The 144179-nt window shown below is 41.7% G+C and overlaps 1 protein-coding gene across 4 annotated transcripts; it reads right to left on the reverse strand.

Moving 5' to 3' along the window:
• Positions 1-34103: 34103 nt before the first annotated feature.
• ADAMTS20 (ADAM metallopeptidase with thrombospondin type 1 motif 20) lies at positions 34104-112471 on the reverse strand. 4 transcript variants are annotated; one of them, XM_083399237.1, is made up of 39 exons: positions 110257-112471; positions 108514-108860; positions 92367-92532; positions 88055-88314; positions 86486-86569; positions 85781-85905; positions 85229-85269; positions 84873-84978; positions 83792-83938; positions 83216-83357; positions 80948-81052; positions 78239-78384; positions 76241-76422; positions 76004-76140; positions 75016-75133; positions 74192-74287; positions 73708-73874; positions 73473-73602; positions 71538-71664; positions 71011-71221; positions 70556-70720; positions 69795-69959; positions 69215-69337; positions 68995-69102; positions 68034-68198; positions 67505-67795; positions 66255-66416; positions 65304-65480; positions 47038-47205; positions 43149-43322; positions 42176-42346; positions 41142-41342; positions 40903-41032; positions 40694-40788; positions 40515-40609; positions 39706-39839; positions 37734-37825; positions 35416-35520; positions 34104-34741 (listed from the first exon to the last, which is right to left on the reverse strand). In XM_083399237.1, exons 1-39 carry the CDS (start codon positions 110345-110347, stop codon positions 34652-34654), a joined length of 5739 nt encoding a protein of 1912 aa, XP_083255363.1. In that variant the 5' UTR covers positions 110348-112471; the 3' UTR covers positions 34104-34651. The 4 variants fall into 4 exon arrangements, with proteins under 4 accessions (XP_083255363.1, XP_083255365.1, XP_083255364.1 ...); XM_083399239.1 differs by lacking the exon at positions 110257-112471 and adding an exon at positions 103426-103530 and having other exon boundaries at positions 108514-108623; XM_083399238.1 differs by lacking the exon at positions 37734-37825.
• Between the last annotated feature and the right edge of the window lie 31708 nt (positions 112472-144179).

Below are 144179 nucleotides of genomic sequence, written 5' to 3' on the forward strand. Positions count from 1 at the left end.
TCCCGTTGCTCAGTCCCTGCTCCTGCCAACCTAGCAGTCTGAAAGCACGTCAAAGTGCAAGTAGATAAATAGGTACCACTCCGGCGGGAAGGTAAACGGCGTTTCCGTGCACTGCTCTGGTTCACCAGAAGCGGCTTAGTCATGCTGGCCACATGACCCGGAAGCTGTACGCTGGCTCCCTCGGCCAATAAAGCGAGATGAGCGCCGCAACCCCAGAGTCGGTCACGACTGGACCTAATGGTCAGGGGTCCCTTTACCTTTTGTCTGTCCTTTATCTTCCAACACTCAGTTTCATTGAATGTACCCAGGTTCTAGTATTATGTGGGGGAGGAGAAAGCTTTTTGGTGTCTGCTTTCTATATACATAATTTTGTGCACTTCTACTATGATGCTTTTTCTCTGAACTAAAAATAATCAAATGCTGTAGCCTCCATTCCCCTTGATGACTTTGGTTGCCTTTCCCTGAACCTTTTCCTGCTGCAGTACAATATTCTTTTTGGAGCGAGAGACAGCCAGAATGGTGCACAGTATTTCTAGAGAGGATGAAAGATTTGTAAGTCTCTTGAAGGAATTGCATTTGAAACTGTATATTGTAATGTGTATAACATGAAATGGGTTGTGCTTAAATTGAGCTAGTGAAACGGAATGCTGGAAAAGGGACATGTCTTTTTCCCTGACCTTGCAGTTGGCTACAATAATCTTTCAGCCCAATAATACTGATTCAGTTCAGCACAGCCTGAAAATTATTGCCGCACTCTTCAGGAGTAACACAATAATACAGTCTGAATAACCCTGGTTCTGAAGTATCAATGCTTACTTTATTTCACAAAATTTATGTACCACTTAATAAAACAAAAGCAACAAAAAATCTCTAAGTGGTTTACATAAAATAATGTAAAATATTTCAAAATAGTTGACAACAAAAACAGTAAAAAGACTAAAATTATAAAAATATAGATAAAATCGGCAGTTTTAAAAGCAAAACATTGTGTTTTAATTGTAATAATGATGATGATGATGATGTCTGGTGAACTTGCTCAAACAAGAAAGCTTTTAGCTGGCACCTGAAATAATTCAACACTAAAAGACTGGTTTCTTGCAAGTGCAAAACAAACATCATATAGAAGTTGTAAAAATGCCAGTTTTTGTAGTTCAAAGTGGTTGAGTGAGTGGGTAGACAAATAAGGGAGTAAGAGACATAAGTTTCAGATTGGTCTAACAGTCAATTACACTTCCCAGGGAACTCTGGGAACTGTAGTTCTGAGAGAAGAATAGTGTCGTAACACCTTTCAGCACCCTTAACAAACTGCAGCTTCCTGAATTCTTTGAGGGAAGCATTGGCTGTTTAAAGTGGTATCATAATGCCTTAAATGTATGGTGTGGATGTGGCTTAAACAACAATGGCTCTAAGAACAAATAGCCCTACATTCTAGGTGAAAAAACCTAGTTGCACACCCTGGATAGAATTGTACAATATTGTTACAGGCCACTCCAATCTCCAAGTGGTGCGAGATTCCAGGAATTCCAGGATCCATGTTTCCTTTTGGAAAATGAGGCACAGCGGAGACTGTGGTGTCTTTATGATATATGGTTTGTTTACACATATATACTACCTGAGCATATGTGTTCCTAGCTTTACACTCCAGGAGGGTCTTTCTTAATCCATAAACACAGCCTTGTATTCCAGCCAGCCATTGCTCTGCCTCCTGCTTTCCATGTCTAATGGAACACAACTCCTATCAGCTTCTAAACCATGTTGCTTTATCTGTGGAGTGAAAGGGGCCCTATCTCTTTGCCATTTCACACAGAGTTCCCTTTGAAGTTTTGTTGTCCTAATGGTTCCTTACCCCCAGGCTAACACCTCACGCAAGAAGCTAGTCCTGGCTGAATTAGCTTTTGACACATGTTGATTACAGGATTTAGAAGTGTTCAATACACAGCTTACAAACACACAGGTTTGGCCTAATACACACGAGTCTAGCTATGTTTTGACACTCCTAGCCTTAATTAACTTCTATCACCCACTGGATCCAGGAATTTAAGGGTGTTCTGCAGCTGCAAGTCATAACAATATCGTATTACATCGATACATGCTGAAAGTAAAGACCGGCAGGCTATGATTTAATATTGGACCCAATGGTCTTGCTATTTGTCTATGTAAGCTCTAATGTCCTTCCTGAAGACAGAGCAACGGTAATTCATTTATTAATGGCAGAAAGAATGGTCATAGGGAATAAGTGTAAAAAAAAAAAAATGAATTCACTTTTTATCTGTGATGGGTGGTTAAGAGCCTGAAATATGTTACAAATATGCTTAGAACCGAGACACTAGTGCAATTGACTTCAGCAGGATAAAGATGATTTAAATGCATTGACTTAAATTTAAGCATTTTGGTTAGGCTACATGGTTATGCTGATTAACCTGGGAACCCATTCAAATGATGCTTTACACAAAGGCAGCAATTTCCAGATCTAAATCCTGCACATATCTATGCAGAAGGAAGTGTACTTGAGTTGCAATCCATACCCTCTTACCTGAGAGTAAATCCCACTGAGGTCAGTGGGACTTACCTCTGAGTAGATGTGTATAGTAGGATTGCATTTTATAGTTTCTCTCTTTTCAATAGATCTTCTTTTCCTGGCATCAAAGGAAGGGATTTAAAAACGCCAAATTGCACTATCCAGACTTTGAAGAGTAGCTTTCTGGTCAAATATGCTTGTAAGATTTATGTCACCGAATACATAAAGACAGAGCTTGAGGCAAGAAGCTGATGAGCTTTAGGAAAGGGCTTGTTGCAAGAAAGTGTTAACACATTTATTGTCACTCTAGGGGAAGGTGTATTTTACAGTCTTATTAGAGCAGCTGCTAAACTATAAAGACACCGAGCTTTGCATCTGGTTTTGAACATCAGACGTGGACACATGATTGACATTCAGCGCTGAGCTGATCAGATCTATTTATTAACTCTTGTTACATTAGACCTTAAAGCAAGAAACCTGACCAGTGTGGCCTACATGCAGCAGTGGAAGTTTCTGCCTGTATTAATTTTGTTGTCAAAGATACAGCTGTTATAGGAAATATTTTGAATTTTTAGTACCATCTGGCATGTCGAAAGCGGCGGCAGCGGTACGTCAAATGTTGGCAGATTTCCATTTTTTAAGTGGGTAATATTGGTGCTTTGAAAAGGGGGCTGTCAGAACACGGGCTGAGAGGAGTCATTAATCTGGGCTGTTTTCATCTTTCAGTCGTGCTACAAATCCTACCATGCCTCAATTACAGCAAACATGTTTATGACTGTATAGGAGTCAACAGACAATGGTTCATTTCTAAAGCTATTTGCATTATCAGACACTGCTCCCCTGCAACTGCCCAAAGTTCAACAGTAAGGAAGAATGGTTGACTCACAAAGAATTGGGCAAACATCAGGAAAATGCTCACCTTGTGGCCAGGTAATGAAAGTACATCATTAGGTGGGTGAATATACTTTCTAAATGGCTATCATAGCATTTCATCTGCCTCAATAATCTTCTTTGCCTGTTCCCATCTCTTGCTATTCACATCATTTTTCTTTTCCTTTTTATTTTACAGATGGCTTATTTGAATGTTAAATATATTTAGTTGGAGAATTTTTTAAAAAGAAAACTATTGGGTTGTATCCAACGTTAACCCTATCCAGATTAGAGCAGTCTCAAGTGGTTCAGCCCATTCTGAAGTGTGAATAATTGTGAAGGTCTGAATAGATTACTTTGAAGAAATCTTGAAAAAGGCAAAAAGAACACCTGCAATTTGTATATAGGGTTTTGAGATCCCCCACATCCTCTCCCCACTGAAATTTATAGCCGCTTTCCATGGTTTCCCTACCCAGCCACCCATGTTACCGAGAGTCTTGTTGCATTCAATAAGCAGAGCCTGTCGTGAGCCATTGTGTGCCTTCAAGAAAGCTAAATTGTGAAAACAACTGCAACCTCAATCCATAAACTAGTGGTAAAGAATACAGCACCGTTTCCAGCTTTCCATGGAGAATGAAAATAATGGCTCCTAGACACAATGCAGGGGAGGGCTGCACTGAGGAAGAATAGTGGGAGCTGCCACCCCCCTCCTGATCCTGAATCTTGCCAGGAGCAGGAGGACAGTATAGATTTGGAACAGTGGTTTGCAGAGGGGCATAGTTCAGAAGGCAGAAGCTGGGAAATACTGGATGGGGAACAGCTAGCAGAAGAAACACTAGAAGAGAGAGACTTAACAGATCCACAGTCTCTGGAGAGTATCCACCCCACCATCCCCAAAGTCCCAGAGAGCTCAGAAAGCTCTGAACTGGATGGGCCTCTGGTCTAATCCTGCAGGACTCATGTTTAGAACTGCTATAGAAGGGAGTGAACCTTCAAGGATAAGTGAGAAGGAGCGCTTAGAGTGTGAGCCCCAGAATTCCTTCATAAATCTCTCTTACCCTTTCAAGGATTCTATCCAGATTATTTTCAGGTCAAACTTCAAATTGCCCTCTATTGACTGTCGTTTGCTCAGCTCTGCCTGCTTTTATTAGGATTAAGGGATTTCTTGTTGGCAAAAACAACAGCCTTTGCTTTGGAATTCTAAATACTGCCAGATACATTTGTTACTACTCTGTGACTTTCTTGAAGGGGGAAGAAAAATCACACTATAGAGAGATATGTTAAACTACAGATTCACAGTGAATCGCAGAAATATAGCCAGGAGTAGAAAGGTGGAGGGAGAGCAATCTGCATGTGCAGAGCATTTATATTTGGTTCAGAGAGTTTCTATCTTCATTTTTGTAGCAAGAGCATCCTAGGCAGGGCCAAGGTTTCCATAAGCAGCAGCTGAATCAAGCTCTAAACTAATCAGGTCCCTTATAATGTTAAATAAGAAGAGGCTTGATGAGGCGCAGCTGCACCCAATCCTCATAAAACCTTCCGAAAAAGAAAAGAAAAAAAGAAATTAAGGGAAAGAAGGAACATCATAATCATGGGATGGTCTCCTGCTGTCACAAAACCCCACAGCCCTGTGCGTGACACTTCTTTTCAATGGGAGAGGGATAATTACCTCATCAATGTCTCCCACTCTTCGTTATTGTGCTTGATTTCTGCTATTCTAAGGGCTGGTTCACATTTTGTTTGTTATCTTCCCTGCAATGGCTCCACACCAATTCCAGCTTCTGGATCCCATTGAGTGGTTTCAGGTATTTTTCCAACCCTAAATTCGGCTTTCCACATTTCCGCAGCACATTTTTGCAGATCCTCGTGAAAATTCATCAACATCTTAGCTCGAATTTCTCACGGTAAAACACATTTCCGTACCCCGTTTTGCCCAGTGCACATATCTCCCCTGCTATAATGGATGTCAGGGAGATCTGGCTGCAACACCTGTCACTCCATTGATCACTAGGATTGATTCAGCTGATCTGGCTAGCCTCTCAGGTGTCCCTCACCGCTCCACGTCCATCCTTCCCTACTATAATACATTTTTTAATGTTATGTTCACTAATACATTGATTTTTCATGCATGCTTTTTCTAACATATGCGCTTTTATAAGCACTGTTCAGTTGGAGAACTGCATCACAAAATTCAGATAAGAGCGAATTTTGAAAGATGACTACATTTCTGTTCTTGTATTGCTTTGGAAAGGACAAATTGGATAGACTCTGCTTGGAATTGAATTGTCTCTCTCCCCATCCCCAGTGGTAGTCAAGCAGCACCTCAGGAACAGACAGGTAAAAGAAGGATCTCTTCTTTGGTGTGGCTCATCTTACCTCTACGACAAAAATGTAGCCCATTTCTCACCTTGTGAAGTGGCAAACTTAGGTCTCCCATTATATGCGCACTCAACTGAAAATACTGGATAGCTACTGTGCAGACAGTACTGAGCTAGATTGATAAATAGTCTGAGTGGCATAAGACAGCTTCCAATGGTCCCCTTAGCCACACACCAAAACAATAAACTGGGTAAAATGAGACTGTGTTCGTTTCTACTCATTCAAAGTATCTTGGCAGTGACAAACGAGATTCCATCAAAGCATTGCTGGCTTGCACAGAGTTGTAATGCCCACCCAGTGAATTGTTCAACACTGGGTTGTAACACATTGGAACAATAGAAATGGAGGCAGAACCGTCATTCCTTCTAATAGCAAACACAAGTGTTTGAGCACCAACGGCAAACCAAAGGGTGACATCAACAAAGTATGCAAGACTACATTTTTCTATCTAAAGAGGGCAACCGCTAAACTGGAAAAGAAAATTGGAAGAAGCTGGATTGCCATCTGGAATCCTATAATACCCTAGAAATGGGCATGGGTCACTGGTACCTTGAAGAAGAGCTCTCCTGGTAGGGGATGAAGATATACTGCACTATTTTGTTGTAGGTCCTGGTTGTGACTGCGCCAATGGAAAATCCTCCAGCGTATCACAATAGGTGTATGCATTTTTTTCATTCCCTCACCCCCATGTCACACTCTACTCATCACCCTCGGGGCCAGACCCACACCTCCCAAAACTACTTAAAACATTTATGGCTCTCCCCAACTCAACCACCAGCCCTGGGGAACACACAGGTGTCTGAATTTCCCATTTCTTAAGTGCATCCAGCTGGACCTTTTGACAAGGGGGGGGGCCGAACTGGTGGAGCTGAACAAATCATCTGAGAAATTCCACAGAACTAACCGAATGCCTCCAATATAGCATCTTCTGCCATAGCATATTTACTGTTGCTTCTTTCAACACCTTTATCATCAATCTCTATGCATAGGAATGCAGAGCAAGTTAGAATTAAACCTCGAAAAACCACAACAATAGGATGGGTTAGAAGACCAACAAAGCAAGTTTGTGTTCCTCCCTCTCTCTCTCTTTTACAACAGGGTCTATAAATTCTTCTTGGGAAAACTAACACAGATTTGCACCTGGTCTCGACTGCAGCACTTTTCTCTCTTGAAATCTTTAGAAACTGCATTCTTTGAGCCCATTGGACAGCAATCTTGTGCACACTAAATTGGGGAGAAAAGCCCACGGAACTCAGATTTATTTGTGGGTAAACTTGCACATGAGGGTCATGAACTGATTTGAGGGTGAGGCATACCCACCAACAAAGAATACAGACTCTTCTTCTGTGACCAGGTCCTGCTCCCAACTTAATAATAATAATAATAATAATAATAATAATAATAATAATAATAATGGAGGGAAGCCTAGTAGTGTGATTATTTATGATGCACATGTTTGTAGCACTGGGATACAGTTTCAATGGTGATTTCCACACAGCTGTGAAACTACCTTAAAATGGAGCGATTCAAGGTTGCTGGAGAAAAAAGCAAGAACAGCCAGAAGTCTTTTACGATTCTGCTTAATGAAAGTGGAATTTTTGCACCATGTTCCAAACATCTTGGCAGATCCCTTTGGCAAATATGGCATGCTGAATACGCAAAATGGCCTTTTTCTGTTAGAAAAAATTAACCCATTCTAAATGCATAGCAGATGAAAGCAGTGAGGTGGGTTGTTGTTTTTACAACTGACAATAGCTATGGGGCATAGGAGGCATCATGACAATTTTGAAAATAGTAACATGCCAGGCCTGTTGTTGCTGCTTGATAGCTATCAATTAATCTCTGAGATACCACACCTCGGACAGAGAGCAGCCTCTGCCAATTAACAGTCCACATTCCTTCTATTCTATGAGCTTTCACCTGAGAGCTTCCCCTTTTCACCAGCCTCCTACCCTGGGAGATCCTCTCTAGCCTGCTCCTCACGCAAGGTCCTTCTTCTTCCATCCATCACCTTCCTGTGCGCATCTTCATTAATCCAACATAGGGAACTTCAAAAAGCACTCATGCCACTCATACAATAGATTATCATAGGCTTCCTCAACCTCGGCCTTCCAGATGTTTTGAGACTACCATTCCCATCATCCCTGACCGCTGGTCCTGCTAGCTAGGGATCATGGGAGTTGTAGGCCAAAAACATCTAGAGGGCCAAGGTTGAGGAAGCCTGGGTTATCAGCTCATCCTGTCAGCTCTATATTCTGGTTTTAATTCTGCCCACTCTAAAATATTCTAGATTAAATTTGGCTTCATGGGTCTCTCCCACCCCCAACCTGCAACTTTTATCTGCAGGTGGTTGAAGAAGAACTATGTAAGGAAATACATGAGTGCCCCCACGAGTCCGAAACATGATAAAACAAATTAGTAATTTTACCAAAGATGGAAAATAATCCAAACTGGTTTTCTTATATCCCTTTAAAAATAATCATCCCAACTTGCTTCCAGGCTGAAATCAATCAAGTTTGCCCAATTAAGTAGTATGTGATTACAGATGAAAAACATAGATGCACATAGTATGGTAAGAATCCCATCATTTCTTCATATCTCTGTAAAAGAACAAGAAAAAAAAAGCTCATTCTTTGATCAAAAAGACATGCCTAATCAGTAATTCATTTATTTTTTTTAGATTAAATAAAAGCCCCACACCCTTCAGCATAATGATAAACGAGATCCAATATTTCCCTGAAAGGGGATTATGAAAATGATTCTGCTGTGTTATTAAGAGCTCTGATTTCTTAGATAACCACTCATAAATATTAATAGACGTTTCACCCCTCTGGAATATTGAGAGACCATCAGCTGCTATTACAAAGCTATTGAGATGAAGACCCCTAGATGCAAATAGTTGCTGGATGTTTCACAAAGGAAGGACACTAGCAGTTAACTGTTGGATGCAAGTGGATCACCATAATAACTGTGGCAGTACTGTCATCTTCAGGATGCTTGCAAAATAGGCAGGAATGTTTTGCAGCTTATTGTAGACCTTATAGGTAGGGGGAGGAGTCTCATTTGAATTTTTCATGCTTTCTTTACAATTTACTTTTGCACGATTCTAGGTGAACTATCAGGACAACAACAACAGCACTGCCAAGGTGACCTAAGTAAAAACATACATAAAACCACAGTGGATAGTTTCCATAAAATACGATGAACAGCAGCTAAAAAGATCTCAAAGTTCTGCTCAGAAGCGAACAAAACGATTTAAGCCACTAGGAAGACTTAAAGCCAGTGGTGAAATTGGCATTGCCTAACCAGAAAACAGCCCCAGTGAGCAACTAGATAACTATTTGGCTATGAATAAAAGTAAAAAATAAAAATCAGAGGTGGGGGAATGGAACATCTTTTGTGCTACCTGGAGCTCCTGAAGGAAAGGTGGGATATACCGTATTTTTCGCCCTATAGGACGCACTTTTCCCCCTCCAAAAATGAAGGGGAAATGTGTGTGCATCCTATGGGGCGAATGCAGGCTTTCGCTGAAGCCTGGAGAGCGAGGGGGTCGGTGCGCACCAACCCCTCTCGCTCTCCAGGCTTCAGGAAGCTATCCGCAAGCCGTGGGAGAGCTGTGAGACATCGCGCAGCTCTCCCACGGCTAGCGTAGAGCTTGCCTGCACCCAGAAGCTTGGGGCGCGCTGAGCTCAGCATGCCCCAGGCTTCGGGCTTCGTGCAGCTCTCCGCTAGCCGTGGGAGAGCTGCGCGAAGTCGTGCAGGTCTCCCATGGCTAGCGGAGAGTAGCCTGTTCTGGGGGCTGGGGTCGGGGGAAGCTCGGGCTTCCCCCGCCCCAGCCCCACACCTGCGGGGGAAATAAAAATTTCCCTCCAAAAAAACTAGGTGCGTCCTATGGGCCGGTGCGTCCTATGGGGCGAAAAATACGGTAAATGTAATTATAAATAAGTGTGAGGGCACCCTAAATTAGAGGGTTGGGTCTTTCTTGAGATGTCCACATTAATGGTGTGAGAATCACAGCCTCTTAAAGACTTGTCTCTTTCCAAAATGGACTCATCTTCAAAACTTTAGTTTAGAGCAGTTATGGGGAACTGTGGCTCTTCCGATGTTGTTGGACTCCATCAGCCTCAGTCAACGAGGTCCCTCGTCAGGGATTATGGGAGTTGGAGTCTAGAGGGCCACTGGATTTCTCAACCCTGTTTTAGAGAACCCAACTTTGGTTTCTTTTTATAATAGATTTCCCTTTTCTTTGCCCTTCTTTCCTCTATTAAAAATGGGTTTTAACCGGATATTTGATTTGAACGTTATCTGATAAGAGGCACTATATAATTGATAAAAGCAACAGCAACTATTAATATAATTCCATGGGTTTATCCTGAATCTGCTGGAAGCTTTGCTTAGTTTTCTCGGCAAAGGAATTGAGTAATTCTCTTTAATCCCTTAAAATGATATTAAACAGAAAATGAGCTCACTGGGCTTTCATGTGGGAGAAACATATCATTCCACGTGGGCTTTATTTCAATTTGGCACCTACTTAAATCTGCTTTTTTGACATTTCGGCTGGAAAATGAACATATCCCAGAGGTTCTCACAATAGACTCATTTAGTAATCTTACATCTTCAGTATATTTCCAAACACACGTGCGCACAAAAGTCAGTGGAATGAAAAAATAAGTAAAACTGAACACAGACACTGATGTTTTATGTATATGAGGGCTCTTTGCTGAGTCCAGCAATGTTGTTCTTACCTCTACAGAACAGATTGTCTGCCTCTGGTTCAATTCCCATCCATAGCAAGCAGGCCTGCTTCAGCAAAGTCACGCATCCTCTTATGCGGTTCCTCCTAACAAATAGCTCTCAAAGTAGAAAGTAGAAGCTCCTCCCTGATCTCCCCCCCCCCCATTTCTTTATCCATTCTTGAGCCAGAATTACAAATTTAACTTTTGGTGAATTACAAAAGTGCATTATATGTGCTTCTCTTTCAAGAATTCTCCTTCTCCTCCAAGGTATTAAGAAGCCTACTACTGTGATGATGATGATGATGATGATGATGATGATAATAATAATAATTATTTATTATTTGTACCCCGCCCATCTGCCTGGGTTTCCCCAGCCACTCTGGGCGGCTTCCAACAAAGATGAAAAATACACTAAAATGTCACATATTAAAAACTTCCCTAAAGAGGGCTGCCTTCAGATGTCTTCTAAATATCAGGTAGTTGTTTATCGCTTTGACATCTGATGGGAGGGCGTTCCACAGGGCGGGCGCCACTACCGAGAAGGCCCTCTGCCTGGTTCCCTGTAACTTGGCCTCTCGCAGTGAGGGAACCGCCAGAAGGCCCTCGGAGCTGGACCTCAGTGTCCGGGCAGAAGGATGGAGGTGGAGATGCTCCTTCAGATATACTGGACCGGGGCCGTTTAGGGCTTTAAAGGTCAGCACCAACACTTTGAATTGTGCTCGGAAACGTACTGGGAGCCAATGTAGGTCTTTCAAGACCGGTGTTATATGGTCTCGGTGGCCGCTCCCAGTCACCAGTCTAGCTGCCGCATTCTGGATTAGATGTAGTTTCCGGGTCACCTTCAAAGGTAGCCCCACGTAGAGTGCATTGCAGTAGTCCAAGCGGGAGATAACCCGCTGAGGTGACATGCTCAGTGATAGCAAAGGAGGGTCTCTTCCTCCTTTGATTGCTTGGCCTGTTCCTCCAGCCATCTTTTTTTCCCTTCCAGCTGATACAGCGGTGTAGAATGGGGGACCCCACCAGGGTGGTTGCCCCAGGTGCAAATTGTTAGGGGCGCAAAATTTCAACACCTGGCGCTGCCTCAATACAGTTGCATGTTTCTGTCACTGGGCTCTATTAAAAACAGCTTCTCTATGTGTTATGTACTGAGTTGAATAGGATCCAAATGCAGCAGTCTGATTGGTCCTAGAACAATAGGATCCAAAATGCAGCAGTATGATTGGTCCTAGAACAAATGCAGCAGTATGATTGGTCTGCAAGAGCCACCCAATCCAGCTCCAGATGGAAGTGAATCCACAACCTGATTGGCCTACAGGAGAATTCCGGAATTAGCCAATCACGTGCAGCCCATTGTGTAAATAATGTATATAAAGCAGATACTTTGGGGAAACTTTCATTCCTCCTCACCACTATGAGCTGAATAAAGAGCATGAAATCCACTCTCGACTCAGAGTATATTTCACCATGAGAACCAGGAAGTGACCTCTCTCCAGACAATGGAACAATTCTTCTTTTCTCGTCTCTGTGGCTGCGATCTCCTGGGTGATGCGGATGCCACTATGCATGCATACTTCATTTGTTTCCCACCCTCCCACCCACCCTTCTCATGGCCCTGGGTGCTGGCAACTCACGCTACACCACTGCTGCATGGGCCATGACCAGTCTTCCCCTTCAAAGGCAAAATAGAGTCACAATAATCCTCTGGGGGCTGAAACTAGAAACTCTGTCTTTCTCTGAGCCCAGCTGGTGGTAGCCCTTAACGGTTGCTTCCCCCTTCCTTTGGTTTGCTTCAGTAGTTTGCTGGCAGTCCAAGAAGTTCCTTCTTCCCTCAGTTAGTCTTCTGCTAGACACTTTATCAACTGCTTCCTATGTAGCCCATCTCTGGATTGTTCCTAAACTATGACAAGAGAGCTCAAAATGGTGCTCAAGAAAATAAGGATGGGCTTGCACACCCGATCCTGTTATTTGCTCCTCTCCTTGACTAATGAATCTCCTAGCTTGCTGCCTTGCCCTCTTCTGACAATAGAATATGGTGATAGGAGGTGTCTGTTAAAAGAGGAAGCACATCTCACTGAAATTATAAGGCTGAGAGCTTGAGTGGAGCAGCTGGGGTTAGTAAGCGCAATTTTAACTTCAGAATCCTTTAATTCCCCATAGACATAAGGTATACTACTGATAGTACATCAGGGTGGATTGTTTTCAGCTTAAATTGTTAAGAAAAAAAATACTAATTCAAAGCCGTATGTTTCAAATTTTGAAATTTAAATATTTCCTGAACAAGCATGCTTAGTGCCCGGTTGCTATACCAACTGAAACATATTGGTTTGCAACTGAATAAAGCCTTTATGCAACTCGGGAGCAAACTTTTGGGCACACAGCCCCTAAGCAGGGAGCTGGCATGGCAGAAAGAGGTGTAATAAATGGGGATTGTTCCTTGTTTTAGGGCTACAGAAATTTTGTGGTCAAATCTTGGGGTATTTTAAATAAGGACAAAGCAGAATGGTCAACCATATTGATTGTTAAGAATATGAAATGGTAAAGTTTCTGTACAGTTGGGATAAACTCTTGGGATAAACTTTGAAAGCCACAATGTCTGCTAACTAGCTCCTCAATGATATAATTATGTCTCTTGATGAGAAAGGCATCAAATAGATCTTGCTAAGTGGAACAAATTGAAGTACTTTTGCTTTGCATGGAGTTCTGCAATTAAGATGTCAGTTTGGGCTATAGTTAGAGATAATATAGATAAACCTGTGGAATCCAATTATTAAAAATTAGATGAAGAAATTAAGAACTTTGGTCAAGGGTACAAGCTGTTTGGATTTCAAATGTAACTTAAAAAAAAAAAAAAATTGCCCAAGCTTTCATTCTTACTGCACAAAAATTCACTGTCGACTTTTTTCAAATTCTAAAAATAGCCAAATAGCCAAATTTGATGTGATGTTAAATATGTCATTAGAAACATCTAGCTTTTTTAAATAATAAAAAAGCAGCAGGAATAAAGCAGGAGGGGCCAATTAAGATCACAGCACACGGGGAAGTATATTTCATCCTTTTTCTTCTCAGGCATGGTCTCACTGAACAGCACTGAGGTAAATGGAAGGTTCTTTTTTTAAAAAAGCTCATAACTTTGTGTGTTGGTTGGCATCCATTTGTCTCAGAAGACAATGTGCCTTCAGTGGGGAGTCAAACCATTGGAAATTGATACAGGAGAGACATGTGTTGTTGCAACTGGGGCAGATGAAGGTGTCTAGGCTGCTCACTAGGGTAAGACTGTTTGAGCATATTACACCTATCCTAGCTCAACTGCACTGGCTGCCAATTAGTTTCTGGGCCCAATTCAAAGTGTTGGTTTTGACTTATAAAGCCTTAAACCGCTCAGGACCGCAATACCTCAAGGACTGCCTCTCCTCAGATGAACTGCCTTGAACTCTGCAGTTGTCATATGAGGACCTTTCTGGTGGTGGCTCCCTGCTTGTGGAATGCTCTCCCCAGGAAGGCTCACCTGGCACCATCATTATATATCTTTAGGTGCCAGGCAAAACTTTCTTCTATATCTATACCTTTGGCCTTTAACTATCTGTGGCCTTTTAGAAGTGAGTGGGATGTTTTCAATGAATTCCACCCCACCCCCTGGTTTAAATGTATCTGTGTGGTGGTTTTGTTTATTTGTTTGTTTGTTTGTTTGATGTTTGTTTGTTGCTTTGGGTTGCCTTGGGCAAGATAAAGCAACCAATAGATTTAATTAATCATCATCATTATCATCAATGTTAGTCATTGTTATTACTTTCAATAGGTTCACTCTGAGTCAACATTAGCTGACTACAGAATCCTGCCTCAATAACTTGGCAGATCAAGCCTCTTTTCCTGAGTGCTAAAATTGTAAAAACAATTGTAAAAAAACAATAATTAATACCATCTCTGGTAAAGCTTCAACTCATTAAAAGTCTTGTTACACGGATGGCTTGACAGGAAGCGATATGTTCCTCTTCCTCGGCTGACTGTAAGCAGTGACACTTGTTCTAAGAAGGTATAAAATGATTTGTGCCACTTTGTCGGGCAAAGTTTGGTTTTGTCCATGGTGTTGGGCTATTTTCATTCACACTTCAGTTCTTTGGAGTGATAGAGCTGCTCGGCTGCTCAGCTATTCACTTGCTGTTTGGTGGACAATGTCTCCGGCTCTTCCCAAATCATCGCCTTGGCAAAGAAGCCCTTATTAACAGCCAGGATGGTGGGCTTCTTGATAAATGCAGTGATTTAGAACAAAGCCATCATTCTTCTGAGCAGTTTAATGTACCATAATGAACTAAAATAAAGCAGAATGGAAGGGGAGGGAGATACAAGCACTCTGCTGGAAAGCAAAGTCATTAAAAATAATGAGCAGCCTTTCACTTCCTTCTTTTTATTAACTTTCTGCAAAAGACAGCCCAACACTTTATTTTTAACGCAGTCGCCATGTTTCTAATATCCGTCAGACTGACGGCTAAAAAAAGTTTCCACAGTACAGTTCATGATATTCACAAACAACAACAACAACTCACAAGAATTGCTCTGCTTTTTTCTCTCCCCCCCCCCCCAATTTTATTTCTGGGCTGTTATGCCTTCCTCATTATTTTAAATGAATCTTTTATTTTATTGTTCTCATAAACAGGGAGAACAAACAACCAGTATGAAATTGCAAAGCTTGGAGTTTTAAGTTCTCCGCGATTCTGGGGTAGACTTCTAGAAATAGACTATTGCCGAGATATAAAAGGAAACAGTGAAATAAAGCCCATTGCCAAACTCCAGCTAGTATTTCAAAAGTTGGCATCCTCAAGAATGTAAGAAAAGCCCTGCTAGATCAGGCGAGAAGCCCATCTGGTCCATTTTCCTGTTCTTACCATGGCCAACCAGATTCAACAGCACTCTCCTCACTTGTGACTCCTGACGGCTGGTGCCTTTTCCGAATAGCTTCTCCTCCAGAAGATTTGCAAATTTTGCTAGAAGTGTTGGATGAATCCCTACAGCAATATAGCTTCACCACACAGCCTTGTATAATAAATATTGTAATGGGGAAACAAAGTTTGGGCTGCAAATACAGTGGTACCTCAGGTTAAGTACTTAATTTGTTCTGGAGGTCCGTACTTAACCTGAAACCATTCTTAACCTGAAGCACCACTTTAGCTAATGGGGCCTCCTGCTGCTGCCGTGCCGCTGGAGCCCGATTTCTGTTCTCATCCTGAAGCAAAGTTCTTAACCTGAAGCACTATTTCTGGGTTAGCGGATTCTTTAACCTGAAGCGTATGTGACCTGAAGTGTATGTAACCTGAGGTACCACTGTAGTGCAATAGTGAAACAAGGCCTAGAAGGATTTAGTTCCAGAGCCGATTTCGGGAGACAATTCTCTGCATGAGGCAGAACAGCAAGTGAGCTTCCCTGCCCAATGCAAACTGGACGAGGTGTAGAACCATTTTGACACCTGAGGTAGGAAACCCCACAAAATAGCTCTTCCCCTCCATGGCAGTGGGGGGGGGGGGAATACAACAGCAGCAGACTGAATAATTAACAAGTCACTGCCTTTCGTGACACTTAAAATCAGCTGCCTGAGATAGCTGGCTCATTTTGCCTAATGCAGAGGTGGAGACCCTCAGGTCTAAAAGCCAAATGTGTCCCCCTCAGACTCCTTCAGCCACTCCTTGGGACTCTTCCCAGGCTACATCCCCTTCCCAGTGTGGTGTAGTGGTTAATAGTGGTGGACTCGTAATCTGGTGAACCGGGTTCACGTATCCACTCCTCCACATGCAGCTGCTGGGTGACCTTGGGCTAGTCACACTTCTCTGAAGTCTCTCAGCCCCACTCACCTCACAGAGTGTTTGTTGTGGGGGAGGAAGGGAAAGGAGAATGTTAGCTGCTTTGAGACTCCTTCGGGTAGTGATAAAGCAGGATATCAAATCCAAACTCTTCCTCTTCTTCTTCCCAACCACACCCCTTTTCTGCAGGCTGCACCTCTCAGCGATCTCCCTCCTTGAATGTTCTTGCTTGGCTGACATGTATCCTTGGACCCAGATAATAACTCTCGCTTGCCTGGTTTGAGGACAGAGAGGTGTATGTGTAGAAACGGTAAAATTTATATTCATTGTCCACTTTTGCCTCTGGCCCCTCCCACTCTTAGCATCCCCTCAAGAAGGTTGCCATAATGGAATGTGGCCATCAGACTGAAAAGGGTTCTTCAGCCCTGGGTGAGCCCTGTATACAGTTACTCAGGCAAGCTCTTCCAGTCCTGCTGTTCTTCTCCCTCACTTTGCCAGTAATGAGCCAGCAGTGAATCACACCGAGCAAGTAGAGTTAACTCTTTATTAGTAAAACACAGGATCAGCACAGGAGTGTGAGGCCTAATGGGCATAGCAACTGATCTCCGGTAGGTCTTGCCCTCATGAAGCAGTTGCCAAGACTGAAGGTCCCTGCTTTCCCACAACTGCCTCTTCAGGGTTTCCCCCAAGCAATCTGAGACTGCATCTGCACGCCTGTCTTTGCTCTTCCTGCTTCATGCCTCTTCTGATTCTGGTGAACCAGTGGGGAGGGGAGCTTGTTGCAGCAGGAGTGAGAGATTCCTATGACTCTTCACTAGCCTGACTTAGTGTTGGTGCTGACCTTTAAAGCCCTATTTGGCCTCAGCTCAGTATACCTGAAGGAGCATCTCCACCCCCATGCAGCCCGGACACTGAAGTCCAGCTCCGAGGGCCTTCTGGCAGTTCCCTCCCTGCGAGAAGTGAAGTTACAGGGAACCAGGCAGAGGGCCTTCTTGGTGGTGACGCCCGCCCTGTGGAATGCCCTCCCATCAGATGTCAAAGAAATAAACAACTATCTGACTTTTAGAAGACATCTGAAGGCAGTCCTGTTTAGGGAAGTTTTTAATGTTTGATGTTTTATTGTGTTTTTAATATTCTGTTGGAAATGATTCTGTTGGCTGGGGAAATTGTTGTTGTTGTTCTTACAGTGGTACCTCGGGTTAAGTACTTAATTCGTTCCGGAGGTCCATACTTAACCTGAAACTGTTCTTAACCTGAAGCACCACTTTAGTTAATGGAGACTCCCGCTGCCGCCGCGCCGTTCTCATCCTGAAGCAAAGTTCTTAACCTGAAGCACTATTTCTGGGTTAGCGGAGTCTGTAACCTGAAGCGTATGTAACCTGAGGTACCACTGTACCTCGGGTTAAGCACTTTGCTTCAGGATGAGAACAGAAATTGCACCACAGCGGGGCAGCGGCAGCGGGAGGCCCCATTAGCTAAAGTGGTACCTCAGGTTAAGAACAGTTTCAGGTTAAGAACAGACCTCCAGAACAAATTAAGTTCTTCACCCAAGGTACCACTGTATTGCCTGCCTCATCTCTGCCTTTTGACCTCCTTCCTCTCCTGCTTCAGCTTCTGCCACAGACTCTCCCCCCTCATTTAGCCCTGTTACTCCTTCTGCTTCTGACACCTCCTCTTCCCAGTCTTCTCCCTCTGACCACTTGTCATTGTCCCACCATTCATATGCGCCCAACCAGTTCCTGACAAGCAAGCTAAGAAACTAGTTGCTTTCAACTGAACGCTTTTAGGTAACCAAAAGGTCAGAGAGTGAGATGAGACATAAAATAAGTTTGGTGGGTGCTTCATTTCTATCACTTCTGACACAAAGATCCAGATATGTAGTCTAGCATAACAAAATAGCTTTTGTGTCGTGACTGAGCAATGGACCACTTTGATAGAAGATTCTTATTCATTATTTATTTCATTGATTACCGCTACTTACTATTGATCAACGCTTGGCGTTAAATGTAAGCAGTAGAGCTTTCTGATGAAGTGCTGTGCTTTGGTTAGGCACTCCATAGCTCTTCACTGTTCCAGTTGGAATACACACACATTCACACACACACACACACACACACACACAGTGGGTTCTTTTATCTAAAAAATGTTTAGGGGTACTCTCATTTTCCTTCTCATATTGAAATACTGCCCCTCAATGAGGCCAAACTTAGACTGACAAAATGTTTACGCGTATGCGTCCCCCTTTGTCCCCCCAGAAAAATGCAATATATAATCACAATCCAGTGATGGATATATGTTCGTTCATCACTGGATTGTGAAACCAATGGATTCCCGAAGAGCATTGTCATTCTATATAAAGAGCACTGGAGCCCATCCAAGTGCTTGCGTTAGTGATTCAGCTATTATTGTCTAATAAATTCAGACTGAAAGGTTTGCAGTTTTAATGGAAGACTGCTAATCACTTTACTGAGACAAGAGTAATAAAGAAATCGAAGGCAGACTTATGAGAGAACGTCTCAGGAGAATCACTGTGTGTGTGTGTGTGTGTGTGTGTGTGTGTACACATATATATACATATATATATATTGTTGATCTTGACAACTTCTCAACACATTTCCCGACTGAGCCGACTACTGGGTTTAGTCATGCAACAATAAACAGTTTTTCCTGTCTTGCGATTTTTGCGCAAACACCTTTTGAAAGTGGGAGGGCCACCATTTTGTGAAAATGTGGAAGGACTGTTGGATGACTAATGCGAATTCTAGAGTGTATGGATGGAGCAGAAATTTGACCCAGTTTGCATTTAAAAGCAAGCCTACTAAATTTGCACTTTCTGAAACAATACTCGAACCAAATCACAGTCATCCATTGAAATTCACATTTTTTTGAATTTTGCGATCCAGTTGATCTGCCAAATAATGTGTACAAAAATGAATATATTTGGGTAAAGTGTGACTATAAATGCATATAATTAGTGAGAATAGCATATAAAAATGCATTGCTCACAAAATGTGTAGATCAGTCAAAACTGCATAAAAATGTGTTTATTGGGAGAAACACACTAAAATTGCTGATGAATTTGCATAAGGATTTGTATTTTGAGGGGGCGGGATGCAAATAGCTGCAAAAATGTGAAGAACTGAATTGGGAAAATGAGAAACTAAGAGGAGAAAAATAGAAACCAGAGAGACAGTTTGAACACTGGAGAAGGACTCACAGGACATATGGCGTCCATTGCTACCTCAAGACATGATACTGACCAATGGGCCACTGACCTGATGCAGCAGGCTCTCCTTATGTTCTTATTTTAAAAACTACATTTAGATTGAAAGACTACTTAGCATTTGAAGCCTTAGGGAGTTTAGGGCAAGGGGGAGAATCTCAGGCCTAGGGTGGGGTGTTGGCAAATGCAGACCTCCAGGCCTCTTTCCTCAAGCTATGCACCTCAACAGCCCTGCTCCACGCCCTCCTCATATGTTTTTGCCTGGCTGGAATGTGTCTTTGAACTGCAATAATGTCTTTGGCAGGCCTGGATGGAGAATGGAGAGATAGATGTGGGGTACATAGAAACCACTGGCTTTGTAAGAGCTATGCATGCTGATCCAGCCCCCTGTTGCCACTGGCCTCTGGCCTTGGAAGGTTCCTGTGAGGTAATGCTTCCCTCACAGTCTGAAAGGGTTTCGCCATCCCTGGGCAAAGAGGTGAGCACAAGCCAAACGCATGTATGAAAATGATTGTGGCTATAATTCTTTGTTTGTGGCTAGAGACATCACTGAATTGTATCACTATTTGAACATCTCATTGCTAATTGCAGGACCTAATGCTCTGAAGGGAGAGTATGTGGCTTTTTTCCCTGAGGGTACGCAGGGGTATGCATACCCCTAAACATTTTGTGACTCTAATGGGAGAAGAAACTAAAAAAATACATTAAATTTTTAGTTTCTTCTCTAGCACGGTGAATCGTCAGTTCTATTGCTTCCCGCGAAGGCAGCCTCATTTTCTGTCACAGGGTTTCCTTATTCTCATACGGAAGCGAGCGTTTAATGCGTGAAGCAATGTGGATATGTGGTGTTTAAATGATGAAAGTTTGGCCTCGTTGAGGAGCAGTATTTCAATATGAGTAGGGAAATTATTAACCTCATGCCAATGTGGAAGTTACTGTGAGCTGTCAGCTATGTAATATGAGGCAATGCATGCTCTTCGTACTTTTGTCCATTTACTGTATTTATTTTTCCAGATTTGAACTATAAAATGGTGATTTTCTTGAGTCGAAATGAGAGTACCCCTAAACAGGGCCAGATTTAGATTTGACGAGGCCCTAAGCTACTGAAGTAATGGGGCCCTTTATATGTCCAGCTGTCCTTTGCCAACAACAAATTGTCACTTTTTGTGTTAATATATGCTATATGGTAATTTATGGACCTGATAGGTATCTAAAGCCATTTGCACACTGTTGCTGTATGTAGGTTTTATTTTATTTGTTTTTTATCTTATATTTTGGAAATGTACATCCAGTCCCCCCCCCTTTATTTTTTGGGGGGGAGCCCCAAGAGAGTGGGGCCCTAAGCTATAGCATGTTTAGCTTATACATGAATCCAGCACTGCCCCTAAACATTTGTTTTAGGGGGGAAAGCAGTTTCTACATATTCCAGTTGACTTCATTAGTGATTTCATCTTGTTTTTTAATTGGAGATTAGGGACTAAAAGAAAAGGATTGTAAATCCATTGTCACCATCGTAAAATGAAAAGGGGAAAAAACAGCAGACGGTTTTCGATATCCTCAAGTTTATAAGGACTGATCTAATCAGATCAGATGTTCTCACCTAGCACATAAGGCTGTGTGCCTTGGAATATGAGTTGCTGAGAAATGCAGGTGTGCAGAGTGCTGATGCCCTAGTGCGCTGCTTTCAGGCTTCCCACAGGCATCTGGTTGGCCAGGATGCTGACCTAGGTGGGTCATTGACCCAATCCAGCAGACTGTTCTTGTGTTCTTGTGGTGTTCTTGTGTTCTTGTGGTTAAAAGCAGTTGACTCGTAATCTGGTGAACCGGGTTCGCTTCCCCGCTCCTCCACATGCAGCTGCTGACCTTGGGCTAGTCTCTCTGAAGTCTCTCAGCCCCATTCACCTCACAGAGTGTTTGTTGTGGGGGAGAAAGGGAAAATGAGATTGTTAGCCGCTTTGAAACTCCTTAGGGTAGTGATAAAGTGGGATATCAAATCCAAACTCCCCTTCTTCTTCTTCTTCTTCTTCTTCTTCTTCTTCTTCTTCTTCTTCTTCTTCTTCTTGGCTTTCCTCCTAATTTCACAGCTACAGATTCAGCATTTTTCTCTCAGAGAAAAAAAGGTTACTGTCCATAATACCGTGAAAAGAATGAAATGAACAAAGCAAACCTGGAAGTCCAATCCCCCTGCCACAAATAAGGTAAGATCAACCCACAGAGACCAGATTCTGAACTCTTTGGTGTGTTGTGGAGGGCGTTGGAGAGCAAGGAGCTATAGGTGACTCGAAACATGTGGGAAACGATTTCCTAGCCAATATTGCACCTTTGTTCAACCCAAGGCCAAGAACGCATGTTAAAAACTAAAGTAAATCTGCAGAAACGGTACAACGGAGGTTTACTCACTGGCCATGTGGTGCATTTGAGCAGCCTTGGCAAGGAGCCCGTGTGTCTAGGAATGGGATACATTTTCCTCGCTTCCTTTAGAATAGCTGCTAGGCAGCAGCTGTCCGATGCACAGCTTGTCAGTATCATAGGCATGTGCTGTGTTTATAAGAGGCTGTGTTTAGTGTAAAAATGACAACTGAGTTCTACCAGCGATGAAAGGTCTCCCTGCAGGTACTTTGGGGACTAAACTCTAAGGCCAATAGCTAGCTTGTCTTTCCATTGTTATCAATAAACTTCGAAGCACATACACACTCACCCCAGACAAATCTAAGGGCATTCCCACTGCAACTTACATTTCCTGGAGAGATGCTTGATTCCAGGCCTACCAGGATGAAATAAGAGCAGCATTCATAGTCGTCTCCTGAATTTATTTCCCTGGGAACATGTGCATGGGTTCACCCCATGATAATATTCTTGCTTTAATGAGAATTGGTCTGCCTCTGAGTCAGCGGAAGGGACCCTCTGGTCTGCTGTCTCCTAGTTTGGCCTGGGAAGCGGTTTTCCACAAGCCATGCCCACCACCAGGCAAAGAGGTGAGTCCTTGAGATAGCTCATTGGTGCTTGCAGAAGCTCAGGACTTTGCAACCTTTGCTGGTTGCCAGCACTTGCAAAGACCTGTTTCTTTGCCCGTGTAGTCTGATTTCAGGCAAGGGATAGTGCTTGTCAGGCGACTGATAAGTGGCTAGCCATGCCCACCTGTCAAAATGACCCACAAGGGGGAAGGAGGTCAGGATCCAGATTGCAAGCTGCACCCTCCCCTGGTTTGTTTTAATTGGCACTACCTTTCAAACTATTTTTATTTGATTTTCTTTCTTTCTTTTTCCGCTGCGGAATTAGAGATATTATCCCTGAGGCCACTCCCTCGTTCTGATCCAGCAAGTATGTTTGAGTTAGCACCAATCAAATTGGATACAGGGTTAGCCGACATGATACCACCCCCATAAAAAATAATAATGCTGCGGACTACAGATCCCATGAGCACCAGTCAACACAGACAATGGACAGGGATGATGGGAGTTTCAGTCCACAACATCTGGAGGGTCTCTGATTGGCTCAGGGTGAAGGTTATTGGCCTTCAAGTGAAATCTAGGTCCCATCTGCACTGTACATCTAGCAGGCATCTCCAAAGTCCATTTCGGGGGCCTAACCTGGCCCTCTGGTCGATCTAATCTAGTTCCTGTGGCAGTTAAACCCCCCCCCCAAAAAGCTCTATAACTTCAATCCTAAAAAAAGTAAAGCTCAACAACTCCAATCCTTAAAAAAAAGGTCAACACTTTTGGTTGGCCCTCACTCATGTTCACTTCATCAAATCCGGCCCTCTTTGAAAAAAGTTTGGGCACCCCTGAAGCATTATGAGATCACTTTAAACTGTTATGGTTTCCCCAAATAATATTGGGAACTGCAGTCTGTTAAGGGTGCTGAGAGTTGTTAGGAGACCCCTACCCCCAATTCCCCTCACATGCTGCCACATGGAAAGTCTGATTTCTTGCAAGTACAGAACAAACATTACGTGGAACTTGTAAAAGTGCCCGTTTCTGTAGATCGAAGTGGCCAGAAAGGGACACAGGGGGGTAAGCGCTACAAATCTCAGGGTGGTTTAACAGTCAATTCCTCTTCCCAAGTAACTCTGGGGACTGTAGATCTGTGAGGGGAACAGAGGTCTCCTAACAACTCTCTGTACCCTTAACAAACGAAAGCTCTCAGAATTTACAGTGGCTGAATACTATTTAAAGTGGTAGAGTAGTGCTTTAAATGTATAGTGAAGATGGTTGAGGGTGCCCAACACTGGCACCTGGGCGCTGCTTCAAGCAACCACAGTCGTTCTGCACATATTGCTCCCCTACAAAAAACCCACTGTGCTTGCTTCAAGCAGCCTGGAACGGGAAATTCTGGCCACGTAGAGTCATGCAGATTAGATCAAAGGATATGGCCTTTCCTAGGCCCCTGTACACTTTTTTTTAACACAAACAAACCATTGCCAGCCAAAAATAGCCAAGCAGCAAAAAGAACTCTGGATTTTCTCTTTAGGATCTAGGGTGGCTTGGACTCCAGTGGCTAAATTCCCATTAAATTAAAAGAAACCAGATTTGCAACTTAATCTATTAGGCCATTAGGGATAATTCAATCTCTCCTCACTCTCTTTTTAAGTTCTAAGTGTTCATTTACAATTCTTATTACATTGGCATTTCAAGAACCTCAGCTATATGCTTGAGTTTTCTTAGCTGTGTGTTTTAACGTCTCGGGAGCCACCCTGAACGGTTAAGGAAGCAAGGATATGTATGTGTGTGCTGCATCAAAATATCCGAAAGTGGCCACAGACTCCCAGATCCTTGAATGTGTCATTTAAAAGGCGTCCTAGGATCCTTAGGGCAGTCAGACTGATTGGGGGTGAAGGAAGCCCTCTTCCGTGTGCTTTCTGCCAAATCTCCACAGCCTTCGACGTCTGCACGAGGGTCTCTGTTCATCATTTCTGTTTATGAATGCTTGGCAGAAACATCTTGCCTTGGATCCAGACAAGAAAGTTGTGGGCTGTACACATTTGGACTGCGAGGCGAGTTTCTGTCTCTGTTAATAAAACATCTCTTGGAATTAACGCAGAAAAGAGTGGGCGCCAGTTGAAGTCATGCAAAGCCACAAGTTTCCTCTGCTTTAAAATTCTGCCAGAGATACTACATCCTTCAGAAAACTGCAACTAGAAGTAGTACATCTGGCAGAAACACGGCATCTTCAAAACTCAAAACAAACTAAATCGAACATGGATGTTCCCGAGTTTTTTATAGCCACCAAAGTGCATATACTTTACTGGGAGATGGTACCCAACCATTTGTTATTTACATGTATGGGGAAAGGCCTTCAGATGCAAGACTGGTATCCATAGCTGGACAAGCTTTTCCTAGACCTGGTTCTCCTCTTCACTGTCTCAGCCTACATCTTCACCTGCCTCTCCCTCTGATCATAAGTGGCTCACCCAGGGACATCGCATGGGGAGGCAGTAGCCCTGAGAGCACAATTTGGGGGAACGAACCAGGTGCCCCCATGCAGAGATCCTTGTCCTGACCTGCCTGCTGCCAGGGGTCTCTGGCCCTGGAACCCGGCCTTGCCTTGCTGATGCACCCGTGGCCCCCTCACTGAATGGCTGCCCAGCCAGCATTAGCGATTAATATACAGTGGTACCTACCTCAGGTTAAGTACTTAATTCGTTCCGGAGGTACGTACTTAACCTGAAACTGTTTTTAACCTGAAGAACCACTTTAGCTAATGGGGCCTCCCGCTGCTACTGCGCCGCCAGAGCACCATTTCTGTACTCATCCTGAAGCAAAGTTCTTAACCTGAAGCACTATTTCTGGGTTAGCGGAGTCTGTAACCTGAAGCGTATGTAACGTGAAGCGTATGTAACCTGAGGCACCACTGTACACAAAGCAATAATTATACATACTTTATCAACCTTCTGAGAAAAATACAAAACATTAAACAAAGCCACAAAGACTTGCGAACTACCCAGCCTAAAATGAACTTATAATGTCTGGTTTCAATAGATTTTTCAAATGCTTAACTCAGTCTTTAGGATAAGTTCATGAAGATACCAACAAAAGATAAGTTTGGTGATAAGTAGAATTGTAGATAGATGTTAATAAAGTTGTAGACAATGAAGTTGTAGATGACAGGGTGCCGGCATTTTGCACCCGTTTCGCCCTGGCAGTCCAAGTAATCAAAAGGCTGCTGTTCGCCCCCGATGGGGCCCTATAACTGGGGCTTGCAGGTAGCACACTCCCAAGATAGTTTTCCGGGCTTCTTCAGTGGTCTAATCTCAAACTCTTGATACTTACATTGATATTCAATCTTATAGTGAATACTCTCTCTTGGCTTAAGTTTAAGAGACTTATTTGTGGGCCCCTGAAACCTCTTTGTCCTGTGGCCATCCAGCAGCAGCAGCAAGAGCTGGGCTGGTGCGGGGGTGTTCATTCTCTGCGCCCAGCCCCCAGTCCTGCCCTGTGTAATTGAACTATATCCTTTATAACCAGTTTGGATACAATGCACTAAGTCTCACTGATTCAGTAGGACTTCCTTCTGAATGAGCATGATCAGGACTGTTGTTTGGTATTTAGTTGAGGTCAATTTGACGTTTTCTTCCCTAGAACGGCTAGTAGGTCTGTTAGTGGCATTGCTGCCAATTTGCCGGGGACTTTCTTTGCTGTATTATGTTTTTAAAAAAGAGAAAAGTGCCAGTCCTTTGCCTAACTGAATAATTATTCCTGTTGGTTTTAGATTTATTGATGTGTGGGATTAATAGAGTATCCCAAACCTATTAGTAACAATATAATAATAATTTATTATTTATACCCCGCCCATCTGGCTGAGGCTCCCCAGTCACTCTGGGCGGCTCCCAATCGAGTGTTAAAAACAATACAGCATTAAATATTAAAAACTTCCCTAAACAGGGCTGCCTTCAGAACTACACCAGAGATATAAGTAAGAAAGACCCCTGACCTAAGAAGTTTGTAATCTTTTTTTAAAAAAGATGCTTACAATCTAAAATGTAAGCTCTCAGTTTATTATTTGCAGAATTTCCTATTCTGTTGCCCCCTTCATATTCAGATATATTCCATTCACTGATGTGCAACTGCTGTCATCCGAGTGAAATGTCTGGATTGATGGTGTGCGAGAGAGTGATTCATTCTAGTCTCCTGATGGAAAGGCAGCAGCATTATTCCTCCTTGGTGGGTCTTCAAACCTCTTTGGCCGTTTTGGCAATGGCCTTTCAGATGTAGGAATACTGACCCAGAGTGGCTAGACTAAGGTATTGCATGTAACAGTATTAGTACCACCACAGCTACTACCATACACTACTTCATGTTGTAAACCCCTAATCGCATTTATTTGGAAATTACTCCTACTGATGTTATTGGATCCTACAGCCAATAAAGTATGCACATGATCACTTCCGCACTGGCTTATCTACTTACACTCTTCTCAGAGAACTGAAATACAAATTTGCCTACTGAGAGAAAATGAAATGTTCAGCTGTGCCATCCCTAATGTGCAGAAGCCGACTTCCATAAGCAATCCCAAGATAAATCCACACTGGGCCTGGAAGCGAACATAGAATTATAGAGCTGTAGACTTGTAAGGGACCGCGAGGGTCATCTAGGACAAACCCCTGCCCACAATGCAGAAATCTCAACATGAGGTCGCCCATCCAATTTGAAACCATACTTAGCTTTACAAATGTGGCACCATGAGGCCAACACTCATCAATATGATCTATCTATCTATCTATCTATCTATCTATCTATCTATCTATCTATCATCTATCTATCTATCTATCTATCTATCATCTATCTATCTAGCTATCATCTATCTATCTATCTATCTATCTATCATCTATCTATCTATCTATTTATCATCATCATCATCATCTCCTGCTGATCTCTAAAGTCCTATTTGGGAGTGGAAGCAGAGGCTATGCAGTGTTTCTCAAACTTGGGTCTCCAGCTGTTGTTGGACTATAACTCCCATCATCCTTAGCTAGCAGGACCAGTGGTCAGGGATGATGGGAGTTGTAGTCCAACAACAGTTGGAGACCCAAGTTTGAGAAATACTGATTAGAGTAAGACAGCCTAAGGCAGGGTGCAGAACCTGTGACCCTGCAGGTGGTGTTCAGCTCCAACTTCCATCAGCCCCAATGAGCAAGGCTGACAGAAAATGGATGATGGGAGATATAGTCCAGCAGTATCCGGGCTGGAAAACCACAGGATCAAACTCAATGGAACTTATTTTTGGATAGACGTGTATATGATTGCATTGCTAATTTATTATTTTCTTCACAAGTCATGGCCTTCAAGTTTCAGATAAGCTGGAGATATACCTAACTGACGGGCCAAGTTAAAACCATTTGCTTTTTTGTGTTTTTCTCCCAAACTCCTTTGAACTATTTTTAAAGCTCTTAGCTCTATCATCAAATCCCTATCCTTTCCTGTTCCAAGTTTTCAAGATCCTAAAGAGAGAGATTTTTTATTTATTTAATAAGTGCACATGCCAATTGTATGTCGTATAATTACAGCTTGAATTATTTAACTGTATAAAAAGCATTATATCCCTCTTGGCATATGGAATGTCCCGTGAATTAAACTTGTTTTGCTCCTGTATCAAAATTGATGTTCCTTTTCAGATTGGAATGACTTCAGATTAGCATTTCTCCTGCTGCACAAGGCCATCTGCATTAAACTAGAAGAGGGGAGATCTATATGAGGAACTTGCAGGGGGATACGTAATGTGATAAACTGTGCAGGAACTGTTATTTTGGCCATTTGCTTGCTTAAAGAATGGTTGTCATGAAGGTCATTGTGGAACAGACATTTTCAGACAACCTCCCTCCATTGAGGATTCTCCTTGAGGTGCCATAAAAGTTACCATGCAATGAGGACAACTGGCATCTAATTTCTGCATAGTCCTCTTCAGGAGCTCATTTTGAACACTCAAAGGGTAAATGAGAGTGTGCAGGATGCAGCCCACCTCCTAAATGAACCTGTGTACATCAAGGTCTAATTCCTCTGTTGCAAACCCCATGTGTAAGTGTGACACAACAGAAACACCACAAAGGAATGGAACACCCGCCTTTCCTCATTCAGAGAAGAAGCACATTTAAAAACAAAAAGCCAGAAATATCTGCTCCCAAAGTGTCAGCAAACATCACAGCTACAAATGTATACCAATTGTCTATGTTTCCTATTACAGCCTTTGGGTTTTACCAGGTTTTACTCAGAGCTGACCCACAGAAATGAATGAACCTAAGTTAGACATCTCCCTTAATTTCAAAGAGTACGGTTAACATTGGATACAACCTGGTATCCCGATCCATCTCGACAAAATAAATAAAAATACAGATAATATTGGAAAAATATGTGTAGGCTAGGAAATCATATTGCAATAATGTAGACATAATCCCCAAGAAACTTTTTCGAAAAGGGTTTCTTGGATGTAGTGGAGAATCGGCCGTGCGCCAGATCAATGTGTGCACAGCTGTTGATGTTTAAGGACAGACTACAGACATAAATATAATATAGCCAGAGATGCCTGTCTTGTGCTATGGTATTTTTCTTCAGCAAAGCATATTCAAAGGGAGATCTGTCATAACTGAACTCGAGGGGAAACTTATCAGAAAACAGAGCACAGAATCTTTTCCTACAGCCAGAATAAACACACCCAGTACCTATGAAGCTGAGGCCTTGTAAAACGAACCGCCACAAACTGTAAAAGAAAACCTTTATGTGTTAAAAAGGGATATGAAGCCAAACAAGCCAATCCTCTATGGGCTTAAGTATAAAAAAGGCCCAAGGATGCGGAGATTATGTACTTGCTATTCTCAAAATTATTGCCATCTTTCCCCCCCGAAAAGAAAATCCTAATATTTGTGTTAAACTGTAGGCTATATAAGAACAAGGGAGACTCTAGAAAGCAGTCAGAAAGCTCAATTCTTCTTGCTTAGGATAGCACACTCGCTTAGGATGGTACACACAGTGGAAGCTAGTTCATTAGGGCAAGTGAGGCAATGGGCCACAAAATCCACGCCATGCTCAGTCAGTCCCACCTGCCATAGGGGGACACCAGCTGTCCGCCTGCTCATCCTTAGGCCCAGTGTTGCCCTTATAAAAATGCAGCAGTTGTCTCCACCTACCACTGGCTCTGGCACCATTGGCCATTTGCTCTAGCAACCCCTACTGTTGTCCTCCCTAACTTCTACCTTGCAGTATCAATTAGTATCAGCCTCATATGGCGGCACACCCTATCACATTCGATTTTGTGAAAACCACATTTAGTGTCGAACACATTGATCTCCAGCCAACCAGGAACGATTGCATTGCTTCACCTGAGTAACGCAGAAGAACTAACTCTTCTTCTAAGGGGAGGGGAAGAGGACAAAAGAGTGCACAGATCTGTGTTAAAACGTTCTTACTTGCAAATGACTTTAATGTAAACAGGAACACAATGTATCTCGCTATAGGAGGAATGACTGCAGCAAGGTGATCTGTGCGCCTTGTCATTAATTTGATGGAAGTCGCCCAGAGTGGCTGAGATAATCAACTGCGGATGGCAAAATTCTTGCAAGGATCTGAGCAAACCACCTCCTAACTATATCTGAGGCTACCCTTCCTGAATCCCAAAATAGTTTTCGACCTTCTAGGTGGACAGTGGACATGATTTTCTCTGCTTGACAGCATCAATAAAAATGCAGAGAGCAAAACCAACCCCTGTATACAGCATTTATTGACCTGACTAAGGCTTTCGGTGCTGTAAATCATAATGCCCTGTGGACTGTCCTTCTGAAAACTGGATGCCCAGATAAATTTGTGGACATCCTTTGGCTCCTCTATGATAACATGACAGCAACAATCGCAGATAGCAATGACTCTCAAAATGAACCATTCACAGTGGGATCAGGTGTTAAACAGGGTTGTGTTATCACCCCATTTTCACTGCCATGATTCTACATATTGTCAAAGGGAAACTCCCCACTGGGGTAAAAATCATATTTTGAACAGATGGAAAGCTCTTTAACTTGAGTAGGCTGAAAGCAAAGAGTAAGGTTGCCATAACTTCTATCACAGAGCTTCAGTATGCTGATGACACTCAGGATGACCTCCAAACCATCCTAAATATCTTTGCAGAAGTTTATGAAAAGCTTGGTGTATATCTCAACATGATGCAGAAGGCCAGCAACATTAACCCCACCACATGGGAATCCCTTGGAGACGATCACAGTGCCTGGAGACAATCAGGTTGTGTATCCACAGCAGTGACCAGAGGAGAACAGAGAGAAGACACACCTGTAGCAGCAAAAATGGACACCTTCATCTGCCTCACCTGCAATAAAACATGTCTCTTCTGTTTTGGTCTCTACAGCCACAGCAGGCGTTGTAACTTTCCTTGACTTTACCCCCAAAGGCACACTCTTCCATCATCTTCCAAGACAGACAAATGCCAACAACTGCCTCAAAACTGCACTTTTCCAGCAAAGCATTTTATGCTTGTTTATAGGTCACTGGGCTTAACATCTGTGCATTCAATTGTAAGGATGGTTATTTTGAATCAGTGCAGTTTATAACAATGTTAAGCATAGCCACTAGATGGGGCTGGGCACATTAATCTACACACACACATACCAAAAAAAGAAATAAGAATAAAATAAAGAGTGCTCTGTAAGTTTTCTGTCATTTCACTTAAGTGATGGAATGGAAATTCAACATGAACATGATATCACTGAAGCTTTCGTTTCAATATTCCACATTTTAACCCAGCAGCAGGTATGTTCAATCATATCAGGTTGTCAGATTTGATATAGATGTTATAGACATATGGACTTGCCAGACTTCAGAAGCTGGCCACTCCTGATTTTTTTAAAATCAAATATAAAAAGTGATGACTTTCTCCTTCCCATTTTGAATCCTAAAGCTTAGGATGTCCTGAAGTAGGTCACAACAGTGAAATATACTCCCTTGAAAGTACTGAAAATTAAAGATCTAGGCGAAAAACTTGACATTCATTTCTTGCTTTGTTCAAGCTCCATCTTTCCTTCTGTAGTTGTGAACTCAGAAATTCGTCTAAAAATTTCTGACTTTTTTCTCAGGACATGGCCTACAAGCTGAACAATATCTCCCTTTGTATGAGCACCCTGTGAACTAATGCTGATTACCTTAACATCTCAGTCTGAAGAAGAAATTGTCTAGCGGAATATTATACATGCACTAAAATATGAATCCCCTGAGCCTGAGCCCCTACCAAGGTTGGATAAGCATGTTTCCATTTTCACTGGTTTACCTTGGCAAAGGAAGTGGGCTCCTCCCCCCTCCCCCTAGCAATTTCTGCTCCCATTTATGTGTTCATTGGAATTATCTGACATCGCTACTCTCAGGTAGGTATACAGTGGTACCTCGGTCTACGAACAGCCCTGTTTATGAATAATTCAGTCAACAAACTCAAAACTGGAATTAGGCGTTCTGGTTAGTGAACTTTGTCCTGGAAGCTGAACAAAAGCCGCACGGTGGAAGGGCACCGGTGGCGAGAGGCTTCAGTAGGGAAAGTGTGCCTCAGTTTAAGAATGGTTTCAATTTAAGAACGGACTTCCAGAATGGATTAAGTTTCTAAACTGGGGTACCACTGTACAAAGGACTGCAGTGTTAATAAATTAAGTTGCACAGGCTCTTTCTTCCCGATGTAGAGAAAAATGTCAAAGGTTGAAGAGACGCTGAATGATTTGCACAAACCATCCCAGCAATATATTTAAGCAGTGTATTTAAGCAGTGATCACATGGCATATTTATTACATAAAGGTTTTTTTTATAATTTATAACATAGGTATTGTAAATGTAAACATTTCTAGGAAAATAATGTTACAGTTTTCATGTTTACAAGTAGAATAAGGCACATAGTGCAAAAAAATACTTTTCTGATACAGAGGTCACAAAATAGTTATCTATATGTGTTAGCTCAAAGGCAGTTAACTGCTCAAAATCCCGTGGTATGACTTAGCCCTTATTTTAAATATCTTTGTGGGTGATATTATTATAGCTGCCATTTTTTCCTCTACCAATGCTTTACTGGCAGTTGACGGTATTTGGTTTAATTGTCTAGGTTGCAATAATGCTGATCCATTAAGATGAATGGGGCATTTGTCACAGACTTGAATGGAATGAGGATTGTACCTTTAGCTGGTATTTGGCTTCAACAGTAGGCATCACAAAGAAAATAGAATCGTACTATATGCTATACATTCCAAATACCTGAGAACTTGTTATGAAATAGTGTCTAAATTCAATGTAATATGAATTATATTATTATAATTAATTAATATTTGGGGTTTCTGGCAAGTCCAACAACCAGAACACTTCTTAAAGACAAAACTCTCTACCTATGTGGAGACAAAGTGGCACAGAACAATGACTTCCTGATGTGGAAAAAGCAGGACACTTGAATGAGGACCACTAGGAGCACTAGAAATCTAAACTAGATCTCCCTAAAGTTAATGAGCTCTACTTCCTACACAGCTTCTTGCATGAGAGTTTCAGTGATGCAATAGAGGGTTCCTTTAACATATAGTATGGGCATTCATTTTGAAGTATTTGGGCAATTGTTGTATACTTCTCTCTCTCTCTCTCTCTCTCTCTCTCTCTCTGTGTGTGTGTGTGTGTGTGTGTGTGTATGTAAACACACAACTGAATAACACCCCCCCTAATTAATTTGTTTTCATAGTACATATATGAGAGGTAGGATCGCTAACATTAGGTTCAGAACTATGCTGGTTTTCTTTATGTGATTGCTTGCTTTTAGCCACAATAGACGTTAGCTTTGCTAAGCATTTGCCAAGGAGATTTCTGAAGCTGAGCTGCTGCGTCTGTGTAAGTACCAAAAATGTGATGTGAAAAGAGGACAGGGGCACAATGAAGAAAGCTACAGGAACTGTATCATCAGAAAGTATATTGATATGCACCTCTCTGAGATAGATCTGGGGACAGATATTATCCCTGGCAGTGTTTTGCAAAGTTGATCAGTTGCCATCCTAAACCAACTTACTAGAGAGTAAGTCCCAGTGAACCTAGAGGGATTTAAAGATGATTAAATATATTTAGGATTATGCTGGACATTGTATATTTCAACACCTTCCGTGCTTTCTAACGTAACTGATCGAGCCAGCTTAGCAAATGTGAACTCTTTGTTTTGTAAAGTAATAAGGATCTTAAGGGACGCGGGTGGCACTGTGGGTTAAACCACAGAGCCTAGGACTTGCCGATCAGAAGGTCGGCGGTTCGAATCCCCGCAACGGGGTGAGCTCCCGTTGCTCGGTCCCTGCTCCTGCCAACCTAGCAGTTCGAAAGCACGTCAAAGTGCAAGTAGATAAATAGCTACCACTCCAGTGGGAAGGTAAACAGTGTTTCCATGCGCTGCTCTGGTTCGCCAGAAGCGGCTTAGTCATGCTGGCCACATGACCAGGAAGCTGTACGCCGGCTCCCTGCTCCTGCTAGGTTGGCAGGAGCAGGGACCAAGCAACGGGAGCTCACCCCGTCGCAGGGATTCGAACCGCCGACCTTCTGATTGACAAGTCCTAGGCTCTGTGGTTTAACCCACAGCGCCACCCGCGTCCCTCTAGCAGAACAGGATACAGACAGGATACAGAAACATGCCCAGGCTGGAGCAGGCTACATCCCCATGTACATTCACTATACATTCAGCCAGTGTGTTCAGAGTGCTAGGAAGCTGCAAGAAACCCCGGATCTCAGAGAAATGTATTTATATGCTATGTGCATTTGTAATCACGTTTGCCATGTTCATGTCACTCGTTGCAGTTTTATGTGTGCGCATAAAACACCAAGGGGTCCGTTTTCCTTTTAAATGGGCGAAATGGCCTTAAGAATGTGCCCAGCAACCTGTGGCAGCTTCTTAGGAGGTTGTGGGTGTGGCAAGAAGCAGAGTTGCCGATTGACATACTAGGAGTTGAAGGAATTCAGAGTAAACAAACACTGCAGAGTTGAAAGGATTGAGGAAATAACAGCACCTTCAATATAATTCTTAATGATTTCTTTCTTCTTCTTCTTCTTCTTCTTCTTCTTCTTCTTCTTCTTCTTCTTCTTCTTCTTCTTCTTCTTCTCCTCCTCCTCCTCCTCCTCCTCCTCCTCCTCCTCCTCCTCCTCTCTTTTTCTCTCTAGTTTATTTGAAGTTGGAGACCAGTGTTTCCATTAGGAATGCATTTCCCACAGAATCCTCCACATCTTCCGTATATCTTAGTATCATCCTGGAAAGAACAGAAAATCACTTCGTGAGAAGCATGCACTCATAGCTGCCTTGGAAGCAACAGCGCCCCCTCGCTGCAGCGATGCACAAGTTGTCTGAGAACCAGGAATCATGGGAAGGAGATGAAGCAATGACCTGCATGTCCTCTCCTTCTGTGTCATGTGACAGGCAACTCCAAATCACTCCCCCCGCCCCAGCTGCCCTGCCTGAAAACAGGCCTGCTTCTTCCAGATGTCTGCTGCCACTTTCCTTGTTTTCTTCATTAAGAGGTTTTCTGAGATTAAGTCTTTACAGCCTCTTCTTCTTTTAAATGCCTGACGCTTTCCAACTCCTTAGTACAGTACAGGTACCTCAGGTTACATATGCTTCAGGTTACATATGCTTCAGGTTACAGACTCCAGTAACCCAGAAATAGTGCTTCAGGTTAAGAACTTTACTTCAGGATGAGAATCATGCTCCGGCGGTGCAGCGGCAGCAGGAGGCTAAAGTGGTGCATCAGCTAAAGTGGTGCTTCAGGTTAAGAACAGTTTCAGGTTAAGAACGGACCTCCGGAATGAATTAAGTACTTAACCCGAGGTACCACTGTACCTGAGTCAAGGTTCCTTTGCTGCTAATTGAAGCAACTGGAGCAAACACCCCATCCCTGCAAATAATCATTGGTGCAAACAGACTTACTTGAGATTTGTGTATCTGAACTGTAACGTAATTTCCCTGAGCGATCCACTTTGCCGTAGGGGATAACCTCAGCCCAGTGCCTGCCAAATTGATGCCAAACTGCCCCTTTTCAAGTGGAGAGAGGAAAACAGATAGATCGGCTTTAGAGCATGGCTAGAAATATTGCAAATATTTGTGCAGGTGTGCCAAGAAATGAACAGCAGAAGCGTCAATAAAAGAAAGATGAGACAAGGAGGGCTGAGGTGGGGTGGAGAGGGTATGGGGCAGCATCACAAAAGAGGAGTTAAGGGGGATGGGGGGGGAACGTGATATAGCAAACAGCACAGTGACATGTAATCAATTTAGAAAATCTTTCTGCTCTAACTACCAGTTGGTTGAAAAGCAGATTTTAGTTCCAGAAAAGCTGTTGTATCACCCAGTGAGGAGAAATGTCACATGGTTCCTACCCAAAAATGAAGAAACAAGCAACTTAGAAGGCAAATTTCGAGACTGTGTGTATAAGGCCTTTAGTAGTTCCTCCTTCCTTCCTTTAATTTCTTTCTCTCTCTTTGTGTGTGTGTGTGTGTGTGTGTGTGTGTGTGAGAGAGAGAGAGAGAGAGAGAGAGAGAGAGAGTGTCAGCTGTATGTGCGGGGGTCAGATGGGCAGAGACATTGTCAGGTATGTGTGTGTGCTTTTGTTAAGTGTGTCAAGGGGTGTGTGTGTGCATGCATGGTCATCTGTCCAGCATTGCACATTTTTGCTCCCCTGCCCCCAGCCCATCTTCAACAGGCACCAGTCGCTACCACGTTAGATATTTGAAATAATAATAATAATAATATGTACCCCACCCATCTGAGTGGGTTATCCTAGGCACTCTGTGTAGCTTCCAGCATATATAAAAACATAATAAAACATTACATATTAAAAAGATTCCCTGTACAGGGCTGCCTTCTAAAAGTTGCATCCTAAAGTTGGGGAACCTGCCATGGATTAGGGCAGTGTTTTTCAACCAGTGTGCCATGGCACCCTGGGGTGCCTTGAATGATGGCCAGGGGTGCTGTGGGCAACCCTGGCCTCTGTCCCTCCTTCCTTCCCTCCCTCCTCTGATGCCTTCTCTGCCTCCCAAAGGCTTGCACAGCTGTTTGTTGCAGCAGCCCTGGCTACAAGCTCCGCAGGCAAATGGTGCCTCTGGGGCTGGTCAGGGGAGAGGAGAGGAGGCTGAGAAAACACTCTGCAAGGGAGGATGCTCGAAAAGGGGCTGCCAGCTCTGCAGGCAAGGGACTTCTGAGGTCTGGAGCACATATCCCTACAGGGGAGCCACAGAAAGAATGTAGTTGGTCAAGGGAGCCTCAAAAAGGTTGAAAACTTCTGGATTAGGTCAATGCCTCTGTCGTACCACTCTGAAAAAGACTGCCTTGACTCCAACCTAAAGCACAATTGCTGAAGAGAAGTTGTGTGAGATCACAAGAGGGCAGTGTTGCATTGCAGACTCCAGATGCAACAGGTCAGAAGGGAGGGGGGGTCTACAAGAAGTGGCGAGACAAAGGAAGAGTGAAAGAGCAGGTGAACAGAAAGAGGGGGTTTCAAGAAAAGAGGGGAAAGGGTAAAAAAAAAGAGAGAAAGAAACAGGAACAAAACACCTCATGGGATTTGGGTACTGATTTCTGCCAGACACTAGGAAAATTCTCACATCTCTACAGTGCTTGCCACTGAAAACCCCTCACACTTGCTTGGGAATGTGCCCCATCGAATGCAATGAATGGCAAGCCAAATTCTACAGTCCTTCTGATCATTGGAGTCACTGAACATTTGAAAACAGATAAAATGTGAGAAACCAGCTGAAGATGAGGCCGAAATGAAATAAAAAGGGAGCAAGCAAGAAAAGAGGGATATTTGGGTATTTAAAGATTTCAACAAAATCAACTATATATCTTGGAAAGTTGTTTGTTCACCCCTAGTTTGGACGCTTCTGGACATATTGGAATCACATTTGGTTCTGAGATCAAAGAGTTTGTTTGTTGTCCCGTTGGACACAATTTTCAAACAAGTTGGCAAACTTGACTTTCAAACCTTCCGTGATATTAACCAAATACAGCATAATGGCTCCTAAGATCAAGGGGGAAGGTTTTCGTCTATGTTTGGATACAGTTGGACGCCATTTTGACTCAAGATGGCAGACCGAGCCTTTCAAAACTACACTGATTTCAAAACTGCACTATTCTTTCGATTTCTTAGAGTTCCTGAGCAACACTGGGTATGAGGCTGCTAATACTTAATGGACTGGAAAAAAATGCACCACAAAGGAAAACTGAGTCCCATCTCTATCCCTGACACATACCTGTGGGCATCTAGCAGCGCTGTAACAGTCTCCAGCTGTGGCAAAAGGAACGGGCTTCCCAAGTATGGTGTGAGCAAAACGGAAGTCGGTGGCTAGCAAGCAAAAGTGAAAGCTTGTTATGGCCAGCAAAACTAGTTTAATTCTTGATTCGTGCCCGCCCCATGGAAGGTAAGGTAAAGAACCCCTGGACAGTTAAGTCCAGTCCAAAATGACTGTGGGGTTGCGGCACTCATCTCATTTTCAGGCCAAGGGAGCCAGCGTTTATCCACAAACAGCTTTCCGGGCCATGTGGCCAGCATGACTAAACCGCTTCTGGCTCAACGGGACACCGTGATGAGTGCCAGAGAGCATGGAAACACTGCTTATCTTCCAGCCGCAGTGGTACCTATTTATCTACTTGCACTGGTGTGCTTTCGAACTGCTAGGTTGGCAGGAGATGGGACAAAGCAACGGGAGCTCACTCTGTTGTGGGGATTTGAACCGCCAACCTTCTGATTAGCAAGCCCAAGAGGCTCAGTGGTTTAGACCACAGCATCCCCGTGGAAGAAAGGGTAGATGAAGATCTACATTGGGAAAAAGGAGGGGAATAAAGGTCTACAATGGGAACAAGGGTGGGAGTGGAAGACCAGCAGCACCTCTTATACACCAAGACGCTGCTGTAGAGGCAGCATGGGGAGGCTGCCAGGGAGGAGGCAGAGCTGGTCTCTAAGGAAAGTGCCAAAGTTGTTGCTGCTACCTCAGCAGCAGCAGCAGCAACATCAGGCAATGCATTCCCTGGAGGCCAGATCGCTGCCCCTGTGGATCCTGCCGTCTGAGGCAGTTGCCTCAGCTTGCCTCATGGTTGGACCAGCCCTGCCCTGCGCCTTCAGAACTCTGAGCTGGTGGAGGCCTAAGTGCATGGCAAACATGGAACAACACCACTCTGTTTCTCTCCCCCCCCCCCCGCCCCCAGTTCCCTTAAAGCATCTAGTTTAAGGGCTGGAACAGACATGGCCACAAAAGTGCTTGAATAGGTCTCAGGTCTCTTTAAACTTTTGCAAATAGCAACCACCGTGGGGCTCTCTCTCTTTCTCTCTCTCTCTCTCTCTCTCTCTCTGTGTGTGTGTGTGTGTGTCAGGACATGTCAGGGCAACAGGGGAGGGAAAATATAACCCTTTCAAAGAGCTATTTCCCCACTGAAAATGGCCTTTCTGAAGTTGCTATCACCCTATCAGGGCAGAGATAGCCTTGGCTGCAGTAATCTATGGCCTGGGAAGCTCAGTACTGTACTGAATTGCTACAAGGAGCTTTATGTGGGTCTGCCTTTGCAGTCTGTTTGGGAAAGCTGCACTGGTTGCATCTGCATATCCAATACAAAGGACCTGTTTTTGACCTATAAAGCTCTGTCCATCCCAATAGATATTTGGAGCGCCTCTCCTGACCTGAACCTACTTGGATCCTGCCGTCTTCATGTGAGGCCCACTGCCCCCTCTGAGGGAGGTTGGGAGGGTGGCAAAAAGGGAGAGCTCTTTCCACTGTCATTCCCCTTGTGATGTTGACATTAGTGCCATTAGGAAAACCATAAAAGCCTCATTTCTGCCCTAATCTGGATTGTGGTTGCTATTTGCAAAAGTTGAGAGAGAGCAGAGATCGGATGACAAATCTCTAGCATCGCACTGAGTTTGGCCTTTGCACAGAATGAGAAGAGAGAACAATATGGCCGGCTGCTTTGGAGAGAGGCCACACATACAAGCTCACCTCTTGATAGGAGCATCACACCATAATGATGTGCGCATGCAAAAACCTATCACAAACCAAACCCCACCAAGAAGATATTTCATAGAATCTCACATCACCTCCAATATATCATTATGTAATGAAAGACGGGGTGGGGGGATAGACTTTTTCTTTCAAAAGGGCACTACTGGGAATACAATTTGTGTTTCCAACAGTCAGTCATTGCAAAACACAGTATTATTACATAAAGACTCACTTTTAATCTCCAAAGAACTGAGGTCAATTCTTATTTTCCTAAAAATGGTGTAGCCAGCTGCAGCGTAGTCATCCCTGCACATGCAGTCTTGCCGTCTGCTTCCATTAAAAGGACACTCATATGGATTTTGCAGCCTACAAATAAGCGTTCTTTAGTTTTTGCTTTCATCACAGCAAAGTGCTATTCCATATTAAAAGCCTGAAGAGGGTGAAAACTAATGAGGTTAAATTATGCAACACGGAGGCTTGTATAAACGCCTACAGATTTGCAGCTGAAAGCTGTGAAAAAACCCAGGAACGCTAAACATCTTTTAAGTCCTGTTGATATTATGGAGAGAGGTGTAAGCATGTCCTTAACTCTCACATTAAAAATAAATAGGATTTAGAAATTAACTTTGGCTGGATCATGCCCAGCATATGGAGCCTCCGCAGATGCAATGCTTAGAAATAAGCCATGCTCAGGTTGTGAGTTTTGGTAGAGCTCTGGCCAAATAATAGCATGAATTATGGGGGTTGGAGTTTGCTCCAGGTGAATTCTGAAACTATTTGCACATGCTCAGTTTGGAGCATGCAGGGTGCCACCATTTTAGATGGCTGTCCAACATGCCCACGTAGCCTGCATCTCGAATGTGCACGAGTGCAGAGTTGCCTTTTTATGTTCTGAATTAATGTTGAAGAACCTAGGAATAGCATTTCCTAGGTTCCTCAACATTAATTCAGAACATAAACAGACATATCATTCTGCAACTTACATATGAATACAGTATATCTACAAATAAAGAAAGGTTAAAAAATTAAAAATCACAGTACCTATATCCATATACTTCTGAAAAGTTATCTGCTTCTCCTTTAGCCAGTGTTAAATATTCTTTGGGATCCTCTAGCCACATGTCTGAACAAAAAATCTACAACAGAAACGTAGAATTCCTTTAGAAAAAGGTGCATTTCCTCCACATATCTCCCCTCTCAGATAAAAGGAGTCACAATACCTTTATCTTTCTTCCTTTAATGTTTAGCAAATATTCCCCATCCTTTCTAATCTTTTTTCTGATCTGGATTTCTTTGCAGCTGGTTATCATCTCACCTAAAAATAGACGTGTCAGGTCATTTTGTGTGTGTGTGTGTGTGTGTGTGTGTGTGTGTGTGTGTGTGAATGAAGCATTCCATTGTATCCATTGCACATATCTGAATTACTTACAGTCTTTTGCATGGCAAATCCTTCTAGCTGCAGGTTTCAAATGCGACAGACACAAGTCACTGGGTGAGCCACTTTGGGTCATGCATTCTACTCTTCTTCCTGCCGTTCCCTTTCCACAAGGTGCTGAACACTTAAACAGAGATCATAGAAATAATTTAGACAACAGCAAGCAAGTCAAAGTGGAGGCCACAGTTCCTTCCTGGCCTGAGGCATCTTAACCTTGCTGAGTCAATACTCACCTGACTCCACTTCCCCACATTCCATGATGCGGCAAGTGGACACGCCACAACATTACATTTATTCATCAGTGGTGACTGAGCCAGCGGGCAATTTCTGTATGCTATTTTTCGAAGGCTGTTGGTATGGCTGTTCCAGGCATTGTGGGCTTCTACACAGTATGAGGTCTTCTGCTGGTTCTCAAGATAACAACCAGCTGGACACTAAAATAATATAATTACTGTCACAAAGGGCACATGAAGTTAATTGTTATTATACTTGTGAGTCGAGGACCTGCCACCCGCTTGAGGATAAGAAAGAGACAAGGACAAAGTATATAAAAATTCCTATCAGGCCCCTTGGACAACCAAGGCAACCAACCACAGGTCCATAGCAAGGTCAAAAACATGGAAATGAACTAAAGGGAGGATGGGTGGGTGATCCGACAAAACCCAGCAGCGCAATGAGAGGGCAATGCTGCCGCTGCCGCATTTGAGCAGCTAAACCCCACCCCCTCAGCTTCCGCCTGATTGGTTGGTTGCCAGGGGGTGCGGCACGGCAGCTGGAACAGCAGACGCAGGGGCCAGAATACCCCCTGCCGACACGGGAAATGGCTCTCGCTCACAACTCCTCCCCTCTGGAAGGAGGAGAGGCTTTATTGGAACCTTGTTCTATGCAGGAAATCCCCATTTCAATGAGCTTACTCCCAAGAAAGTAGGCATAGGATTTTATCTCTTGCTAGCTCCACCTCCCTCAGAAATTCAGGGAGGCAGCTGCTCTGCAGAAGACACTTTTTGTGTGGCTGTCCCTAAAATCTTTAGGCCACAAAATACAAAACTTTTTCAACAGAAAGAGATGTTCGTGTTGGGCAAAGCAGCTCCAAGGCCTGTACCCCATAATAAAAGCAAACTGAATTGGTGGAAGCTGAGAGAATTCAATGAATGTTTTTGAACTGTTGGTGAGAGAGACTGTTCGTACTCCCATGCTTTTTTAAAAATGCATCTGCTGTTTTCAGGTATAAAATCAGACACCTGGTCACAAATGCACATGTACATACCTGTGAGGAGTCAACTGTAATGACAATATATTTACAGGAAGCCAGTTTGCATTTCTTGCTGGATGGAGGTTTCACGCCAGGATCACAGAGTCTTTCGTTTACTTGGATCCCGTTTTCATCCACACACCTCACCTTGCGGTATGTTTCCCTTTTTTGACACGACGAGGAACACTGAAGATGACAAGAACAAATCCTGTAAGATAGACTACATTTCTGAAGCCAAGTTTTTTTTTCGAGAAAAGCTCGTCCCAAATGTGGCCACTCTGAAAGCAAGTGGAATTCTGTAGCTACTCGTTTATATTAGAGCTTTATATATGATATTAAGTGGTTGGTGCTAAGAGTAGCATTTCAGGGTGGGCATCTCATGGAAGCTACATGTTTCATGTCTCCCCTAGTGGAAAGCTGTTCAAGTTGTTCCTCAATCAGGCATTTGGATTTTCCACACTGGGTGATATATAATATGGCTATTTCACAGAAGACCGAGAGTCAACGGAATAAGGAAGTTCACATCAAAATCACTTCTTGTTCCCTGTGTGTCATCATGCCGTTCAAAGCCACTCAGAGTTGTAAAGGAAAATGTATCACTGTTTTGATTTCCCCATTTACACTATTGGGGCACCCTATTAATGCAGCCATAGAGTCATACATCATAAAGCAACCTTCAGATCTTTCTTCAACAGATCGCCTTTGATCCTTAAAACGTGTGTGTCAGTAGCGTTACCACCCACCTCACTTTACGGGCATCTTCATTGGCAGGGACTGAAGTAGACAAACTGGAAATACGTGGGCAAACAGCAGAATGCACAAATAAGACACATATGGGAACGGCGTTGCATGTCACCATTGAAAACTATGACGGTCTTCCCACTGCAAATATTTTTTAACAAGTAGGGTAACTGCAGCCAAACCTGCAGACATCTGTAACTGGTTTAAATAATCTCAAGCAAGAAGCTTATTTCTTGGCCATACTTACATCTTGCCATTCGTCAGTCAGCCAGTGATACTGTACACAGGCAGGCAGCCAACAAGGCCTCTTACTAGGTGGTTGCATCAGATAATTACACAGCACTTCATCAACTCTACCGCTGCCTCTCAGCCTACAGTAAACATCCCGGTGTTGAACTCCTTCTCCACAGGTCACGGAACACTGAAATAAATAAATGTGTGCACACAGGCACAGAAAAACCAGGAAAATGAGTGAATGAGACGTAACAGGGCAATCCAAACAATATCTGCACAGAGAAAAGCCCTGATGAGCTCAAGGGTGCTTAACCCAAGTATGTATTGTTAGGAGTACGACATTCATACTTTTTAATAGTCACTAACTCTGTTATCACCTTGCCAACAAAGGTCCGTATAGTAAAAGCTATGGTCTTCCCAGTAGTGATGTATGGAAGTGAGAGCTGGACCATAAAGAAGGCTGATCGCCGAAGAATTGATGCTTTTGAATTATGGTGCTGGAGGAGACTCTTGAGAGTCCCATGGACTGCAAGAAGATCAAACGCATCCATTCTTAAGGAAATCAGCCCTGAGTTCTCACTGGAAGGACAGATCGTGAAGCTGAGGCTCCAATACTTTGGCCACCTCATGAGAAGAGAAGACTCCCTGGAAAAGACCCTGATGTTGGGAAAGATGGAGGGCACAAGGACAAGGGGACGACAGAGGACAAGATGGTTAGACAGTGTTCTCGAAGCTACAAACATGAATCTGACCAAACTGCGGGAGGCAGTGGAAGACAGGAGTGCCTGGCGTGCTCTGGTCCATGGGGTCATGAAGAGTCGGACACGACTGAACGACTAAACAACAATAACAACTCTGCTAGGGTATACGTACTCTAAAATAAATCAGTGGGGTTTACACCCAGGTAAGTTGGAGACAGGACTGCAGCCTACCTACTTACCTTGGAGTAAGTCTCGTTAAACTCAGAATGACACTTATGAGTAGGCAAGTATAGGTCTTTGCTACGGCAGCACAGGAAAGCACAGGAAATCTTGCTCTATTAGTGGAAGGCAATTGTCAGTTGTGAGCCATTGCACCCACAAGCCATATATGGGGAAATATATCAATGTCATTTTCTCTCAGTTTCCCATTTTTCCGATTTTAAGTTTAGATTTCCACATCAGTTCATGGTGTCTCCTAGAATCCATTTTTGTGTGTGCAATTTTGCCCAATATCTACATTTTTTTTGCAAAGCAGCTTTCCCTAGTATAATGCATCTAATGTTATTTTCAGTAAAATATATGCACCTATATGCACATTGTACCCTGGCTTGTGCATCTTTGTACACAATACTTGGCCAAAGAACTGCATTGCAAAATTCGGGGAAGTGTGAATTGTGAAGGATGGCCGAACCTCAGTTTGCAGATCATTTTGGGAAATGTGGATTAAGTTCACCTTTAAATGCAGGCTGAATCAAATTTATCTCCCATCCCTTGTTGTGTAGGCAAAAGTGGAGAGTTCCGGCATTGGAAAACCATAATAGATGGTTGTTAGCATGTATTGTCGGTCACGAGCTGTGCAGGCTTATACGGAGGGCTGAAAAGCAACTGAGCAAATGTACTCTTTATTTCCTACCCCTCGTACATGGCATTCATGTAACTGGTAAAGAGGGAATTTATTCACATGCTGATGTCACTTGTCTTCTCTCTCACACAGAAATCAAAGGCCACATGCTTTCAAGCAGCTTCATCTTACCATTGCCAATGTTTTCCAGACTTCAAAAATGACTGAATCATATTTAGCCATTATTGCCTCCACCCTTTCATTGCATATTTGTTTCATATTTTTTTTAAAAGTCTTACTCTCCTCTGCAGCCTTTTAATGTTAATTCTCCATGGCACATTTCCTAAAATGTGTGCCTCTTGAAAAGGCAGAATATATAGCCTTCTTGTACGTGAGTGAAAAAAGCACATACCACAACTTGTTTCCATTAACTTTATTTGAAAATCGCAGATGGGGAGCTGGAGTTTCAATTCTCCAGACTCATTTGTACCGTAACTATTAACTTTATGGTGATCTGTATGTAAGCATGAAAGGAGAGCAGATCCTCTATACGTGTTTTGCTTTGTAGTCATCTCCATCAATTGCATTCGCTGACGCAAGGCACATCCCTCCACAGAATGTTAATTAACTTCAGAACTGCATTGACACAATGCGGCAGAATGAAAAACGATGTGTAATAATTTAGGACACATATATGACCGCATATATGGCCACTGGCCCCATCACCTCCTGGCAAATAGAAGGGGAAGAAATGGAGGCAGTGAGAGATTTTACTTTCTTGGGCTCCATGATCACTGCAGATGGTGACAGCAGCCACAAAATTAAAAGAAGGCTGATCGCCAAAGAATTGATGCTTTTGAATTATGGTGCTGGAGGAGACTCTTGAGAGTCCCATGGACTGCAAGAAGATCAAACCTATCCATTCTTAGGAAATCAGCCCTGAGTGCTCACTGGAAGGACAGATCCTGAAGCTGAGGCTCCAATACTTTGGCCACCTCATGAGAAGAGAAGACTCCCTGGAAAAGACCCTGACGTTGGGAAAGATGGGGGGCACAAGGAGAAGGGGACGACAGAGGACGAGATGGTTGGATAGTGTTCTCGAAGCTACCAGCATGAGTTTGATCAAACTGCAGGAGGCAGTGGAAGACAGAAGTGCCTGGGGTGCTCTGGTCCAGGGGGTCACGAAGAGTCGGACACGACTAAACGACTAAACGACAACAAATGACCGCATTGTCCTAATCATAAAGGAAGGGCTGTAGATCAATAGTAGAACATCTTCTTCCCATGCAGAAGGCCCCAGTTTGTATCTCTGGCATCTCCAAGGTAGGACTGAGAGAGACCTGAGACTATCCTGGTGATGATTCAGTATAATGTAGCTTCCTAAGGTCCTATTATGCTTTCACCACATGTTAAGAGAGACTAAAATGAGATGGATGGAAGGGGGTGATTGTAGCAGGCTTGCACAGCTTATGGCGTCTCAAACTGGCGACAGCTCTTGAGCCAAATATTGTGGCCTGCTTGGTGTCTGACAACCCATAAAAGCCCAGGCAGACCCCCAAATTCAAGAGGCCTTATTGAGCGGCTGGTAAGTTACTGTCTATTGTTGGCTTACTGTGTTCAGCCCAGTGGTGTGCAAATTGTGCATTTCTGAATTATAGCAACGGTGGTCCAATGTGTTCAGAATCAACCTGTGGCTAGCCTAGTACCACAGATTTGCCACTTTTGTGAAATATTTCTGAATAACTGGAACCACACAATACAAGAGAATACTGCCTAGTGAAGGCTAAGCACTTAAAAACCTCATTGATTTCAATGGGAGAGTTAAAATCCAGTCAAATCCTGTGTTTACTCAGGATTCTTCAATGGGGCTTATTTCCATGTGACTATTGTGCCCAGATAACGGCCTAAGAAAATTAAATGCTGTAGCAAAACTGGATTGGTACCCCAACTTGGAAGTGTCTTAAATTCTTATTAAGAATGTATTTGTCTCCCGCTCCCAACATTTCCCAAGTGTTATTTTTTAGATTGCACTACTTGGTGGTTTTTTGTATTTTGTTCCTTGAGTTTCATTGAAAGTTTGTATTTTCAGTTAATTTGTATTCTATTTTATGTTGCTGTTGTTTTACCTTGTAAAGCTCTAAGAGCTTCTTAATTTATTAATTGGTCTATAAAATGATTAAACAAATAAGTAAATGAATAAATAACAACTGTCATTAGACAGTAGATTGGACCATACGAGCCAAACTCTACTGGGTGCACCACAGGACAAAAAAGTTAGGTACTGTACTTCATTGCGGAAGGTATGACCTTCTCTCTGCTGCAGAACTGTATCGTGACTTGACTGCAAGACTAAAAAATACCTCATTCCACCTGTTGGCCTTCCATCCAGGACATCGGGCAGCTCTGCAAACTTTGTGAGTCCGAGGCTTCTTTAAATGCTGGCACATATTATCACCTAGTTTAATTTGGAAGTTGTTAACGCAATATATGTCACGGTCCTTTACACCCTTCCCACAGGATACAGAGCACTGTAAAAGAAAGAAGAATCAAACGTTCTCAGCTGTTTGACTTTAGAATGACATTTTCATAGCAGAAGCATGGCCAATTATTGGTGCAAATATTGCATGGCAAATAAATGCTACTATGCTGAATCAGGTCCATTTGGGCCACCATCATACACCCACTTAAGGGAGAGGGCCCTATTGAAGATATTGGCACTTACTCGTGAACATTCATAGGGTTCTACTGTGTGGTCAGCCATGTGAGTCTTGAAGTTCTCGGACAGGACATGTTGGCCAGTGATGCAGTTACACAATTTTGGAGTCCAGACTTAACAGTCTTACAGAGAATCTCTCTGTGTTGCTTTGCTTACTTTGAAGTCAGCCCTGCAGTGTTTGGTGGTCCCCCTGCTCACTCTGCTAAGTGGGTCCTCCTCCGATTCTACCCTCAAGTCCTGCCCTGGCACCACCACTGATGTTGACAGTGACCACGTCCTGCTCTTTGTTCCCATGGCCTGGCACCCAAACATTCCATTTTGCTTACATGCTTAATAGCATGTTGATGTATCTATCCTCTGCGTGACCATCCATCTCTGTATGATTCTTTACTCTGATTCTCACCAGTCTTATAGCGGTGGGAGGAAATCTTACTGGAAAGTCAGGTGGAGTTAATACCAGAGCTGGTCAGTACCAGAGCACCCTACGAGGCCCTATCACTAACAATTATCTTTCTGTTTTCTGTTGCCCTGATCTGCCCTGGGCTTGGCAGACATTTAAATTTACCACATTGGCAGTGACACTACTACATGGTGGGCCATAATGGGAACTTAAAATAGCAGTTAGACCCAAATGCTCAGGGCAGCTAAAATAAGTCGGCAGTTGCCTGCTCATTTGTAGTTGTGTTTACGATTTACCTACTTCAGCAGCCTTACTTTCCCCAAAGCAAAAATTAATACAGTTCTTATTTTCAGCAAATGGAAACATTTCTAAGGCAACTGACTGAGACTTGCATTTTACATCGCTGTATCCAGCAGGATGTCTCATATTTCTATGGAACTTACATATAGATTGTATGGTGGAACTTGCCTATAGTTTTACTGAAAAGTAGGATTTACTTCATTGTATATACAGTTAGGACTAGGGATGTCAGTGTATTTGTTTTCTTATGCTAAATTTTCAAACACTACAGGCTTTGGATTCTGTTACACTTTGAGGGTATTCTAATGAGGGGGAAAGACTCATGCGAAGGATATTTGATATTTCCTGCAAGGTATTCTTTTCTCTTATCCGAGCCCTTGAGCATGAGGCGACAGAGAACCTGCCACTTTTGCAAACCTTATCATTACAAAGGCATTTCAAAGAGCCAGTTCTGGAAGGATTAAGTATCAAAGGACCCCAGTGATAAGCTCCACATTAAAGTCTTTACACTGTAAACAGAACTTGATAAATGGTGGCACTTAAGTAAGGCAGGTGTTTGAAAAAGACACAACGTATTTCCTATTGTCTCAAAAGGCTCACCTTTTTTCTTTTTTTAAAAAAAGTTCACTTATACTGTAAGGCAGATCTAATCATTTCTTTATCTGAAGTACCAACATGAAAACAGATCCAGTGTCAGTGTATTCCTCAGCGGTTTCCATTTCCCCAGTATGAGCTATTCCTCACCAGACACTTTACTTCCATTTTTCCTCTGTTTCCGAGGTCTGCGGTTTCCAAACAATATTCACCGAAGGCAACAGTGTTAAGGTAAGAATGTTGTTCTGTTCTTTACTTTCATAGCAAGGAAACATGCCTGGTCTACTCAGTGATTAATAATAAAAAATTAAGGGTGCAATCCAGCCACAGCTAAGCAAGTCCTTTTTTCAGCAGGAATTCACCTCTCAGGTGGGCACCATTGACATTATAAGAGAGCAAAGGAGGCGTTCATCGTGAGTTCCGGCACCTCTTTTTCCAGAAAAACAGCACTCCTTTAAAAGCACCATCAATTTCAATGGAATAATTAAGCCAGTGCTGAACTCTCCCCATTTGAAATCTACAGGATTTGCATTAGAAGGATAATGCTTACAGTGCCAATATAAAAAAGCAGACGGCTGCTCATTAGTAATTCATACAGCGGCTTGTTATAAATGTATTGTTTGAAATGTAAAGATATAAATGCTTTAATTGTGACCTGCTGAATCCCTCAAATGTATAACGACAGCATGCAAATGCTCTGAAATAAAACCAATGCTGTCTTTGATCAAATGGGCACCAGTTTTGCTTGCAAGGAATATGGGGAATATTTTGCTGTTTACAAAATGCTCATTTTAAGTTGTGCTTGTATAGAATAACACAGAACAGGACGCAGACAATATATACTATAGAAGATGGTGTTTGTGCAAGTGTGTTTTATGAAGTCACTGTAGTAGGTTTAGCTTCTTAAGAGGATTTCTTGATAACGGTCAATGAAGTGTCAATTAATGTACAATAAAATAATGACAAAACAGACAGAGTATAGAGTGGAAGTTAGTAATTCAGAAAGGATAAAGGACAAAACATTAGCTGTACACTAGTAATGGAAGGAAAGCAACAAGAAGTGCAGCAGCTGTGGAAAAAATATTAGGAGTGGGGAAAGTACCAAATGTATGATTTTTAAAAAAAAGTCTTCCTTGGCCTAGTTTGATAATGTGACACTGCTTATAAAAAGTTTCAAAACATACATGCAAGAGAGTATTGTACTCTACTGAATGGGCAAGCGGATTCATCTGCCTTAGATAAAGCAACTGGTCTATTGCGACAGGCTGATGCCTGAAACATATTGGGAATTAAAATTATCTCTTTGTCTACTACACAGATGGTGCCAGAGGGCAGGATCCATCAAAGTTGTTCTGTCAGCACAAGAACTCCAGAGCAGATTTGGGAGAGGCATGGAGTGTGAGGAGAGGAGAGGGAGGAAAGTTCTGTTGTGAAGACGGAAATCTTTGTGCCAGCAGAATGACTTCACTGGATATATAAAGAGCCCTTAAGTGTTAAGACACTTATTTGCTCTAGATGAAAAAGCTGAAGGCCAAAGACTCATACTCCAGTGTTGTTCTCTACTGAATTTTACTAAAATCTATGGGATTTGTTCCTTACACATAACTGTGCCCGACTGTGTCTCTCTATTATTAACTCCTCTGCCTCGGTTCACTTCAGGTTGGCTTGGAAAAAAATTGAGTTATCTCCTCCCAAATAGGGTCCACTCCCAACCTCATAGTCACTCAAACTTATCTTCCACCGGTACCTCAAAATCCCCCCCCCCACTTATCAGGTGGCAGTTCAAATTAATAATAATAATAATAATAATAATAATAATAATAATAATAATTTATTATTTATACCTCACCCATTTGGCTGGGTTTCCCAGCCACTCTGGCCAGCTTCCAACAAAGTATTAAAATACAATAGTCTATTAAACATTAAAAGTTTCCCTAAACAGGGCTGCCTTCAGATGTCTTCTAAAAGTCTGGTCATTGTTTTTCTCTATGACATCTGGTGGGAGGACATTCCACAGGGAGGGCGCCACTACCGAGAAGGCCCTCTGCCTGGTTCCCTGTAACTTGGCTTCTCGCAGCGAGGGAACTGCCAGAATGTACATTAAGCTGTAGGGAGACTGATGGAAGGGATGCCTTTCCTTCCTATTGCTCTTCTCTTGATACTTTTGTGTGATATGTAGCAGGGCACCAGACCAACCAAAAGGAGCCTTTGGGGATGTGGTCTGCATCTATTTGTAGCCGTGGCCTAGGGGCAGCACATTTTCCAGGGCCCACTTTGCCTGGGTTGGCATATTGCTACCCCCCATGGAGATGGGAGGCCTCTCTGTCACCGTTCCCTGTAGCCTGGACACAGTGCAACTTGCTGCTACAGCCATACTGCGGTCTTCACTGTAGTCCAGTTGGTGGTGTGGGAGAGCAGGGTAGGGTAGAGGGGCCTGAGGGAATCAGCTGAATGGAGAGGGCTTGGGACACAATGAGTACAAGGAATTCTTCTCTGGCTCAGATCAAAATCTGAACTGAAGACGAATTCAGGGATCATAAACACAGCAAAACATTTAGAAACTTCCCTAAACAGGGCTGCCTTCAGATATCTTCTAAAGGTTGTATAGTTACATATCTCCTTGGCTCAGGGGTGGCATAACTCCATACCTTCCAATGTTTCTCTGACAAAAATAGGGTCATCCTACCATACCTTCCAACATTTCTCCGATGGAAATAGGGACATCCTAAGGAAAAGTGGGACATTCCAGGATCAAATCAGAAACCGGGAAGGCTTCTGTAAATCTGGAACTGTTCCTGGAAAACAGGGACACTTGGAAGGGTCTGTGGCACATAAATTTCATGAAGGAAGTCCCAAACTCTGAGATTTGCATCACTTTCTTCCTGAGTAGAAGCAGTAAGAGCACCCACTAGCATGTAGTATACTAAGAAAACTATCAGCTGAAAATTCATGTGATCAACAAGGTGTATTTTGCATTCAGCTATCCATATCTAAGTGGAGAAAAAAGCACTAGGGCCAGCATTTAAAGGTTCAGTAAATAATCCCTTGTTACAAAGGTAGTTTCCTGTAAATTGCCCTAGGCATTAATCTCTATAATAGATTAATAAATGCATTTCCCCCCTAGCCAAAGCACTTTAAACTCCCACAGGTTTCAACAGGAGAGATTTATGCATGTGCTTAAATCTCCCACTGAAATTAATAGGACTTAAAAGTGCTTAACTTTGGCTGGATCGTGTGAATTTTATTGCTAAGTTAAAAGTTTTTTCACTGCTGCCACTTAATTCCATCTGTAAAACTAAACTGAGAAGTCTGTTCAGGTTTGTGTTCAAAAGCTTCTTTGCTTGCGCTTTAAAGGGTCGCTTTTCAGGAAACCGTACAGACAGGAACTCTTCATATAGCTTTTATATCTTTCCTTTCAAGAAACACCCCACATATGTGCCACCAAGGGGCCTCCATCATTTGGACTGCAATTTAGATCAATCCTGCCTCTTCAGTAGTGGAAAAACATTACCTTTTACAAAAAATGCTGTGCGGCTATTTGGAAACAAATAAAAGCAGACTATTTTATAGCTACAAGAAAGGAGTAAGATTGCTTGAGATATCTGTTTCTAACTATGCATTTCTGCTTGTTTCAGGACTTACAACAGCTGTGCAAGGAACTCCAGTGCCCAAGAAACAGCTGGCCACATCTCTCTAGAAACAGTATATAGAGTGCATAATATCATATGTGTAGAAACATGGAGATACACCAAGTCAATTCTGCAGGTTCCAATCCATTGGATTGTGTCTAAGATCACAGGCCTAGGTTATCCAAATGGGTGGGTTGTGCAGACAGGCCTGGTTAACAATGGCTTTAGGGTTTTTCACCTCTCTGCTTTTCCCTAAGTTATTGGTTGCCAAGGGGTGGTGGGTGGAAGGAGAGTGATGCAGTCTGGGGACAATTTAGGGCAAAACCGACCTTTCTCTGTAATAATGGGATCACAGAGGCTATGCCAAAAGTCACTGCATACTTGTTTCCCCTTCCCTCGGGAGTCCTTGCAATATACGAACTCTTTCTCCACAAGCAAACTGTCCATCAAAATGATGGGTATTTAGCGAGCAATTATATAGCTGCCAGTTAGTGTCAATGGAGTAGAACTCTGTCCTTCCAACTTAATAAACACAATAGAGTTATCACTGCTGACACCTGGAGGATTTAACAAGTTTCGTTTTGTGCTAGTTCAGCACCTTTTCCAGGGAAGGTACCTGCTGTCTGACTCCTTTAAAAAATGATCGTATGTCAGGGACCGTGCTGAGGAGGGCTGCACTGAGGAGGAATGGAGGGAGCCCCCCCTCCCCCTGCTCCTGATCAGAATCCTGAATCTTTCCAGGACAGTATAGATTTGGAACAGTGGTTTGCAGAGGGGCATAGTTCAGAAGGCAGAATCTGGGAAGTACTAGATGGGGAACAGCTAGGAGGAGAAGAACCGGGAAAGAGTTAACAGACTCACTGTCACTTGAAAGTGTTCATCTGCTCAGTCCAAGGTCAAGAAGAGCAGATAAGGTGGCAGCAGACAAAGTACAGTGGTTGCAAGATCAGGTGACAAGATGCGGTAGTGAAGGGGTGACTAGGGAAGTAGGTGGAACCCTTAATTGGGAGCACCTTCATTCCTAGGAATGGATTCTCTTGCTGTGATCATTAAAGTTTCTAACTGGTAAGAGACTCTTTTATCTTTGTTCTGCTTATCTACTGCCAAAGGGGGAGGAAGGAAGCCAGTTCCCTGAAGCCTGACATCCCATCACACCCATTGGCACTTTATTGCATAAGTAGTTTTTGGCAAAGTAATCAATTGCTTGCTGCATCTCACACAGACAAAAGAAATAATTGGCTCTAGCCTTAAGGAAAGGCCCATTGAAACCAATGGGGCTAACTAAAATTTCATTGATTCCAGTGGGTTTATTCTAAAAAGGATAAGCCTGGCTAAAGCTCAGAAAAATAGTATAGTCCCTTATGGGCAGATGCACACACTTTCTACAAAAGTGCCCCCCACCACTCTGTTTTTTCTAACCATTTTATTTCTCTTTGAACATTTTTGCAATTATACTGTTAGAAGATATGCAGCACAATCATCACAATCATCTCTACATCACCACTCCAACATAAGTCTTATCATTGCCAATGGGACTTACTGCCAGGTAAGGGTGTACAAGATTTCAGTCTTAAATCTTATTCATTTGTTGATTTATACAAAATACTTGCATTGGACGTAGCATGCAGAAACCATTCGCCATAATTTGAAGAATCAAATATACCGACTAAATTGAAGCTGAATGATCTCTTATTTATGCTAAGATTCTATTACTTATCTCAACTGGACTAAACTAACATCTGTTGTATGGCAGATTCTTTTAAAAATATTAACACATCAAAGGGCAAAAGCTGGATTTGATTAGTATTGTTCAAAGTCTGTATGCTTCTCTGGTAACTGGGCTTTGTCTGCTAAATCCCCTTTTCCTTTAAATAATAACATTCAAGGGAGATCAATCAAATGCAGCTGCTGGAATACAAATGAATTCATATGATACAGGTGTAATATCCACATTCAGACACCTCAAGACACAGTTGATTGCAGAATCCTGAATAGTTGGGATGTTCTGCAATAAACTGTACTGGAAGAGATTGAGGTGACAAGGCCTGTAAAATTTCATGAAGCCATTCACCATTTGTATCCCCACCCTCCTTCCCCAGCTATAGTTCCTCTCAGTGGCGTAGCGTGGGGGGTGCAGGGGGGGCCGGCCGCACCGGGCGCAACATCTGGGGGTTAGGGGGCGCAAATCCACGGGTTAGGGGGTGCAAATTACTTGCCTTGCCCCAGGTGCTGACAACCCACGCTACGCCCCTGGTTCCTCTTCTTCCTTTTTGCACCATCTTTCTTCCCTCTTTCCTTTGCCTTAGTGAGGAATTTTTAAACTCAAGCTTGAGCTTTCAAGAGGCAAGAAAAACCTTTGGAAAAACCCCACACCCATCACAGTAGCTTTTCAGGTTTTCCTAGCCCCAATAATATTGTTGCTTCAGATCCATCTGCTTCAGATTCTTCTTCACTGAATGATCCCAACCAGTTAGGGATTACACAGAGAACCTCTTAGGGTCCCTTCCAACTCAACAATTCTATGATTCCATGACTGCAGTCTGACACAGCCAATGAAATTAGGCCACATCACTAACGGATAGTGAAACCACCCCTTCGAACAGCGGAGATGCGCTTCTAATATTCTTGCCTTGCTGTGCTGTGCAGGAGGTTACATTGCCTATTTAGCCCTGCACAACCAGGCTTTGTCTCCAGTCCGACTCTAGTGGCACGTTGCTGTGTGTGGCTAAGTGTGGTGGAATGTGGAGGAAGTTAAATATTCGGATGGAAAAAAAGCAACGTGTTGTGAATTAGTGACATCAGCATTTGGTTGTGCATCCAAAGACACATCTTCAGCCTCATTCGGCTGCAACTGTGTTGGATTGGATCAAGATGAGAAGTATCAGCCCGGTTTCTCTGGCAACAACAGCACATTCCCTCTCTCCTCTTTTTTTAAAAAAAATATTTTTATTGATTTTCCAATAAAAAACATCCAATCATAATCCAATTAAACAAAAAACAAAAAAAAAAAAAGACCAAATTATAATCCAAATTGTAATTATTGATTTTTCGGGGCTCCCCATAGTCTGGACCCCTGAAGCCTATCTCCAAATCTCAGTCCTGCCTCTCCTTGTTGTTTTCATATTTTCCACATCCCAATTTAACCCTCTCTCCTCGAAACACCACCCTCTTGCAACCCTCCACAAAGAAGGGCTTAAATATGATATCAATCCATCAATCGTCTTCAGGCACAACGAAGCACTTCCATCTAATTATCAGGACAGTTATTGGCATATTAGGTGGAGGGGAGTCAATACCTCTGAAGGGGAGTCAATACCTCAAAGCTGAATCTTTGAAAAGACAAAGATGTCGTGTGCCGCAAGTTCTCATGCCTGGGAAGTGGGGAAACAGCTCATTCTGGATGGGGTTGCACTCCCCTGCAAGGTGCAGGTCCAGGGGTGACTCCTGAATTCAGCACTGTCAGCAGAGGCTCAGGTGGCCTCAGTGGCTAGGAGTGCTTTCCCCCCAGTCTCACTGGTTTGCCAAGCTCTGGCCCCTTTTGGACAGAAATGACTTGGACACTGTACTCCATGCTCTGGACACTACCAGATTGGACAACTGCAATGCGCTCTACATGCGACTGGCTTTGAAGATGACTCAGAAATGTCAACTGCTCAAAAGTGCAGTAGCCAGATAATGGGTTCCATTTAGATTTCTTGTTTTAAAACAGAGACACTTCTGGAAATGTCACTTAATGGCTTTCAGCAAATGCTAAAGTCTCACCTCTTACCGTGATCTTTGATACCTGAGATACATATTCTTAAGATTGTAACTTTTTAAAAAACTGTTTTTAATGTTGTATTTGAAATTGTTGCAGCCCACCCTGGGACTTTCAAGTGAAGGGAGGGTAAGATATAACAGCAGCAACAACAACAATTTCAGAATCATGATTCTGACTAGGTGTGCTAAATTCAAATGGACTGCAGGATCAATAATTTGCCACCAATCACACCCATATTTTAAAACTGAAAATAACTTCTCTGTCTGCATCATACAGCAGCAATCATTGATAGACTTGCACCTTTGCTCTTAAAATATTAGCTTTGTAAAGAAAAGAATAGAATGTGAATTCAATTCAATAGAATGTGTTCTCAACTATTTATGAAGTATAGGTTTTTTGGTAATTGCTGAATACTATAACAATTTGATTATTGTGGAATATTAAGAGAAAATCTTTATTGTATTGCTAATTGTTTATACCAGGAATAACAATGACTTTAGTATAGATTGTCTTCAGCTCTTAAATTGCCTGATTGTTTATATAGATATTTTTGTATGTATAGGATGCTTATAAATAAATACATTGATTTTAAAATGAACATCAGATTTCAAACTATAAAGATAATTCAATAGCATATTATAGGAGCATTTCAGGTCATGTTGGTCTACTCTTCATGTTGGTCTACTCTTCTCAGCTATGCCCCCCCCCCCCGGGTTAAACTACATACTGGAAAAAGGAAACATTATAATGCTTCTAAGATTCAATTATTATTGAACAATATGTAAGTGTGTCTCTATATAAACTGATTTTCACACTGCATAAAAGTTTAAAATTACTTATTCAATATTTACTATCAATACACGCTTTCCTCCAACTGCACAGATATATCAACATCTCATGCATTGTTTAATATGCTTTTTTAAAATAATAAAAAGACATACACACAAACCCGTTACAACAGAAGCAACTATTATTTTTGCTTTTCTTAACAGGGATCTTTGCTGTGGCATCTGATTACCATCCGAGAATCAGAAAATCTCTCTCTCTCTCTCTCTCTCTCTCTTACACACACACACACTTAATTTTTCATTTACTCATGTGGTGGGATCAGCTGTCAATAAATTTCCTCCATACTTCACAATTTGAAGGCCAGTCATTATTCCAAGTACAGATGCCATTAAAATATTATTTTAATATTGGTAAAATGGCAAAGTTTTAAAACAGCTTGATATATAAATCATATGGTTACTGTATGCATAATCACAAATGTCTTCCCATATACACTATACACAAGTGTGCATTATAAGAAAAGTAAAAAGGTAAAGGACCCCTGGATGTTTATGTCCAGTCGAAGGCGACTATGGGGTTGCAGCGCTCATCTCGCTTTCAGGCTGAGAGAGCCGGGGTTTGTCCACAGACAGCTTTCCGGGTCATGTGGCTAGCATGACTGAACCGCTTCTGGTGCAACGGAATACCGTGATGGAAACCAGAGCGCATGGAAACGCCACCACAGCAGTACCTATTTATCTACTTGCACTGACCTGCTTTTGAACTGCTAGGTTGGCAGGAGCTGGGAAAGAGCAATGGGAGCTCACTCCGTCACGGAGATTTGAACCGCCAACCTTCTGATCGGCAAGCTCAAGAGTGGTTTAGACCACAGCACCAGCCGCATCCCATCTATGCGTTATATCACTGTTGAGCTATAATCCTTTACTGGATATACCCTTTGGCAGTATACTGAAGTGCACCTTATGAAGTAATGATTATAATAATTGGGTATTTATTGAGGCTAAACCAAAACAATGACTTTGCAGCCCTAGAAAAATGAGGACCCCTTTCCAACATCCTTCTGGAAGGCTCAAAAAGGGGCAAAGTGTTTTTAGCATGGCTGCATAGGTGTACTCCTATTTCCCTTTAGGTTTCATTCCGCATTACTTGTCAGTTGGATGGTGTAGCACTGGATTGTCTGGTGTATCTTTGGAGATCTGTTTATCTATTTCTGCAGCACTATTTCTCTTTAAACTAGTTATTTTCCCATAGAAACAAGTGAGTTCCCGCATAACCAGATTTGGTCACATGAGATTATCACTGAGAACCAACAAGCTAATTCGGAGTAATGTTCAGGAAGCATTGCCTTCACTCTGAACTGATATCATTTGGCTTCAGTGGTGTTGCTATGTAGCAACACCCGACTGACATGTGATGATGCCATTATTACTAACAAGATACCTAAGCTACTTCTCTTTCAGAAAGAAAAAAGTTCAACAGCTGATCAGGCTATGTAGGCACACTAAACTGGCATGAGAGAATGAGATTTTCAGGGAACATCTTGAACCACCCTAAAACGCCATCAAAAATGTTGAGCTGTAACTATCAATCCCTCCACCCACCTGCTTCAGAAATGAGGAATGCATGCATTTATCACAAGATGAAAGTCACATCAGGGAAAGAACACTGACAAAGATGATGGCTGGAATGATTCTGTCAACAGCAACAAAAGAATTGACACACAAAAATGAAAGTACGAATAATTTGCTAAAAGATCACAGAAGAACCAAAGAATATTTCAGCATGTTCCTCTTCAAATGTAAGAAAACTATTATGCCAACAATATTGAGACAGATGTACTTTTACAATGTACCTGCAACTGTTGGGCATGCAAAGCAGTGAAGACAGGAACCCATTTGCTGGGTGCTGGGTCAAGTTAAGCATGGTGAGTGGCAGAGGGATCTGCTATGTAAATCAAGAACATTTCAGCACGGATTGACAATATGGACAGACTAGTTACATACGAACGAATTGAATATCAACGCAAATTAAGAATGGATAAATATGAAGAAATCTGGAAGAATACTTAAGCGATAAGGCGGAAAGTGGCGGGAAGTGGGGGGGGGAGAGGTGGGAAAATATTGTTAAAAGGGTGTAGTTATAGGTATATCAGTGCTCAAATCTGAATTGTTAAATTGTATTATTAGTGTTATTGTGGTTTTTGTGGTTGGTGTCTGTATTGAAAAAACGATTAATTTTATTTTATTTTTTAAAAAGAACATTTCAGCAGGGACAGCATTAGGTGGAATCATGAATAGGGCTGATGACATTAGTAAATTACATCATATTATTTAATATATCTTTAGGAGCTTATTAAGAGAATTAGTGATATTCTCTAACCACATTATATAACTTAATGTAATTACATATATTTGATGATAACAATGAAATGTTAATATTGAAGCAAAAAGTATCAATAAAATGGTCGAAGAGGATACGTTTGAATCACCTCTTGCTTGACAAGAGTCCTGCTAGAGAACAAATAGCTGTGTGTGGCAGAAAAAAGTGGATTTCAATGAGTTTCCATGCGGAACTGATGCAACTTTTACAGGAGCGGATTGGAACACGTACAGTTTGATTTGACTGATTCATGTGCTTCAGGAACAACAACAACAAAATAGATTGAGACATTCTGTTTTCACTGAGGAATACCCAATTAAGGCAGATGAAAATTAGGATTTAAGAACATAAAAATAGCCCTGCCTGATCTTAGGAAAGGCACATTTTTGCAAAACCACAAGCGAGACAGGAGGGGGAAAGCCCACCCCTGCTGCTTCCTCCCAGAAATTGGTATTCAAAAGCATTCTTCCTCTGAACATGCCGGTAGCCACTGATAAGACATATTCCCCATGAATCCATTCAACTCCTTTGGTTTCATGTCATTTATGTACATAAGAGTACCATACACACAGTTTGGGGGTCACAAATGCCTGCTGTGGGAAGTATAGTGATTGTTCTGCATGAACAGAAGTACTTTCAAAACTAAGGCAGCTCATATTTGCAGCCGCTGAATGATCTAGCAAAATGTATTTCAAAAGTTGTTGTAGGGAAAACGGCTTAACAACTCATTATAGCTAAACAACTGAAAAGCAGCTCATTTTGTACATACCTCTTCAGGTTAGCTCTTCGTTCTTCCCCAAACAGGGTAAAATATGGTTTGGGATGCTGCAAAAGAATGAGCTACAACTCAAACCACGTCGTTTCACAGATCCCCCAACGCCTGTATTATGAACTTGGTGGAAACCACCTCAGGATCCAGGAAGATCTGCAGGCACCAAACAAAACTGAAGAAGCAGAGCTCACGCCACCAGCTCTGCTGCGACAGGCCAGCTCCATCAGGCCTCCTCTCCCTTCAGCTGTCATCTGGGCGAAGCCATTTCATCAGGCTGCCTCAGTGGGAAAGATAGGAAGCAGGGTTCATTGCATCCGCTTTTCTGGAGTCCCAGCTCCATCAGGGACCTCCTGCCTCTCAACTGTGCCTGCCTGAACAATTGTCTACAAACTGGTGCCTGAGTTTCGAGTTTTATTTTCCTCTTTCCTCCTTGTCCCTTTGTGTGTTGCATTTTAAGTTATTTATTTGAATGTAAGCCTGCAGGTAGGGAGTGTCTTGCTTTGATTTCGTGTAACCTGCTCTGGAAGCCTTTTTTGGCTGAAGAGCAGGGTACAAGTGCTCTAAATAAATAAATAGATGCACATACACACATCCATCTCTACAAAACAGAGTTCACGTGTAACAATAAGCCAGGACTGCTGGCTTATGGTGGATTGTTGCGAATAAGCAGCTTCCTGGTTTATCATTCCTGCTTCATTCCTTCCCAGGAATGAGTAGAGAAACAAAGTAAGACATGGTTGTGCTCAACCTCCCATTACATCCAAACCTAAGATCAAGGCACGTTGCACTCTAACAAGCCAGGATTTGTAAGTCAGGAACAAACCATGGTTTAAGGCTGACAAGCAATCACGGCTTGCACAACCCTGGGTTTGGTTATAACAAGAAGCCAGCTTGATTGTGGCTTCCTAGTTTGGTTCTCCCGATTGTGTCAGAGGAGGAACGAAGCTGGAGTAAGCCAATAGTGTGTCTGCACACAATAAACCATGGTACACCAGCAACCCTGGTTACTTGTGACATAAGAATGTGGCCAAAGGACACCACAATTAGTGTGCACATTTTGTGGCCAAAGGACACCACAATTAGTGTGCACAATTAGTGTATTAGCTGTTAATATAGTTACTTCAGTGCCAAAGGCAGAAAAATCTCGCCTTTCCCCTTCTCTTGTGGTCAATGACATCAATTACACATTAAATAGCTAACAATTTGTATTTTTTGTCTTTTATGACACCCAAAATCTACTACTTGAGATGTCTAAACAGGACCCCTGGACGTTTAAGTCCAGTCAAAGGCGACTATGGGGTTGTGGTGCTCATCTTGCTTTCAGGCTGAGGGAGCTGGCGTTTGTCCACAGACAGCTTTCCGGGTCATGTGGCCAGCATGGCTAAACCGCTTCTGGCGCAACAGAACACCGTGATGGAAACCAGAGCGCACAGAAATGCCGTTTACCTTCCCGCCACCTTACCTGTTTATCTACTTGTGCTGGTATGTTTTCGAACTACTAGTTTGGCATGAGCTGGGACAGTCATATTGTCACAGTCATATTGAAATAGTATTTGTTTTAGATCACACTGGTTAAAGAATTCAAACTTTAGTAGTTATGGAATGATTTCCTCCTACCTGAGGCATTTTTCTTTCTGACAGGGAAAGGAATATACTTAGATTCCACCAAGCACTAAGTGTCTTCCTGGTTCAGAGTATATTTTTGATAATAGGTAATATAAGTCCACACATAAAGGCCATGACAAACTCTGCAGTATTTCAATCTTTAATTATTTAAGGGTGTTGTAACAATTATTCCCCTATGAAAGCACTGGCACTGAAGAATAGCACATTTATTGTCATATAAAACACTTCCACATCAATGGTTAATTCCAAACAGCAATCCAAAAACAAAGGATGAATTAATAAAAGCACATTTAATTATTAACAATTATGAAGCCACGAAAGACAGGTGACACAACAATTAAATCAAAAAGCAATTATTTTGCATAGACACCAAGTAGTATCCATATAATTAAATTAAATTATCAGACATAAATTATTATTATTATTTTATTCTGTTAACTACAAGGTAATAGAACATTAACACGGACATTTTTAAACAACAATAACAACAGCAACAATACAATCAACACATTAAACTTGTTTGAGAATTTTAGAAATGTCTATTTTGTTCTCCTTTTTCAACACAATTATGCGCTGGATGGAGTGTCAAGTGTTTAGAGTCTTTTGATTTCATTGTATGAATTATGTCAGACATTGGCAGATCATTCTTTTCTCCCAAAGCATTAAAAAAACAAAACACAGCAATCAGCATATAGTAAGACTGAAGTTAGTAAACAAACCATTGGACAAATATCAGCAATGAGGTATTCTGACGCTTGACAATATTCAGCAGCAGAGGAAGAAGTATGTAGTTGGTTTTGAAAGCAAGCTCCTGACTTCCCTTTTAATATAAAAGACTATTAAAAATATAAATACTTTCAGGCACTATAATAAGTGAGTGGAGGCACTTTCTTGACAATTACATCTTTACATTAACACAGGTCAAATAAATATTCTTTTACTTATATATACTTCATCTGACTCCAAGGACTACTGAAGCCAAGAACAGATGGTGGCCCCTGACTTAATGGTGAAAGGAGTTGAAATCCACAGAAGTGGATTGATAATATCTACTGCATCTTGATCTACAAAATAAAAGGAAGCTAAAAACTGCACAATAAATCATATTTCTACATAATTTCAATAAACAGAATTCGTTGCATCCTGAGCAAGTTAGTTGCACTTGGACCCTACTGACAACAATGAGAAATATCAGGAGGAGGAGGAGTTTGGATTTGATATCCCGCTTTATCACTACCCGAAGGAGTCTCAAAGCGGCTAACATTCTCCTTTCCCTTCCTCCCACACAACAAACACTCTGTGAGTTGAGTGGGGCTGAAAGACTTCAGAGAAGTGTGACTGGCCCAAGGTCACCCAGCAGCTGCAGGTGGAGGAGCGGAGACGCGAACCCGGTTCACCAGATTACGAGACTACCGCTCTTAACCACTACACCACACTGGCTCTCAGCAATCATGACTAACTTCCCACTGATTTCAATGGAGCCCAAGTGCAATGAACTTGCTCTGGATCCAGCCCAATGTACTGCTGAATTAATTCATTTAGGATAAAGATGTCAGTTCACTTATAAAGCTTTATGAGAGAGAACAGAAACCCATCTAGGAGTAAATATAGAAGTTCACAGCTTCACCAAGTTCGTTGGTTACTTCCATTCACATGAGAGGATATTGGAGCTACAAATGAAGACAAAAGTAGCTTCACGTATTCTAATAAACTTAGTGCCTAAATAATTTTCTATTGCATTCCCAAGTATTCCCACACTTTTGACTGAGTAAAACTATAATTCTTTCCACTACTGGCAGCTTTGCCATGTCTTGATCTTATTTTCATTTATGTTCTAGAATCCATGCCTCGCTAATTGGGCTACTGGCATATGCATGCATTAGTTCCAACATCATTAGTGTTTACAATTTCAGAGAGTCATTAAGGAAAATAAATATTACGAGGTATGATCCAGACACATCTTTAGCACCACTGAATTCAAATGGAAAGAATTCAGCCAGAGTTTAATTTTACAATTTTACAATTCTAATGAGTGCAATTTAAGCTTCGCAAAATATTCTGGTGCTGAATGTTCAGTATGCTCTAGATTGAAAGTTCTATTTGCAGCATGAAAAGGTTTTAAGAATTACTTAAATATTTTTCGGCATATAAAATGTTTGTTTATAAAATTGACTTCAAAACAGCGGAAGAAAAATCACTGCAAATGGATATTATAGTATTAACCTGACAGATATTGACATAGTTAAGGAGAACGCTGAACAATTTTGCTTGCAAAATCATTCTTAATAAAACCAGAGGCTTCTAATAAATGCAGTGAGTTTTCCAGCACGGTCTGCTTAGCTAGACTAATCAGTGTTATTCTGTTATCCAGTAACTCCCACTATCCAATTCTACTCCCAAAATAATAATATTGTGATTATACTAAGAACATGACTCAAGCATCTTTAATTACAACCCGCTTAGGGTTCATCCATGCTTACCTTAGCTCCGCACAGGTCTGAACTTTCCAAGTCTGTGTCTGAGCACTTTTGTTTCTTGCCCCAGCACTTTCTCCATGAAAACCTGCTCTTTACTGTTGAATCGGAGCAAATGGCAATCTGCAGAAAACCTGAATTGCTGTTTGCTCCAATTCGGTGGTAAAGACTGGATTTTCCTGAGGGAAAATAGCACTTGGGCACAGACTGGGAAAGTGCAAACCTGTGAGGTAAGCATGGATAAGCCCATAAACTGCTTAACTTTGGCTGGATAATTCACATTTGGGGGGGGGGTGGCACTTGTGAAAGCATCAATGGCAATAGCTATGTATGTTTTTGGTATAACCAAGGTGTGATCTTGTTCAAACACAACAATAAAACATGCCTTGTTGCTCTCCCCTTTGTGTGTGAAGGGAGGAGACTTAAATCTCATTGGTTTGTTCTAAACCATTTTTTCCCCATTTCATCTGAACTCAGGCAACTGCAGTCTGTACAAACCAGGAATAGATACTTTAAATATCCTTACTCACACACACAAATGAGACGGGGGGAACACACAATCCCTAGACATGTGCAGGCAAGTGCTTATAACTTCAAATCAAAATCTATCTGAACCATAAAACGAAAGCTGTTGTATTTTATACACAATGCAGTATTATACATATTTCTGTAGCCAGCAAATATGAGTCTTTATCACACACTGTATGGATGGCATGGTATACATTACTGAATATAAGGCAAGCCAGCTATATACACAACAAAGAGTGTTCATCATTTTCTATGTACAAAAATAAATATGTAGAAAACATTATAGACTTTTACGCTGACTTTTAAACAAGTCCCCCCTTTTCATTGTCTTCAAAACCAGTTAGTAACAAAAAGCTTAGTCACTCTTGATGATCAGAAACCTACATGTTTGCTCCCACACCCTAGAGTGTACAAAACATCAATTTGACTTCTATTAGAGTCGCTGAAATTGCCGCCATTGACTAGCCACTTCCAAGGCTTGAAAGCAATGCAGCAGTTACAGGGGTTGGGATACAACACCAAGTAGCAAACTACATATACAAAATGCATACTGAATGCACTGTTCTTCTTGCATTTAAACAAAACTTCTACTTAATAAACAAAAAGGCAAAGGGGAAAGGAAGAAAGTAAAATAAATATGATAGCGAATACTACCGTACCGATTTCCATGGTCCACGATGCCATGAAACTTCAACAGGACACGCCTGTATATCGCACTGTGCTCTTTCAGGTGGTTTCTCTAGCAGTTCACAGTTTTGATCATTCAGCGCTTGGCCATTTGCAAGCTGACAGATCACCAGTCGTGTCTTTATTCCATCGCCACATGTCTGAGTACACTGCAAGTTAAATACAGATCAGCATTTTCATGAATGGTACTGTTACCAAGAAGAGCCCGTAGTTTATTGCTCATAATTTTAATTATCAAAGACATCTGTATTCCTTATTCCAATCAGCTGTGTGTGGCACTCATTGGGCTTATCCTTTCCATATGAGGAAAACAAAACTGGTGTAGCCATTTCTTTTACATAAATGTGTATACTGCCTGGTTATCTAGAACTGGTGTTTTTTTTTGTAAGGAAAATAGCTATATTGGCATTGTTCTTACGCGTTTATGTTGGTTAGGCTGATTCAAGGTGATTGATCCAAGGTCACTTCATGGATGAGTAGTAATGTAATCCCTGGTTCCCCAGGTCTAAGAACAACAACTACTGTGAGTATTACCATAGAATGCTTTTTCAAAAAAGAACTAGCTAAAAGAGGAAGCCTATATGGGTCTAATGGGTTTATTACCAGCAAGTGTAGTGAGTTGCAGCCTGTTTTATATACCTGTAGAAAAGGCTTACAATAAAGAAGACATAGATATTTGAGGAGCATGACACAAAATGATAGGTGAAAACAGAAGAAGATAAGGGGGCTGGATTCTTAAAAATGAGTTGGAATATCCACTGTGAAAAATACAACAGACAGCAGTGAAATTAACGTTTCTTTACTATGTTAAAACATCTGCAAGTCAGCCTCATTCCCTACTTGTGAACCATGGCTGGGTTTGTCTAGAAAATGGACTAAATTGGTAACAATATAACAAATGTTATGGAGTCTAATCATCTTACTTCTCCCCAGTCCCCATAGTTCCATCTTGGACAGGGACCAGAATCACAATGGCTGGAGTCAGGTGGTTTCAGTGCTTCATCACAGAAGCTAGCACTTCTTCCTTCCTCATCTTGGCACACCACGACCCGGCGGTGAAATCCACCAGCACAAGTACTTGAGCACTAGGAGGCAATAAACACAATATGCTGCCCTAGTTGTATGAATACCAAAAGAATACAATGATCCACAAATCTTAGTGCATACACACAGATGTGTTGGGTCGAGGAGAGGAGATCATAGTCCCTTTGCTCCATCTTTGGTCCTGCATCTGCTGTGGTGGCTGTGAGCAGCTCTGAACCCAACTTTGGCAGGGGAGGGCGGGATACAAATAAAATTTTATTATTATTATTATTATTGGCTAAGTGTGCCACCTGAATTCAGGCATGAGGTTTGTGGTGCTTCAGACAAACCAGGAGCTGCAACAAAGGCTTGCTCTTGGCCTACAGTTTGTGGTTTGTATGAAGGAGACAAAGTACAAGCTTGGGTTCAGACAGCATACAAATTAAAACCATGGCTTAGCTCACAGCTGCACCACAGCAGCAGGTCTAGAGGAGGAGCAAAGTGGCTGCAATCTCCTCTCTGGAAGACTGTATTTTCACACTACACCACCCTTCAGTTTAGAGCAAGGAAGGAGAACCTTGTTTGCACCTAAAATATAACATCAGGGTTATATATTGTTGTGGTGTTCAGTGAGGGAAGAGAAACATGTAAGGAAGATTACAGTATATGTGTTGACAGTTTGCACATGGACACCTCTGGATCAGGGACCTACAATATGGAAAAAGTGAACAGCAGCAAGATCTGTTCACCTTTAAAGCCCTAAATGGCTTCGGCCCAGGAGCATCTCCACCCCCATTGTTTAGCCTGGACACTGAGGTCCAGCCGAGGGCCTTCTTGCGGTTCCCTCACTGTAAGAAATGAGGTTACAGGGAACCAGGCAGAGGGCCTTCTCGGTAGTGGTGCCCACCCTGTGGAATGCCCTCTCATCAGATGTCAAGGAAATAAACAACTATCTGACTTTTAGAAGATATATAAAGGCAGCCCTGCTTAGGGAAGTTTTTAATGTTTGACATTTTATCACTTTTTTATTCTGTTGGGAGCCACCCAGAGTGGCTGGGGAAACCCAGCCAGATGGGTGGGGTAATCATCACCCTCCTCATCATCATACAAATGTTTGCAGAAAGATGTACACAGACAATGATTTACTTACTGCTCCCCATGGTCCTGTTCTCCACTGGTTTCCTTGAGGAGAGTGGTGATTCCTTGAGTTTACATGGTCATGTGAATGATGGACCTTGTGTATTGGAGGATAATCCTGGTGGTTTGGATGTTCACGAGTATCCGGATTGTGGTGATAAACTGGCTGGCAGGGTGGCATGTTACATTCTTGTTCTTTTGCAGGGTGGCCTTCGGGATCACAGTAATTCTCATCAATTTGTTGATGGTGGTTGACACAGACAACTTGCCTTGTTACTATTCCATTACCACATGTAACTGTGCACTGACCAAAAATTAACCCAACATTTATGTGACACAACGTAACAGGAAAAAGTGATAACCAATGATTAACAATTATTTTTAAAAAATTGCAATTAACAATTATCTACATTTGTGGAACAAGGGCCAAAGCAGCTCTAAGCAGAAATTAAACATAGGAAGTCTTTCCACCTAGGTGTACACTGGCGTTCTAACATAAAATAGGAAAATAAAAAACAAAATGGAAAAAGAGTAATATTTACAGGTGACCAGCTTCCAGATTGCCAAACACCACAGGGACTAAAGCAGCTTGAAAGTTCTTCGGGTCGTGGCAAATGCGCACAAAATGATTCTTCTGCTACTCTGCCATGACCATCCCGGCAGCTTACGTAACGAGCGCGGTTCCCCTTCCCACAAGACGCGGAACACTGCAAAGACAGACCAAAACCAGCATTGTACTATTCTAACCAAACAGGCACATACTCAGGACCCAGAGTCAAAAAACTTCTCCTTCCCTAAGATATTAAGTGTAGCTAGGGTATGTTCCTTAGTTAGGGATGGCATGCTAGTCAACTAGGCGCCTATGGACAAATACTGCCAAATATTCAATGAAGTCAAGAATGCCACTGTGTAATTGGCAGTTTACCTAGATTCTTTTCATTATGGTGCCATTTGTTAGCACTTGACTCCCTAGCCCTGCAGCTGTCAAGGTAAGCCATCCTGCACAGCAAGACTTCTTATACTGGCTTTGCTTGAACCCCAACCGGAACAAAGGACCCTGACCAGGACGACCCATCTTCTCAGACAGCAGGTGGGCTGTTCTATTACTGATCCTTGCCCCATGCCAAGTCAACCCCATATTCTTGCTGTAAATGGTGGCCTGTTATTTTTTTTTAACCCACAACTGGTCTGCCTACCCATTATTCTGCTACTGGGGAAAGGTGTCCTATGCATGGTGCACAATTTGAAACAAGAGGTAAGAGCAGCGAACAAATGCATAATGTTGTACTATAAACATTGCAAAACAAATGGGCTAAATTAATTTGCTGAAAAGGGATGCAGGAGTTTTTCATCCCTTTTTCTTACCAAGAGAAGACAATTCTTAAGATCTTATCTTTATCCCAGTTTATTCATAGAATAACATTTTGAAATGGAGAAGTTTAAGTAATTGTGAAATAAAGAAGGAAAATGCATGTTTGATTGCACCATTGCAACATCACTCACTGGAGTCCACGATCCGTATCTCCACTGAGCCGCTTTATCAGTCTGGATGACAGGAAGTGATGTTGGCCACAGCTTGATGGTCTCTGGACAAGAAGCCATTTCACATTCCTAAAGGTGACAAAGTACATTTTGGAAACATGAGATGACTGGAAGGGTAGAATAAAACTCACTTAATTGTTATTTTTTCACAGCACTTTTTCTAAATACTTGTTTTGCTTACTTGGCTGTCCCTTGGACGAGTTGCAGTGCTGCACTCTCTGTTATCGTCCAAAATCGTTCCATAATTGCCAGCAACACATTTGACTGCACGCACTTGATATCCATGCCCACATGTAATGGAGCACTAAACACAAACAATTCCGTAAAGATAGAACAGATTAGACTTAGGATCCACAGAGATAAATGGAAAATTCTTCAGTTCCAACTGTTGCTAACCATGTATTTCTCTTCTTAAATTTCTACAATGTATTCCTATACTGCTTTGAATGAATTTGAAGGTTCTAGTTCTTGCCTTTAGAGCTCTCTATCTCCTGGCTATATATATATATATATATATATATATATTCTCTTTTCCCATAAGTTTCTCCATTGCCTATTTGTCAAGTTCTCCACCTGATCCTCAAAGTCTTTCATCAAGTATTCTTAGGCCATGTACAAAGACTTCTTAGGCTGTAAAAAAGATTTTTGGGAGCATCGTCAGTGCACCTGTCCCCCCGTCTTCACAGAAATGGTTTAAGAAGAAGCATTTTAGTGGTGAAATGCTTGAAAATAATCTTATGTAAGGACATCTATGTACTCACTGCTCCCCAGGGTCCCACTTGCCAAGCTGCACATTCATTAAGTTCACATGCTGTCACTGAATGTGGCATAGAGTTTGGATTGCAGAAAACGTTCTCCAGTTGTTCGTCATTTAGTTGACACCATACTTGTCGATGCCTCATTCCCTTCCCACAAGTCACAGGGCACTATGTAGAGTGTCAGAGATGGTAAAAGGATTTGAGTGTTATTTGTTGGTTGATTCATGCAGTTTTTATATTACATCTCCTCCTCCAACAAGGCTCTTGGAAGTACACAAAGAAAGTAATAAAATCTGCATAAGTAAAAAGAAAAATCCTAACTTTTATTATCACCCACTGTCAAGTTTCTCACACTAACAGCATGATAAAGCTATGTTAATAGCACAAAAATCAACAAATGGCCTTCTATGGGCACCTGTGGTCTCAAAGCGACACCTCTGTGATGCCACTCCCTGCCAGGTGTCTGACAGCTGTTTTAGAAGTGGGTGCCTGTCACTACCACTTTTAAATTTGAGTCAAGCTTTGCTCCCATCCATGGTGCCCCACAGAATTATGAAATATATTGATTTTAAATGAGGAGTGGGAGCAGGGTTAAGTAATGAGTTTGGGCAAAAAGAATTTAAGTTAAGAAGGGATCCTAGGATAATAAGAACTCCAAACTCAGCCTAAAGGTGCAGTTCACCAGGAATCTCTGGCAGTAAGAGGATCTGAGGATCCTAGGGCTTAAGGGCTTCACAACAGTGAAACCAATCTGCACACATTACCTCGCTCCAATCACTAGTGGTCCAGCTGGGGCACAAGAACTCATTGCAGCTCTCCGTAATCATCTTTGGAAGTTCGTGACACTCTCTGTCTGCCAGCCGGCGGCCAAAGTTGTTCATACAAAAAGCTTCTCTGGTTCTTGCACCTCGTCCACAACTCCTCGAACACTGGTTTAATCGAGAAAATACAAGAAACGTATCATTATAAAATAAACAAGTGCGTGTTAAGGAATAGAAGCACAGATGTGCATCAATGCATGCTTCGGGCTGGAAAAGATTTAGCATCTTGTTCTGTGGTTGTTATAAACTGTTGAATGCTTAAAAAAAATCCTTATGTTCGAAAATGGCTGGTGGTTTACACATGAATGGAGCTTTCTGTTGCTTATCAGAAAATACAGTAAGGCTACAGCGCACTTGTTAATGCAAAAACGAATCATAGGAAGCTTCTAGATCAGTACCTCTGACCATCCTGTGTAATGCCAGCTTGTTAGAAGACAGTCTCCATGACAGGGTTCTCGGATTGGTGGTTTCTGTTGATCAGCACAGTATTTATCATCCACTGGAACACTCAGTCCCTTTGAAACAGAGTACTTCATACAGTGGATGTCTAAAGATCGAAACCCCGGGCCACACCGAGTTGAACACTCACTTTTGCCAGTGTTATGCCACCTATAAGTATAAACTATTATATAAAACTAAATATGTTTTAGTGTGTAAAGGTAACCTAAATTATGAAGGTGTTCAAATAGCATGGGGAGCAAACAAACAAACATTAAGCTTACTTTTTTCTTAATTGTCATCATTTAATGCAAGAAACACCAACTCATTTTTATACCACTTAAGGAAATCATATAAAACAATCCAAACACAGTGAATTAAATGAGTTTGTGGAACACACACTTCAAAGTCACAAAAGTAAATCCAGAATATGTAACAGTTTGAGTAAACGTTAATCTAGTCATCCAATTTGATAAATGTTTGTTACCTTAATTCACATTCTGTATTACACTGTTCTGTTACGGCTGTGGGACGGGTTATATGCTCACATCTTTGGTCAGAGACCACCAAGTGATCACTCCTTCGTATGCATGTAACCTTCCTCCTGTGAAGACCTTAAATAAAAGGTTTAGAAAAAGTTAAAGATGAGATTTAAACAGGATGAAAGGAGATTTTATTTCAGGCTTTAATCTCATCAAAGCTTAATCTCATCAAAATTTGCAATAAACGTTTTAGTTCCCCTCCCCATCTACCTTCCTTGTTCACTTCAGAGAGCTGACAGTCTCGAGCATCAGGGAGGAGACTCAGCACCGGTAAAATTGAGGTAGCCATGAGGAGTTTGATTCAGAAGTTTTCACCTCCATTTGAATTAAACACAGCTTGTCATATTATTTAAGCCCAATATGTGGTTAATCTTACCTATGGTTTGTTTGAAACAGACACCAACCTGTGAGTTATGAAGCTGTTGTGTTTAAACAAACATTGGTTAACATCAACCACATTTTAGGACTGAATTACTTACTAAACTGCAGTTAATTAAAACCAGTGAAAGCTGCCCATCGCTTTGCAGTCTTGCCTTGCCAAGGAAGGGAGAAGTGTGAAAGTGAGAGGCTCAACTTGGGTCTATTCCTGCCACACTAGTAGTTTAGCACAACTTCAAAACACAGGCATCGTACACATAATTTGCAACTTAGTTATGAACAGGACAGCATTCACAAAATGCAAATTTCCCAAGAGATTTTTCTTGCATGGACAATTCATAAAGATGGGAGCTTTTCCCTAAGCTTCTTGGTATACTGAACTAGAAACGTCATTTCTTTCTTTCTTTTTTAAATTTGTTTTTATTGAAAGATTCTCATGGATAACAAGGGTACGTACAACATCTCTGTTTTCAATTCATAAGATCTTTTCTACAAGCAAGTTACATTTGGGGTGAGACATTGTTGTGTTAAGCATTGTGAGGTTGGGAGGAAAGAATCGGTGAGTGAGATGGGGAGAAAGAAGGGGGTAATGTTATTTCAATCTTTTGTGTCTGGAGGTTCATTGTTTGTCTGTCTGACTGTCTGTCTGTTTGTTTGTTAGTTTTGGTTAGTGGTGAAGAGGTTGGGAAACCCAGAGCACAGTTGGTTGCATTCAGTGGATCACAAAGTGTTTTGTTTGTATATGAGAGGTGGTGGGGGGTGTTGGGTCAATTTAGCCATATCAGTCTACATACTGTCAGGGGAATTGTGTTGCTGTCTTGTATATGTAATACAGTGGTGCCCCCAAGACGAATGCCTCGCAAGACTGAAAACCCGCTAGACGAAAGGGTTTTCCATTTTTCAATGCGCTTCACAGGACGAATTTCTCTATGGGCTTGCTTTGCAAGACGAAAATGTATTGCGAGTCTTGAGATTTTTTTCCCCTCCCCACCCCCTTTTTCTAAGGCGCTAAGCTGCTAATAGCCTTTTAGCAGCTAATCCGCTAATCCCTTAAGCCTTTAATACCCGCTAATAGCCGCTAAACCGCTAATAGCGCTAATCTGCTAATGGGCTTGCTTCACAAGACGAAAAAACCGCTAGACGAAGAGACTTGCGGAATGGATTCTTTTCGTTTTGCGAGGCACCACTGTAAAAGGAAGCCACACAAGGGTGAAGGCATCCTCTTTTACTTGTCCCCATTCTAGTAGGAGCATCATTTCCGATCATGTTTTCATTGTTCCAAAGTTTTTAAAGTCAGAATTTCCTTGCTTTTAAAGAGTGAATCTTATGAAAATTATGGCGACGGTCTACCAAGTTGCAACCTACACAAAACTATGTTTCGCACACATTTCCATAATCAAACCACAGCAAGGTGAAAGAGAAATAAATATAATTCACAGCAGGTTACGACAAGAAATTTTGAAATATCTTTGAAATCACATCAGCCAAGAAAATGACAATACCTTGACACATTTTGCTGCAGTCCTGCCAAAGCCCATAGGGGTCCCATATAAACAGATCCTGGCCTTCTTCAACAGGAACATTGAATGAATAGCGAATGTCGGGGTTGTATAAATTCCCTACGCACAACACCTAAACAAAGATGTTTTAAAAACTGTTTTTCAATGAATTTTTCCTCACTCCTGGTGCATAAAAAAAGGCAAATGCATACTATTAATTAACATATTGAAGATTCACCTGCAAAAGAATCTCCTCTTCCAGCTGGCCAGTGCTGTTTATTCGCTCCACTGTGTTGTTTGACCCACTGTACTCAAAATTAGTTCCGTACATACTGATTTCTTTTTTAGACAAGCTCACAACAAAATTTCCATTCAGGAAAAAATGCCCCTGAGTGTTGGATAATGCTATAACAACATTAACAGAAACAGTCACCGTCAGTGCATCTTTACTTCATAGTTACATGCATCTTGCACATTTGTAATGATTTAATTATTGCTAGGGAATTACGATATGGAACATTAAAATAAATTCCAAGGTTCAAAATAATTGTTAGAATTAATTTGAACCATTTTACCATATTCAAATTAATTTGAATTAATTTGAATATGGTAAAATACCACTGAGTCAGAGTGATATTATGCAAAGGTGTTCAAGAGAGTTTTAGGGCTGTTGGATTTCTCATAGGGAATGAAGCCAGTAACGGACTATCTGAAACACTTACCAAGATAGTTGTCGTCTTCTGGCTTCCCTGAATAGCTGTGCTGATATATGTCAAGGTTTGTTGCTCCTATGGGAATTTTTACTACAATGTTATAGCCTAGAATATAATTAAGCTTAAATTAATCCTATGAAAGATTATGCTTGTAAACAATAAACTTCCCAAGAGAAGTGATAAACCTGAAGAGAAATTAAAGCAGCTTTTTGGTTTGTTTGTTTTTGTCCCCTGCCAGAATAACAAGCTACCGCTAGATAATCACTTCCAAGGAGCAACGAAAACAATTTATTCCCTATATAATATTGCTTTGTTTATTAATTATCTTAATCATGGGCCATAACAACAAAGACAAAATAAGAAAAAGAAAATTATGTATCTCACAAGTAAAAACACAGCATTGGTAATGCATGTTTGGGTTAAAGGTGGCCCCAGGTCTGAAAAAAGTTTAGAACTACTGATTTAAACCATTAAAATATGTGGCACTATACTAAACTTGCTCGTAACACTCCAACAGCTTTCTGTAGCTGGGTTTGGGAATGAAATGAAAGTGATGTTAGAAATAAATAAGATTATAATATAGGGGTTTGAAAATACAGCCTTTTTTGAAAGGAAAATATGTCTGGCATAGTGGACAGCATTGTGGAATGTAGAAAAAACGATTTAATGCCAATATTTATTATTTTAATTTTGAATTGTTCGAATTCGCTACTAGAAAAACACAGCTGACTGCACACACACAAAATCAAACTTGAGAATCTGTTTGGCATATGAAAGCCAGTGTCATCTGCAATTAAATATGTAAATAGATAGATGGATATCAAGAAACATACCATAATGAGCGCTATTGAAAGTTCCTGCAAGAGTTCTACATGAAGAATCATCACCACCACAGATTCCACATTTATCTCGCCTTGCCTTAGAGTTTAACACATGATCACAGCCTGCTTGCTATGGAAACATGTCAAAATGTTTTTAAGTACATGCAACAGCATTCAATTTACAGGTAATTCAAATTGCTCATTTTAACCTCTCATTCCTCACACCTTGCAAGTAATAATTCATTCAACAATTCTCATAATCAATAATGCATTTGGTGCTGTGTTGCAACAATGATAAGCTTTACTAGTCTATAAAAGAAATTTCCAAACGAACAAGCACACCAAAACCATACTTCTAATTCAAGTGTGTTACGACAACAAAATATCAAAAGCATAGGTGTGCTGGATTGTGTCTAGGAGCATGTTCGAAACAAATGGAGAGGTTGTGCTCAGGGGAGGAACAAACAGAAGCGGGGTTGTGGCAATAAAAAACACCCACCAACGTGTCATCACACGCATCATCTGTCTGCAAATGGTTTTTTGTTTATTAATTAGATTTTCCATGCTCAGGGAAAATTCAGGTTTAATATAAAAAGTGTGTGGACTGGCATTTTTATGATGACAACATCATATGGACATTGCTGAACATGTATATTTGTGTGTCTGATCTGGAAGCTCCCTATGAACCTGATTTGGTGGGCAACAGTTCACTTAATACCAATTCCAGGATGTCACTTTTATCAACTCCAACTAGGTTGGGTGTTTGTTTTCTAATGACCACTGTTTTTAGCACTATTTGTACTTCTCTGCCTTTCATTTCCCTCTGACTTCTCACTGTTTACAATTCCACTTCCCAACAATGCACACATATGACATCTGCTGTAGTTCATGAAAGCTTGTGCCATAATAAATATGTTAGGACTTTAAGGCACCACAAAACTCCTTGCTGCTCTCAAACAGTTTCCAAACAGATTTGTGTTGTTTTAGTGAACTCAATTACCCTGCATAAGCCTTGCACACATATATCATGAGTGTCCGTTCCACATGGAGTACCATCAATGACCCTGTCTTTCAGCTGATAGTAGGACGTTGTGCCAGAAACACGGCAAAAAAGCTTACAGCGATCCTTCGTAGAAACTGTTGGGACAAAAAAAGTCAAGTATGTTTTTTGTCACTCACTTGTGAAATTTTATGCAAATTAATATTTAGTTTAAAGAGGAAGTTTCTCATTACTTACTGCCACTGTATTTTGGAAGCCAGCGCACGGTAGATGTTAGCCCGTTGATGTTGAAATGTTTACCATCAAACTCGGAGCACTGCTGCTCCCGAAAATCTTTTCTGCCTTTGGGACATGAATCAGTATTACAGGATCGAAATTTCATCCTGCGGCCCACGCAGTATTGTCCTCCATGTTTTGGCCTAATGAAAATTGCATTGCAAGCATGTTAAGCAGACACAGTCATATTTAAAACAAACTTTCCAAAGAGATCTTACTGATTTAATCTAAATAACATGGATGGCTTTAAAAGACGATTGGACAAATTCATGAAGGAGAAGGCTATCAATGGTTAGGCTTTGCCTGCAGAGGTAGTGATGCTTCTGTATACCAGTTGCTTGAAATGACAGGGAGGAAGGCTGCTCTTGTGCTCAAGTCCTCCTTGTGGGTTTCCCACAGGCATATGGTTGGCCACTGTGAGAACAGGATACTGAACTAGATGGGCCATTGGCCAGACTCAGCAGGATCTTCTTAAGTTCTTAAGGTGATGGCCACCATTGCATAGCTTTAACAGACTTCTATCACAACACTATAAACAATATTTTCAGAACTAAACTACGCTGCTGTGGTTTTCATTTATTTGAAAATATATACACAGTATATACAGCCTTTCAATTTAAAATTTCCAGAGCAGCTTTCAATAGGTAATAAAACACATTGCAAGCAAGAATATTAAACACAACAGCTGTAATGTGGTGGGAAGCCATTTATACAATTGCAAAGTGAATGGGAATTAAATATAAAATGTCATCATTGCACAAGCATGCATTTTTACAAACCCAACCACATTATTCTAAGGTTTCACTATCCACTGCCAAAATGCCAGGATTATACAAACCAACTATTACAATATATACAATAAAGATAGCTTATGTTTCATTTGGCTTTGAGTAATGCACTATTCATAATTTCTGTCTTTAAATTTTAAAAGACACATTGAAGTTATGATCCAAATATGGTAATGTGTCTTTAAGAGCTCGAACAGGCATGCTACTCTTGATAGATGATTCAAAGTATAGCAGTTCGAAAGCATACCAGTGAGAGTAGATAAACAGGTACCGCTGCGGTGGGAAGGTAAACAGCATTTTCGTACGCTCTGGCACTCGTCACGGTGTCCTGTTGTGCCAGAAGCGGCTTAGTCATGCTGGCCACATGACCTGAAAAGCTGTCTACGAACAAATGCTGGCTCCCTCGGCCTAAAGTGAGATGAGTGCCTCATCCCATAGTCACCTTTACCTTTTACCAAAGTATAAAGGTAAAGGGACCCCTGACCATTAGGTCCAGTCGTGACCAACTCTGGGGTTGCGGCACTCATCTTGCTTTATTGGCCAAGGGAGCCAGTGTACAGCTTCCGGGTCATGTGGCCAGCATGACTAAGCCGCTTCTGGCAAACCAGAGCAGCGCACGGAAATGCCATTTACCTTCCCGCTGGCGCGGTCCCTATTTATCCACTTGCACTTTGACGTGCTTTCGAACTGCTAGGTTGGCAGGAGCAGGGACCAAGCAACGGGAGCTCACACTGTGGCGGGGATTCAAACTGCCAACCTTCTGATCAGAAAGCCCTAGACTCTGGTTTGACCCACAGCGCCACCCGCATCCCTCCTGTAAAGTATAGTCATGTGTTTTTAAGAACTCAGAGGCGAACAGCCATGCCTGCCTGCATCTGACTAAACAGAACAATAAAATTGGGTTCCAGATTAATAGCATCTGTTGTGTGGCCTATGGGGTTGAAAACAAGCTTTGTGGTCCACCACTCACCTGTTCACATGGGGCAAGTAGCAATTCCTTCCAGGTAAAGTAAGTGGTTTTAAGTAAGTGATAATGGAAAGGCTAAACAGTATGTCACTATCTGATCTGCTATGGAAACCTGCTATTAATTTATTATTGCTTTCAGAGGACTAGGCAGAGTAAACATAGTCTCAATGGACATATATTTAAAATGAAGAACAAAACACATACTCTGGCCGATTACACAGTCTGGTTGCGCTTTTGATGCCACCTCCACATGTTCTGGTACATGAACTGTAGGGTCCCCAGGATCCCCATTCTCCATCTACAGGGAGCTTTTCCTTTTCTTTGCTTACACAAATCCCATGCCGGCAATGCTGCTCAATTAACAAACATAACAAAAGCATCAAAATTAGAAAAAAACTAATTCAGTGTGCACAGACTCTGATAATCAAATAGGAAAACAAGAATTGATATCAAAGAAAATTAAATTGGTGTTAGAAGATTACTGTGTCATTTAAACACTATTTAACAAACTCTACTTTCAAAATACTGTTAATAATTCAGGAATCTGGAAAGTTCAGCATCTAAGCTTTCATATATGCATTTAAATGAGATGTCTAGGAATTCAAAAGCAATCTGCTCCTAGTATCTTTCTTTCAGAACACCAGAAAATCTGGCTGCTTGTATATTTACACATACATTGTGCAATGAAATAAGCATGAACCCCAATTTAGGCTGATCAGAATAGAAAGCAAACCTAAAACATGTGCAATAAGTTGCAACAGACTAAAGGAGTTTATGTGTGTAAAACTAGTGTTTATGCACAATGGATTTGTTCCTATGAAACATGGGACAATAAGAAACACCAGCTGTTTTCATAGCACTTGTAGAAACCTTTTCATTTTCCACTCAGACAGGATAGATTTCCTGCTTTCATTCCAAATTAAGGGGTTTATTTTTAGTATGGTGTGCAGCCACACAATCTACCCATAGCATGTGAGTAGATGATGGAGGCCTTATGCAACCATGCCAGTCCAGGCAGAGGGCAAATAAGGTACCTTTAATCAGGGGTGCCAACATGGTGACCTCCAGCTGTAGCTGGACTACAGCTAGTATGGCCCCAACTAATAGTCTAGCTGCAGCCACTGAGAATATTCCCCCCTTACCCCAACTTGTTTCAACTCTTGGTTGTTGGCATCAAGTTGTCTTGAGAGATAATGCAGGAGTGTGCCATTGGGGGTAAAGTCAAACCATTAGAAAGTTAGAGCACCTGCTGTTGCTGTAGAAACCAATAGGACACAGAGAGGGGCCTCACTTTCTGATCTTAAGAGAGTGGACAGGATAATATGGCATAATACCTGAGAGCGAACTGTGTAGCACATGAAATAAAAGTGGAGTTAGTTTGATATTTGCCTGGAAGGACGATTCTGGAATGCTTGAAGTTAGAAATATTGTACTAATATGGCCACTTCCATAGAACTGGAATAAGCCCATGTTAACATCTGGGATTTAATAGCTTATTCGATAAAGATGTATCAGTTTTTTATGCTGTGCAGCATCTCTACAGAAGAAACAAGATGAAGTCACAGTAGAAAAATTACACACCAGACCTATCCCAGATGTTCGTGTCATGCAGTTTTTCTTCAGCCTAGCAGTGCTTGTGCTTCAGATATACTTATTTTATTATTTATATATCAAGCAATGCACGCAAGACTTGTAATCCATGAGCACAAATGCAAAGACAGGAGTCCAAATTAAAGGGTAAGAAGAGCCATCTCCACTGATAATTAAAGCTGTGATAATAATGCCTTTTGCTACAGGGCATTACTGAAGCAAGTACCCCGATTTTAGGTTTGTTTAGTGTATTTCACAGGAAAATACTTTATGAAATGTTAACTACTGTGAGAACAACTATGTACTTCCCACAGTAAATTCCAGTCATAAATCAGCCACTGTCTGTTCTGGATACAAGGAGAGGGCAATGGGATTTCCCCCCCTTGGCGATTAGGTCAGTGGCTTTAACACAGCAATTGCTTTCCCACTCTGCTAACTGCCGCAACTCCTTAGAGAAACCATCCCTCTATTCTAGCCATGCACCTCAGAACACAGCAAGCTATAGGGACAGCCTGAGCTTAGAGAAAATATTTCCACAGCCACTCCAACCATTTTTGTTGCTGAGGAGATCAGCTGGAGATTAGCCCCTGTACTTGTCCCTGGAATATAACGCTGCTAATGACTGGCACTCGTGAGGGCTGTAGACTACCTTCAGGATGCTATAGGAATAGGATGTCTCTGAAATCTAGTTGATGCCTCCAAATACCAAAGTTCACTGGTGTTCAGAGACAAGGCATTCATTCACTGGGACAACAAAAGAATGAGAGGGCTATTGTGGGCTTCCCATTGGCACCTGGTGGGCCACTGTGAGAAAGAAGATGGTGGACGAAATAGGTCTTTGGTCTGATGACCCAGTGTAAGGACTCTTATGTCTCATGTCTCTGCCATTGTCTGGACTGGGTACAGGGAAACACTAGGCCAGATTGCTTTGCGCTACATCTAAACCACTGATGGGTTTAATGGCTGCCTTCCAGTGGAAAAATGGATTACAGCAGGAAATAAGATACTGTTTCCCTCCAGTGAAAGCATAGATACGTTCTGAATTGTTAATTCAGAGTTGCCTTCTACATCACAGTTTTCATTCACAGGAGACCTCCAGCTATGCACTCCGCTAATGAAAAATCAAGATTGATTTCTTTCAGTATTATTGGTATATATATATATATATATATATATATATCTGGATATATATATATCTGGATGTAACAGCAGAGAGATAAGGGAGGGCATGAAGACATTTGAAGATAAGGATAGATCTTGATGTGGACAGAAAGCCAGTGATTTAAGGAAAGGGAAATGGTAGATGTGGAAAAGAAATCTTACCATTCCATGGCCACATTCTGTTCCATCGGCCAAAGGCATGTGCTGCGTACGGCAACCCTTATGAATGCCTTCTGCACTTGTACACCACAAACGTTTGCATTGTTTCTACCAAACAAACAGGATTTACTCTGTTACATGAGTAACACTTATTTTTCATCAATCTATAGATGCAATACCCCCAACTTAAACTATGTTTTGGTTTTAAGCTACAGGGCAGGCCTAGTTGTCAACTGGGAACAACTCCAGGGGTGTCAGGAAGAATGCAACCTAAGGAGAAGGATGTTTTACAGGATATTTAGTGGTATGGAACAAAGTAGATCCCTTAGCACACGGCGCTGTACCCAAAATTTGCTCTGGAGGGTTCTGAGAACTCTCAGAACAGTTGTGGGAGAGAAGGGACTGGAGCCAGAACCATTCCATAGCCAGAAGTCCTTGCACTAGCAAAACTATATCATTAGATACCACCCATGTGTCCTGAGTTCGAACACCAATATTCTAATATACTGAATTAAAAACGAAGCGTGGATGCATTCTTAAATGTGTCTTCAAATACTTTCAAGGAGCAACCAGGAAAAGATTGTGGTCCTGTTTACATTTTAAAGCGAAAAGCCCTGTTTGAAACATGGACCATTTATCTTGAACATGATCCACGTGTATTTTGTACTTAGATATCTGCATGCCAAATACAATCTTGTGGTGAGTGAGGCTAAGAAATCTCTAAATGGTCATGTTAGAAGGTACTCAGCCCACGAAAGGTACAATCCTATGGCTATCCTAAAGTGCACAGGAGTTTGGGGGAATCTTCCTCTCCATGGCCAAAGCAGGTGGTTCAGCTGCAGAGGCTTGTTTGTTGCAACTGCAGAAACCACAACAGCTGTCTCTGCTCCAATGGTGGTTGGAGGGAGAATGGGCATATCAGGGATATGCTGAGGGTAAATGGATTTAATCCAAAGCCCTCCCATTTCTAACATGCCCTCAAATAATGAAGTACTCCACTTTGGGATTGGGATACTTATTTCCCCTCCACAGTGGGACCAACAGGAGTTTCAACAGAAGAAGCAGGGGATGGAATATGCTTCTTCCACATTCTGTCAGGCAAAGTGAGTCCATTTTTTATTATTATTTTGGATATGACAGTAACCACTCAGTCCCCCAATCTGGTAGGACTGATTTGTTATTAATAAAGTTTACATTATAAACTTTTGGTCTTGAGCTAAGATCCAAAGAACTACACTAGGTAAACTTTAAATTCCATTTTGGAATCAAAGGAGGGGGAAGAGGAAGGAAAGGACAAATCTATGTATCTGATAATACGTCTCTTTCTTAGCTCAGTGTGATTAAGAAGTACAGCGGTGCCCCGCAAGACGAATGCCTTGCAAGACGGAAAACCCGCTAGACGAAAGGGTTTTCCATTTTGGAGGTGCTTCGCAGGACGAATTTCTCTATGGGCTTGCTTCGCAAGACGAAAATGTCTTGCGATTCTTGCGATTTTTTATCGCTCCCCACCCCCTTTTTCTAAGGCACTAAGCTGCTAATAGCCTTTTAGCAGCTAATCCGCTAATCCCTTAAGCCTTTAATAGCCGCTAATAGCCGCTAAACTGCTAATAGCACTAATCCGCTAATCCGCTAACAGGGTTGCTTCGCAAGACGAAAAAACCGCTAGACGAAGAGACTCGCGGAACGGATTATTTTCGTCTTGCGAGGCACCACTGTATTCACAAAATACATTTTGGTTACTTTTAGATTAGCTTTTGTGAATTTGCTGCCCCTTTACTATCAAACTCTATTTTGATACTGCATCTCAAGCAATATCTTACTTCTTTTGAATATTGCCCTTTGCAGAGGAATGAACACCTCTACCTTGGCAACATTTTTTAAAGATGCTACTTTATCATTTTATTTATTTTATCATTCTTTTATCTTCCTGCTAACCTTCCTTTATTACTGATTACTGAGTTAACAGAGTTGATGTATTTTGTTTCCATTAAAAGTATTCATTAAATGTTGTTAAATGTTTATTTCAAGCTCCTCCATTACCTGGGTCACTAACAAAAGAAACAATTAAAAGCTAATAGAAATCTTGTGGTATGGCACTAAAATGCAGGATACATGTGTTTTCAAGGATAGCAAAGGCAACAAGGAATTACAAATTAAAGAGGGGTGCCAAAAACATTTTCAACCATCTTCCCAGGATTTCAAGATAGTTTCAGCAAAGTTTTGAAGTGTTATGCAAGTATTATAAATTGTGTTTTGAATTACGTAACTTACCATGTAAGGACATACTTGTGACCCAGGACCAAACATGAGCTCACACTGCTTGTTCACATCATAGAGGGAACCAGGCAACTGAGATTGAAAGTCATAGATTCTTCCATTTGGTTTGTCAAGAAGGCATTCCCCATAACCAGTGCTATAATAAACAAACAGAACTTCTCTTAAACGACCCATTGCTTTTGACTCAAACATACTTTGTAAATAAATTTTAGGACTGGGGCGCACTGCTCTTAAAGAATTCAACTTAATGCAGTGCTATTACAAGAAATCAACTCTGGGTTTGTGAATTGATGCATAACCTATTTTCTGGCACAAAATAAGCACATGTTCAAATGTAATATAGTTGTGTTCTAAACTATGATGAATTGTTTTTACCTTCTGTAAGGAAACCGCAAAATGTTAATTTATTTGAAGCTTTTCTCTTTCTCCCCCTCCCCCTCATTTAACACCTATTTTAATAAAGTTAAAGGTTGAAATTCTGCATGACAGAGAAATCACACAAATGCCCACCACTACAAGGTCCATGTGCTAAACATATGCAGAAGGTGGCTGGACTGGAACCATACTTACTCAAGAAATTCAGTAATGTACTTCTCACTGCATTTTGACCAAGTCCACGGGTTTGAATGGTAGTTTAAAGTCGGGGCCATTACGTGATATTGATGTTTAATCCCAACTTCTTTACATTTAAAGCTATCATCATGGGGAACATTAAACCTAATACAAATACAAAACAAATTGAGAAAGAGCCTTTTACTTTTCAATAACGATATGAGCAAACATTAAACTGATGCATCGCCTCATTGATTATGACAGCACTTGAATAATATAATGGTGTTTTAGGGGTTATTTGCCTTTCTAACAACTCACCTAAGGAAATATATAATTTGAATCTCAGCAATGTTTTTAGAAACTGGGAATTAAGATGTTGCAGAGTAAGAGCTGTGCATATTTGGGGGCAAAAAGTGAAAAGACACAAGCGAGTCTCAACACAATAATATTCTGGCAAATTCCTAGCATGGTGGGGCAGCAGAGCTCACCTGACCTCTGGCCAGTCACGTTGCTGCTGCTTATCAGGAGGTAAAAGTGGGGAGGAGGCAATGGTAAGATTGGCATAGTACAAACACACTGGCGAAGCCACTCTGCTGCTCCCACCAGCGCATTTACATCTCACTAGCCTTGCCCCTCCCACCCTACTTCCTGGTAAGCAGCAGCAATGCAACCAATGGTCAGATGAGCACTGCTGCCCTACTGCCGTCTACTACTTAAATTCATTTCAAAATATGCCAGGTTTCGATAATAACCTGGAGTAGCACAGTGGCCAAGATATGATACTAATTTACACCAGAAGGCCAAGATTCAAGCTATTCTCAGCAACGCCACTTGTAACGGCACTGAGATATCTTACAATGTTCTTGTTGGGAATCAGTAAGATAACGTACTGTATATGAACCACTATGAACACTCCCAACTTTAGAGTCTAAGCTGCTATATGAATGCTAAGTATTAGTATGTAAATGTAGTACTTCCTTGCAAGCTCATGCTTTTCCAGCCAATCATGCAGAGGCTTCCCTGCAAAATAAAAATAGAAATACTGTGTCCCCTATGTAAGGCAAATGCAAGATTTACTTGGTAGAAAAGACAGACTTACACGTGTCCAAGTTCATGAGCTATTGTGAATGCAGCACTTAATCCATTTTCCTCACTGATGGAACAGCTACGCAGTGGGTCACACATTGTACCCAGTTCAGCTAAACCTATAAAATGGAATTTGTTATCTGAATGCGAAACAGGTTATATAGCAGCAGTGTTGTCTTCACAGATAAATGCAGGCCTAGGACTCTGATCCAAATATTTATCATCATGTAACCATATGCTTAAAAAGGATCAAAATATGTTCAAAAAGTTTACAAAACAAGATAAATTACATTACTCATTTACAATTTAAAACAACAATTTTACTTATCTGCAGAAAAATGGCATGGTCATCTTTTTGCTTTAACTTACCTAAGGTGTCACATTTTTCTCTAGCTCTGCAGATATCTTCCCTTAAAGAAACAAAGGTTTTCTATGAAAATTTCAGTCTTAAAAACAACAGGGAAAACATATTCCAGATACCTATACATACTTTTCTGAATCCCTCCCCCCAACTGGAATTCTTTCATTAAAATTTCAATGGTTTTAATGGGAAAGTGCCCCATTTGACTGGTTCTCAAAGATGTACTTGCAGTAAAGCAGCACCTTGGGATCAAGGTGCCTAGTTGTGACCCTAAGCATACATATTTTTTATTAAGATCAATGGCACTAAATTCCAAGAGAACATGCCCCACATGTTTACAGATGTAATATCAGCCACTCCTCAACTAGACAAAAACTGGAAGCAGATCAGGGGTTTATGCATTCCTTCTCAATATCCCTTCCCTCTTATTTGCAAATTCCTCCTCCTCTTCTTAATCCTGATTGTTCACACAAAGCTTAAGAGGGCCCAATGGTACTTCTATGCAGTAATTTTATGGAACAGGGATAGTAACGAAAAATGAGTTTTCTCAGATACTGTACCTAGTGATAAGAACTGCAGTATCGTGGTGAGAAGGATGAGCATCATCCATAATGTTTTGTGTTTGCTGCCATAAACAGAAGTTGCGAAGAGTGGTAGCTGCGTTAAAACTGATAGCTGGTCCTTCCTGTACATAAGTTGCCAAGACAAAACAAGGATGGCAAGTTTAAACCCATTGCAGATATATTATAATGTAAGACCAGCTCTGGAAAAGATATCTCAATGGTACATATCTGTATGAATTTTGAGCAAGTTGATGACCAGAAAGACTAGTTGGCAGGGTCAAGGCTGAACCTGGTCAGCATTAAAATATTATCATTTATTATTATTATTATTATTATTATTATTATTATTATTATTATACCACCCTATACCCGGAGGTCTCAGGGCGGTTCACAGAATAAAATCAAAATATAAAACCACAAAATATATAATCAAAATAAAAGCAACAACCCAATAGCCCCCCCCACATAAATAATAAACCTGGCCATGTTAATCAGTATTAATAACTAGATTCCAATTCTAAACATTTGCACCAGCCTGTCTGCCTGCAATGTATGTACAAAATACTTGGCAGAGCAGCTAGCAAATCTCATTTGAAGCATTTCATTTCAATACTTTTAAAAGCATTAACTTCTGAAAGTGCACGTTAAAACTGAAAATTGCAGCAAATTACTCTGAACCGTGAAATGAATGCATTTTCTTACCTGTTCATTGTGAACTACAATTAATTTTACAATCATAATATTTATTTGATTTCCTATACTTGAATCTTTGTAGATTGTAGCAACCTAGATAAATAAAAGCCAGAGTGTTAAAATTCTGTGGTACTGTACATTCAGCGGAATCCAACATTGCATTGAGCATTCATTCAACTCCTCTGCCCTATTTGATTTAGCATGCAATCCTATCCATATTTTCCAGGCAGCAAACCCCACTGAATACTGTGGGTCTTACTTAGGAATAATGAAGCATAGGGTTGCACTGTCTGAACCAATTTTCATGTCACATTTTCTCTAACTGCAATATATACACAAGCAGAGAAACTAACAAATGCCACTTGAATGCCAATTCCCAGTCAGAATCAGTGAGAGTTATTTAGGGCAAATGTAATATGAAAATTAGCTAATTGCCCTGTTGTCATCAATGGGACAAACCCATCAAACTTGAGAAACTATTGGTACATTCTTGCCATACCAGGAAAAGGTAATGTATTATGGCAAGCCTCTGGCATAGTATTCAAATCTCTCCCCTTCCAAAAAATCTAGTTATTTTCTAGGTGCAGCAAGTATTTTAATAAGCCTGTACACTGGGTTAAGTTCCTATTTTTCTATTGAATAAAGGCAAAAATTATTCTTATGAGATCATACCTATGCTTATACACACACAGAGAGAGAGACAGACACGCACACACAAACGTAAGTTCCATAACTGTCTTAGATGTACACCTCATCCACAACTCAGTTAAGCCAAAGTTCTTTAATTTAAATGAAATGAAAAAGGTTTATTTTAATCCATATTGGTCTGAACTGTACATAACAGATTAGTAGAAGCAAATCTGACATTGTATGTATTCACAGCATTTGTAGCTATCTGGGGCTCAACATTCCCCTGACATCATTTTTAGAACCAAATTTACTGTCAAAAAGAATTTGTCACTGGATACAGCCAACCGAGTAATATGGGCCTGGATCCAAAGAGCTGCCTGGGCTTGTGCCAGGTTACTATGCTAGTCCAAATGAATGTTGTTGTTTTTTTCTTGAATAGCCATATCATTCCTTCTAAAAGCAAAATGTGTGACCCGATGCCAATCAGCTTGGAAGCAAAACTCCAAATTTAATTCTCCAAATTAAAAATGTTTGCATTATGGAATCCTGGCAGCAAGAGGCTGGAGTGCAGGTGCAAATCTTCTGCTCTGTAACTATGAAATCCCCTATCTCACAATGCTGTTCAAGCTGGGGGGCATGTTTGGCTAATTCTCCAACTCTCCTTCTGGCCTGGAGGAAGACCAGGCAAATTGCACTCATAGGCTCATGGATACACCGCAACATGTCATCAGGTAGGGAAAGGTTGCCATTTGGGGGGGAAACACAAAAAGCCTTTGATCACAATTCTGGGGGTTGCAGTCTAAATGGTACGTTGCTTAAAACAATGACGGGGAAGCCAGGAACAGTTGTCTGGGCTCTACTTTGGTCCCTCCAGGCTGACATGGATATAATATTAATTCTCCTCAAGTACCTGTTGGAATACATCTGTAATAATATAGGCTTACTTACTATTGACATTAGCGTTAATACATAATGCTGCAAGTTCCGTCCATGGTGCTGAACCATTCTGGCATCAGCCGTAACCATCACCTCTACGTATCTTGGATAGGAAAGGAAGCGTTTCCTCCGGGAATGTGGGTTGTTTCTATCACTCTCGACAGAAAGGTTTTTAGAAGCATATTCTACAACTGTGTGCTCCTGAAGTACATTTATGTCTTTCATTAAGCTGCTCTCATATGGAAATAGTAAAGTGCTTTTCTTTGGCTCTTCTGCAAAATAAAAACGAACAATTACTATTGCACATACAATTTGCAAGGCTAACACCCTAATGCTAAACATATTTCTTGCAGTCCCCTTGCAGCTTAAAGGATCACACAGAAAGTGGGGGAATTGGCTTGAAGAATGAACGTAAGTTTTTGTCTGTTTGGATTTCAATTCCACCCTCTGCCCTTTATGTGCTAGGCTGAAGAAACAAGTAACTTGCTTTGTTTAGGTGTTAACTCTGAATTCTGGCATGTGCGGGCTCACACCTGAGTTCTCTGTTGCTTCACATGCACACTCACACCTGAGTTCTCTGTTGCTTCACATGCACACTTCTCAGTCCCTATGACTTCTTTCAGGTCGTTTTGGGGGATAGTTTATATATATATATAAAAACCAGCAATGGGATTTGCTTGCATACTTAAGATGACCTTTTGCACGCACGGTAACTCAGTTCTGCCCTTTTTGCTTTTCTTGCTTTGGGCACCATTGTACAAACAAGGGAACAGATAGAAAAGAAGATTGGAATGTTACCAATCTGCCCAAAAGAGAACAGAAACTAATCTATGCTCACTTGTCTATGTATGCCAATAAGCAGAGTCAGGCTAGCATAGAAATTCGTTTACATTCAATGTCATTACTACATTCAATAGCTAAAATTTCTGCTTGGGCTATTTGGGCAACACAAGCTCTTTCTCTGCCAGTCAATAATTGCCTACAGGCACCTTATAAAGATCCAGGATGCATGGGAACAAGGCCAACAATCCCCAGCACTGAAAAAGAAGCCTGAATCAGTCTTGCTCATATTCTTCATCCCATTCCAAACAAAGATGGGGATGCTGAATACCAAAAGAAAAGATGTCCTAAACTTGCAAGTTTGCCTGAAGGCTTTCCTATAACGCTCTACTTCTGTTGTTCTCGGTGGATAAAGCAACTCTGAAACTTGGCATTTGCTACATAACACATGCACAATAAGAACAAAAGTGTTATTCCAAAACCCATTGGTTAGAAATCCAGACACCATATGGCAACACCTGTGCGTGGAGACAGCAACCCTTAAACAGGCCTCTTCACTGCTGGCTGTTATCCAGTACATACTGTGCCTCTTCAAGTGTGTAATGCTTATGGAATATTGTCTACCACCTTTCTTTTTTCCAAGTTTCAATTTCCCTCAAAACAAACTTTAACAAGAGTACCCCTCTTGGTGCTATTGTACCCGCTACCAATGTTTTATGTACTGTGAATCTTTTTCTGCTTAGTTCAATGGCTTAGCAAAAAGGTTTCTTTTCACAGAACAAGAGGTTGAGAAGATACAACCCATTTATACACAATGTGGAGTTATCAATCACAGCATTAGGGAACAAAAAAAAAATGGTTGAAATGCAGTGATATAAAAACAACTGGCCAGTGAAATTAAAGATACGCAAAATTCAAAATAAAAAATGAGACACAAAAATGGCAGACTGATAAACTGTGAATTATAAAGTCATAAGCTACAAGTATTGCATCCTTATAAAACTGCCTTCCTACCTAGCTATATGGGGGGGGGGGGAGAGACTTTCCTAAAGAAATGGCAGTAATGCACATGGCTTGGAAATTAAGATGTTGAAAAAACTCCACAAGAAGAAATAATTACTCTTATAAGAAGAAACAATTGCTCTCATATGAAACAGTGAAGAACTAACAACACTGCCTAATCTACACAAAAATACTTCAAAAAATACACATGGGATTGCACCACACAGACCTTCCTAAGGTGACACAATCTTCTTGCTAAACATACACTTCCCTACCTAGTTTTCTATGAATGAACACATTAAATCTGAAGACTCACTTTGCAAAACTGGTATTATATGTCTTGACCACCTATGATACTATTATATACGCAATAAAAATTCCGATAGACGTCTACTCGCACTGTCTAAATCCCACAAAGTTCAATGGAACAGATTTCCAGTTACCGTAAATGTGTATCGGATTGCAGCCATAATTTTTTAAACAGCTATACTGCAGGGTGGACACCAGGGGGTGACAAATGTAAAGGATAGAGAAGCAGATGTTGCTCTGATGCAGGTGGAGAAGAGTGACACCACAAACAGAAGGGGGTGCCATAGATTTAATTTAATGCAATCTGAGTTTGATTAGTCACAAATATGACATAACAACCAAAAATCTCAATAGGCTACATAATGCACAGCCCTTGTAAACCCTAGTAAGCCCTTGTACGACTCCTGCTTTGTCTGGAGAGAGATAAGCCAAGATCCTGAATGAAGATGCAACATTAAGCCAAATCTTAGGCTTAGGTCTGCATAAACACCCAGAATTTATTATGCTTTATTTTGAACTCAATAGTTGTGATTTTGTGGGATTTGGATTTTTCCATTTTCTAGCAGCAGGGTGAGTAAAAAATGGAGAAGTAATTTGAGGAGGCAATGGAAAAGTCTGATTGGCAGGTGATGTTGGGAGGTAGCGTTGGCATATAGTTATGTTGGACACAGAAACTCCACTCCCTGTACAATGCTGCCTCTTTCCCTAACCATAAGAGGAATCGCGGTATACAAGAAATGCCTTTTTAAACAAAATGCACTGAACAGCAAGATCCTCACAATTATGTCCTATGTATCAAATTAAGAAACAATTCTGCACATGATGAATTGCAGAAAATTGCCAATCTTGCTTCATCAAAGCAGAATTGAAAGGCCAAAGTATATCCTAAAGCATGCTGCCTTCATTTCTCTCTACTGCCCTACTTCATAAAATACTGTTTAAGAGGCATTCTGCATTATTCACAATTGTCAGAATATTCTTAATCTGTATGCAAGCCCTAGGCTGAGCGCTTGGCAATGGTGCCAACTCTCAAAAACGAATGTGATCTAGTTAAGAGAAATGCTGCTCAGAGACCATATGTCAAAACAACAGCACGTATCTACCATTTTTGCTGTTTCCAAACTTAGAAACATAAGCCTTTTCCTTCAAAAAGCAAACAAACGCTTATCCATTTTTATTAACAGTCCCAGGTTATCTAATTGAAAATCATACAAATTTCCACTGCACAGGAATTACTGGAAATGCTAGGCCCAATTCCTGGAAAAGGAATGGACACTGTTCAGTAGCCAACCAAACATGGCGGGGGTAGGGGGGGAGGGAGGGAGAGAGTATTTTGGCATTATCTGATGCCTGATCAGCCAAGTGTCACGACACACCTTCAGACTGCAAAGCCTTTTAATGAAAGGAAGCCATGTAAGACTAAATGAAGGAAGAAAATGGCCTGTTCACATCTTCCAATTAAATTTCTAAAGCTAAACAAGAACTTTATCCAACCTGATTCTGCAATTAAACCCTGCTTGGTATTCTCCATAAAAAGCGCCACTCTCCTCTGGAACTAAAATACACAATACAATTTTTAAAAACAGCTCTAGCCCAATCATACCAAAGGACACTGCAGCCTTTAAGATGGAGCACCTAATAAAGAACATGGAAGAAAATGCTGGCCAGGTCTCTTGAGTACAGATCAGAGCAGCCGTATTTTACTAACCAGCCAACCTTTCTTAGATGCCAGCAGTAGCAGATCATGTCACTTCAGCACAGATACTGAGGGGACAGCTACACTGCAGACTAGTTTTAACAGTCTATCCCTGCTCCATGGGAAATGCAGTTTTGTGAAAAAAGGTGAGGCTCTCTAACATAATTCTCTGTCTGATACCAATTCCTAGAATTCTATGTGGTAACAAGTCTGTTAAATGTGAATTCATTGCTTAGATACACCCTTCATCTTCAACAATTATGTACAGCAGGTATAGGGAACCTTTGACCCTCCAGTTGTTACTGAACTACAACTCCCATCAGCCCCTGTAATCATGACCAATGACCAGCATCTGCAGGGATAAAGGTTCCCCACACCTGACTTACAGCATCTTACCCAACAGCACCAATATGATAGAGAAACACAAGCATATCTTGATGAAGACTAATATCACCATGGGATAATATCAACAAACCACTTGTGATTCTAACAAGATAATAAATATATTGTCCATCACTGTTTAAGATTTAGTTGTACCTGAAGTTTCACAAGGTTTATAGGAATTCTGATAAGAATCTTTCTTAAATTCTTCATGTTTATATATTAGATGTGGTTTATTATGGTCATCTTCTTGTTCATCTTCAGCTGCTGTCATCAAAGGTTCCAAAAAGTATTCACCGTCATGGGACTTAAATGTGCCCATCTGAAAACAAAAGAGAAGGTGTCACTGGAGTAGGTTAATGCCTTTTAAAAAGTAATCACAGTTGTATTATTTATTATATGAATTAATGGTCCTTAAACCTTACAGGAGGAACGCGGGTGGTGCTGTGGGTTAAACCACAGAGCCTAGGACTTGCAGATAGAAGGCCAGCGGTTTGAATCCCCACAACAGGGTGAGCTCCTGTTGCTCGGTCCCTGCTCCTGCCAACCTAGCAGTTCGAAAGCATGTCAAAGTGCAAGTAGGTAAATAGGTACTGCTCCGGCGGGAAGGTAAACGGCATTTCCGTGCGCTGCTCTGGTTTGCCAGAAGTGGCTTAGTCATGCTGGCCACATGACCTGGAAGGTGTACGCCGGCTCCCTCGGCCAATAAAGCGAGATGAGCGCCACAACCCCAGAGTCGTCCGTGACTGGACCTAACAGTCAGGGGTCCCTTTACCTTTAAACCTTACAGGCAAAACTGGGATTTCAAGCTTTTTGATGATGCTGAAACACTGGTGTTGCAATCCTATATGCACTTACCTGGGAGTATGTTGGAATGAACAATATAGGGTTGCCATATTTCAAAAAGTGAAAAACTGGACACAAAAGGGGGGGGGCAAAATCCAAATAAAAAAAGGAGATGTTTTTGAGCTATTTGGGGGAAAATTCATGCTGAGCTCCAGGGATATGTGCATTTATCAGACCAAAATCAACCCAGGCTTGCCCAACTGCTTTTATGATTCTAGATAACATCAGGTCAATCACACACACACCCCGTAGCGGCGGCGGCAACACATTCAAATGTCTGCCCTATCAACTTTTGATGGTACTTTCTGTGCCTACCATGGTGACCACAGGTAACCAATTATGGTTCCTTTGTTCACTCCCACCATTCCTTGGATAACTGTAGTAATTCTAGAACTAATACATGCCAACAAACCTATTATAGGATTGTCGTATTTCAAAAAGTGAAAATCCAGACACAAAAGTTGTCGAACGCTTTTTCTTTTCTTTTTGCTTGCAAAGTTGTTGAGCTTTTTCTTTTTTGGGGGGGGGGGAGGAAGGAAATCTCTTCAATGGATGATTATATAGCATAGCATAGCACTGTAGAGTTGGAAGGGACCCTGAGGATCATCCAGTCCAACCCCCTGCAATGCAGGAATATGCAGCTGGTCCATACAGGGATCGAACCTGCAACCTTGGCGTTATCAGCACCATGGTCTAACCAACTGAGCTATCCAGATGAATCCCATCTATGTCCGGGAACTTCCGAACACATGGAAGCCAGAAGACATGCCCAGGATTTCATTATTATACTTGTAGGTCGTTTCAAGAAAGCAAAGATAAATGTAGATTAGAAACCAAAGCTTACAATTCTAATGAAATTATTTCTAGAAAAAGTATTGCATATTTAGTGGAATCTGGATTAAACACATCAATTAACAAATTAAATTATCACCAGAATAAGTGAGTTGCAAATTCTGCTAATTTACAAGTGACTGTACTGCAGATAGTTACACCAGTCATCTACAAGAGCCTTTATCTGAGTGTCATATCTAACTTTTAAAATTAATTATTGTATACTAAGAATGTATATTAAATTAATCGCTCTCATTTATAGCATTTTTTGGAACTGAACAAAATGCTTCTGGTGTACCAGGCACGAAATTCTAGAAACAGTTGCCCTATTTATTCCTGCCTGGAAATCTGTAGTAGTACAATTACAAATCTACATTCTTATTTTATAACAGCACTGAAATGTGTATTAAGGTATTATACTTTTGCTTTATGAACCTTTTCATTTTCTCTAGAAACTGTGGTCAGTGAGAATTCATGTCACCTGAGGACAAGAGTGTCTGATTTATTATTATGCTGAATGCATACCATGCTGAACTCTGGATGGTTGGCAAAACAGCATCCACTATAGCCTGCTTTTGCAGCCTAAATTGCAGCAGCTGAAACACAATGTGGTGTGGGCCTTCCACCCAATAATATTTTACTTTGATGTTGAACCAGCAGGGGTAGTACATACAAACCACGTATTCAACTATCAGTCTTAAGTTGTTGAGGGTTTTGCCTTTAAGGCCATGTTTTGAAACTCATATGCAGGAAAGCTTGTTTGCTGTTGTTAACCACCTTGAATGGCTCGTTCAACCAATTTCAAGAAGGGCCAGATCTGTGGGAAGTTTTCCTATCCATATTGCATGTGTGATCTGATACCTGTATGCTTGATCAGTAGACAGATCCTTTACAACATTGTCAATCAGTGAAGTAAGAGGCTCTCCAATTGAGAGTTTGGTGAATGAAAGCTCAATTTCAAGTTATGTAGAAGTGTCTAGTATCTTGCCAATGTTACCTGTCCACTTGTTGTTAGATAAGGTCTTCCCATCAAGTGTTGTGATCAACTGTCTTAAGGGTAAGTCATTGGTGTGGAGAGCACAAACCAACCAGATCAAGCTTACGACCAATCTTGACCTGTATCCACTGCATGGTAACATGGTCCCAGCCATGTTAGCATTTGTAGAATCACTTTCAATGGCCAGCAGGCTCTTACCAATGCCCTTCATCTTTATGACATCTACAATATCATTAGCAATAACTTCAGCTGGTTTTTCTCTCTTTGAGCCTTTTTCCAGAGCGAAAAGTAGAGATATCTTTCACCTGGTTCACTGCACACAGAATAATGCTGTTCTGATGCCGGGGAAATGGGGAACTGCTGATTTGAATTGTCTGCTTTCAGCATAACTTTAGCAGTATCTTCATGACCATCAGAGGAGATGCAGCCATTTTCACCCTTCTGACAAAGATGATCCAATTCCTGATCCAGAGACTACATAACTTTTTATTGGGGTCTCTTGACTTTATTGTGATAAACTCAAATCTCTTGTCCTCTCAGTGATCAAGCCAGCATCCATAAAGGTGGTTGTGGTGATAGCAGCTGTGGCATGAAGGCTAACACCCTATCCGATGTATTTCTAATGATGTTGTACTCTGCCTTTTTATTAGAAGTGGAAGGTTTACTTGGTTTTCCTAAAGTCAATTCATAAGTTCCATCATTTCCATCTTGGACATCAGGTACAGTGGTACCTCGGGTTAAGTATTTAATTCGTTCCAGAGGTCCGTACTTAACCTGAAACTGTTCCTAACCTGAAGCACCACTTTAGCTAATGGGGCCTCCTGCTGCCGCCGCGCCCCCAAAGCACGGTTTCTCTTCTCATCCTGAAGCAAAGTTCTTAACCTGAAGCACTATTTCTGGGTTAGCGGAGTCTGTAACCTGAAGCATATGTAACCTGAGGTACCACTGTATTTGTTCTTTTATTTTCATCAGCAGAGAAAATTATTTCATTTGATGGTATGGAAGCATCCTGTTTACTTCTTTGCTTATATCCAGCAAGGCTTCTTCTCTTGCCTTCTTGCTGCTTCCACTTTTTGACTTGCCTATTATTTTCCCAAGCAACAGGATATCCCACTGAGTCCAATTCTTCAGCCTTAATTCTTCCAAGAACTTGGAAAACTGCAGTTTATGTAACAGCAATTGCTGGCTGCTCATTTTGTAATACTGTGAGATTTATGTGAAACAAAACTCAGAAAAGTAGCTATGGCAGGCTGCCATGGGTTTTGGTAGACTTGGGCCTCCAAGGACAGCTGTAAGTAATTGAAAGATGGCTCTTGGGGAATTGTCAGTCACTGTATAATGAGCCCCAGGTGAGAGGAAGATGGGGCTGATTAACAATAACAAATCTTCAGCCAGAGCAAGCTTGAAGAGGATGTTAGAGAGTCTGGTGGTCTCTGATCAGGATTATTGAACAAAAATATAAAGCTGAATAAAGGGTTGTCCAGTAAATGAAATATTATTCTGGAACCAAGAACTGGAAAATTAATGCATTCAGAGAATCAGGAAGCATTTTTGAAGGTTATAAATCCAAGGGTATGAACTTATGGGTAAAGGTTTTCCTTTGAAAATATGTACTTCAATGAGGGATGGATCTACACACAGGGGCAGAAACCACTATAAATAAGCTATAATTTAAATCGTTATAACAAAAGAAAAAACACATTATGTAAAATTACATAGAAAAGTTTTGTGCTCACAGCATCAACTGGTGTTGCATGCTTATAACACATTTGAAATGCTGTTTTTCGACTAATGTAGCTGAGTCCAAGATGATGGTTTGGTGCTGATAGAATGAGGTCACCCCTCTGAGGTGCATCATGCTCTGACTTTTGCTGACAGGTGAAAATACATCTACTCATTCAGGCCTTTCAGGATGGATAAAGTGCCGATAGCACCTTCTATCACACTGTCCTGATTTCTGATTTTGTTGCTGCGGTTTTATCGCAGATGTTTACTATCAATTGTTTCTTGATGATGTTGATTTTTGTTTATCTTGTTGTTGTATTATTGTATTTGTATTTTCCGCCCTGGAAACATTGGGTGAAGAACAGACTATAAGTGCTTTCAATAAATAATACGTTAGTTTTGGCCATCCAGTATCTTCAGCATGGCATTTCTACAATTAAAACATTATAACCAGTGAACATAAACAAGTTCCAAGGCCATGTAACTCTAAACATGATGAAGACATGAACAGCTATTTCAGATAAGTGTTTTGTCATCATCTACACAGGCAAAGAGCGTTTGCTCAAGATGGCATACACACAACTGGCAAGTCTGCAGCAGGGGAACTATGACATCCCAATTCAGTCATAATGACCAAAAAAACCCGACACTAATTTTGAAATGGCTTTACAGTATTATGGATTATATGAAGACAGGAAAAACATCTTCGAATGGCTGAAGACCATTTGTAGAAAGGTGGTTACACACTTCTGCACTAGAACACGCACAAATAAACATACACTTGCACAAACTATCTTGCTATTTTCAAAATAAATATCCCAGGTATGCACAAAGGTAAGGTGGAGATGCCTACTTTATTGACTGATCTATCTGTAAGTCATAATTTTAAGAATGGAACAAAATAGACAAGTTGCCTCTTTTTCTTCCCAGAATGAGGCAAAACAAAGACTCCTGCATTCCTCTTCCCCATACAAACAAGAGATATCTTTTTTCTATCTGTTTTCAGCAGTAACTCTTTTAAATAGGTTTTGGATTTTGGTGAATTATGACTCAATACACTCTGGCCCACACAGCTGCTTATGCAGCCAGGTTCTCTCATCAGAAAACATTAATAAACCAAGCTTTGTTCATGTCCCCCAGAAACTCCCATTCCTGACTGACACAGCCTACTAGGACATGCATGGGAATCAGCGGAGAGAGAAAAGGCAGGATCAGATTAATAAAGGCTATGGTGACCTTGCAAGAACCCACATGGCAAGTGAGCGAAGGTCTCAATTTGCCTATTGAGAGAGGACCAAGGGTTTCTTACCCCTGCTGTTTATAAAGAATTATACATGATGGGGCAGGGAGGCTGCTTTTCTAAATGCATTCACTTCAAATAGAATTTTAATATCACTGCACTATGTGATAAAACGGTGAATGCAATGTGCTGTAAACAAAAGCACATAACAAACAAGCTTAGCACTCCAGGATAAATCATCAGTTGAATCAAGTCAAATACTCCTTTGTAGAGCAACAGACCACAACTCTATCAAAGGCTGCTTTAAAGCCCACTACATAGCCATGAGGTCAAATTCTGCCTTTCCATCTACAAGTTTAAACCTCTTTTACTTCAATAGGAATTGTACATGCATGAAGAGGACAAAAGCCCTTTCATTTGTGCATACTAAATGATAGAATGCATGCTGGAAGGATCTTCTCAGTCTCCAAGTTAAAGAGGTAGAAAAATGATGTGTTGAAAACATTTTACAGTTTGGCAAGGTGTGCTGACTCTGAAAACAATAACCTGTGCTCAAGCTTAACAAAAACAATATTAAAGTCACACACAAAAGGAAACATGGAGGCAATCAACTGAAACATGTCAGGCACAAAAAGAACAATGTATAGATTTTACCCTGGATCATGTTCTGAACCTAGCCACTAGCCTAAAATTTGTGTTAAGAAACATTTAGCATTGGACAGCAAAGTCAGTTTTACTAACCAGGTCACATAATAGGATTAGCGCATATATACAGGAGTGCAGGGCTTTCTGGTGCCAAGCCATTATGCTTTTGTGAAATGAGTGTGAAATTTTGTGCATGTACTCATGTATACAATAATACCGTTACCCTTCTAACTTTACTATCTGTTAATATAATCAGTTCAAAATTCTATGAATGAAAAAACCGAATAGATCCTTTGGAATGAATGTGAGATCTTTAAATATTGCCAAAAGAGGAACAATTGCTGAAGGCTATCTTAAATAAACAAGACTTAAAACAGGAGAATACAAAATGGCAGAACAACACTCCGTGGAAGAAGAATGTCACATTTCAGGATGGTTTTACTTATTTGCCTAAGGAAGGGGTGGCAAACTTCTTGTCTATTGGAGGAGTTGGAGGATGGATGGCGGCTAACAGATTGAGGTTGAATCCTGACAAGACAGAAGTACTGTTTTGGGGGGACAGGAGGCGGGTGGGTGTGGGGGACTTCCTGGTCCTGAATGGGGTAACTGTGCCCCTAAAGGACCAGGTGCACAGCCTGGGAGTCATTCTGGACTCACAGCTGCCCATGGAGGTACAGGTCAATTCTGTGTCCAGGGCAGCTGTTTATCAGCTCCATCTGGTACGCAGGCTGAGACCCTACCTGCCCACAGATTGTCTCACCAGAGTGGTGCATGCTCTGGTTATCTCTCACTTGGACTACTGAAATGCGCTCTACGTGGGGCTATCTTTGAAGGTGATCTGGAAACTACAACTAATCCAGAATGCAGCAGCTAGACTGGTGACTGGGAGCAGCCACCAAGGCCTTGAAAGACCTACACTGGCTCCCAGTACGCTTCCGAGCACAATTCAAAATGTTGGTGCTGACCTTTAAAGCCCTAAACGGCCTCGGTCCAGTATACCTGAAGGAACGTCTCCACCTTCATCGTTCTGCCCGGACACTGAGGTCCAGCACCAAGGGGGGTTCCCTCGCTGCGAGAAGCCAAGTTACAGGGAACCAGGCAGAGGGCCTTCTAGGTAGTGGCACCCACCCTCTGGAACGCCCTCCCACCAGATATCAAAGAGAAAAATAACTACCAAACTTTTAGAAGACATCTGAAGGCAGCCCTGTTTAGGGAAGCTTTTGATGTTTAATAGGTTATTGTATTTTAGTGTTCTGTTGGAAGCCGCCCAGATTGGCTGGGGAAACCCAGCCAGATGGGCGGGGTATAAATTAATTTATTATTATTATTATTAATAATAATAATAATAATAATATTTGTTGTTTAGTCATTTAGTCATGTCCGACTCTTCGTGACCCCATGGACCAGAGCACGCCAGGCACTCCTGTCTTCCACTGCCTCCCGCAGTTTGGTCAGACTCATGTTTGTAGCTTCGAGAACACTGTCCAACCATCTCGTCCTCCGTCGTCCCCTTCTCCTTGTGCCCTCCAACTTTCCCAACATCAGGGTCTTTTCCAGGGAGTCTTCTCTTCTCATGAGGTGGCCAAAGTATTGGAGTCTCAGCTTCACGATCTGTCCTTCCAGTGAGCACTCAGGGCTGATTTCCTTAAGAATGGATGCGTTCGATCTTCTTGCAGTCCATGGGACTCTCAAGAGTCTCCTCCAGCACCATAATTCAAAAGCATCAATTCTTCGGCGATCAGCCTTCTTCTTCTTCTTCTTCTTCTTCTTATTATTATTAGCCAAATGTAACTGGGCATGGGACCCTAATAGACCCATGAGGTCACTTCCCCAAAGCCACTTTCATCTACACCCAAAAGGTGATGATGGGGCAGCTTCAGCTTGGACAGTAATGATTTTCAATCTGGTTTCAAGTCTGGTTTGGGGTACTCAAACTGCTTGGTGCCCTGTGCTGGGAGAGGAACAGGCAATAAAAATGTTGATCCTCTTTGACATCTTGGTGACTTTTGACACCATTTACCACACTGGGGCTACTGCCAAAGGGTGGTACACAAAACTCTTAAATAAATAAATAAATTTATTCGATAAGTCTTTCTTCCACTTCTTGCTTTTTTGATGACTCATTTAATCAGATCAGTCAAACTGCACAGATCTTGTCATGCATATATTCCCAGGTCACACAGAGAAGCTCCATCCCCAGACACTTCACAACTTACTGCCAAGAGCTTCACTGGTTAAACTAGTTCCCAGTATGCCCAGTAATACTGGTATTCTTACTGCCTTGCAATGCATGTCATGGAAGGCTTAGACCAGTCAATAAGCTACATAAGAAATGTATCATCCCTCCTCAACAAAATCAAAAGAGCAACAGGAAATTCCTGAGTCCGCTCAGATACCGCAAAGTTCAGTGCCACCTAGGGACATATAATTACACTATTTACTGAGTATATCCCTAAACTATTACTATATAATTGGTTCTATATGTAAGTTAGGCGCAATCACTAACTCAAATACTAAATGACAAGCAAGTTATTACCCACATATATTCATGTAAAATTCTTACATCAACTAGTTTGTTACAACAGCTTTCTGTCTACAACTACTACTACTTTAATGAAGTCTCACATAACTCCAACACTAATTCTACTTTATAAAGTGAAAATATATAGTTTGTTACGTTATAGTGTGCATTATCTAATACTGTTGTGGCTAACAGCTTCAACAACAAAAGTTGTGAAATTGAAAGCAACTTCACAAATAGTCTTTAAAGCAATTCCTAATACTTTGAGGGTTTTTACAATCAAGTGGTTATAAAATTCTGATGCACAGCCCACCAATTCAAAACTGAAACAAAATAAACAAAAGGATTCAAGCAAAACATACCATGCAGTAAAGATTAGTGTGAAAATGTTTGTAAAATTCTTAATTCTAGAGCAATAATTGTGTTCTAGCAAAAACAGCAAAGAGTTTTATGGTGTCTTAAAGACTAACAGCTTTATTGGGGTATAAGCTTTCATGGGCAAAAACCCACTTCATCATAATGTGTTATCCTTATCTACAGAAAAAAGTCAGTCACAGGTATTCTTTTTCTCAGTTAATACAAATATGGAGTTCATCACTGGAGTAATTCCCACCAGTGCCTTTATTTTTATTATTTGATAAAATACCTGCTAATACTTGGGGGGGAAAGAACAACACTCAGTTGCAGCCAGTCGTGTGTAGCAGAAAATTTCCCAATGCTTTATTTTTCCAAGGTAAATTCTCCATTTTTGAAGTTCCTCAGTAACAATGAATGGGTACGAATTGCAAATAAATATTATGCAATACGGTTAGTTACAAAGTAGTTAGCTTTGTTTACGAAATACAGTACAAATAAAACAAACTTGCTGAAGTAAATAACCTTCTAGGGTCTCAGAACTTTTTCCAATGAAAACTGAAAATCTACAATACAAATTACTATATGCAAATTTACTTAGGAAAATTTTCTAATTCAAAATTATGGACTCAACTAAAAATTGCAATGATTACTAACAATGCGATCCTGACCTATGGTATCACAAACACCACAAAAATTACATTTTCTGTAATGGAGAACTACAAAGACACCACAGAACAAAACCTCCTAGCAGACCTCGCAAACAATAAATATTGCATCTTTTACTAAAGTGGCACCTCCTAGATTTTAAATTATGAAGCCACAACCCTGGAAATGTGATTTCTTGTAGAGAAGTAACTCAGTCATCAGACTCTCATCAATGCTGAAGATTGTATGCTCACTGCTTTTCATGAAGGTTGTTTAATAAAGAAATAATTCATACTGTTTTGTCAAAACTGGACAGAATAACAGCTCCTGCAGGAGAAATATCCAGCTTTCGACTCGGACATGCCACAAATACTATGCCACCTGATTCTACCTACTAGATTGTCTGAAGGCATTTTCAGTAGGGCTGTGTCATTTCTATGTTTAGAACATGATCTTACAGACCACAGGCATCTAGCAGACTATGAGTATCAAATAATTATTTAGCAGCAGCAGCAGTGGTAATAGCAGCACTATAGTCATTTTGACCCTATATAACAAAATGGATCATTCGCCGTGCAGTAACCTTTCCTTAAGGTTCGCCGAGTATATCATGATGACACAAATGAGACCCAGACCTATACAGATCAAGTAAGGGTGGACCCATAATGCACAAGGCCCATGTATTTTTCTGAGTCAACCAAATGTTTCTGGGTGGATAATGAATTATGGAGGATATAAATTAGGGGGAATAAATTTAAGATGGCTTTTCCTAGATGATTTGGGAGTGATGGAGAAGTGTTAGTCAAATGGAATTAAGAGTTATTTGGAGCAGGAACTGTGAGGAAATTAGTTTTGGGTAAATGAATTAAAAGATGAACGGATTTCAGGTGAACTAGAGTGGGATGCAAATGAACTTACTCTGAATTAACTGAATATATAGAGGTTATCCTGATCGAAAATTAGTGAGCTTGCCTTTTGTAACATTTAAATTATATATTTGCATAAAGAGATATAACTTGGCATATGCAGATATTATGCAGATTTGTGTCTACGGGTCTGTGCCCTGTATCTTTCAAGCAACTAGCAATATCTGGGACCATTTAGATATCTCAACCACATATAGCAGAATTAGATCCAAAACATCTGGAACTATGGAAAAGTGAGGTAATATGTGACCATAAAACTGGTTTAATTACAGGTAAATGATTCACCAGATTTATTGTGTCTGCCAAGAGTAACACCAGATTCTTCAAGAAGCAAGGCCTTTTACATTAGGAAAGGACTCCCCCTTTAAATACTGACTGTCCTATTGAAGAAAGACTGTATTGTGGTCAGTTGTATACTTCACCCTGCATTTCTTAACAGACTTTGGTGACAACTAAGTTTAATAAGAATTAATATATTTTACCTCTTTGTTTCCTCTCTGGACTATGTTTAAGAGGCCATTTTGATCCACCTGCAGCCACTGAAATCCTCAGCAGATCTGGTTGCCCATTTCTGTAGGAAGCTAAAACTGACCAATGAAGTGAAAGTAAAAGAAAAATATAGAACTTAGAAAAATGTAGTTAGCTTGTGGCGTCTAGAATGAATTCTAAATTATGCCTGCCTGCCTGCAAATGATCAGACACATGTGTCATTGCAAATAACTCCTGTGTCCTTTGGTTACAGCACTGATACATATTTCCATTTTTTTTCCCTTAGCTCCCTTCTCAGTCATTCCCTTCTAACATCTGCATGCCAGAACGTATGCACATTGCATGACTGAATCACATCTTTAAGAAATGTTTCTAGTTAGCCCACAGCATTTATTCAAGAAGTACTTATCATATGCTTAGGACCCCTTCAGTGTGTTTGTGTGCATGCACACACAGCAAAAACACTGCCATGTAAGCTGTTTGACAGTGGAATGGTCTCCTTCAGGAGGTTGTGGACTCTCCTTCCTTAGAGGATTTTAAGCAGAGGTAGGATGGCCATCTGTCATGGATGCTGTAGCTGAGATTCCTGCAATACAGAGGGTTGGACTTGATGACCCTTGAGGTCCCTTCCAACTCTACAATTCTATGAAGAAAATGTTAAATACTATGGTATGTTTACACCTGGCAACCTACACATAGGTTTTCATTAGATGTGCTTTCCACAAAGGAATTTTGTAATATCTGAAGCAGTGCTTGTAGAAGTGCCCTCTTAACAGTACACCCCTAAACATGACTACTCAGAAGTAAATGACTTTTTGTTAAAAGGGGCTCACTCCCAGATAAGTACATGTAATATTGCACACTGGAACCCACAGTGAACAGTAATGAATGTATCTCATTTATTTCAGTGTTGAGTACATATATTTGAGTGAAGGACTGCAGTCACGGTGCCTAGACCTTCAGTCCTGCCACTGCTATAAACTCTGTTTATATAAACAGGCTTCGACAAATGCAGAATTATGATAATATACTCTACTCAAGTAACTATATATCCGATTATATTCAGGCAAATTGCATGCACATTCAGAATATGTTTGAAATCTTAGCTTGTAAACTTTTTGTAGGCTTTTTTAAGTCCTATTTTTTTTCTTCCTCTGACATTTACAGCAATGATCCATTGCAGTTCCTCACAAATATGTGAAACTGTGTGACATAATTGTCATCAAATCAATCAAAGGAGCTTCTCATACTTCAATTGCAATAATGAAAGGAACTGTTCTCTAATGTATCAGGGTTTGGCAAAAAACGAGGAAAGATTTTTTCATCTGGAATCATTTTCACACTACTTATTATATAATTATTGATATTAATATAACTAGCCTTCTACAAAATAAGATTGCATCCCCATAACTCCAAAAAAATGATGCCACTTGATAATGACACAACTTGGTTATTGATATTTTGAAGGATTTACAAATCCTGAAGACATGGATTGGTTTGGATTTAATATCAAACTATGGTTTGCCGCTCTTGCAATCCTGGTTTGTCTGGTTTGGAAATACTTCCTCATATGGTGTAGAATGAAAACAGAATGCAGAACATTCATTAGGTAACAAAGGCATAAACGTGGGTACTCATGAGGACCTCATGGGAAGAGAGATAGGTGAGAAAAAGATACGTATCCCCCGCCCCAAATCAGTTAGACAATCCTTCAAAAGCTTGGACGATTTCTGCTAAACATTAGGTGTTAAGTGCTGAGCCAATTCAAGACTACCTTTGCCTGGAGGGTACCAGTAGATTGAGAGGCCTTTAGAGCAAATATGGGAAATGTGTGGCTAGACTACAACTCACATCACCTCTAACCCTGGGGTGGGAATAGGCAATAAAGATACAGTTTGATTCCTCATAGCCAGAGTTAGAGTCCTGGCTGCCAAGGACCACACCTGTGTCCTAGGTTTTTTCTGCTGCCTTGTGAAAGAAGAACAAGGGTGAGGGAGGGTGTCTGTCATGGGTAGAGACCATTACCAACCCTTTAGCATTTCGCCCAGCCCCAATTTCTCAACTTCTGTATTAAGAAGCATGGAAGGGAGGTTACAAGTAGGTTGATAATTACAGATTTTCTGTGTAGCAGACCCAGATTTGTCAAATAAAAAGGGTTTCTTTGGCTACGTTCAAAGCAAAAGGAAGGACAAGCAAGCAATAGGTCCCTTGAGTGAAGAAGATGGAGAAATGCTATTGGGTGACAGAGAGAGGAGCTGCCTCTCTCTTCACCCAAAATGAAATGATAATGGCAATGATTGTGTTATTTATATGCCACCCATCTGGCTGAGTTGTCCCAGCCACTCTGGGAGGCTAACAACAAATTATAAAACTACAGAAAACATCAAACATTAAAAACCTCCCTATACAGGGCTGCTTTCAGATGTTTCCTAGAAGTCAGATAGTTGTTTATTTCCTTGACATCTGACGGGAGGGTGTTCAACAGAGTGGGCAAAACTACAGAGAAGGTCCTCTGCCTGGTTCCCTGTAACCTCACTTTTCACAATGAGGGAACTGCCAGAAAGCCCCCGGAGCTGGATCTCAGTGTCCAGGCTGAATGATGAGGGGTGGGGATGCTCCTTCAGGTACACAGGGCCGAAGCCCTTCGGGGCTTTAAAGGTCAGCAGCAACACTTTGGATTGTGCTCAGAAATGTGCTGGGAGTAATGGATTCTTTAGCTGAGGTTCCTGCACTGCAGAGGATTGGAGTAAATGACTCTCCAGGTCCCCTCCAACTATTAATTCTGTGATTCTATTAAATCTCATTTTGTTTACTGGTAAGAGGCAATAGTAAAGCTAGAAGATACAACATTGTTAAACTGTAACGAATAAGACAAACTGAAACCACAACAGCAATATCCTATTTTGAAGTTACTGTATGCTCATAATGTATCTCTTAGTATGGAGGTTTGCCAAAACGAAATTGAGAAATGGGGGCTGAAATAGTTCTCAGGAAACAAGCCAAAGTGGCAAGCCACAAACTTTCACGTCTTAAATATGCATAACTCTAGATCATGAATCTCAACACACTTTGAGCCATAAATGCACTTCAGCAAAGGGCAGGAAGAGATACTAGAACAACTACTGAAACATGCGTATAGATTAAGCACCAATTGCACCATCAATTCTACTTCCTAGGAAATAATAGTAAATAAAATGAAATCCTAATGTGATTAATACCAATAATAAATAAAGGGGTTTTGTGTAAATAATATAAATAAAGGTAAAGGTAAAGGTACCCCTGACCGTTAGGTCCAGTTGTGGATGACTCTGGGGCTGTGCGCTCATCTCGCTATATAGGCCGAGGGAGCCGGCGTTTGTCTGCAGACAGTTTCCAGGTCATGTGGCCAGCATGACTAAGCCACTTCTGGCAAACCAGAGCAGCGCACAGAAATGCCGTTTATCTTCCCACCAGAGCAGTACCTATTTATCTACTTGCACTTGATGTGCTTTCGAACTGCTAGGTGGGCAGGAGCTGGGGCCGAACAACGGAAGCTCACCCCGTAGCGGGGATTCGAACTGCTGACCTTCTGATCGGCAAGCCCTAGGCTCTGTGGTTTAGACCACAGAACCACCTGCATCCCTGAAATAATATAAATAGCTTTCAATAAAAGAGCCAAATGGTTCTTAGGAAACAGTTAAAACACTAGAAGGCCAATCATTTCAACAGAAATTACACAGGATACAATCCATTCACCCTTTGCATTTACCCCATCACTTTTCATGCATGGGGATTTCTTCCCCTCTCAGCAGCCCTCCTGTGGCCAAAAACTGCACTCACAGGACATTTACACATGCTCAATGGACCTCAATGGACACATGCTCAATGGACCTTTCCATAACCCTCTGTTCGCCTTAAGTACCATCGCAGCAAAACACAGCTGGAACTCACAGTGGAAATGCCTTTGTAGGTTTAAATGGCTTGCAAAATATAGTCTATTTAACTCCATTCATCCATGTACCAGTAAAGCCTTATGTCAAAAAGTGTACAAAAGTGCAATAGCTGGATTCCCCCATTCTTTTCAAGATTCCAGCACTCAAAGAGTTTCAGTCTTCCATAGCTCAGATCTCAAATAAACTTCCTTAAAAAGAACTTAAAATTGTAGTTAATCTGTTGACATTGCTAAAAGTAGATCTGGACATAAATTAAGTCATAGCTGGAAATATGAAACACGGGCTGAAATTCAAAAGACCTGAGTTATTTAGCAGCAGATGCTGAATCCACTTTTTGGAGATGAATCGAGGCTCAGAAGGGCTAGCTGGCTGTAGAAAGTGCTCAAATATCACACCCATAGGCAACACAGTAACTTTTTAGATAGCAGATAGCACATGAGACCTGAGAGTTCTGCATCCAAGCCCTAGCACAGGCTGTTGCATGGTCTTGGATACATCACTTCTCAGCCTTAATTTCCAATCTGTTTTTTAAAAAAAATGTGAATAAAGCCTTGCAATTTGCTAGTGGTGGGGAGCACTTTCCCTAGTGAGTAGGACAGATGAAACTTGAATTGAAGTGACACACCATGTATGCTGCAACGGTTCTTTACAATCCCTTCTGAGTTTGCAAAATCTCAGAAAACAAAACACAAGTTTTTCAGCTATTTTTAATGAAATTAACAAAAATCTACACTTCCTACATTTATGCGATTTCCAACATTTCTGCCCAGACGCTGTTTAAAAAGGCCACGTGGCAACCCTATATAGTGTCATTGGAAAAGGTATACTCTACTGAATTCCAGCATCATACTGTGCTTTGGACAGAGAAAAGAGACTACCAGAATCCCAAACCGCAACACAGTTTTGTTGCATTTTACAAAGTTCATGATATCAGACAGAATGCTATTAAGGTAAATGTAGATATTATATATAAACGCCATATATGTATCCCAAAGGATATCATCTCTATTTGAAGCCAACAGTGCTTCAGAATCTCTTTCCTTTATGGTCAGCAACCCATAAAACCTCCACTTCAGCAGCCAGCTCTCCAAGAAGTCAGCTCTCCCACTCAGACAGAACAAACCTGAATGACGGAAACACAGTACTTACCAAGCCACCACAAATGCTGAAGATTGCTGTGTGCATTTCCTGTGCATTAACATGCCCACGGTAGAAGCAGTGGCGCAAATCTGAGGGGGGCTGCCTTTCAGTGGCCCCCACATGTACTTCAATATAGTGAGGAGCGATGAAGCTGGTGTCAGCACTCAGATTCAGCTGGAATACCTGTCCATAGGCACTGAGGCGGTAGTGAGTCCTGAAAGGGATGGGTTCCACACCTGTCTCCATGCTCCTTTTCCTCCTTTTGAAGTGGTGAGTATGAGGAAAAGTTTCTCCAAATTCATTCACCCGCGTGGGTGTCACTATTTCATAGGACGGCAGATGTTTCACCAAAGTCTCTGCAACAAAACAGCAAAGGTACACACTTTGAATATGGTGCAGATTCCTGATACAGGCATGGGATCCATCACAGTCTACTGCCTACCAAAGGAGACAAGGCTAGACTTTCTATTCTTCGGGGAAACCAGTGCAATACGATCTGCCCTTTTGAAAGCAGAGAAAGCAGAGAAAGCAGAGAAAGCAGAGAAAGCACAAATAATCTGCACATGCACCAACTTCAGATAGGATTGGGGCAAAAGCCCTGGTCAAGCACTTTGGCGATCCATTGCCGGTCAGTGTAGACCAGGCATGGCCAAACTTGGCCCTCCAGCTGTTTTGGGACTACAATTCCCATCATCCCTGACCACTGGTCCTGTTAGCTAGGGATGATGGGAGTTGTAGTCCCAAAACAGCTGGAGGGCCAAGTTTGGCCATGCCTGGTGCAGACAGCAATAAGCTAAGTCGGCCCAATTCTCTGACTCAATCTTTCGGTCATCATGGTTTGAAAAAGATGTACAAACTAACAATGGCGCAATATATGCATCAACAATATACAAAGGGCAAAAACAATGGCTTTTGCTTCACTCATACCTGACCTTCCTAACAATACAATACAGGCTATTTTCTGGCTACACTCCTACGCACCATTTTAAAACTTGAATAATGATGATGTTAAGTCACCAGATGACTAAAACCAGTCCAAAATCTCAGGACTCTTTCTAGCATTCATTGGGTGCTAATTGATTAAAATTTGCTCAGAGTACACATACTAAAAATTAAGGAGCCTAAGTTAATCATGCTAATTCAGTGGGCTGACCCTGAGTAAAAACTTAGCTGAGTTAACACTGAAAGTCTGGCATATTCCAAAACACATCCTATGATATAAAAGTGAGAAAATGTTATTTCCTCAGGCGCTTATGAATTAATTCCGACGTCCATGCAAGAATAAAAGGACAGTGGGAACAGGCACTGCTCCTCTTTGCCTACTGAATAACGAGCTCCAAACACAACTGCGGACAAATGTCTTTCTTATGGGTGCCTGAAATGTTTTTTGCTCTGGTCTATCTGCCCTAGTGTAACCATGTACGAGGACGGGGAGAAAAAAGGCCTTCCAGGCAGGAATGCACCTGAAAGAGACAAGCGCCCAGCCCCAGCCGGGCTCTGCCTTCGCCTCAGCGCGCGCCGCGCGCTCTTCCCGCACGTGCAAGGCTCCTTCCCCACGCGCACGCGCGCTCGCCTCACGCCGCTGTCCCTCCTCCTCCTCCGCCGCCACCGCAGCGCCAAAGCCTCGGGTTCCTAGAAAGCGGCTTGCTGGCGGAGAGGGGCGTGAGGCGAGCGGCCGGGGACCTCCGGGGCTTTTCGCGCGGGTGCCCGAGCCCGGGCGGGCGCGCTCTTCGAACCGGCCGGCTCTTTTACCTTGCTTGGGGTGCAGGCGGGCTTCCCACGTCCTGGCGACGAGCAGGGCGGCGAGGTACAGCAGCCGCGCCAACCCCTCCGGAGCCCGCATGGTTCCGCCTGCCTCTCCCTCTCGAGGGAAACGCCTCCGGCGCCGCTCCTTGCTGCCTCAGCGGCGGCCGCGGCAGCTACTGCAGCCGCTCGCCGGCTGGGCCGACCTCGGACGGCGCGGCTCCCTCATGTTCCCGCGGCGCCCGCGCTGCGCCCGCCGCCGCCGCTGCGTCTGCTCTTCCTCCGCCGCCGCCGCCGCCTCTTCCTCTCCGCCCCGGCGTCCCCGCTCGCCTGGGACTTCTTAGCGAAAGGCAACGCTGCCGGCTCGGCGCGCCCTGCTGCTGCTGCTGCCTCTTGCTGCTGCTGCCGCCGCCTCCCCTCCACGTTCGCTCCCTCCAGAGCTGCTGCCGCCGCCGCCTCGCTCTTTCCTGCCGCGCAAGGAGGGAAGGGTGCCAGCTTCGCGGACTCTCCGGCCACCCCGGGACCCCCGACATCAAAGACTCTGCCCGCCCCCTTGGGGCAGGGACCTGACCAGCGATTGGAGGAGTCGCGGCGGCGGCGGCGCTACCGACTCGCTCGCGCTCGGCTCGCTCTCGCACACGGAGCAGGCTCGAGGTTGCGCGGCTGGCTTGCCAGAGGCGGGTCGCGGAAACAAACCGGCCCTGTAAGCAAGGGCAGTCGGCGTGCGGTTCTTTATTCCTGCTTATAGGGAGCCTCAGAACAATAGAAAGGGGACCCGTTGCAAAAATCCACCTAAAAAGTTCCGGAAAAGAAAGCACGAGAAATCGAATCCCACTTGGGTTCAAGCGTTGCCATATTTCGAAAAGTAAAAGAAAACAGGGCACCCCGAAAGTTTTTAGGAAGACCCCCAAATTGTGAACGCCTTTTTTAAAGGAAACCACGGAAATTGTTGAGCTTTTTAAAAGGGAAAGGCGAGGAAAAGAACCATGATTTTTCGATTGACTTTTCTGAACTCCAGGACAAAGCACCACTTTTGGGAAATTCTACCCCAATGTCAATTCCGCCTTTGAAATCCCACTAGTGTCCAGATGTATGGCAGTCCTAAACCCATAGAAGGCAGCCAGAACAAACCCCCAAAGTAAGGCAGTGAGTCTCACTGGACTGGGCAAAGATTCTTAGAGGGGAGAGGGGACTGCACTCTAGGTTGATGCTTGTCTGCTGGGGCCTGGCTTCAGTGGTGTCCTGATATCTGTAAGTTGTGTGGCATTGGCTCAGAAGCCACAGCCATCCATCCAAGACAGAGGCAGAGTTGTGGGAAGCAGTTGTGTAGCCCACACAAAGAGGATGCAGTGCCATCTTCTGCCTTTTATCTAATTGGCTCTCATTTCTTTTTAATGCCTCAAACTGATAGTCCTCAAAATATTGCACACCTCCAAGAGGAAGTATGGCATCAATTATCTTGGGATGGGATAGGATGCTTTGGGCTGAATCCAGGTTTTCTTTCTCCCCCCCCCCCCCAACAAATTATCACCACTGTGGTGATGCCGCCAAAGCTTGTATACAGCGGTACCTCAGGTTACATACACTTCAGGTTGCATATGCTTCAGGTTACAGACTCCACTAACCCAGAAATAGTACCTCGGGTTAAGAACTTTGCTTCAGGATGAGAACAGAAATCATGCTGCGGCAGAAGCAGAAGGCCCCATTAGCTAAAGTGGTGCTTCAGGTTAAGAACAGTTTCAGGTTAAGAACAGACCTCCGGAACAAATTAAGTACTTAACCCGAGGTACCACTGTACCTTTGGAGGAAAATAAACAACTGCAATGACTTATTCGTTTAAAAGCAGTGTCAGTTAAGGCTGACAATACACAGGGCTTCCTGCCAATACTGTAATTAAGAATAAATCATCGTAAAATTGTAGAGTTCGCGGGGACTCTGAGAGTCCTCTAGTCCAACCCCCTGCAGTGCAGGAATCTCAGCTAAAGCATCCATGAAGATGGTCATCCAACCTCTGCTTAAAAACCTCCTAGGAAGGAGAGTCTACCACCACCCAAGGGAGTCCATTCCACTCTTGAACAGCTGTCACTGTCAGAAAGTTCTTCCTGCTGTTTAGTCAGAATCTCCTTTCTTGTATCTTAAATCCATTGGATTGAGTCCTACCCTCCAGAGCAGGAGAAAACAGCTTGCTCCATCTTCCATGTGACAGCCCTTTCAGTATTTGAAGATGGCTGGTGCTGGAGGAGACTCTTGATAGTCCCATGGACTGCAAGAAGGTCAAACCTATCCATTCTTAAGGAAATCAGCCCTGAGTGCTCACCGGAAGGACAGATCGTGAAGCTGAGGCTCCAATACTTTGGTCACCTCATGAGAAGAGAAGACTCCCTGGAAAAGACCCTGATGTTGGGAGAAGGGGACGACAGAGGACGAGATGGTTGGATAGTGTCCTCGAAGCTACAAACATGAGTCTGACCAAGCTGCGGGAGGCAGTGGAAGACAGAAGTGCCTGGCGTGCTCTGGTCCATGGGGTCACGAAGAGTCGGACACGACTAAACGACTAACAACAACAATCATATATTGCCATTTAGTGATGCTTGTTCAGTGGAGTTTCATGGAAGAATGTTCTGAAATGAGGGCTTTCTATTATAACCCTTTGCTGCCAGGTAGAAGGGACCAGTTTTTAACTGATACCCTAAAATAAAAGATATCTGATGAATGTGTTATCTTCAGTGATGCACAGCTGTTAGAATATAATCTTTGGGTTGCCCATGATTTGCATATCTCAACTTTTACCAATTAAGAATTAACCTAAGGCAAGTAACTATGCACACAACGTGGATTAATATTCTCAAACCTTTAACATTAAACCACTAAACCAAACTTTTTTCTTATAGTGCTCCAGAAAACTTGAAACAAAAAAGTTTTTGTCAGATGGTTCAGACTATTGGGCTAGGTCAGGGATGGAGGACCCTTTGGTCTGTGGGCCTAGTTTGGTTGCTAGGTCTCTCAATGTGTTTCCCAGAATTTGCCATGGACTGGTATGAGGATGAAATCTCTGCCTACCCAGTTCAGCAGTGTTGGGTCTGCTGAAGGGCAGGGGTGGTCTGACTTTCATCTCCATTGTGGTATGCTGGATGGAGAAATTTTAACCTCCATGCCTCACGCACAACAATTGGGAATCATCTGATGAGTGATGAATGATGGTTCATCCCCATTGTGGCACACTGAACAGGAAGGGTTTAGTGTGCCACAATGGGAAGGGTAAAACCTCCCCAGTGCACCACAATAGGGATCAAAACTGGACCTTCAAGGGATCCACGCCAATCAGCTGAGAAGCAGGGAGCTTCACTTTTCATTCCTATCCCAGTGCATGGCCTCCCTGTCCACCTTGTTGTGTTAGGGATTAATACCAGGTCTTTCCCACTAGATGATCCTCCCAGGGAGGGGAAATTACAGATGTGGTGCAGCTACCAAGGAGACTCTGCTCCACAACAGTGCCAGCCTGTCTTCCAGCTTTATTCTTCAACAGTAGGGATGAGAATATGCAGCACAGTTAAGGGAAGGAGAATTTAGACTTATTACAGTACTATCTTTCTCCATAGATCAATAAATACTTATATATATATGCACACACACAGAGAGAGAGACACAAAATCCATTCCCCATTCTTTCATTGTAGGAGGGAATGAGAAACCCATTGCTCTGTAATTATTCTAGCGAGAAGTAAAATACAGAAACATTCATAGCTTTGACTATGTAGAAATTGATTGTTACTATAAACAAAGTTAGTCTGATGAAATCAATAGAAATATGCCAAGTTACACATCCTGGAACCATAACTTCTGGTGAGGAAACGTTTTCCGTTTCTTCAAATCTGCATGCATATTGTTGTTGCTAACAAAGAGTTGCCTTTGAGAAAATAGTTCCAACGGCAGTGAAATGAATCCATCCACTTACATTGTCTAGTAGAAATGTATGGAATGATGTGCCTATGCCAGTTCCTTCAAAAGCCTGTATATCAAAAAACAAAATCTGTGCTTATTCATACTTTCTCCTTTCAGTTAAAATTGCAGTGATTTTTAGACCTTTTCAGTGGTGATGTATGCTGAAATGAATGTCCTGGAGATTCCCACTTAAAATTCCCCTGCATCTTACAAAGACACCATTGTATCCTAGTACTCAGTCCATTAGCCCTAGTAGCTTTGGGGGGAAAGTTCTCTGAAGGGGAAAAAAATATTCCCACCCTGACACATTGTAGGTACATCTACCCATACTCACCATTTTACCAGGAGAAAACTCCTACTGTTGCATTGATAAAAAGCAGTACCTACTTTTCTTTGGCTCCATCAACATTTCTCTGGCCTTTTGGAGTATACCACCATAGCTTCTTCCAGATTTATACCCCCCCTTTTTGAAAACACTGGTTCATAGTTAGCCCACAATGTGTTGCTATGATTAGAGACGAAAGTAGGGAAGAACTCATTCTGTGAAGTAATGAGCAGAGAAGTAATAAAACGGCTTCCTGCTTCTGTCCACGCTGCAAGTTGAATTACAGTCAGAATAACCAGTGCTTGATGTTTGGTGATTAAGTCAAACTGCAACTGAGTTTGAAGGAGTTACCACTGGGGAAATACAGGATATAGGAGCAATTCAAGTAGAGGTTACGCTTCTAAAACAGGTAAAGGAAAAGTGCATAAACCTCACCTTAAAAAAAAATGCATACTCCTCTTTGCAAGTCTTAAAATCTATGACTTCACATTCCATGTGAATGAAGGGGCAGGTTATAAATTCTAAAGAGAGATAGGTGTTGAGTCTGGCATTCCAGTATGATAGATGCAAAACTGTTGCCAACCCATGCTACAAAAACTCAAGAAATCTTTTAACATTCTAATTTTTTTTAATCACCCTTTTAGTTTATTAGGGATGTTAACCTTTTAAGCCAGCCTCCTTTTATTAAAATTTAAAAAACAAATATAGGCAGTTTGTTATAGTGATATTAGGACTATTAAAATGCACTGTCCTTTTATAGGTTCACAAATAGCACAAAAAGAAATTGGTTTAACGAACAGGTGCATGTTCCTCATTAAAAAATAATAATACAGAAAAATATGAAAAAAGTATTTACTCCATGAAATGTAGATTCTTAGTGTTCTGAGTGCACATTAGACACTAATACCTGCAATAGTACCTGCAGCAGTGTAACAACATCTTAACATCTTACATAAGGTTTTCTCAATACTCGGATATCCTGCTTGAGTGTGAGATGTGCAATGCCCTGCAATCGTCATGTACTGTATGCAGATACCAAGAGCAGAGAATCAGAAGCTGGCAAATGGTTACTTCGTTTATGCTGTCGGGCTGGAAACAGCAACCAGAGAATGGCACTTCAGCCTTTTTTGGATCTCCTTCAGCACTGTACAGCTGTTATGTCAGCCGGCGGGAATTTTCAGCTACACAGGGGAGGGGATGGAAATACAGGTCAGTGCAGAATCCATATATATATAAGCGTGCATGTGTGGAAAGCAAAGAACTTGCACGAGAATGGAGACTTGCTTCGCACAAAACACAATCATGAAAAAATACTGCTTACTCCATTACTACGGAGCTAGAAAGTTTGGACTGCCATTCTGTCCTGGAGAGTCTTTTACTTCTAATCCTTAAAAAAAAAAGAAGAAGAAAAAGATTACAGTTGTCATGAGCATTCTGCAGCTGTTATCTTGGTGAATGAGAAATAGCTCTCACAAGGAATAGATCAAAATCATCCTCACATCAGCAGTATTCCTACAGAGTTCAATCTGGCTCATAAAGGTTTTTTCTAATGACGGGTCCCATTTTCTTCATGATGTTCTAGGAACAGCCATGATAGTTCCACAGTGGTTTCAGAACACTAATATTATATAATCTTACTTTCCACAATCCCCCCCCCCCGAATCTATAGGCCATGAATTATTTTATTTTATTGACATAATAAAATCAGAGAGTTGCAATAAGCACAAGAAAACTGGCTAAACCACAGATTCAACATAAAGTCCCCCAGTAAAACAAGTTGCCTCTTGAGTCCTTTGTTTAAAGGTTAGGCAAAGTTTAGTCAGTGTATAGAATGTCCTGCCTCAAAAAAGAGCTTGGTGATCAACTATGTCTCTGCCAATTCTATTGTTCTGTGCACCCCAGTCTCAAGAGACCCCAGGGATTCCCATACTTATCCAGGATTCAGATTCCTTGTTATGAAGGTCAGTGGAGACTGTGATATGTTGATTATATATGTTTCTATATACGCAGATATGCCACCTGATCAAAGGATAGAGGGGCTCAAGGCATTAGCACCCCAGTGGATCTTGCTTCCCCATTAGGGTTCCAGGAGAGCCCCCAAAAACAGATGCTGGACTTACGTGGGGCAGACATGTCTGTTTCTCCAGCTTCCATCATCTCCCAACACTCACAGACTCTTGGCTTATTGTTCCCCATGCAAGGATGATGTGGCACCAAGCTAAGTGAGGTGGGAAAAGGCCCATACAGTTGTCTCTATGGCATGCATCTGAAACTGGTTCTCACTCTGTGGCCCTTATCTTTCTTCTGAACAAATTGGTTTATGTGTGTTTCTTCAGGAATTCCATGTGCTTTTGGTACATCTCTGACTCTTCAAATTCTCCCTGTGAATGTGGCTTAAGTAACAGTCAGAAAGTTAACTTTCTCTTGAGCCTGGCATGCTGCCGACATGAATTCTGTGCACTCTCTTTATAAGTCACACGAGTGTAGCATACTACCATTGTGGAAGCATTTCCACGTGCATACATTTTATACAGTTTCCACGGAGCTGTAGAACTGGACGCTCTTAATTCTGGACCCAATGCTGTGATGAAAAAGATGACAGTTTCTCCAACAACACTCACTGTACTTCTGGAATTTTCAGCTGAAGCACATAGGGTGCATTGTTGACCGTATGGAACAATCTGCCTTTGTGTCGTTCAGTGGTGGGTTGCAGGGATATTCCAACCACAGAAAAAAAGATACTATCAGAAATATGGTAATGCTATGCTATGCCTTTCATCTCAAAATAGAATCTCATACATCTCATGCATATCACACAAAAGAAAATAAAAGTGACATTTCATGTCAATCGAGGAGAGGGGGGAGAAATTCAAAGCACACCTTCATAAACTTATTTGAATAATGGGCAGCTAATTTTTAAATAAAGGGCAGCTGAATTTGCACCCCAGTTAAGTCAAAATAGTACAGCCAGTTAACCAGATGCACCACTGGCAGAAAAGCAGAAAGGATGAACGAGGCAGAAGCAGTGGCGGTGCTGATTGTCGGGTGGATTCAAGGCTAAATAAGAGAAACAGCCATACACATGAAAATATGCAATATATCCACTCTAGAGACCACTATTTTACCCAAACCATTTGTTTAAGCAAAATCACACAAAGCAATCTGTACTGGGGGGGGGGGGAGAGAACCTGCATCCAGGGATTTGTTTCGACACCTGAGGCCCTTCCCCTCAAACCATACTGTCCTGCCCCAGAGGTGATGCCATTTGTGACTATGGGTGTGGGGCAAGTAGAGATGCACAATTACTTCTGAGAAAACATGCATAGGATTGTGCTACATGTAGCTTTAACAGTGACCAGCGGCCTGTTGATCCCAGGTTCTCCCTTCCAGCAGCAAGGCCCTTAAAAGTCAACAGTTGGATCCCCGCACCCATTGGTTGCATCTTGCTGATTCTACTACACTTCAAATGAATCAACAAAAAATGCTGGGGAGGTGAGCATGGCTGTCAATGGGTCTTAAGAAATGTAGTAATGTAGGGTTGCCATACATCCAGGTTTTCCCGGACGTATTCGGAATACTGAAGTCAGTAGCAGTGTCAGGGTGGAAATTGGATGTATGGTGGAACTAAAAATAGCTCAACAACTGTGCCCCTGCCCCCAAAAAAAGCTTCAGCCTTAAAGTTACGTCTAGACACTTGGTGTTCCAGTATTCGTTTTTACTGCAGGGCATTGTAATAATTTAGCTGCAACACTACCTAAATTTAGATCCTTAAATCTTACTGCTCTGGGACTTAGACCACAAAGTCCCACAGTACATTGTGCAAGAGATAAGAAGAGAACTTTGTTGCTTCCCTTGGCCTGTTCTATCTGTGTGGTGTAGTGAATTGGGTACAACCAGTTATTCCATGCAGGGAGTGGAGGAGCAGCTGGCCGAGTTAGAGGTCTGGAACAGAAATTCATAAGACCACGGCATTACATCATGCTCTGGTTACCAATTGGTGGTCCACAGACCCCCAGGGGTCCACATAACCCACCCTTGTGGTCCATGGCACCATTCACATAACAATAAATTACCACAGAGATATCAAAATTGGGGGGGGGGGCGCATGGTTTGGCTTTTGAAAAATGGAGTCAGCAGTTCTTGGCTAACTGGGAATCGCTGCTCTAGAGGTTGCCAGGGTGGACATTTGCCAGTAGGGTGATCTATTACCCAAAAAAGGAGGAAATGCATCATAATGCCAATTTATGTGTATACATTAAAATTTAGAAATATGTTTTACTAATTGTTTAGGTTCATTTATTACAGCGCTCTTAATTTAGAAAGCCCCAGAATAGTCAATTACTATGCTATAGTGGAGCAAGCTGTTATCAGGTAACTCTGCTGTTCAGGTGCTAACTGCTGATGAGTCGCTGTAAGGGTCCTGCTCTCCTTCCTTATGGTTCTTCACCTTTAAACTGGGCTTTGAAAATGCATCTCTTCAAGAAGAAGGCAACTCCAAACAGAGCAGGTGCAGGGAACCTTGGGCCCAGTGGTTGAATGAAGCCCTCCAGACTTTTCTAGCTGGCCCTCAAAACTCTCCTCAAGCCACACACCTCATCTCCTCTGAGCACACCCCTCACTTGCCCTGCTTTGAGCCCCAAGTGTTTTGGTCTGCCTGGAATGTGTCCCTGGACTCTGAAAACACCTTTTGCGTATCAGAAGGAAGGACATAGAGGTTTGTGTGTAGAAACTAGCCTACAGTAGAAAAGAAAAATGTACTTTTGCCTCTGGCCCCAACCAACACTGACACATGTAACTCTCAAAAGGTTTCACAAAAGGGAACATGGCACTTGGGATACAAAAGGTGTCCCATCCCTGAAACAGGAGGACCGTCCTGCGTAAAGGAGGACACATGGCCACCCTATTTATCAATGCTCCATCATTCGAGAAGTGATACCATTTCTATTTTGTAAAGGATAACACAGGAGATCAGATGCAGCCTCAGGGAATTATCAGTTCACGTGGCTTTACTTTTCCAGATTAAGGGGCTCGGCTGAGGCTGCCACAACATGAGAGCCCTCAAATCCTAGAGCCAGTGTTGCCTGCCATACACACCAAGAAATGACCTACAATTACAAGAAAGCTAAACAGTGTGCTGTTACGAGCTGCAGTCCACTTTCCAAGTACGGCGTGCTAATTCCAGACAGAGTTAGTAACTATCTTATACAGAGAGAGAGGGTGTTTCTCTCTTTCTTTTTCTTTTTCCAAATGCAAAGGGCACCACATGGCTCCTCTCCTGAAAGTCCATGCCAGGAAAGTCATCCATCAGGATATTCTGAATTCAACAACTTCTGTTACACTTTACCCCATTGACCTGATAACTGTGCCGAATAAGGTGAAAGGGCAGCAGGCCAGGGGTGAGGAAGAGGCAAGGAACTTTTGGTAGTTCGTGCTGATGGCAACAATCCAAGCACATGCTACTATCTGCTATGCTACTATCTACTATGCTTGTGAAAGCTGCAAGAGTACAGCAAAAAGATTTTTGCAAAGAGTTTTGCAGAATGCTCACATTACAGGGAGGACAGAAGGAATCAACCACCTCACCTTTTGTTGCAGACTGGCTCAGCCTCCCCTTAGCTACTGTTCTTAGAAGACAACGCAAGGGGGGGGGCACAATTTGACTAAAACCAGAGGGAGCCATAACCCCTACGCTTCCTCTAGAACCCAAGCCCAATTTTTGGCACTCACTTCACTAAATTCAGTGTGCATTTTATCTCATCTCTGGAAATCTGAAGCAATATTAGAAGGAAACTTAGCTATCACCAGGCAGGAGAAAGTGAAAGATCGTAAGCTATTTCAAAATAGTCTGCAACCTCTGTGTGTTCCTTGCCTTAGACAGGGGCCCACGTCTCCAGTCTCCCACTTCCTCCTTTTCAGTCAAATGCCCTTCGCCTTTCTTTCCCTTCATTATGACCCTTCCCATCATAAAATTACCGTATTTTTCGCTCTATAAGACACACTTTTTCCCTCCTAAAAAGTAAGGGGAAATGTGGGGTGAATGCAGGCTGCGCGGCTATCCCAGAAGCCAAATCCCTCTTGCTGTTCTGGCTTCTGGGATTCAGAATATTTTTTTTCTTGTTTTCCTCCTCCAAAAACTAGGTGCTTCCTATGGTCTGGTGCATCTCATATTGTGAAAAATACGGTAGTCAGTTGCAAAGTTGGACTTGCAGCATAATGCTGCAGTGTGGAGTGTTCCTGATCTGGATGCTGCCTTCCGTACTCCTTCCCGCCCAATTTTCTGCCCATCTTCTCCTATCCCCCGCCCCGCAATAATCAATCAGCATCCCATGGCCACTGTGCATACTCAGATTTCATCATGGCATTTTGGGGTTCCCCAGTTTAGGAATTTCCACCTAAAGATTATACTTCTGCAATTTTGGGGGTTCTCCAAGCTTGCCAATATCTATTGCATGGACGCTGCTACATAAGGACCAATACTTGGAGAAGTGAGATCACTGTTAATAGATATGATTTACAGAATTGTTATCCTGCTCTTCAAATAAATTCCCAGGGCAGCTTATGAAGATATCATAGAAAGACTGAGAAACATAAAAAGACTCCAGAAGTGGTAAAAGACTGTTTTCTATCCAACTGTTGCTGAGCAACAGCATGTGCTCCCTTTCTTGTAGAATTAGCAAAACGGCAGATGAAGGAATACAGACACAACTGAAGCCGGGCTGGAGGGGTGGAAACAGCGAACGCCATGCAAAATGCCCTGAGTTGGCAGGCTGTGGAATATTTGTGTAAAATGAACGTTTTTCCTCCATGGGCACTTCCAGACTGTCACTATTTTCGAGTCAGATCCAATCGCATACCAGAAAATTCAGGTTGCACAATTAATGCTGATTTGCAGCTCTTGCGCAACAAATCCCAAAAGATCAGGCTTTTTTGCCACAAGGAAAGGGATGAGGAAATGGGAAGTGTGGAAGAACCTTTGCTTTGCTACAACATCTTGAGCCAACGCCATCTAATCTCCATGCCACCACATTAGGATAAATGATCAATAAGCAGGTCATCTGGAAGTGTCCTATATACAAAGACCTTTATGGGGTGGCTTTTTAATTTTAATATGCAGATTCTAATTTTTATAGGCAGCAATAAGAAGCAGCATCAAAAGCAAGCAGCAATATAGATCTATGGAGACCGGAGCTGGACGATATTTTTTTTGGAAGCTGAAAGTGGTCTGAGAGAATGGTCACTTTCCAGAGAGTGTATGCACATCATGAAGAAGAAGAAGAAGAAGAGTTTGGATTTGATATCCCACTTTATCACTACCCTAAGGAGTCTCAAAGTGGCTAACATTCTCCTTTCCCTTCCTCCCCCACAACAAACACCCTGTGAGGTGAGTGGGGCTCAGAGACTTCAGAGACGTGTGACTAGCCCAAGGTCACCCAGCAGCTGCATGTGGAGGAACGGAGACACGAACCCGGTTCACCAGATTACAAGACTACCGCTCTTAACCACTACACCACACTGGTGTACACCACACTGAGGATGGGCTATAGCTCAGTGGTTTGAGTGCATGGTTTTCATGCAGAAGCTCCCAGGTTCAATCCTTGCCATCTCCATCAGATGATAGGAAGGATCTCTGTTTCAGACCCCAGAGAGTCACCACCACTTAGAGTGGACAATAATAGGCTAGATGGACAAATAATAGAATCATAGAGTTGGAAAGGGACCTAGGATCATCTTGTCCAGGCATGGCCAAACTTGGCCCTCCAGATGTTTTGGGACTACAACTCCCATCATCCCTAGCTAACAGGACCAGTGGTCAGGGATGAGGGCAATTGTAGTCCCAAAACATCTGGAGGGCCAAGTTTGGCCATGCCTGATCGAGTCCAACCCCCTGCAATGTAGGAATCTCAGCCATCCAATCTCTGCTTACAAACCTCCAAGGAAGGAGAGCCCACAACCTCCCGAGGGAGACTGTTCCAACAGATCTTATCAAAAATCAACGATATGAGGCAGCTTCATGTGTTCTTTTGCCGGGAGGTTTTTTTGAAAAATAAGAAGCATGCAACATCTGTTTGCTAGAGGCACAAGTGAGCTAAATGTTTGCATCCTTCCTCCTTCAAGTTCCCTTCTATCTGGAAAACTATCACTTATGTCCCACCGCTCTGTTTGAATCAGTGGCTCACCAGAATAGAGATATATTACTAGAACTAGAATTTGCCTAGTCATTTGCCAAAGGATCAAGTAACACCAGCATAACTGTCATCATACATATATATATTCACAGCAGCATCACTCAACGCTGAACTTAAATGGTCCAGGTTGCTAGCAAAACAAAACTAGTAACTCAATCTGGCATCCCATGGAGTCAAGGGAGTGTTTGGCACTGATTGTGGCATGGCAAGTTGAAATCTTCAGTTATGGGAAAGGGCTGTGTGTTGCTCAGTGGTAGAGCATCTACCAAGGCCAAAGTTCAAATTTCAATCTCTGGCATGTTCAGGTGGGGCTGGGGGAGATCCCTGCCTTAAATCCGGCAGTCAGTGAAACAATACTGAGCTAGATCTACCACTGGACTGAACTCAGTTTAAGGCAGCTTGCGTCGCTCCTATGAAATTCTGCTGAAATAATGCAAAGTAGAAGCTTGATCTTAACACTGGGTACTTTGAAGCAATGGATGCCTTCCAGATCCTTAGACACACCTTCAAAGAGCCATACAGTGGAGCCAGCTCAATCGCAAAACACTTGACACTGTTTTTATAACTGTTGAAGTTAATGGAAGAGCATAGCCCACTTTTCACATCTAATTAAACTATTCTGGGAGAGACTGCAAGTTTCCATGATATCTGTTTGCTAAAATTACATGCAGATGGTGCCGTTCACTTGTATAAACTTGCGCCTAGGGACAATTTGTAAGCCTTTAAGATCACAGAGTCAGTTTTTGATATAAAACCATCATTAGAAACACAATAAGCTATCGTTTCTTTTACACTTCAGTGGAATAAACCGTTGGCAAGAGGAAGTAAACATGCCCTGGAAAAGTTGTCAGTGTATATAACTAGACAGGTTCTCTCTTTCCCCTCTCTGGCCCCTGCCCCACCTCTCTCCAAAGACGTTATTAGAAACATCACCAAGTTTTATTTATTACTGAGGTTTATATATAATATTGATGCCTAGCAAGGGAGGCTTATAAAGTGTGGCGCAATTCATAAAACTATTTACAAGCTATTTGTTTTCATATGACCTTCGATAAATATAGTTATGTTTAAATGTGTGTTTTTTAAAAAAAAACACACACACACACCGAATTACTGCAAAGTGTTTGATATGAAAACACAAACTTGAAATATGCTTTTGCTCTGCCATGAATGGATGTTTGAATGAAACAGTGTAGAGCTTATTACTATAGTGAACATCTCTAAATACGTCTCTTTATGGCAGCCTAAGTATGGTGCTTTGGAAAGCAAATGCTACTCTCAAAAATTTAGGCCTGTTCGTGTCCAGATGTTCCTAGACTCCAGCTTCCATCATTCCTGACCATTGGCCATGCTGACTGGGGCCAAGGGAAGTTTGAGTCCAACAACATCTGGAAGTCCACAAGTTCTCCAACCCTGATTTAGGCACATATCTCTTGAAGTTGGCATGGTGGCTAAATGGTTCTCCTATGAGTCCCAGTCCACTTTAAACCCATTATTAGCACTTCATTGTTGTGACACTTATTATAGGTCTCAGAAATGATGTGGAAAGTTAGATTTCCTTAGAGTTTATGTTGGTTGTAAACTACTGGTCTGAGAGTAAATTCTTCTACCCATCTTCAAATGCATCAACAACTCTGCCAGGCTTGCAACATGGACAAGAATATGCCTTGGCAACATTTGAGACAGTGATTTGGATGGCTGTGATTCTCTATGTGGTGATACTTCCGCTAAAATGATAGCAGTGAGTCATTTCTTTCATTTCCCTCCCCTACTGTGTTTTTACAACAGGCAGCATAAGCCTGAAATATTTTTATGACACTTGACATGGCACTCAAGCATCCTCCCTGCTGTCTGGCATCCCAGGTCCTAAATACTTGATTTTAGGGGAGATACCTTCCAAGTCAATGTGCTGAAGATTGTAGCTACAGCCTGAGGTAAATTTTATTTAATTCTCTTATAATGGCAATAGGATTAGGAACATGGATCAGGAGATCTGTCAGATTTGTTTTCTCTTAATTTCTCATTTCCCAATCTTACCTTCAGTTTATTGCATTTCCATATCAATTTGCTTAAAAAAGAAGGCTGCATCAAAATTCATCAGCAAATTTATCATAATACGCACATATTTGCATGAAAATTTTGCCTAATATACACATTTTTGCAAAGTGATTTTGCCTAATATGGTGCATTTTTATGTTGTCTTCACCAATATATGAATTTTATTCATATTTTACCCTAGTCTATGCATTATGATACACATAACTTTGTTGGAGAACTGCATTGCAAAATCCAGAGAAACGTGAATTTTGAAAGATGACTATGTTTCATTTTGCGTACTGTTTCGAGAAGTGTGAACTAGGTAGGGAAACTGAGTTTCTCCTCATCTCTAACTAGTGGGGGCCAACATTCCCGCAAGATCAGAGGCTTCTGTCTCACTTCTTTCATTTCAGAATGAGCTGTAGGTAAATAATTGTTGGGTTATGCCTGCTGAACAGAGTTCATAGCTTCATATGAATGCAATGACAGCTGCATAACCCAATTTAGCCAGCAAGGGTGCATGACTGAAAGACATTAAAAGCATTTACTTGCTTAAACAGAGGATGTTGCCACAGGATTATAACCTGGAAATGGCAGTCTCCAAATCTTGTTTGTGCAAGGAGGTCTTTGGAACAAAGAAACAGAGTTAACTAGACGAGTCTGTGGTGGCCTCATGAACCCAAGTTTCCTATATTCTGTATTCTGTTCACTGGCTTTGGTTTAGAAACAACCACCATCTCATAATCCAGTCCTGTCTCAGATTTCACTAGCTGAGGTGTTTGTTTTGTTTTAACTTACTGATTCAGAACTAATTTGGTGGGACTGTATCATTCAGCTTCTAGTGCGAAAGGTCACGGTGGTAAATATATCTGAGATCAAGCATATATACTGAGAAGAGACACTGAACATATTTCCCTACATGTAAAAAGAGAGGGAAACATGTTTTGCAGAATGAGTCGATCAATTATAAACAAGATTTAAACATTAATATCTGGATCAGAAGCATGGTAAAGGTGTGAATCAGGAACAGCCCAGTTCAGAAGGCAGTTTTACCAAGTTACTTGAATTTAGTTCCACTGAAGTCAGCCGCATTAAACTGGGGCCTACCTTGACACACCACGGATTGAACCCTCAGAGGGAGACCTTGGCTCAATGCCGTGTCCTCGCCTCTGCTGTCCTTGAAGGACGCTATAGAAAAACCTCATATTTGGAGAGACGCTGTCAGTGGCGTAGCGTGGGTTGTCAGCACCCGGGGCAAGGCAAGTAATTTGCGCCCCCCCCCCCGCTGCACTGTCCCTCCCCCAGATGGTCCCTCGCTCTCTCTCCGCACCGCACCGCACGCCTGGCACCCTCCCCTCCACAGTGGGCGGCGACCCGGTGGCTCGGATCGGATTCGCACAGCCAGCACTGCAGTGAGAGTGAGTGAGTGAGCCAGGTAGGGGCAGAGAGCTGCGAGTGCGAGCGCGCCCCCCCCCCCAGATGTTGCTCCTGGTGCGGCCAGCCCCCCCTGCAGCCCCACGCTACGCCACTGGACGCTGTCCCTGTGACTCTGGCCAAATTGAAACTGTAGAACACATGTTCACCACCCCCCAGTGTTTGTTTTATAGAGATTTACATTCTGACCTCATTCTACCAATACTCCAGAAATATACTGGAAGTTCTGAACAGTTCCTTGCCACTCTGTTGCTCCTAGATAATAATCCTGGTATAACATACAAGGTGGTCAATTTTTGTTCAGCAGCAATTAAAACATGACATACAGTGGTACCTTGGGTCCGTTCTTAACCTGAAACTGTTCTCAACCTGAAGCACCACTTTAGCTAATGGGGCCTCCTGCTGCCGCCACACCACTGGAGCACGATTTATGTTCTCATCCTGAAGCAAAGTTCTTAAGCTGAGGTACTATTTCTGAGTTAGCGGAGTCTGTAACCTGAAGCGTATGTAACCCGAGGTACCATTGTACAGTGACTGGCACTCAGGATTAGTATAACATGGACATTCCTAAATCAGAACGGTTTTCTTTCTGACAGATAAATGACCACCTAGAACTGCTTTTCTATGGACATGTGATTTTACATGATTTTATTTTGTTCTGAGCTTTTAAATTTTGTGATCAGTGTTTTTGTCTTTATATTGGCCATTGACTGTAATAAAACAACTTGACCTGACCTGCAGGGATTGAAGCTTTGGAACGAAAGCAAATGCTTGACCACTGAGCTAGAGCCCTTGCCCATTGCATCACTGCCTCTGGGAAGTCTACAAGTAGAGTATTAAAGCAATAACCCTCTTCTATAACCAGAACTGTTTCAACCTCCTATGGAATAAATGTATGTTATATTGACCACATTTTTAATTTCAAAGAAATAGGGTTCCAATAACTCACAAGGTGTCCGTGAAGTTAACTCTTTGTTCAAAGAAACAAAACCACTCAGAAACAAAACAAGTAGTGATCCCCGCAATGCTTCTCAGCAGGTCTTTGCCCCAATGAGGCAGTTCTGAGGACTGAAGGTCCCTGCCTTCTACTTCTCTCTAAGGCTCCTTATCCCACAGGTCCTTCCCCAGCGACCAGAGGCTCCTTCACCTTGTCTCTCTTTGTTCCACCCTCTTCATTCCTCTTGTTCTGGGAGACCCAGGGAGAGCTGGTTTCCACAGGAGGGAGAGACTCCCTGCTTCTACAGCAGCCTGCCTCAACTCTGCGTCTTAGCCCCTCTCCTCACCAGCCTCCTTTTCCATCTTGGATTCTGGACAACTCTCTGCCATAGCCTCTTCCTGCTCACTAAACACTGTTACCTTTTCAACTTCCAGTGACTCCTTCTCCCATTCCTCTCCTTCTTCTTCCTCTGACCACTCAGCATCATCCCACCACCAGTTCCCTAGCTGGTGCCTCCTGCCACTCCTCTGCATTCAGCCAGTTCATGACACCCTTCCGTCTTATCACACTTGGACCCATTTTGAGCAATACCATTGTTTGTCACAAATCTGCTCTGCCGTCTCTCCTTAATGAATGCTTCCACAGTGGCCTCCTTTGTAATCCAAGCCATGCCAGTGCCCAAACTATAGGCCTGAGCTCACAACATTTTTCAAGAAGCTGTGAGCAGAATTCCAGTATTTCCAGATCATCGTTCTTTCAGTCCCAATTTATGTAATGGAATTACATAGCCCTTGCTAATTCAGATGAAGTTCACTCAGCAGGCCATATTATGTATGGTGTAATGTAACTGTGATTATGCCCAGAAACACACTGCAATTTTGTAATGGGCAGTTATTGGCAGAACAAATCTATTAGCAGTCTTTTCCACAGCTGCAAACAGGCCTTTGTGTGTTCTCTTTTTCTGCTAGTAATCAAAATGCAGAATTCATTTCTATTTTGATTTTTATATATCTCTCTCTTTCTCAAAGGCTGAAATACTCAGCCTTCTAGGAATTAAGATTAGGAGAAAGGTACCTTCTCAGTTCTTCAACTCGTGCTTCTCTATAGATACATAGCCATATGGCATAGATTCATTTGGCTCATAACAGAACAGCTGCCTAAGTGCCAAAAAGATCATGATTTCTTAAGTAAAAATGGCACTCATAAATGTTTGTGGAGGACTGGAATGCTACAGTTGATGCCTGATATTCGCCGCTACACTGTTATCTAAGAACTCTAACATTTGGGAATTCAAAAGGGTCTGACTCAGTATGTGCTACAAAGCTATACACAGATCCCCTTTGTGCTAAGGCTTTGCCGTTTGTTTTTCATCTCTGTAATGGTATCCACAGGATCAATAGCAAAAACTAAGAGATGTTCATCTCAAAAATTATCATGCGTCTTTTTGATGCAAAGAGGACTGTAAGATGCCATCTTAGCCTTTCAAATATTAAGTCTGAGCTAGGACCAGAGTCTTCCATTTCAAGCATTACTTTTTGACCAGTGGTGGCTTGGGCTGCCGTTTGGCTGGTTTTAAACCAACTTACCCATATTTATTGCTGGGTTTATCTTCTTCCCATTTATTTCTGCCCTGCTCGACTTCAGAACTGATCAGTAAGACAGAACAACAGTGTTAGTACTGACTAGGGCTTAAGCTTAGACAACTTTTAAGCTTAAACAAGACCAGGGAGGGTAGAATATTTCATCTCAAAAGCTACCTTAGCACAAGAAGATCTCCCGCAGTTTCATCCTTCTTTGATACTTGCTATGGGAGGCTTAACTTAATATGCACCTTCAGATGATCTGAGAGTAGATTTGAGTAGCTTAATTGCATACACCTTCTGCCGGGCTAATTAATGGAAGTTACCAACATTCCCCTCCTTTCCATTGTAAAATGGTCACTTGATGAAAAGATTGGCCAGCGTGCTCTTGACAAATGCGAAGTGACATTTTGCCAATGTCTTTTGTAGACCCGTATAAAAGAATCAGTTCTTAAAAAAAAAAAAACCCTCCCCACCGGGGCGAAGTGAAAAAGACAATACTCATCCTTAAAGCGGGGTTGAGCTAAATAAGTGGTTCACACATCTTGATCACAAGAGATGAAAGAGGATGACTCTCAGCTCATTGTATATTTGATCACAGACAAGGAATCTTCCAGATCAAAGGGGAGCATAATAATGGAGCCTAACGAAGGGAACTTGATCCAAACACAACTTTAAAGGGTTAGACATCGACAGATGGAAATCTTCCACATTAAAGTATACTTACAAGAATAAAAGGTCTTGGTACATATTATGTCCCTTAACACACAGTTGAGGGAGAGAAAATAGATAATCAGCCAATAGAAAATCCTGGAATTCATCAAATGCTTTAGGATGAATGGACTTAAATGCAGGAAGACCACTCTGGCCTTTTCTACAAGCAGACAATACCTTGGAAAGGGGCAAGACTATAAACGTGGTGGTGACCTGAATAAAAGCTCCAGTAATTTCCACATATCAGCAGGATAGGAAATGAGTCTGATGGTCTTAATCCAATTCCCAGTGTACTGGACTCCACAGCATCAAACTTATCCACTACAATTAGCACTAATTGGCAACTTTTTGGCAGTCTCTTGAGAAAGGCCGAGGCCTGAGTGAGTCAGGAGACCCAGTCCTTCATTCATTTATGCTAAGACATCATCTCTTTGCATGGGAGGGAGACAGATTGTGGGGCAACTCTGTGGAAGGTTTACACTGCTCCATTCTAACTGATTCTTTCGTCTTGGGTGAGAAAGGTGTTTTAGGGGTGTCATGGTGACACCTTGCATAACTTGGAGGTAACACTTTAGACAAATGTTAAGAGAACGCATGAAGGAGATGCAATTGCTTTAAACACGAAACAAACAAAAAAATCGACAAAACCGAATCAACCCCACTTTTTTTTAATTCAGTGTATTGTCCAGAGCAGCACACACTGAATTTTTAAAAAGTTTGCACAGAAAAAAACCATAGATTTCCTCAGGCCTACTTTAAAAAAACACACAAAAACTTTCTCCAGAATGAAAGCGTTTCCATCATTTTCTCCTCCCAAAAAGCAGCTAATGGGGTGATAGTTAATGCAAGAGATCATTTCCTCCAACAATGCTATACAGTAAGCCCGCAACTTATGTTAATTTAATTTGTGCGCGTTCAGCTTTACACACTTGGCAATTAAATATATATATATATTTCTAAAGGGTTGGAAAGGGGCTGGGCATCCAGGGAAAAAGACTCTGGCAATCCTATCCACCATTGCACCCAATGTGTTTTCAGTATATGTGATTTGGCTTTATGTTAAAATCCCCAGAATGTAACCTGCAGAAGGTGAGGGCTTGCTGTACAGTGGTACCTCGGGTTACATACATTTCAGGTTACATACGCTTCAGGTTACAGACTCCGCTAACCCAGAAATATTACCTCAGGTTAAGAACTTTGCTTCAGGATGAGAACAGAAATCATGCAGTGGTGGTGTGGCGGCAGCGGGAGGCCCCACTAGCTAAAGTGGTGCTTCAGGTTAAGAACAATTTCAGGTTAAGAACAGACCTCCAGAACGAATTAAGTACTTAACCTGAGGCACCACTGTATTGCCAAATGACAGCCATAATAACACACTGATAAAGATGGGCTTCACATCAACTGTCACCTTTACAGTTTCTGTAAATGGCTGTAGGACACAAGCCATGTGCATGTTTCTTCTATACATGGGGCTAACACTCATGGATGATGGAGTCAGGAGCATGGAGTCCCTACTCATGATATTGTGTGCTTTTCCAACCCTGTCCTTAATAGCCACACATAAAGCATATATATTTTGTGCAACAGAATAGATGCTCAGTTACAAAATGCATGTCGGTTGCATGAATACTGAGAGCATCTCCCTCATTTAAGTCAGCATCAATCTATCAACGTAGCTTCTGGAGGGTTGACCAGTTCCAGATCCACCCCTCCACTGTTCTAAATGAATTGAGTTTGTGAAACATCTTCGGACATAGTCTCTAACTTTCTTTGGAGTGCGGGGACATGAAAGAGATATTTGATAATATTCCAGGGAAATGGGAGATATGGCACAATTAAATCAAGCTCACACTAGATAACACATGTGAGCAGATGGACTCGGATGGCAGCTTATTGGAACAAAATAAGTATACAGTAACTGCTAGTTCATAATAGCACTGCAGATAAAAAAAAGTTTGCAACATTTCCCATGCTTTCCCCCCACTTATGTTGCAAATTAAGAGCCTAGCCACAATTTGTACCCTCTGAGGTATTTTTAATAGGCTGTATGATGAGACTGCTAAATTACTGAAACAAAGGTGAAATAACCATCTCCCTTTGAGGAAGAAGGTTTTGCTTGCCATTTAGGTCCACTTCATTCTAATGGTTGAAGCAAATTGAGGGGATCTCCAACTACGTCATACTCAGAATACAGTGGTACCTCAGGTTAAGTACTTAATTCGTTCCGGAGGTCCATACTTAACCTGAAACTGTTCTTAACCTGAAGCACCACTTTAACTAATGGGGCCTCCTGCTGCTGCTGCGCCGCCGGAGCACAATTTCTGTTCTCATCCTGAAGCAAAGTTCTTAACCTGAAGCACTATTTCTGGGTTAGCGGAGTCTGTAACCTGAAGTGTATGTAACCTGAAGCGTCTGTAACCTGAGGTACCACTGTAGATGGATAGGTAATTAGTCCATTCACTTTAATGGGTCTACTCATGCTTGCGGTCCCTTCCAACTTTACAGTTCTATGATTCTATGAAACACAGTAGCAAAGCAATTCAAACTCTCCTTACACCAGTCTCTCTCTCTCTCTCTCTCTCTCTCTCTCTCTCTCTCTGGGTGTGTGGGTGGGTGTGGGTTGGAGCAAGAAAAAGCACACACACACACACACACACACACACACTTCCCAGCTGACCCAAAACATGCAGGCAATACTGGATTATGCTGAAATGGCAAGACTGACTGGGAAAATCAGAAATCAGGAGGATCAAAACTTCAATAGAGAATGGGACAAACAGAGATTATATTTAAATGAACACTGTAAACACTTGAACTCATTGGCATGCTTTGAATAATTCTTGCAATGTGACAAAGACTTTGAATGCTATGGAAGATAGAAATTTGGATGAATTTTTAATATGCAGTTGACAAAGGTATTTTAAGAACCCACGAAGGGGAGGAGGGACGTCCTAAGATTTGGCAGAATCTTGTTTTATTCTTAATTTTTGCAAGAATGTTAGTTGTATGAATGAATTTGTAAAACCATATGCGCACACACAGACACACACGCAAGCAAATGGGGAAGATGCAAAATGGACCATTCCAAAAGTAGGAAGGTGTTGAGTCAGCTCAGGACCCACTGGATCCCAATATGGTTTAACAATCATTGCCAGCTAGCACTGGATCTCATCTGGACCTGAGCTCTGCAGCAACCCAGGACTGGTACAGGGACTGGGACAAAATCATCATGCACTCTTCGTTTTCTGCCTTGAGCAGCCAATCTATGGTCACACTGATGGCTCTGCAAAACTCTGCTGGATGGGTGGGTGGGGGTAAAAGGGTGGGATGAGAGGGATTAGGATTTCAGCCTAAACCATATTAAATACAGTACAATAAAACCAGAACCAATTGATTAAAACTGAAACTCAGTTTAAATCTCAGTACTGTGACCCTAATCATTTGTATTTGCTGGGTGGGAAATTAGGTCTTGTTTCCCTGCTGGCCTTTCCACAGAAACCTTTGTCATGACACCTCTTCGCAGAGTGACCTAAAGTAACTGGGAAGTGTGTTCATTTTTTGTTGGTGCTAGGCAAGGTTATCTCTCCCCTGTCTTATTTCAGGATAGCCTTTGTGAATTCCAACGCCACTATTTCAGTTTCTTATGATGAAATAGGCTATGGAATAAAGAGACCTGGGGAACTGGGATAACTTAAACACTAAAAGAGGTGGGAGATCATGATGTAGAATATGGTGGTGGTTTCCATTTATCACCTGCCCTTCACCCTAAGATCCTTAAAAAACTTAAGAACAGCTTTTAACAATTACAAGAAATGCAGTCACACACAAAAATATGCATGTCAGGCATCAAAGATGCATCTTCTATTTCTTCTGCATGCTATTTTGGAAACTTGCTTATATTTACCACCCTGTTTTAATCCATGGCCCAGCCGGCAATGCAAATAATTTTCTGTGCTCAACAGCATTTTAGGTTTATGCTTCCAAAACAGTAGCCTAAGCCTTGCACATGCAGCATGGCAAACTACTATTGAAAGTGTAGGGATTACCTTTGAGTGAAAGATGAACAGACATTAGCACAAATCATTTGGTTTTTAACCTGATTCTTCCCATTACTTCTGTTGCTTGGCACATGGCCAAATTATAACTTTAATCTGTGAGTCGATAGAAGTGATAAGCAATGTCAGCCGATAATGCAAAAATATCATATGAAATTCATGGTTTTGGTGTTAATCAGGTTCTGAAGTTTTGCCCTTTGTCAAATAGAACGTGACTGGTCTGTGTTTGGTTCAAATCAGGCCAACAATCAGGTCTTGCAGACTTAACACTGCTTTACTTTCAAACAGGTTTTTTTTTTTTTATATATATATAATATTTTATTTTCCACATTCAATAAACAAAAAAAAGAACAAATCGACAAACACATCAAAAGGAAAAAAGCAAAGGAAAAACAATACATACATTATACAAAAACATAAAGAAAAATAAAAACGGTAAGAATAAAAGAGTTAAAAACAAATATTGTATCATTATATTCTTCAGCATTAACTTAGGTCTGCGACTTCCCCATGCCTTCCCACTCTGTATTCTAGGTCTTATATTCTGGTAGTAAACTCTTTCCCTCTGGCGTATCTTTGGTTCAGATTAATATTATTATCTTATTTATCCTTACATTTCCCTATGTCATATTAAATATACTTTCTTTAACATTGTCATTTTTATAATAACATTCTTTTACATTCAATCTGATAACCTCAAACGTTCGTAATTTTATAATGCTTCTGTAAATAGTCTTTAAATTTCCTCCAGTCTTCCTTCACCATCTCTTCTCCCTGGTCTCTGATTCTGCCGGTCATTTCTGCAAGTTCCATATAGTCGATGAGCTTCATTTGCCATTCTTCCAGCGTGGGTAGATCTTGCGTCTTCCAATATTGCGCGATGAGTATTCTTGCTGCTGTTGTAGCGTACATAAAAAAAGTTCTATCCTTCACTTGAACCTGTTGGTTTACCATACCCAGGAGAAAGGCTTCTGGGGTCTTTCTAAATGTGTATTTAAATATTTTTTTCAATTCATTATAAATCATTTCCCAGAAAACCTTAATCCTTGGGCACGTCCACCAAAGGTGAAAAAAGGTACCTTCTGCTTCTTTACATTTCCAGCATTTGTTATCAGGCATATGATACATTTTTGCAAGCTTGACTGGTGTCATGTACCACCTATATATCATTTTCATTATGTTCTCTCTTAAGGCATTACATGCCGTAAACTTTATTCCAGTGGTCCACAACCTTTCCCAGTCAGCAAACATTATGTTATGGCCAACGTCTTGAGCCCATTTAATCATAGCCGATTTCACTTCCTCATCCTGTGTGTTCCATTTCAGCAGCAAATTATACATTCTAGACAATATTTTTGTTTTAGGTTCTAATAGTTCTGTTTCCAATTTTGATTTTTCCACCTGGAAGCCAATTTTTCTGTCCATTTTAAATACCTCCATTATTTGATAATAATGAAGCCAATCTCGGACTTTACTTTTTAGTTTATCAAAACTCTGCAGTTTCAGTTTGTCACCATCCTGTTCTAAAATCTCCCAATACTTCGGCCAATTTGCCTCCATATTGAGTCTCTTTACTGCCTTAGCTTCCATTGAAGACAACCACCTTGGAGTTTTGTTTTCCAAAAGATCTTTATATCTAGTCCAAACATTGAACAGTGCTTTTCTGACAATGTGAATTTTGAACATTCTATGCACTTTAACTTTGTCATACCATAGATATGCATGCCAGCCAAATGCATTATTGAACCCTTCTAAATCCAATATATCTGTGTTTTCAAGAAGTAGCCATTCCTTCAACCAGCAGAAAGCTGCTGCTTCATAATAGAGTTTTAGGTCTGGCAGGGCAAAGCCCCCTCTTTCTTTAACGTCTGTTAATATTTTAAATTTTATCCTTGGCTTTTTGCCCTGCCAGACAAATTTAGATAGATCTTTTTGCCACTTCTTGAAACAGTCAGTTTTATCAATAATCTGCAGTGTCTGAAACAAAAACAGCATTCTTGGCAATACATTCATCTTAATTACAGCAATGCGCCCCAGTAGTGAGAGTTTCAAGCTAGACCACGTATCTAGATCCTTTTTTATCTCCGTCCAGCACTTCTCATAGTTGTCTTTAAATAAGTTCCCATTTTTTGCTGTCATATTTATTCCCAAATATTTAACTTTCTTCACTACTGTTAAACCTGTTTCTTTCTGAAACCTTTCATTTTCAATTTCTGTCAGATTTTTTGTCAAAACCTTAGTTTTTGTTTTGTTTAATTTAAAGCCTGCCAATTGGCCAAATTCTTGAATCAGTTCTAAAACTTTTTTTCCACTGGATTCTGGCTCCTGCAACGTCAAAACCAGGTCATCTGCAAAAGCTCTTAATTTATATTGTTTAGCTCCGACCTGTATCCCTTTAACCAATTGGTCCTTTCTGATCGTATTCAGCAACACCTCCAGGACTGATATAAAAAGTAGTGGGGAAATTGGGCACCCTTGTCGTGTTCCTTTTTCTATTCTGAACTCTTCTGTCAAAACATTATTTACTATTAATTTAGCTTTTTGTTCAGAATAGATTGCCCCTATACCATTTTCAAATTCTTGGCCTACCCCCATGCCTTGGAGATTCTTCTTCATAAAACTCCAAGAGATATTGTCAAAGGCTTTCTCCGCATCCACAAATATCAGCGCCGCTTTTGTATTTATATTTTCCTGTAAAAGTTCCAAAATATCAATTATATTTCTTACGTTCTCTGATAGATGTCTTCCTGGGAGAAAGCCTGCTTGATCTTTATGAATCTCCTCTGTTAGTACCTTCTTCAATCTTCTCGCCAAGATATCCGCAAATATTTTATAATCCACATTTAACAATGATATAGGCCGGTAATTCCTAAGTTGATGTTTTTCAACGTCTGTCTTTGGTATAAGAGTCACAAAAGCTTCTTTCCACGATTCTGGAGCCTTTTTCCCCTGAAGTATTTCATTACATATTTCCTTTAGGGGTTGAGTTAGCCAGTCTTTCAATGATTTGTAATATCTTGCAGTCAGCCCATCAGGTCCCGGAGCTTTGCCTAGTTGCATATTTTGGATGGCACTCTCTATCTCTTGTTCTGTTATCCTACTGCTCAGTTTAAGTTTGTTTTCTTGCGATATTTTTGGTAGCCCATTCACTTTCAAAAATTCTTCTATCTCTGTTTCTTTCTGTGGTTGTTGAGAGTAGAGCTTTTTAAAATATTTTTGAAAAGCACTCCTGATCTCGTTGGGATATTGCAACATTCTTCCTTCAACCTCCACACTTGTAATAGTGTTCATTTTTTGTCTCTTCTTTATTTGCCATGCCAATAACTTTCCACACTTATTTGCCGAATCAAATGTTCTTTGTCTCATCTGTTTAATTTTCCATTCAATCTCTTGGTTTATTAGTTGCATGTATTGTGCTTGATACAACTTTATCTCTCTTAATATTTCCTGTGATTTTGGGTTTGTTCTCAATCTCTTTTCACCTTCCTTGATCTTATCCAAAATCTTTTCTCTTTTTTCCTGTTGTAATCTTCTCTTGAGTGCATTTTGTTGGATCAAAAAACCTCTCATAACAGCCTTACTTGCGTCCCATATAATTCTTTTCTCCACCGTAGTGTTCAAATTTATTTCAAAATAATCTTTCAGAGTTTTCTGGGCTTTCTTCACAAATTCCGCATCTCTAAAAAGAGAGTCATTCATCCTCCATCTGAAGGATCCAGTTGGTTGTAAGTTCATTACCATCTTAATAGCGTTATGGTCGGAGCAAGTCTTTGGGCAGATTTCCACCTTATTTATCTTTGGGGCCAGTTCTCTAGTGGTCCAGATTTGGTCAATTCTAGTCCAAGTCTTTTGGGCTTCAGAAAAGAAGGTTCCCTCTCTTTCCAGGGGATGTTTCGTTCTCCAAATGTCAATCAAATCCAAGTTATCAGTCATTTCAAAAAAGGTTTTCGGTAGTCTCCCATCTTTGGTAACTACCTGTCTTTGTGCCTTATCCATATTCGTTGAGACTACTCCGTTCATATCTCCCATTAGAATCACATTGTACTCCATATAATCCAACAATGTCTCATGCAGTCTTTTAAAAAATTCTGATTTTCCTTCATTGGGCGCGTATACGCCCACCATCAAATATTTCTGTCCATGATACTGTATTTCAATAGCCAAGTATCTTCCTTGCTCATCTTTAAAGACAAATTTTGGCGCCAGGCCTTCTTTAGCATAAATTACAACTCCTCTTTTTTTAACTTTGTCCGATGAGATAAATTCTTGTCCCAACTTTTTGTTAACTAAAATTTTTCTGTGAAGCCTGGTCACATGTGTTTCTTGCAAGCAAATCAAATCCACATGTTCTTTTTTTAATATGTGAAAAATGGATTTCCTCCTCCGAGAAATGTTCAAACCATTACAATTCCAACTCAAAAGCTGCAGAGACATGTTGTATTATTGTTATTCTGTTCCTCCCGTTGCTTCTGATAACTTGTCTTCTTCTGCTCCTGGTGGAGTCTTTCCATCCAAATTTAGATTTAGATTCAATATTGCCTCTGCTGTCTTCTTCCTTCTTTCCTCTAGTAGGTCTGCTGTCCCTTTCTGTAGGTCCTCCCCGCAGGCCTCCAAAAAACTGTCTCTGTCTTCCACTGACTTTATTTTAATCTTTCGTCCTTTGAAACTAAAGGAGAGTCCTTCTGGGAATTCCCACCTGAAGATGATATTATTTTTTCTCAGCAAGGTCACCAAGTCTTTATATCTGGCTCTGAGATCGAGCAAAAGTTTGGGGATGTCTTTAAAAATTTCAGCTCTCGATTGAGAAATTTCCAAAGGTTTGTGAAAATGCAGACCTAGGATCTTATCCCTCTCCTCCTTGGATCTTAATGTGATCAGACAATCTCTGGTTTTAATCTTTTTACTTGCTCTTCCCAGTCGGAAGGCACTCAAAATTTTTATTTCTTCCTTTTCTGGATCTAATTCCCAAAATTTCACAAACTCTTGTGACAGGTAGTCCCGCAGGCTCTCCTTCTCAATTTCAGGCAGACCTCTAATTCTGAGATTTGCCTCTCGTTCTTTCAAGTCCAATAAAGAAAACTTAACCTTGTAGTCCTCCAGCTGTCTGGTCATCGATGGTAATTTCTCCTCCGTGGCAGCTGCGACCTGTCGAGCTTCTTCTGCAATCTTTCGCGTTTTATCGGAGTCGCCCAATAATTTCTCTATTGCAGCTGTATTTTGCCGGATGCTCAGCGTATTTTGATCTATTTTTGAAGATGCATCTGCAATCCCTCTGTTCGTTTCTAACACCTGATTTTTGATTTCTGCAATCTCCTTCTTCGTCCCTGACACCTCAGCTGTAAGTTTATCAATGGCCCCTTGTAGTTTTGAAAAGCCAGAATTTATCAGTTCATCTGTACTAGACATTCCTTTCCCTTTCTGCTGTAAGGCAATGCCTCCTGTAGGGTCTAGAGAGCCTCTTCTTCCTGGAAGAAAGGATTTGCCCGATCTTGTTGTCTTTTCCTGATAACTCTGGTAACTCTCTTTCTCAGCCATAAGCCAAGCTTTCCCACGGTCAGACTGCAGCTGCAGCTAGGCTTGTGGCACAGACAGTCCGATAAGAAATTGCAGTAAGATATTACAGTGGAAAATTACCAATAGACTTGTAACGATGTCAGTGCCCACTAGGGGGACTCTAAGATTCCACAATCAGAAGAAACAAAATGTCCTTTGGTTTACAGTCAAGACCGAATTGTATCATCAATCCTTTTGGCGACAGTTTTATGGTTCTAACACCTTTATAACAGTTTTATAGCACCTTTAACTCTCATTAGTCAAGCGCCGTCCACTATCCCCTTTATGAGGCTAGTATCTTCAAATTCGACAGCTCAGGACCTGGGAGTCAGAGCGATGTTTTTGTTACCGCAGCCTCTTTCTCCGGGGGATTTAGTCTTTCCCAAAATACTCCCCCTCCTTCCAGTTCTTGGGAGGGGGGTTGCAATCCTTTCTATGGCTTCAGAATAGCTTTTTCAATCTCTTATTTTAGAATGTTAAAAGCATAGTCTTTACTTTCTACTATATACAAAGCGGAAGGCTGACTTCCTGTTTAGACCTTCCCGCCTCTGTTCCGATCATTCTTAAAGAAATTTAAAGTCCCGATTCTTTTCCAATTCAGGTTTTCCAAATTAAAGTCCTTCAAATTTACTGTAGTTTACTCACGATTATTCTGTTTTGTAATCCAAATTGTAACAAGAAGAGGTCGAACGCTTCTCTGATTGGCAGTGCGACGTCGCTCTGAGAAGGTAGCGATAGCCTCACAGCACCACGCCGGCCCCCCCTCCGTTCCCCGGGGCTATTTACGACCCGGAGACGATCTGGAGCTGCGCTTTCGGTGCCCGCTGAGTCCCACGGCCGTAGGCTTTCCCCGCCTGCGGTTTTATGGAGTTTCTGCGTCGTCGAAGCAGTAAAACCCCGTCCTTCTCAGAGCTTTCCCTCTGAGACATCAGAGGAAAGCAGCCATCTTCAGATCGCGTTCAGACCCGGAAGTCAAACTTACCTGGCAGGGGAGACACCTTGATCAAACAGGTTTTTTTTGGCAAGCCACACTTTCCTCATTATACTTACCTTTGGGTGATGAATGCACTTGCTTCCTTTAAATAAGCTTGCTGTTTGAGCCTAGCATTCTGTGCTACAGTCAGGGTAAAAAACCAGCACATTTTAACCTGCGAATGGATCAAATGATCAATCTCTACATATATAACATACTCATCTTACCCTCAATGTGTTTTGAAGTGGTTTCTTTGAAATTCAATCTTCCTAATAACCTTCTCGGATACACATCTCAAACAAACAATCATTACAGAGCCTTGTTGCAAGTAATAAATCGCTGTAATGTATTAAGTTGGTTGCTGTACAAGTGAATGCGGTACAATATAATTTTCTTTAAAAACCCAGCTCTACCCAAAAGGTTGGCACGTTTAAAAAAAAAAAAAATACACCTTAAAATCATGAATTGCCCCAGTGGAACTGGAATGTAGACATTAGATTAGCAAGTAGAAAGGTTTCTGAAGACACTGAATTGGGACAATTTCAGATGCAAGCCACAAACACTTAAATAAGGTCTCTTGCTCTCAACTAAATGTTAACAATTTACATTGGGGTCACCTTGGGCACCAGTGCATTCATAAGTCCATCCTATATTGCCCATGAAAGAGCTCAATAATTATACCCTCAAAAAGCCACTACTTTGGTGGCCCTGTATGACAAGCTCTTTCAGGAGAGTGACAGGGAAAATGTGTCCCTGTTAATTCTCCTCGATCTCTCAGTGGCTTTTGATACCATCAACCATGGTATCCTACTGGAGCGGATGTCCAAGTTGGGGCGTGGGCAGCCCCACTTTGTGGTGGTTCTGGTCCTACTTGGATGGATGTTTCCAGAGGGCGTTGCTTGAGGAGTATTCTTCAGCCCCATGGAGCCTTCAATGTGGGGTTCCTCAGGGTTTGATTTCATCCCTTATGCCATTTAACATCTACATGAAACCACTGAATGGGGTTATCCACAGACTTGGTGCACGTTGACAGCAATATGCTGACACACAGCTCTATTTCTTCTTTATGTTGTTTTTGTTTTATTAGCTATTTCATGTTTTCATTTTGTATTTTTAGGTTGTCAGCTGCCCTGTGATCTTCAGCTGAAGGGTGGTATACAAATTTGATTGACTGATTGCTTGATTGATTGATACATAAGGGACGGTTTGGTCTTCCTGCTCAGTTCCTGTTTGCAATGGCTCAGCCTCTTCTACACTGAATACCCCTCCATAAATTTTCTAGGAGGTGCTGGAACCCATCTGAGAGGTGCCAGAACTGATTTCCAGTGAGTCCCAACCCTGAAGACACATTCTATTTCATAAACCCCTTAATGAAATATTGATAGCATTCCATACACTTGTACTGTTCACTTCACTTTGCTGCTAAATAAACTCTCCCACAGGCTCTTAGTCTAATACCCAGAGAGTTTCTGTGCCCTTGTTGTGTCTAACAGCCAGCTGCTATTTTGTAGCATTGATTCAAACATGGCTCAATTTATGCCCAAAGTGGAGTGCATGGATTGTGAAACTGGCAAAGCCATCTGCAAAACACTGAACCGAGAGATGGGGGAGAAGAGTCACACGATGATAAGAGGCCTGCCAAGTTCCTCTTCATTTTTCAACATCCAATTAATGGAGCCCCAACAAGAAAATACTTTTTAAAAAAGGAAATGTTTAATTGCTAGAGAAAAGCATAGAGCTCATAGTGCTAAAGATCAAATTATTTCTCCCATATTAATAAAAAAGACAGGGGTTAAGAGTCCATGCATGACCACTTTTGTCCAGTTTGGAAGGAGTCCTGAAGAGTGGAAAAGCAAAACTGTGTATAGGACTGTCAGGAAGATGAGTTTTAAACCTCAAAGCACACTGTCCCTCCCTTCCAAATACTTACAATAATTGGTAATTCTGGGTTTCTTCTTTGTCCCTCACTCCCTAGCTATTCTAGAGCTTTGTTAATTCAAGTCAGGCTATATGTGTGTGTGTGTGTGTGTGTGTGTGTGTGTGTGAATATGAGAGATATATGAGAGAGAGAACATTTTACATGATTTCTGCTTATTTGTCTTATTATTTTGGACCTCCATACTGATATACGAGTAGGTTAAACAGAGACAAAATAGTGCAGATAGAGTTACAATCATGGAACAATATAGTAATTGCTGTGGGTGAAGTGTGAACAATTAACTTAATAGGCACATGACAAAGAATTAAATTAAAACTCAAGGATATGGGCTTGATAGACCACATCTCAAAAATAGGGACACTGCAGAGATCTGGCATCAATAGTCTATTCTTCTCAATACACAAGAGATCCACATTATGTTTGACGAACTGTTCAGGAGAGAAGGCCAAGACTTCACGGTAAGACACAGCTGGCAAACCCCGATTAATACTTCGACCATAAGACCCCAGCTTTTCACTAAAAGTGTCGTTTCAAATCAAGAAATACGCAGGGGCAAATTGTATGTCTCAGAAATAGATTTCATTGTGGTAGTGAGTTTGGCGACAGGGAGAAATGCTCTGTTTTCCTGCATGCATCCATCTTCTATTTGAGAAAACTATTGCATTCTTACCAGCCAGCGTGTGTGTTGCTGCTATTGTGCCAAACAATAATCTTTCGAGAGTTCAGAAAATAAATGAAAAGGTCAGAGAAGTATAGTTTCCCTGCACTTAAATCTTCAAAGGCAAGAGGCAGCTAATCACCAGGGATGTAGTCTAGCATAGTACAAAGAGCATGAAACAGCTTATTCTAAGAATGGTTTAATAATCAGAGCATTTAGAACTGGGGGACGGCAACAGGCACACAATGGCAAGCTTTTGTCTAAGAGCATCGATCAGAGAATGTGGCATTTCCATATCCTGAGCAACCGTTGTACCACAAGGTCCAAAAACAAGAGTTAGCATTGCCAGTCAAGCAGCTATAGATCTTGCACTGGAGCCTTCGGAAATAATTATTCCCAGTCTTTTAAAAATGTGCTGGTTTTCTCTGCACGATACAGAAGCATTTATGAGGACATTTCCTCACACTGCCACCACATTTGCAGCTCTCCAAGCAGGGCTGTTGCTAGGGGGTGGTGAGTTGGGCTCCCACCAGGGGCGCAGGTGATTGGTGGGGTGCAAAATTGGCTAAAATATATGTCCATAAATATAAATATTGATTATTGCCTCATAAGAAATGGTTTTAAATAGAAGGTGGATTGATTGATTGATTGATTGATTGATTGGATGGATGGAGGGGGAGGGGGGAGGAGAGGCAGAAAGAAGAGCTAATTTGTCCGTGGCTAGCGGGTGCAACCTGGACAGTTCTGCCAGGGGCGCAAGAAGATCATCTAGCTACGGCTCTGTCCCCAAGTAACTTACAGGATTCTGCCTTTTAAAGAACAACTAAAATGACCTAGTATCATCACACTGATGCATGCTGTCTCAAGATTTCTCCATCGTATTCTCAAGTGAGAGACAGACAGTTCTGAACTGAAAAAAAGATATTGAATGCCTTTGTGGCAGCAATAAACGGCAACAGGTTTAGGTAGGCTTTTTCAGCAATAACTGCTGGTGGGTGGTATTCTATCAGAACACAGATTGTTTTATCTCTTGAGTAGCTATGCTTGCTTGGTTGCCTTAAATCAGTGTTCCTCAAACTTGGATTTCCAGCTGTTTTTGGACTACAACTCCCATCATTCCTAGCTAGCATGACCAGTGGTCAGAGATGATGGGAACTGTAGTTCAAGAACAGCTGGAGACCTAAGTTTGGGCAAAACAGTTTTAAATGTATAACATTTTTCTATTACGTTGAAGTGCATTGTGATTGAGACCTTGTTAATGGCTTATATACTGCTGCAGAGGGGCATGGGATGGGCTAGAAAGTGGAATAGAAATTTTATAAACAAGCATATTGGGATACATAGCTATGCAGAGTATTCCAGTCATGAATCTAGTCCTTAGTATTTTATGCACAAGCAATCATTGGGGTTGGGGGTCAAAAGGGTTAATCGGCTGGAATTCTCTTCTGCTGTATGTCAAATTTAAACTAAAAATAAAGTCCACTTCTCTTATTTTGGGTCGGAGAGCCCCCTTTCTCCAAGTTGCCCTCAGTATTTGTTCACAAACTCTGGCATCTGACAGTTACACATTCATAATCCCTCCAGGACTTCCGCTACTCCT

Source organism: Podarcis tiliguerta (assembly GCF_965153285.1).
Source record: "Podarcis tiliguerta genome assembly, chromosome: 10".
Lineage (NCBI taxonomy): Eukaryota > Metazoa > Chordata > Lepidosauria > Squamata > Lacertidae > Podarcis > Podarcis tiliguerta.

What these genes read in the sequence shown, in the direction of transcription:
- ADAMTS20 (XM_083399237.1), bottom strand. Translation starts at nt 110,347, where the DNA reads ATGCGGGCTCCGGAGGGGTTGGCGCGGCTGCTGTACCTCGCCGCCCTG. An exon ending in TACATTACTGAATTTCTTGA is followed by an intron (nt 83,358 to 83,791) that starts GTAAGTATGGTT and finishes TGTTTATTATAG; the next exon opens with CACTGGTTATGGGGAATGCC. An exon ending in TTTCAATAGCGCTCATTATG is followed by an intron (nt 74,288 to 75,015) that starts GTATGTTTCTTG and finishes ATTATATTCTAG; the next exon opens with GCTATAACATTGTAGTAAAA.